The sequence below is a fragment of the Rhinopithecus roxellana genome, chromosome 6 (genome assembly GCF_007565055.1).
Source record: "Rhinopithecus roxellana isolate Shanxi Qingling chromosome 6, ASM756505v1, whole genome shotgun sequence".
Classification (NCBI taxonomy): domain Eukaryota; kingdom Metazoa; phylum Chordata; class Mammalia; order Primates; family Cercopithecidae; genus Rhinopithecus; species Rhinopithecus roxellana.
Window position 1 is genome coordinate 4,057,270 of NC_044554.1, and position 144,179 is coordinate 4,201,448.

General features: G+C 49.2%; 1 protein-coding gene and 1 long non-coding RNA gene across 7 annotated transcripts; one reads left to right on the forward strand and one right to left on the reverse strand.

Annotated features, from left to right (window-relative positions):
- Positions 1-20,862: 20,862 nt before the first annotated feature.
- On the reverse strand, positions 20,863-104,046 carry LOC104671759 (dnaJ homolog subfamily B member 6). 6 transcript variants are annotated; one of them, XM_010375373.2, is made up of 11 exons: positions 103,868-103,998; positions 103,187-103,258; positions 94,634-94,727; positions 82,458-82,548; positions 76,449-76,558; positions 73,501-73,560; positions 72,595-72,705; positions 58,396-58,527; positions 54,831-54,975; positions 54,182-54,252; positions 25,123-28,369 (listed from the first exon to the last, which is right to left on the reverse strand). In XM_010375373.2, the coding sequence occupies exons 4-11, from the start codon at positions 82,520-82,522 to the stop codon at positions 28,056-28,058; spliced, it is 1,008 nt and encodes a 335-aa protein (XP_010373675.1). In that variant the 5' UTR covers positions 82,523-82,548; positions 94,634-94,727; positions 103,187-103,258; positions 103,868-103,998; the 3' UTR covers positions 25,123-28,055. The 6 variants fall into 6 exon arrangements, with proteins under 6 accessions (XP_010373679.1, XP_010373678.1, XP_010373675.1 ...); XM_010375377.1 differs by lacking the exons at positions 94,634-94,727; positions 103,187-103,258 and adding an exon at positions 20,863-22,266 and having other exon boundaries at positions 28,163-28,369; positions 103,868-104,046; XM_010375376.1 differs by lacking the exons at positions 94,634-94,727; positions 103,187-103,258 and adding an exon at positions 20,863-22,281 and having other exon boundaries at positions 28,163-28,369; positions 103,868-104,046.
- A 17,391-nt stretch (positions 104,047-121,437) lies between these two features.
- LOC115898255 lies at positions 121,438-132,447 on the forward strand. Its single transcript, XR_004057943.1, has 3 exons — positions 121,438-121,496; positions 123,852-123,993; positions 132,358-132,447. It is a non-coding gene; the product is annotated as an uncharacterized LOC115898255 (long non-coding RNA).
- Positions 132,448-144,179: the final 11,732 nt, after the last annotated feature.

Below are 144,179 nucleotides of genomic sequence, written 5' to 3' on the forward strand. Positions count from 1 at the left end.
CTTCTGTGCAAGTGTGGCCCCTCAGGCAGAAGCCACCACCCCATTGTCGTCCAGAACATTTTTAAAACTTCATGTTTTAGGCAATGTCTTAGAAAACCCAACCTCACTGTTGATTAGATTAAAGCTTTTCTCCGGGAGGAGGCAGCAGACTTTCACTCTGTCGCCCAGACTGAAATGCAGTGGCATGATCTCAGCTCACTTCGGCCTCCACCTCTCGGGCTCAGACAATTTTTTCACCTCACCCTCCCGAGCAGCTGGGATTACAGGCATGCACCACCACCCCCAGCTAATTTGTGTATTTTTTGTAGAGAGGGTTTTGCCATGTTGCCCAAGCTGGGCTTGAACTTCTGAACTCAAGTGATCCACCCACCTCGGTCTCCCAAAGCAGTTGGAATTACAGACATGAGCCACTTCACCCAGTCAGGTTAAAGTTATTTAAATTAAATCTCTTGTGCCATCAAACGTGAGTTTTATTTGCTCGAGTCTTCAAAATTAGATCCTTTTCTGAACACACATTTCTTATGCCTTCTATAGAAATTCCTTCCATGCTGAAAAAGACGTGTTTTCAACCATAAACAACTGAAAAACAAGGAAGAATTGCAAGTGCCCCACCAGGCTCTGTCACAGCCGCTTAACATGAGCAGCATGAACTTGTGGAAAAGAAATCATTTCTGTGCCGTTAGAATCGACTGTAGGAAGGAGACAGGAATGAGTATGGGAAATTTCTGAAACTGTTGGTAACGGTTTCATCACTGGTCACCACTGATAGCCAGAGACCAAGGAAAGCGAGCTGTGGGGGGCCGCTCAATGCTAACCATCCCAGGCCACCTCATGCCAATTCTATCATGCTTTGCAAAGGTTCCTGTATTTTATAGCTTCAGTTTTCAATGTCTCTCCCATTATGTATCATACCAAAGTCTTTGTAAGGACTTTTAAAATTCAAAGAACAACTGACTTGCATTAAATACACACACACACACACACACACACACACACACAGAGGCCCTTACTTAGCAATGCTGTATTTTAATTGACTATTCAATCACCCTTTAGGAATATTTTAGGCATCAAATTCCATGCTGTATTGTGGCAGATAGAATTCATTGCCATTCATATCAAATGTAAAACTTAGATTGCTAATCTGTGTCCCTAAAAGTGGTAATAAAAGTATATATTTTAGAGTAATTACTTTTTCATCAAGGGAGCTTATTTTATGAAACACTTGCTTGCCAAAAACCACAATTTACTTTTTACCGTTTCATTTAATGATCTGACATTTGCGACATTCCCTAATTAATTCTAACTCTGTCTAAACGGCTGTGATAAATATAACCCGTGCTGAAGAGATTATAATGTCACTGGCAGATCTATAGGGCAGACAGAGGAAATGCATAGCAGGCAAGTGGCTGGCGCTGGGACAGAGCCTGCCATCTGATCCGACCATAGACGTTACATATGAAAATACATAAACTATAGAGATTGCATATAAAAACAAAATCCCAGGGATCTAAGGCAGCCGCTTAATCTGAAATGGAATTGGTTGCCTTGTTCTTTTTTTTTTTTTTTTTTTTTTGGTGTGGGTTTTTTTTTTTTTTTTTTTTTTTTTTTTTTTTTTTTTTTTTTTTTTTGAGATGGAGTCTCACTTTGTTGCCCAGGATGGAGTACAATGGTGCGATCTCAGCTTACTGCAAACTCCACCTCCCAGGTTCAAGTGATTCTCCTGCCTCAGCCTCCTGAGTAGCTGGGATTACAGGCACACGCCACCACGCCTGGCTAATTTTTGTATTTTTAGTAGAGACAGGATTTCACCATGTTGGCCAGGCTGGTCTCGAACTCCTGACCTCAGGTGATCCACCCGCCTCAGCCTCCCAAAGTGCTGGAATTATAGGCGTGAGCCACTGCGTCTGGTCTACAATCGCCTCATTCTTTATGAAATATATTTGACTGGCTGAATATTTATATTTATATTCTCCCAAGATGCTTGGTACTTTAGCTAAGACTTTGTCAAGGCAGCTAAATTTTTAATTTTTTGCTTTATTTTTAATTAAAATTAAAAGATTTTAAGACTGAGAAGCATGTGAAAGCGGGAACGATGAGTTTCTTTGTAGACTGTGCTCTTTTCTCCTTGATCTAGATGCTCCTAAATCCAACAGAATTCCTAAATCTAGATGCTCGGGCAAACTGTAACGGTCTGGCCACCTGCATGCCTCACCCTCAGACACCAAGAGGTGGGCATGGCAGGCTCGACGGGGAGTAGGATCTTCGGGAGTCCTCCCCTCCCAGATGAAGCATCATTTTTACCACACGGAATGATGCTGGAGACCCTTTACGTTGCTATAACCCCAACAATACACCCTCAGGTAAATGGCTTAAAGCTAAGAGGAGTCACATACATGAGCTCATTTGCATCCACACTGAAACCCGTCTAATACCAGCACGATCTATCTCCCTGGATTGGCTGGCGACAGTGCTGGGTGCTCTGCGGTTTTCAGCTGCTGCTGTCTGGTTTGGGAGCATGGTTGTTGGGGATGAGGTGGAGACCTGCAGCTCACAGCAGCTTCTGCTGCTGTCCTGCCCTTTAACAGGAATCGAGGGCACCACGGGAGGGGCTGAGGACTTCGCTCACAAATATTATTAGTCTTGGGACAGTTTTGGCTTTGACTTTTGTATTTTCTCTTTTTATTTTATTTCTTCTTTGCCTCGGTAAGTTTTTACCTGATTTTGGTAACAAGTGGATAGGAAGCAGAGGACCCTGGAGTCGGGACGCCACACCCGGGACGCCAGACCCTTTGGCATCACAGAGCGGTCATCCGTCTGGGTGAAAGCCACGTCTTCCAGTCTCTCCACGCCAACTTTACGTACGAGGCCATTCAACCCACCTTGGAGAAACTGCTGATCACAAAAGTCTGGATTAAGGAAACAGCTGCATGTTCTGACAAAAGCTTCAAAAAACAGCTCCAAACAGATGCCGTCAAGTGCCTCCCGTTCACTCCCCGGCCACCAGGGTGGCTGACTTCAGCGGCTGTGCATAGGTTTGGCGGTCCTGACCTTTCCTTCTACCACCACTTACTGGGGCGCTGCACGGTTCAGTGGGTTATGGGATTATTTTAGCCAGAAAGTGCTAAAAATATTAACAGTAGATTTTATTGCTGTCTCTAAGCCCAGAAGAACGCAAATTACCATTTGTCAAATGTTATTTGAGTAGAAATGTTTTTGGCATGGGAGTGTAGGGGGAAGAAAGTGACCTTGAACTTTTGGTACAACCTGATTTTATCTTTTAAAATTGTGTACTTGCGAAGTCTTTGATATGTCATTTAGAAGGCTGTGAGACTGAATGTTAACTGTTGAACAAGAAAAACTCTCCACTCTGCCTTAAAACTAATTATTTTATTCCACCGATGGGACCATGTAAGCACTCAGGCCCCTCACCCTTCAAGTCGATTTTAGCCTTGATTAACCTGAACATAATTAAAATAAGACTCACTAATTAACGCCACTAGGTGGCCATGGGGATGTGGGGATTTGGGGGTGCATGTGTGGGTGGGTGACTTCGTTTGTGTGCATGTGTGTATGCATGTGTATGTATGCATGTGTGAGTGCACATGTGAGTGGGTGACTGCATGTATGTGCATGGGTGCGTGTGCGTGTGTGCATGTGTGTGAATGTGCATGTGTGTGGGTGTGCGTGTGTGTGCATGTGTATGCGTGTGTGTGTGCAGGCATGTGAGTGTGCACATGAAGGTGGGTGACTGCATGTGTGTGTGCGTGTGCACATGCGAGTGTACATGTGTGAATGGGTTACTTCATGTCTGTGTGTGTACTTGTCTGTGTGTGCCTATGTGGGTGGATGACTGCGTGTATGTGCATGTGTGCATGTGTGTGTGCGTGTGTGAGTGTGCGTGTGTGTGCATGCGTGTGTGTGCGTGCCTCGGGTGGGAGTGGAGTGGGTCACTTGCGCACAGTCCTGTTTTCTTTTATAGACGCGCCCTCCTGTGGCCACTAAAAATATTGCACTGTAAAATGCCATTTCCGCCCTGCAATCTGTTTCTGTCGCTGTTCTTCTGCATAAAGCATTTGGAGTCTCATGTGAATAAATAAAAGTTCCCACGAAGCTACACATACATATGAAATTTTTTCATAAAATATTTGATTTGGGGTTTTAAAAGTTGGGATGCCTCGGTACTGATGAACAGGCGCACCTTCTGAACTGAATTTCTAAAGCGGGGCGCCTGCATGCCCAGGGGCTCAGGGGCTCCTTGCACCGCCAGGACAGAGCCCAAGTGGAGGAAGGTGTGGGCAGGGCTGGCTCCGTCACGAGGCTCAGGATGAACACTCCTTCCTGCCTGTCCCAGCTTCTGGCAGTTCTAGGCGTCCCTGGGCTTGTGGCCACACTCCCATCTCTGCCTCTGTCTCCACGTGTCCTCTCTATCTGGGTCTCAAGTCTCCCTCCCCCTTCTCCTCTAAGGACGGCTGTCGTTGGGTTTCGCTGGCATTCTCAGTCCAGGATGACCTCCTCTCCAGGCCTTAACTTGTTACATCTGCAAAGATGACCTCCCGGGCAGGCATGCTCACGGGTTCCAAGGGTCAGCAGGTGGATGTGTCTTCAGGGACCACCATTCTCCTGCACAGGACTTGGGGATCTCAGGGGGGCTGGAGGGTGTGGGTGTCCATGTTGCTGGAGTGTACAGTTGAATGAGGCAGGCAGGCCAGACTGGGCCATTCGCACTCTCTGTGTGGGTGATGGGCTGCGAGACGCATATGTGGCTGACTGAAAGTGAGGTCCTTGGCCCAAGGACCTGTCCCTGCAAACTCGGACAGCTATGACCGTAGAGCTTCTCTGCAGAGCAGCCCTGTCCCTCCAGCAGCCTCTTCGAGGGCTCAGGGCTGTGGGGTCCGGTTTTCTCTCCTCACCTCACACCTGCCATGGATATCTGCTGTGCCTGACAGGTAACAATGAGGTCAGCCTGCCCTGGAGAGGATGGAGCAGCCAGTAGCAGGAATCACCAAGATGCAGGGAGCGCTGGGAGCTGAGTGGGTCATGGTCTGCCCTTTGGAGATTCATGGGCTGCTCTCTCCCCACTTTGCACTGGCTCGTGGCTCTGGGGGTTCAGAGCTGTCTGCTTCCCAAGGCCTGGTTCCAGGGGGATGAGGGACAAGAAGAAATGGACACAGCTATGTCCCAACCACAACAAAACCACTCCAGGGCAGATGCACACCTGAGGTCCCACGGCCTCTTGGAGCCAAAGAGGGCCAAAAGGGAACAGGTGATCCCATCAGGTGACAGGTGACCTCAGGTGACAGGCGGCCCATCAGTGACAGGTAATCTTGTCGGGTGACAGGTGACCCATCAGGTGTAGGTGATCTTGGGTGACAGGTGACCCTCCATGTGGCAAGAAAGATAGACGTTGGCAGTCCCACAGCAGCTACCCCTTCCTTGTGGGAAGGCCTCTGTCCCGTGGTGGGCAGGTCTATGCAGACCCACCCCAAAGGCCAAGAGAGCTGAGAGGTCAAAGAGAGAGGCTGACAGACCCAGCTCCTCAGACAAACCCTTCACAGGGACTTGGGAAAGGAAGCAATGTCTCCAGTGGCCACACGACGGTGGCGCTCGCACTGGCTCCAGGAAGTGTCTTTTGTGCACACATGTTTAAGGTGGGACACATGCAGCTGGCCGCGTCTGACTCTCTTGGGAAACTTGTGACCGCTGGGGAGTATGACAGGCATCCTTCCCGGGGTGTCTGTGCTACAGGAACACCTCGGTATGTAGGCACCCGAAGTCGGTCATGGCAATGGTCTTGCTTCAAGACAGAGTCCTGTGGGCCGTGCAGCAGCCTCGCTGCCCCCAGGCTTGAGCTCTGTCACACTTAGCCGAGCTCTGGGGACCGGTTCTCTCTGTCCATTGGCTGTGTTTCCGCCACAGCAGGAGGGGGCGCTCCCGGGGCGTGGCTGCCACCATTCAGCATGGACAGTGGTCCTAGGGTGAGCCCATCACTGGCCACCGTGGCTTACTCCACAGGCAGCACAAGGGGTGAGGTGTGGGGAAGAAGCCGGCCATTCCCATCCAGGCCAGCTTCGCCTCTTCCTGATGCATGCAGAATTCTCCCTCCCACAAATTCACCTCCAACCCACAAGCCCACACCAGGCTCAGGCCACTCTCGACCAGACAGCCTGCCCACCTTGACCCGCTGACACCCACTCAGGAAGCTCCCTGATCCTTCCTTCCATCCTGGGAAGGTCCAAGCTGAACATGTTCAGCATGTGGTCCTCCCCTCCACTGGCCTGTGGGGGGCTGACAAGGGTGGGTTGGAGGTGATTGATTCTGCCTTTCCCCTCTTCAGGGCAGGATGACAATGTATAGAGCTCTCTGTCCCCAACATTCCAGCATGTACTGGACACATCAATGAATGAATGGGATAGACAGGCAGATGGGCAGACAGATGAACAGATGGATGAAGGATGGAGGAATAGATGAACAAATGGATAGACAGATGGACAGATGGATGGGTAAGTGGATGGATAGGTTGATGGGTGAGTGGGTGGATGGATGGGTGGATTGGTGGGTGGGTGGATGGATGGGTGTATAGGTGAGTGGGTGGATGGGTGGGTGGGTGGATGGATGCATGTATGGATGGACAGATGGATGAACAGACAGATGGACAGGTGGATAGATGGATGTATGAACTGATTGATGGACAGATGGACAAATGGATGGGTGGATGGGTTGAAAGGTGGACGAGTGGATGAGCGGACAGGTGGGTGGGTGGTTGGATGGACGATGAATGAACAGACAGATGGACAAGTGAATAGATGGATGGATGAACAGATGGACAAATGGATGGGAGGATTGGTGGATGGGTGGGTGGGTGAGTGGATGAATGGGTGGATGGATGGACAGATGAACAGACAGATGGACAGGTGGATAGATGGATGAACTGATGGACGAACAGAGACAAATGGATGGGTGGATGGGTGGATGGGTGGGTGGGTGAGTGGATAGACGGATGGATGGGTTGGCGGATGGATGGGTGGGTGGATGGATAGATGTGAATGGATGGATGGATGAATGGATGGATGGGTGGACGGGTGGGTGGATGAATGGGTGGATGGATGGGTGGATGGATGAACAGATGGACGAACAGACAGATGGACAGGCAGATAGATGGATGGATGAACTGATGGACAGACAGAGGGACAAATGGATGGATGGATGAATGGATGGATGGATGAATGGATGGATGGATGGATGGATGGATGGATGGATGGATGGACGGATGGATGGATAGATGGGTGGATGGGAGGATGGGTGGGTGGGTGAGTGGATGGATGGGTGAATGGGAGGATGGGTGGGTGGATAGGAGGATGGATGGGTGGGTGGGTGGGTGGGTGGACGGATGGATGGATGGGTGGGTGGGTGGGTGGATGGATGGATGGATGGATGGATGGACAGGTGAATGAACAAATGACCAAACTTATATTTACACACTGCCCTTAGGCCAGGTCTGTTTGTGTGTAACCAGGCCAAACAGGAATATGATTTTCTGGGGGAGTCCCCTGAGGGGTCATGACAACATGAGCATGTTTAGTCAGCTTCCTCTACCCGGTACAAGCTCCCCAAGCTCCACAGCAGGTCCACCGTCCATATTTGCTGTGATCACCGTGTGGGACAGGGGTTACCCCCACTCCCAAAACTTGGACCCTAAGGCTCGGTCTTCCCCGAGGAGAGGTCCTGGGAGCTGGAGAAGCCTGGTCCACTGCCCACGGTGCCTCCGCCCAGCCATGCACCCCCAGGAAGCTGGCAGCAGGCCAGCCACATCCATCCTGGGAAGGTCCAAGCTGAGCATCTTCAGCATGTGGTCCTCCCCTCGCCCTGTCTAATTCACTGTAATATCACATAAGCAGCCTGTTGAGTTGGCAGCTGCATGAAGTTTTAACTAAGCTGAGAACAGGGCTGAGTCAGCCACAATTTAAGCTCTGGCCACAGCGTGCCAAGCAGCCTGGGCTGCAGGATCCATGAGCCCAGATGCTCAGAAGCTCACCCTGCTCAGTGTCCTCAAATGAAACAGAGGCCCCTCCTTTACAGGGCCAATGGCAGTGAACTCAGAAAAAGCCCGAGGAAGGGCAGCTTCTGCTGGTCATCTGGAAACTGAGCCTGTGGTTCTGTGAGCCTGAGGAGACTCTGGGAGCTGGGAGCTCTTCCCAAAGGGTTTGGACGTCTCTGGGCCCTGACAGCAAACAGAACTCCCCGTCCCAGCACTGACAGCCACGCTTCCGCTGTTGTTATGGGGTGCGCCGTGCCCCTCGTCATGGCCCCCAGCTCTCACACAAGCTAGACCTTGATCAGCACCCCAGAATTACTCCATGAGCTTTGGAAGCCTGTGAGATACCCGCACGCCTCACAATCACCAGTATTGTCATCCCTGTGGGCAGATCTCCCAGTGAGACTCAGGGATGTCCTGGGATGTCCCTCCCAGGTGCAGAGAGCACCCAGGGAACCTGGTCCCCGCCAGCTGTGGCCACTTCAGGCCCCAGCAATCCAGGTCCCTCCAGAGGGGTCCCCGGGGGCAGAGCCTTGCCCGCAGGGTCCGAGGTGTTTCCCTCTGTGGACTGGAGGTGAGATCGCCCACAGGCTCCCTCGGTGAGACATGCACCAGGCCCACGTTGGGACTGGGGGAAGCCTGAAACACAGGCTGGGCTCCCCGGTTGGACCCCATGGGCAGAGAGGGAAGCGTCCCCACATTGCGTCCTGCCCCAAGGCCCAGTAGGAATAGTTCAGGTCTCCTCAGCAGACTCTGGCCCAAGGAACTTGGAGAAGACCTGGCCACCAGACCCCATCAAGACGTCCCAGCCTCGTCTTTGGGGGCCCAGCAGGTGCAGCCCTGCCTCACACGCCTGGTGTGAGCTGCCTTCACCAAGGAGAAGGCTACGGGCTTCAGTGGACCCGGCACCTCACAGAGACCGCAGAGGTGCAGAGAGGGAGCCCCTCCAGCCCTCACTCCCAGCCACAGCCACCGACACCGTCCTCCCAGGATAGCCCATCCCAGCACCACAGCCCCACTGGGCACCCAGTCCCCAGGGGTGCAGGAGCCTGGCCCTGACTCCGTGCAGGTCACTGCCGCCACATCCCAGCTCCCACAAGGCTCCCACAAGGCTCCCACGCGGCTCCCAGGCCATCCTGTGTCATGGAGGCTGCTGGGTGCCTGGGCCTCTCCTGCCCTGGGTGGCACAGTGCTTTGCCCCTCCTCCCTCCTCAACTGGGGGTCAGTCCCCAGCGTAGCCGCCCGCCCCTCACAGCTCCCCTCACAGGGCCCCTCCAGCCTGATGCCCCCTGTGCTGAGCCCAGGGCTCTGGGATGGCCTCTTTGTCCCTCCTCCCTCTGCTGGGGACACCCCTCCATAGCCCCTGATATGAACACCCACGCATCTGTGCCCGGGATGGACCCTGACCACTCACTCTGCCCAGCCGGGTCCTGGCCCCCCACACCTCAGCAGCCCCTGGGGGTCCCCAGGCCCCCTTCCCTGGCAGGGAGCCAGTCAGGGCACCCCGGGCCTCGGCAAAGATGCCAGGTCGTTCACGGCCAGACCCTGACAGAGATCCGGGACAGGTCCACCCAGGTGGGTCCCTACAGCAAACTGCACCACACGTGGTGGCTCCCCTAGAGGAAAAGGATGACTCGATTTTTTAAAGGTGTGTTTTCTGGCCGGGCGCGGTGGCTCACACCTGTAATCCCAGCACTTTAGGAGGAAAAGGCAGGTGGATCACTTGAGGTCAGGAGTTCAAGACCAGCCTGGCCAACATGGTGAAACCCCGTCTCTACTAAAATAAAAAATTCGTCGGGCGTGGTGATGCACGCCTGTAGTCCCAGCTACTCAGGAGGCTGAGACATAAGAATCCCCTGAACCTGGGAGGCGGAGATTGCAGTGAGCTGAGATCGCATAACTGCACTCCAGCCTGGGCAACAGAACGAGACCGTCAAAAAAAAAATTGTTTTCCACTGCAAGTTTGAATGTGGGTCAAAACACCTCTTAAAATCCTCCATTATGATCGTTATTTACTCAAATGCCACACAAGGCCAGAGGAAGTGGTGCGTTCCCCCGGAGACCCCCATCAGTAAGCTCGAGATGTGCAGTGAGGCGGCCTGGTGCCCGTGAGCCACAGGGAGCCCTGGAGCACTGCGCTGGCCAGCTCTGCACCCCCATCCTGTGTGAGTCCCCCACAAGTGCCTGCATGACTGTGTGAGCCCCAGGGAGACACGTCCCTGCTGGGCCAGGGAACGAGGGTGGCGGGGGCCCAGGGATCTCATGGCCACCCCAACCCCCCATCTGCCACTGTGCGACCTGGACGCCAGGCACCAGTCATGGAAGCCAGTGCAGACGTGAAGGCAAGAGGACCCCCAGGAGCTCGTCCAGTCACAGCCTCGGAGCCAGGCAGAGGGGGAACGAACACAGTTGCTTCCAAGACTGTGCCCCAGCTTGACTTCTGGTGGGCACTGCCCAGTTCAGTGCCAGACTCCTGGGACCTGTGCTGCTCTTACGGGGTCCAGGCCACGGCACCATCCTTCCCACCACATCCAGGAGGCTCTGCCCTTGATGGGCCCTGAGGGATGAAGACCGGTCCTCACTGCCAGCCAGTACACCCAGGACAGTACACCCAGGCAGGGCCTGAGAGCAGGGAGCCCTCTGCCCTCTGCCTCTGCTTCCTCGCTCTCCTTCCTTCCCCAGCCGCATTCTTGGGCTGTGTCCATCTGCTCCAGGTGATGGACCTGGCCTCCCTGTCCCTGCTCGCCGCCAGCTGGGAGGGGTTGCCGGGTCCCAAGGCAGCTCCTGGACCCCTTCCCTACGGAGAGGTTTGTCCCCACCACCCACCTCCTCCTCTCGGGCCAACCTTGACCGTTGCCTGTGGCCCCAACGTTCTTGGTCAGGAGAACCCGGAGGTGAAGGAACCCTGGTGTGGCAGAGGTCGTGCCCAGGGGAGCTGCATGGAGGAGCGGGCCATGGGCAGCCAGACGGGCACCGGGCTCCCACCGCGAAGAAGGCGACGGAAGCCTGTCCCTGCACTCTCGGTTCTGTCATCCATTGCTCTGTCTGGGGGCTGTTAGTTACACAACTCTCGGCTAAGCCTCATCTTTTTATTTTTTAATAATTTTGTATTGTGGTAAAATACACGTAACAGGAAATGTACCACTTTTCCCATTCCTAAGTGCACAGTTAGTTATGCGGCATGAAGAGCTGCTTGGTGTCCGTCACCATCACCCATCTCCAGAACTTCCCATTCCTTAAACTGAAACTGTCCCCAGTAAACCAACTCCCCAGCCCCTGGCACTCCCCATTCTACTTTCTGCCTCAAGGAATCTGGCGGCCGTGGGACTCCCTGTGAGTGCAAGGACAGAGCACCCATCCTTTTCTGATCGGCGGGTCCCACCTGTGTAATGCCCACAGGGCTGGTCCACAGGCAGCGAGTCAGAGCCCATCCTCTGGAGAGCTGAACGCAGCCCCACTGCGCAGGGAGCACGTCCGTCTCGCCGACTGCACATGGGATCCACTCCCTCCCCAGCTGCTGCGGCCAGTGCCGCTGTGAGCACGGGAGCGCAAACATCTGGCTGAGTTGAGCCTCACTCATCATAGCCTATATATTCCCCAAAATAAGAACGAAAAAAAGTATTACTACGAAAAAGAAAGCGGAAAGTGAGCCAGCACTCACCCAGCCCGACCTACCCTCACCCGGGCTCTGCCCATGCCCCCTACCTCTGTGCACCAGATGGGAGCAGCCCTGGGAAGCCCTGGCCCCACAGTGTCTGTGGATAGGCCCCAGGACACTGTACCCAGGTGAGCCCAACAGGGGTGAGTCCTCTGCCCCGGGACACTGCACCCAGGCAGGGCCCAGATGGGGGAGCCCTCTGCTCCGGACAGTACACCCAGGCAGGGCCTGAGAGCAGGGAGCCCTCTGCCCTCTGCCTCTGCTTCCTGCCTGATCCATGTGAGCGCAGGGAGAAGCACAGTGGCTCGGAACAGGGAGAGGGCACCTCTCAGGGAGAGGGCAGAAGCAGGAGAGTGGCAGACGCCACATGCTGCTCCCAAACAAGCAGGTGGAGGGGCCGGGGCTCTGCAGGTCTGGGTGTCCGGAAGTCACCTGCCAGCCAGGCTCTCCCCGCAGCACCCTCGAGGGAGGCCTAGAGGTGAAGCAGGCTGGACCCCACAGCAGAGATGGACACAGTACTAACTGGGCTGCCTCAGACCCACGCGCCGGTCAGCCAGGGCCCTCTGGGCTACCTCAGACCCACGCACCGGTCAGCCAGGGCCCTCTGGGCTCACAGGGGGCTCCATGCTTGAGTCTACTTCACAGGCAACAGGAGTGGCCTTCGCCCCTCTTTTCTGCAAAGCCCACTGCTCTTCACTGCCTCCCCCTGCTCAGGACCAGCAGGTGCTTGGGCCAGTCTAGGGCAGAGAGGTTCCTGGGCTGTCTGGGTGAGCGCTGCCCCTGTGTGGGTGGAGCCTGAGCTCAGGGCGCTCAGGTAAGGGTGGAACCCAGGTGCACCCTCCCCCAGCTCAGGGCAGGGTCTCAGGACAGACTGCTGACCTGGGGCCCCCCGTACACCCACTAGCCCCTCCTACCCCAGGCTCTTCCCTCCACCCTCCAGGAGGAAAGGCCCCAGGGTTGCTGACACTCTCCTCTGCCTCCAGCCTCAGGGTTTCTGGGGTGGACCCAGATACCCGCCTCATTAGGAGGCAGCATTGTGGAGAGAAGTGGAGAACAGGCATCAGTGTGGCTCTTGTTTGTTTGTTTTAAAGACAAGGCTCACGGTGTCTCCCACGCTGGAGTGCGGTGGCATGGGTGCGACTCACTGCAGCCTCGAACTCCTGGTCTCAGGGGATCCTCCCGCAGTGTTGGGATGACAAGCATGAGCCACCTCTCCCAGCCTAGGCGTGGATCTGAAGCTGCAGGTCAGGTCTCTCTTCTCCCTGAATTTGGGTTTTGTAAACCAGGCACCACCTGCCCAGCTCTGGGAGGCAGACCTGGCCCCTGCCTGCTTCCTGCCCAGCTGAACAGCAGGCTGGGCTGCACCTCCCCTGGCTGGGGGTTCTGGCCCTGGGTTTTGCACCTACACAGCACAGCAGTGACAGTGGCAGCGCCCCGAAGCAGGGCTCCTCCTGTGTCATCCAGCAGGCCACACCTTACATGCAGCACCCCGCTCTGTCCTCTCCTGAGAAGAAATGAAGTCAGCACAGGGAGAAACCCAGGACTGCCCGGGGACCGCAAGGGCCTGCTCTTGAGGAGTCCCCGGGGCGTCAGCGCCCCCTGGCCTGGGCACAGAACAGCAGCACCTCACCGGGAACACTCAAACCCCAGCGACGAGTGACCCAAGGCACCCAAACTCGGGAAGTTTATCTTTCCTGGGGTGCTCCCATCCTCTAATAACATCCCAGAATCCCACAGGTGCTCACCCACCCCAACTCTCCCCACGCCTGCGTGCCAGGACAGCGTCTAGAGCCCAGCCCCTTGGTGCCCTCGCCCTCTGAGATGCCCAAGAGCCCTGCAGCCGCGTGAGTGGCCTCGTCAGGACGCACAGGGCCCCCGCACAGTGACGCAGCACCCGCACGGCTGAGGCCTCCCGCCGGCGCCAGGCCATGTCCACGCCTCGCTTGCCAAGAGCCACGGCTGAGGCCTCCCGCCGGCGCCAGGCCACGTCCACGCCTCGCTTGCCAAGAGCCACGGCTGAGGCCTCCCGCCGGCGCCAGGCCACGTCCACGCCTCGCTTGCCAAGAGCCACGGCTGAGGCCCTTCCTTCCTCGGTGCAACCGAAGGGCTCGCCTGGGAGAGTTCCAGATGCAATAGAAAGCTGCTTTGCCAAATAAAAAAAACTGTCAGAAACCTCTAAAATATGAATCTAGGGACGCCTTCCAGGCACCCTGCTCTGTCCACAGCCAGTGTGGGCCGCAGGGAAGCTACCCCTGACCAGCCCCCTGCAGAGTGCGGAAGTCCGGGGGGTGGAGGGCAGGGCCCCTCCTAAGGACCAGGGCAGGCAGGGGGAGGAGTGTGTGGGGAGGAGCTCGCAGGGAGGAGCCCATGGGGATGAGAGCTCATGGGGAGGAAGACTGCTGGGGATGAGAGTTCGTGGGGAGGACCAGTGTGGGTGGGGAGGACCTCATGGGAAGGAGCACTGCTAGGGATGAGGGCTCGTGGAGAGGATGAGTGCGGGTGGGGAGGACCTCGTAGGGAGGAGCACTGCTGGGGATGAGAGTTTGTGGGGAGGATCAGTGTGGGTGGGGAGGACCTTGTGGGGAGGATGTGGGTGGGGAGGACCTCCTAGGGAGGATGAGTGTGGTGGGGAGGACTTCGTGGGGAGGATGAGTGTGGGTGGGGAGGACCTCGTGGGGAGGAGCACTGCTGGGGATGAGGGATCGTGGGGAGGATGAGCGTGGGGGGAGGATCTCGTGGGGAGGAGCACTGCTGGGGATGAGGGGTCATGGGGAGGATGAGTGTGGGTGGGGAGGACCTTGTGGGGAGGAGCACTGATGGGGATGAGGGATCGTGGGGAGGATGAGTGTGGGTGGGGAGGAGCTTGCAGGGATGAGCGCTCATCTGACCTTTAACATGGCCATCCCACTTCTGGGAATCCGCCCCAAAGACAACAGACAAGTCCAGGAAGGGACCCTATAGGAACGAGAATCTCCCCAGAAGCAGCAAAAAAATAAATAGGATTTCAGCCACAGGAAGTTAGCCACAGGAAGTCAGCCCACAGGAAGTCAGCCACAGGAAGTCAGCCCGCAGGAGTAAGAACGGCATTTGGCTGTGATCAATTCATCTCAATACAAAAGAATTCTGTGCCACGAAAATATTCATGGAGGTCTCTGTTTCCTTATGTGAAGTCTTTCCCAGCATCTAGTTGGGCAAAGGCACAGACTGGTGTGTGTTTACCAAGACAAGGTCTCCGGGTGGTAAGGATCATTTATGTTTCCATATCTGCATTTCTGTTTTTTCTACCAATGATCATGTGTTCCCTGTGTTTTGATTTTACTCCCAACATTTAGAAATAAAATATTTAAAGTCAATAAAGTGAGTGCCTCTTCTCCGAGCGGACGGTGACCTGCTCCTTCGACTGCTCCCTGGTGGCGTGGCTTTCTTTTGGGGCTTCGCCCTCAGTGCGCTCCAGTTAATTAATACTTTTGATATGGGGTAGAAGGTGCATTTCAGTATAACCCAATGTCCACTCAATAAGGGAATACTTTTTTTTTTTTAGATAGGATCTCACTCTGTTGCCCAGGCTGGAGCACAGTGTCGTGATCAGGCTGGGTGTACTCGATCCTCCCACCTCAGCCTCCGAGTAGCTGGGGCTACAGGCATGTGCCACCACACCCAGCTAACTTTTTTATGGTTTTTTTTTTGTAGAAACACGGTCTCACTCAGTTGCCCAGGCTGGTCTGGAACTCCTGGGCTCAAGGGATCCTCCGGCCTCAGCCAGAGGCTGGGATGACAGGCATGAGCCACCGTGCTGGACTTGGGAAGGCTTCTTTTCAGAAGACAGCAAGCTGATAAGGGCAGGATGAGTAACAGGATGAGGAGGCCGGCGTTCTGCAGCCACTCACGAATGGTACTCCAGGCCCCAGATGCCACTGGACAGCAAGGCAGTGGGAGATGAAGCTACCAGTCTCGGAGAGTGGAAGGGCCAGCACAGAGGCGAGAGACCCTCCACACCCTGGAGGAGCATGGCCCCAGCACCTCTACGGTGACTGCACTCAGCATCTCCAGCAGGACCGCCAGGTGCACACGGGGCTCCCGCCACACCGGAGGAGGGGCCCGCATCTCCTGCCCCACGCACGGGTTGTGCTGGGCCGAGATGTGTGACTGCAGGTCCTCTGGCCTCTAGGCCCGATGCGTCTCAGATCACAGGAGGTAGAAGATCCAGGTGAGCAGCTCCGGGAGGGCAGGGGCAGGTCCAGAACGCGGCAGTGAGGCGCACAGCCTTCCAGACGCCCAGGAAGGAAAAGCAAAGGCAAGAGTGAAGGATTGCTTCGTGTTTATTTAAATATTATCTAATTAAATTATAAATTAAAAGTAATTTTTGTTTATGTTTAATGTATTGAAATGGAAGCTAAAAAACAAATGGAAATGAAAGCCCGCTGGGGAGAGGGGCAGGCACGGAAGCCAGACTCCCCTGAGGGCGCCTTATTTGTGAATTTTGCTTTGGAACCATGAACACGTTTACAGCAAACATTTTTTAAATCCTAGACACTGAAAGTAAAAGGAAATAAATGAAGCTAAGGGTCTACCGAGTTGTTGACTTAGCCACACCAAGAGGGATTATCTCAAGATTTACGCATCCCAGTGTCATGGCCTAAGAAAAACGATGGGGTCGGGCGCGGAGGCTCACCCCTGTAATCCCAGCACTGGGAGGCCGAGGCGCGTGGATCACCTGAGGTCAGGAGTTCGAGACCAGCCTGGCTAACATGGCAAAATTCTGTTTCTAGTGAAAATACAAAAATTAGCTGGGCATGGTGGTGCATGCCTGTAATCCCAGCTTCTCAGGAGGCTAAGACAGGAGAATCGCTTGAACCAGGAGGCGGAGGTTGCAGTGAGCCAAGATCGCACCACTCTACTTTAGCCTGGGCGGCAGAGTGAGACTCTGTCTAAAAAAAAAAGAAACAAAGGAAGGAAGGAAGGGAGGAAGGGAGGAAGGAAGGGAGGAAGGGAGGGGATTGAAGAGCTCTGAATGTTTTTTATTTTTTTAATTTTTTAATTATATTATTATTTTCTATATATCAAATAAGTATGTTATGTATTAAGAACTAAAAATTGGCTGGGCACAGTGGCTCACGCCTGTAATCCCAACACTTTAGGATGCCAAGGCAGGTGGATCACGAGGTCAGGAGATCAAGACCATCCTGGCTAACATAGTGAAACCGGCTCTATTAAAAAATACAAAAAAATTAGCCGAGCATGGCAGCGGGCGCCTGTAGTCCCAGCTACTTGGGAGGCTGAGGCAGAAGAATGGCATGAACCCAGAAGGTGGAGCTTGCAGTGAGCTGAGATCGCGCCACTGCACTCCAGCCTGGGCAACAGAGCAAGACTCCATCTCAAAAAAAAAAAAAAAAAAAAAAAAAGAACTAAAAATCTGGCTGGATGTGGTGGGCTCACGCCTGTAATTCCAACACTGTGGGAGGCTGAGGCAGGTGGATCACCTAAGACCAGGAGTTTGAGACCAGCCTGGCCGATATGGTAAAATCCCATCTGTATTAAAAATACAAAAATGAGACGGGCGTGGTGGTAGGCACTTGTAATCCCAGTTACTCAGGAGGCTGAGGCAGGAGAATCACTAGAACCTGAGAGTTGGAGGCTGCAGTGAGCCGAGATCATGCCACTGCACTCCATCCTGGGTGACAGAGCGAGACCATTTCAAAAAAAAAAAAAAAGAATTCAAATTCTCAGAGTAAAAGAAAAAATCTGATATAAAATCCAAATAGTGAAAACCCTGTAATCCTAAATTTGAACTGGAAATATTAACACAAATCCTTTATATTATATATCCTAATATGAATTTTCTCTTTAAAAAATACTCTCTCCCTCCGTCCACAGAGGCAGCCTCGGGTGTCTCCAGGCAGGACCCAGAGCAGCCGAGGCCCTGAGGCCAGCACAAACTGCAGGCACCGAGGAGTCTGTCTATCGCCCCAAGACGCGGCCATCTGAGCTTCCAAAGGCGATGGCCCCAACCGTGGAACACCACAAGTGCAATCACCGCTTGTGGGCTCACGATGGAACTAGACAAAACCACTGGTCACCTCGGGGTCCTTGGAGGAGCCAGGGAGCCAGCCGGTCGCTCTAGACGCTGGGACTCGAGAAAAATAAGAATGTGTGGGGCCTTTTAAAGCATAAACTGTACTTCTGGGACCCAAGCAGTGGATAAGGGAAAATCCATCTTTACCGAAGAATTCCAGCCAAGAAGCTTGGAGGAAAGGCAGGTCAGATATTGACAGATGAAGTCATGCATAGCCCAGGACTGACTTCAAAACATGATGGGAGCCAGGCGCAGTGGCTCACGCCTGTAATCCCAGCACTTTGGGAGGCGAGGCAGGTGGGTCACTTGAGGTCAGGAGTCCGAGACCAGCCTGGCCAGTATGGTGAAACTCCCGTCTCTACTAAAGATACAAAAATTAGCTGGGCGTGGTGGCGGGCACCTGTAGTCCCAACTACTCCAGAGGCTGAGGCAGGAGAATGGCTTGAACCCGCGAGGCAGAGCTTGCAATGCGCCGAGATCGCGCCACTGCACTCCAGCCTGGGGGACAGAGTGAGACTCCGTCTCAAAAAAAAACAAAAACAAAAAAACATGATGGGGAGGGGGTGCAGATACACAAGAGGGGCAGGCGCTGTGCACCTCTGGGCGGGGGAGAGGGTTCATTTCTACAGTTACCTGTTCCAAACACACAATTTGGACATTAAGATTTTTCATAATAAAAGGTAAAAGCATACAAAGACCTAATACACATGACAACTAAATGCAGTGTGTTGTCTTGACTGAAGTCTAATTTTAAAAAATCACAGGCCAGGGAGACTGATTTGCATAACAATAAAACTCCAGTCTCCTGCAAAAAAACAAAAACAAAAACAAAAAAATGACCGGCCAGGCACAGTGGCTCACACCTGCAATCTCAATACTTTGGGAGGCTGAGGCAGGCAGATTGCTTGAGCTCAGGAGTTTAAGACCAGCCTGGACGATATAGTGAAATCCTGTTTCTATAGAAAACGTAAAAATTAGCCAGGCATGGTGGCACATCTGTAGCCCCAGCGACTTGGGAAGCTGAGGAGGGAGGATTGCTTGAGCCCAGGAGGTCAGGGTACTGTGTGCTATGATTGAACCACCGCACTCCAGCCTGGGTGCCAAAGCGAGACTCTGCCTCAAAAAAGAAAAGAATACAACTAAATAGTTTCTGAAAATGGAATGAGAAGTAGCCGGCATGGGGGAATTACCAGTTTTCTGAGGTGTGATAATGGTGCCACGGCTCTCCCGCCTAGGTGACAGAGGGAGACTCCATCTCAAAAAAAACAAACAAAAACAAAAGCAAATGTGTTTACCGCAGGTGTGGTTTTTCACGTCATGGTCCCCCTTTTCCAGGCCTCTGAACAAAAGAGCAGAGAGCTCTCCCTGGTGACGGCGCCATGTCCTGGTTCTGATCCTGTCTCCAGCTGTGCAACCCACATGAGGGAAGGCACACGGGACCCCACGGGACCCCCAGGTTAGGGTTAGGGTGTGAATGTTTCAGAATGTTCAAATGTATTTACTTATGGAAAGTGGGTTCTGCTGCCCTTCGTGCCCCTGACAAAGGTGAATGGTGTACAGGTTGGCCCTGGGGTTGGCAGTGGGGTGGCCAGGAGGCCACATTGTGGTCCTGACACCCCCAGGACTCCCCACCCCAGTCCCACAACTGCAGTTCCTGCCGCACCATCCACAGCCCCCTGCCTCCCACCCACCACCACCTCACTGCCTTCCCCACCCCCCGCAGGGCCCCCCAGTGCTTGGGACGTCACAAAGGTGATGATGACAGGTGCCGCACTCCCCCTTACCATCATCTCAGCAGCTGCTGAGCATACCCAGGGCCCGGCCTCCCTCCCCACCCCCTCAGCAGATGCTGGCATAAGCAGCCGCGGGCTCTGTCTACACAATGGCACTCCACTCCTGAACACGCCCTAGGGAAATGGGGCTGCTGGGCACAGGGGTCGGGTAGACCCCAGCACCCCTCCTCACCTTAGAAGCAGATACCTACCTGCTGACCAGGCACCTGCCAGGCTCCATGGACACTAGCTCCCTCCTCCTCCTGGAGCTGGGGTCTCTCCCTCTCAGTGACGGGAGGACCCGCCTGTGACACGAGTTGATCTGGCAGCCAGACCGTGTGAAGACGGGGCTCTGGCAGCTTTGCCAAGAGCCTGCCTTGTGTGTGGCCTGGCTTGTCTGGAAGGTGCTCCAGGCTCTGTTGTGTCCCTGCTGAGGAAGCCTGGCCAGCTCCCGGGATGCCCTGAGGGTCAAGCGAGCAGGGTCGAGGGCACAACCGTCACCTCTAAACCTGTCGAACCACCTGCCTCCCTCGCCACAATCTCAGCAGCAGATTCTGGGATCTGAGCAGTTGAGAAGGACTAATCTTGTTTTAAAAACACCCCCCCACCCAACCCCCCTGCAAGGCGATTTACTGCACCGCCTTCCTCAGTCACCAGGAAGGCCGGATGCCAGGCCCTCAGCACTGAGCGCATGTCTGGCCCGTCTTGGTTGCCAGCAGAGCCAGGACGAGCGGACGAGGTTTTCCTCTCGGCACCCTCACTGTTTCCTGCGAAGGCTGTAGGAGTTTCCACCTCAAGTGTGCGTTCCGCCTCATAAGAGGCCGTTTCCACCTCATCTGTGCGCTGGGGTATTAGTTTTTTTTTTTTGAGACAGAGTCTCGCTCTGTCCCCCAGGCTAGAGTGCAGTGGTGCGAACTCGGCTCACTGCAACCTCCACCTCCCGGGTTCAAGCAATTCTCCTGCCTCAGCCTCCCGAGTAGCTGGGATTACAAGCATGCGCCACCACGCCCGGCTAATTTTCTGTATTTTTAGTAGAGATGGGGTTTCACCATGTTGGCCTGGCTAGTCTTGAACTCCTGACCTCAGGTGATCTGCCCACCTCGGCCTCCCAAAGTGCTGGGATTACAGGCATGAGCCACCGCGCCCTGCCGGGGGTATTAGCTTTAAAGTCACGTTTTCACCTTACAGTGAAGAATTTCAGAAGCAACACTTCTGCCCGCAAAACACCACTTTGTCCTTCATAATTGTAATGTTGAAGAATTGCTTTCATTTTTAATCAGTCTTAACAGTGCAACTTACTGGCGCCTACAAAAGACGGTAGGCAAGCTGTATTTAATATGCTTATGTTTTATTCACGTAGGTGGCACTTAAAATACATGATGTGTTTAGGGTTGCATTGTCCACAGAAAGCATCAAATATCACTCCACTCCCCACCAAAACCAACTCCACCCCCCATCAAAACTCTTTGGCAACAGTTGTGTTAAATAACGTCAGAGATCACACTTGTTTCTGGCTCCCAAGCCTGGGTCACTGCTACATGGATTGTGTCAGAAGCTTCGCGGCTTCAACACTGCTAGATTAAAATTGCTGGCATTTTAAAATCACATCACAGCTTTTCACAATGCCCTCAAGTCCAAGAGGACAAAGGAAAAAGGAACATGAACAGCAGATCCTCATGTGAAAGGGAAGGAAAGTCACTGAGAGGGAGCGTGCAGGGAAGAAGTCAAGGCAGCCCTGGAATTCTACTCCGTGCTCAATAAAAACAAAAAGTGAAGCAGCAATACATCATGCAAATGAAATAATGACCGGAAGTGGGCGCATCTAGTTAGAAGTGACTTTCATAAGGAGTCAGTGTTTGCGAACTGAAACATTAGTTCAGCCTCCTTGTGCCGTCTCGGGGTGTTTTGCGCGTGTGTAAATACCGGCCCATTTTCCCCAGCACGGCCCTAACCCATGGACACTAGGGAGGGTGCCGCTGAGCAAAAAATTTTGCTAACAATAATTAGCAAAAATCCGAGAGAAAAAAAATATGGAATCTAGCAAAACCTACACCATATTTGAAGTTGAATTTGGACTACCTGCAGAGGATGCATATTAAAAGAGTAAACAGAAGGAATGATTTTACATCTGAGGTGGTTCACGACAGCCTTCTATTCGTGTGGCGGGATTGCTCTGAGGAGAAGGTGCAGGAGTCAATGTGTCACTTGCGATATTCTCTAAGTTACACTCCACTGAATTACTTTAATTCCAAACACTACGCCGCCACAGGAAACAGCCTCATTTCATGAATGTTACTCAGTTAGCTGTCTGCGCCCCACTGTACTTCTAAAGCTAGAAAGACTCCAGCAGCACGGAGTGGCTGAGTAGCCGAAAAGAATGAAGAGGAAGCACTAGAGGAAAACGCTAGCAGATCGAGCGCTGGAGAGAAGCAGAGAGCCGCGTCCCAAAGGTCTATCCCCGCCACCCGTGCCGTCAGCCCCGTCTCCTGACCCTGCTCTGACTGATCCGTGATCGCATAATCCTGCCGAGCGAGTGTGGCCTCGAGACAGTCCTGACCCAACGCCGCTACCTAGCGCGTGTGCACGACCGCGCGCCGAGCCCGGTGGAGCGCCAGCGTCCGGGGTGCACCGCGCGCCTCAAGTCCGGTCTAGTGATTGCCTTTGGTCGACTTCTTCTTCTTCGACTCCTCTCTCTGCTTCTGCTTCTTCCTCTTGCCACCTTCTTTGAATCCTAAGGAAACACGGCCTGTAAAACACGGTGCGGAACAGCACTGCTTCCCCAGCAAGAGCCAAACATGTTTTCTAAATATCTCCCCATGTTAAGAACAAAAAGCAACAAAATGAAGTCGTCTCTCTTGGCCACACCTGAACCTCAAAACGGGAGCTGACTTTCCAAGGCGCACGTTGAGAACCGCTCACACTACCCAGAGAGCTTCGCCACCCTGCAGAGAAGTGAGGACTCCGACCTAGCCAAGCTCCGCCCAGCAGCAGAGCTAGAAGCCCACCCTGGGCGCGGCTGCCCCTCAGTCCCGGAGCCCCGCCCCGGGCTCTCCTTCAGAACGCACACTGGGCCTGCGCAAAGCTGCGCCCCGCTGTGGGGAGGTGTCCACGGCGTCTCCTCGGCTTCCCCAGCCGGCCACAGTGCAGCCATTCTGCAGGCAAGGCCTCGGCGTGGACTGGCCTCACGTTTGCGGGCTCTGTGCCATCCGGCGTGGGAAAGTCCCATTTCTTATTTGAGGAAAGTAACCTTTCATTTTCCTTTTGCTAAAGCCAATGGCTGACACTGACTGATCCAGCTGAAGCGCAGGGAGAAAGAGGCCCACCCTCTGAACATCTGATCCAACGTGCCCGAAATAAACACCTCTGGATTCATTTCTGCAGAAATTGTCTTGGACTCAGTGTGTGCCAACATGGGTGCAGGAAACGGGCCTGATGTTGAAGTTGGCCACAATTGTCAACATGAGGGGGCACAGGGAACATGGCCGGCAGCGGGCAGGGCGGGCCTGGGTCCCACACGCACGGGCCCTCGACCTGCCAGGAGAACACTCCAGAGACCCACACAACTTCACATCGCGGCATCGTGCCTCACTGGGAGGAGCCTGCTCACAGCCCTCTCGGGGGCCTCAGGCCCTGCCCACACTCATGACTTGCCCCAGAGAATCACAATCATGGTGGGCCGAGTGCCGGGCTCCAGCCACATGCATTCCACGCCCAGCTGACGGCCGCCATGCTGACCAGCATGTCACAGGTGCAAGTCCACTGAGTGTGGCTCACGCATGTCCTGGACCACAGTGGGGCAAACACACGTGGACTTTCAAATGTGCCGTGGCTGTCACCACTGAGCACTGCCCGGACCCCGACAGCTCTCCACGGGAGGGGACAAGCCTGCAGATCCAGTCCACACCCACAGCCACACACCACGCCCGCCTGCGGCCTGTGCACAGTGGAGGCTGCCACCTTCGCAGCTTTCCACTAGAGCCGAGCGCGTCCTAACCGCCCTACGAGGGAGCAGCACAAGATGTGCATTCTGTGAACCGCCAAGCGTTCCATGCTGCGTTTTTAGGAAATGTGCCTTAAATTACGGAAAGAAGAAAGAAAGAACAGAGGGGCATGTGTGCCGCTGAGGACCTGCTTCCAAAGCAGAGGAAAGGAAAGGAAGCCGGAGGAAGCCAGGGGATCCCCGTCCCGAGGAGCACGCGGGGAGCCCCCCTGACTGGCGCGCGGCCTGGGCAGAGCCAGCTCTCGGAGGCTGTGTCCCCCAGAGGATCCTCATGCCCCAGGACCCAAGGGACCCCGTGGGATGGGGGCGGGTGGGATGGGGGCGGGGTGGGAGGGTCAGCCCAGCCTGCGGTTCCTCAGCTTCAGGAAAGCAAACTTTACCAAGACCCCAGAACAACGGGAGTAATAGGAGCTCCTTTAAAGCAACTGCTGCCACTGGTCCTTTATGAGTTAGGGACGGAGAGCCTGAGGGGACCACACTGCAGACACCCTCACCAGACCTGGGGCTGCCGGGGATGGTGGGGGAGGGGCGGGTCCGCTACAAAGAAACCACTTTCCCGTATTCTTCAAGACTCCAATATTGCTGGGCGTGGTGGCTCACGCCTGTAATCCCAACACTTTGGGAGGCTGAAGCAGGGGATCACCTGAAGTCAGGAGTTCGAGACCAGCCAGTCCAACATGGAGAAACCACATCTCTACTAAAAATACAAAAATGAGCCAGATGTGGTGGTGGGCGCCTGCAGTCCCAGCCACTTGGGAGGTGAGGCAGGAAAATCACTAGAACCCTCGAGGCAGAGGTTACAGTGAGCTGAGATCATGCCACTGCACTCCAGCCTGGGTGACAGAGCGAGACAGTCTCAAAAAAAAAAAAAAAAAGGGTCCAAAATTGAAGTGAGAAAAATAGAGCAGGCCCTCCTGTCACCTGAACCTCCTGCGAATCACAGACATGGCCTTGGGCACCGGCTCGTGGGCTCCAGACCATCGTGGGACCACCAGCCTCGGGCACAGACCACAAAGGCACACTCTCCCATCAGCAACTACTTAAAAATTCGTCCTGATAGAAAAGGACTTCTGGAAACTGTTGAAAACCCTTAAGTATAAATACACAAATTAGTTTCATTAAAAAGACAAACTTGGAGCTGTTGAAAGCTGAGGGCAGGGTTAGATTCCAATCTTTAGTTGGAGCTCCGTTCCACAGCACTCCGGGACAGGCTGCTTTCCTCAGTCAAAAAAGTAAAGGACCTGTTTTATTCTTTCTTTCATGTTCGGTCATTTTACTTTTCCTTTTCTTGTTGTTTTTTTTTTTTTTTTTTTGAGACGGAGTCTCGCTCTGTTGCCCAGGCTGGAGTGCAGTGGCCGGACCTCAGCTCACTGCAAGCTCCGCCTCCCGGATTTATGCCATTCTCCTGCCTCAGCCTCCCAAGTAGCTGGGACTACAGGCGCCGCCACCTCGCCCGGCTAGTTTTTTGTATTTTTTTAGTAGAGACGGGGTTTCACCGTGTTAGCCAGGATGGTCTCGATCTCCTGACCTCGTGATCCGCCCGTCTCGGCCTCCCAAAGTGCTGGGATTACAGGCTTGTACTTTTCCTTTTTTAACAGTTACATGTTCTTGATATTCCTACAGTATGTGTGGAATTCATAAACACAAAATCTCACTCGTCCTTTCCAAAGCCTGAGTTAGGATCGGGTGGGTTCCCAGTGGTGCCTCTGTCCTCTGAACTAAGGCAGGGCGAGTGCTGGGGTTAAGGACTCCACACAGCGGCAAATGTTAGCCAGAGAACCCCACACCACGCAGGAGGGACAGGTGCTCCCCGCCAACCCGCCGCTCTGCTGACCGGGATAGGAGCACCCCCAGTACCCTGTACTCCCCAACATTCCTGCTTCCACTGGCTGCACCCCGTTGTCAATCACACCAGACACAAGGAGGGGAAATTCTTGCAGAAGCAGTACGTTCCGTATTTTGAGGGGTGCATCTCAAGTGAGAGCTCATTTCCAGCCTAAAAAAAAATCATGCCCTAGAACCGCCCAGGCCTGGGGGCTGCACACCTGGCTGTGACTCCACGAATGGAAGCTCGCTCACTCCTGGGAGCTCCAATAAGACCTACTCGATTCAGGGACCATTCAGATAGCTGGAGGCCAAAGCAGGGGCCATCAATACTGCTGGGTGGCCGGTCTCCTCACCGTGTACTCCTTTTTCAGGAACCTTGCCCAGGAATCCCACAAAAAGATGATAGTGGGATCTTCCAGGCACCCAGAAGCCTGGCCGAGAGTCATGGGTTTTCCGTGACAAGGGGCTTCAGGGAAAGAGAGACCTTCAGTGACACAAAAATGCAGCAAACCAGTATCCTGACTCAGGAGCCTGTGTTATCGCTACAAAGTCCACTGGTCAGAACACCCAGCAGGCTGGAGCTGAGGGGTCTGCACCTGTGTGACTCTGTCATGCCCACACTGGCACATGCCCTTGTCTGCAGGCATGTACAGTTGTTCCGGTTTGGTGGTGCCGGTGCTCTGACCCCGATGCAATGAGTGAGCCTTGCTCAGCCTCTTCCTTGTCACCCACCAGCACCCTGGAGTCGGTGAGTGAGTAGCAAATGGCCTCTGCAGAGACCAAAACCACCCTGCTTTGCAATTTCACCCTAGTTCTGTCTCCAACTCTGCAGCAGCTTCCTGAATCATCCATTGAGTCAGCTCTGTCATCTCTCAATAAGAACTTAAGTAAAAGTCTCTGACATGTGTTCATTATATATTTGTATGAAAATCTCATCTTTAAATCTTTGATGGTTACTCTGGTATCTTCAAGATCTCATGAAGCGATTAAAAAAAAGGAAACAAATGAGAGGAAAAGCTCTGGGACGGAAGCTCCACAAAGAGGATCCGGGCAGAAACAAAAGCCATCACTGGCCTCTCTGCTGTAAGGATTTGTGTTGGGATTCAGCAGTCAGCCAGCTTTCCCCCTCAGAAACGGTGCATGGCAGGGAAGCTGAGGATACACACTGGCAAAGCCGTGAGGCGCAGGGAGAAGGGCGCCTGCCTGCCCACATCAGTCCCACCCACAGCCACAGTCGCTGGGAGGAGGAGACCAGCCCAGTTCTGAAATGCGGGTGTGGCCTCAGGCCTGTGCTGGGTGCTGTTCCAGGGGTCTCACCTCACTTTAAACATGGCTCCTCCAGGAGGCTCGCACCTGTGCACCACATTCTTGGGGCCTGGGAAATCACAAGGCGCCTCGCAGGCCAGGCTTCCGGTGGCCCCCTAACCCCAGTGGTTCAGGGACACTACGGCTGTGACCCTGCTCTATCCTGCACCTTGCAAAGACCCATCGACAAACAGTGCGCTCTCCCTACCGCCCTCAGACCCTTCAGTACCAGGAGTGCACAACACATCCTGGGGAGCCTCCCGCACGCCCGCTCAGTGCAGGGATCCTGGGGAGCCCTCCCCGCCTTCGCTCAGTGCAGGGATCCTGGGGAGCCTCCTCCACGCCCACTCAGTGCATGGGGAGTTCTTTCTGGGCCACGCAGCCTGCAACTGCCTCTGTTCGTCACTCAGTGACACAGCGCAGACTCGCATGGCAAAGTCGAGCACAGCAGGGTGGGCGGCCGGCCAGCTGGAGGGGCTGCTGGGCCCACCCACAGGCATCGCATCCTGAGGCTCTCATGGCTGGGGGTGCACCTTCCGTCCTCCTCAGAAGCGTAACCGGCAACTGTGCTTCATCCAAGAAGGTCTGGAAGGGGCTAATTTTTCAAAAGAAAGTTCCATGAAGGAAAAGGGAGAGACCTCCCCCCTTCTTTTCATGTCATGCTTAGACAGTGCTGTTCGGCCCAAGTCCACAGAATTAACCTCACGACACCCGCTTAGGTCCCCCAAACCCAGAGATCAGCCATCCCTATCTTCCTGCACGACAGGAGCGGCTGGGGTCCCCTCACTGCGTGCAGTGGTAAGAACCAGAAGGGGCACAAATACTTCCAACCGATGCACGATTCACACGAAACAGACCCTGGGCTTTAGGACGCAGTCAGGGCCAACTCTACACGCGCAGCACGTCCTCAGGGCGACCCAGAACTTCTCCGGGGCACTCACTTCTGAGACTCTCCGGCTCCCTAAGAGGTGGGGGGAGAGCAGGGTGGCCAAGAACCCCACAGCGGGTGGGCGGGCAGACTACGCTTCACAAGCAGGTCTGACTTGAGGGGCTCTTTTGTTCTGCACCCAGCGCAGAAGAAGGCACGAGAAGGTGAAGCTGACGGTGGGGCAGGAGCAGATGCAGAGCCCCCCAGCACAAGACCCCCTGGCCTAAGCCACAGGCCTCAAGCTCTACGCTGAAAGCTACGGAAAGGCACGTCTACGGTAAAAGCAGCACCTCGCACTGCCATGGCAGCTCTGTCATCCTTTGCGGAGCAACACACTGTGTAAAGGACACGGGGACCCCGTTTGAACGGTGGGGGGCCCGGAGCCACCGTGGCGTGGGGGCTGCAGGCAGGAGGGGAACAGAGCGAAGCCACCTCCTCCCGCCCCGCCCGCCCCGCCCGCTCAGGTCAGAACACAGCAGCACAGGCGCGGTTTGTGTCCTCGCTGTCCTCTGGCACCCAGGGCAGTCTCACTCTGCGCCTGCTCCTCGGCTGCCTCCCTTTGCACACCTGCTGCGGACGCGAGGGGGTCCCAGGGCCCGGGTGCCCGAGGTCGGTCCTGCTCGCCCTCCTCCTCACAGAGACCGTGAGGCGCATGTCTGAGCAGCGAGGCAGGCCGGGGCGGCTTCGGCGGGCGGAGGCTGGCAGGCTGGGCTGGCAGGGCGCTCTGGCCTCTCCGCACGCGTTCCTCAGCGAGGGCGTCCTCGTCGGCCACACCTGCAAGCACAGCGGGAGAGAGACAGCCGTGAGCGAGCGGCAGCCGGCCCCTCCAGAGCCAGCGATCTCCCTGACAGACGCGTCATCTCTGGGGAGGAGAAAGAGGTTATCGTCTTTCTTCAGTGGCACCACTGGGGCCAGAACTTAATGCTCCAAGAGTGGGAAAAGAGTCATCTGAAAATCACTCCTCTCTCTCTCCTGGACGAAGCGGCTCCCCGCCCCACCAGCTTTGGCACCATCAACACGCCCCTTCCAAGAGCGAGAGTGCCCCACTGAAATCACAGCCCAGGGCTGGCAAGTGCACTGTCAGAATCAGCCAGCTGGGCCACCCTGGGGAAGAAAGGCTCCAGATCCAGCTGGAGATTTCACCCTCAGGGTCCATACACAGAAGACACCCCTCTCCGCCTCGTGCTGGAACACATCTGTGGCAGCAGCAGCAGTGCCCACGGGAGCCACAGCTCCGCCCAAGGCAGGGCCACTCCAGTGCAGCTCCAGCTCTGGCCCCGCACAACACACACACACCCCCAAGACAGGCCAGCTCCTCGATGCTCTGAAAAATTGTGCTTTTATTAATCTTTTGAAATACAGAAAAAGTCATTGGAAGGCCGTGCATTAAAAAAAAAGAAATATAGGCCAGGCGCGGTGGCTCCCACCTGTAATCCCAGCACTTTGGGAGGCCGAGACGGGCGGATCACGAGGTCAGGAAATCGAGACCATCCTGGCTAACACGGTGAAACCCCGTCTCTACTAAAAATACAAAAACTTAGCCGGGTGAGGTGGCGGCGCCTGCAGTCCCAGCTACTCGGGAGGCTGAGGCGGGAGAATGGCGAGAACCTGGGAGGCGGAGCTTGCAGTGAGCCGAGATCCGGCCACTGCACTCCAGCCTGGGGGACAGAGCGAGACTCCATCTCAAAATAAAAAAAAAGAAATACAGAAAAAATGTTTTGAACACTGATGGATATGAGGAATAAAAATAAGAAAACAATATTCACAGAATGATCTCCACTGTGATTCTCTGAAGGTGTGAGTGACAGTCGCTGTGTGGATGTGAGGGAGGCAGCGGCAGCTCCAGGAGCAAAGCGTGTGAGGCCGTAGCTGGTGGGATTCCTCGTCCCTCTGCAAACTCTAAAATGTGTCTAAAACGTGTTGCACCCAGCACTTCGGGCCCCGAGCCCTGCGCAGATGTAAAGCAAGGCGGACCCCTCCCGTGGCACAGCATGGAGTTTATGCCAGAGGCGGCCTCGTCCTCCTCACTTCCCCACAAGCACTAAGGAGCACTCGGCCATTGAAATGCGCCTGAAACGCAATGGACTGAGAGATCGACGGACATTCAGGAGCTTCTCCAATTAAACACGCCACTTCCAGTGCTGAGTGCCAGGCCCAGGGCCCGCCCCAGGAGCTCAAATGTGACTCACCCACAACGGAGAGAACTGGCTCTGAGGTCAGGAAGGAACCTGCTCTCAGGCTGTCCCCTCAGGCCAGGCTCTGGTCCTTGGAGACCACGATGGTGATGCTCGCCTAAGGAAGACCCTCACACGAATGCAGAATTCATCTCCAAGGAATACCAAGACCTGGGCAACTCGTAACCTGGGGCCTGTGTGTCCCCAGAGGGGAGGGCAAGCCTCACAAAATCCTAAAGCTGCAGCACGGCGCCCACAGGGCTCAGTCGTTTCTGGAACTCAGCAAACCCAAGAGGAGGCGCAGGCCTCAGATCTCAGATGTCCTATTTCCCCACACTTTGAACACAGAAACGTGATTTTTGGGACCATTTAACCATGCACCATAAATGCAGGCTGCGAGGCTTCACCTATGACACCCATTGTCAACACCGGCCCGCACGTCCTGCCAGGGGACCCAGGGTCCCTGCTGAGATGGCTGCACCAGGAGAACACACACGTCTCAGCATCACGCCGAACTGCTGAGCTGAGAGGGGTCACCTAGCCCGGGGCCAGTTCTCCCCTTGGGAACTCCGTGTGCTCACGGGCAGAATGAACAGGTGGCAGAGCTGCTGTCTGCGATTCTATGACATGAGTGAAGGAAAACAGCACCCAGCACACAGGACGTGCCTGCGGGCGTCATGCACACACAGCACTTCCTGAGCGTGCCCGTGGCAGGAGGAAACATGCCAGGGTCCCCTGACCAGGCCCCAGTTGCAGGCTGGGAGTGAGGAGGGCTCTGGGACAGGGACACCCAGGATGCAGCTTCTGGTTTTCTGTTTTCCCAGCTGCCTGCACCCTGGCAGGAGAGCGGGACACATGGAAACAGTGCTGTGAACTTGCTGTTGTGTAGCAACATGGCTTCCAGATCTGACACTGAAACTCAAAGGGGCCACATCGCCGAGAAGCATCAGCAGGCTGCCCCGGTGACACCTGTGGACCCTGGGCCGTCCCAGCCCCTTGGACACCAAGGAGAGACTCAGCACAGGTGCTCCCAGGGTACCACGTCCCACCTTGGAGGGAGAGAGGAGAGACGAGGGGACCCACACACACAGCAGCAAAGGGCCAACCGGAAGCTGCCGGTGCCAAGCCCGTTCCTGCCTCCAGGAGGATTACACCCAATACTTTGAAGATTATACTTTGCCAACTAATGTAGAACATTTGAGAAAAAAATTTAAAGTTTCTGGTGTGTGACACACTGAACTGGACCCTAAATATCCATAGCTGTGAAGTGTTCCCCAGGCACAGTGATGCAGCATGAGTTCTGTGACTGCCACCAGAAGAGCCACCCACTGCCTGGCCCAGCCACACACCCCAATGCCCGGGAGCTTCAGAGCCAAGCGTGAGCCGCTCACCCGCCCCACTCCATGGGGAGGGAAAATGGGGGCAGGGTAACCCCACACATCCTGGCTCATCCTGGCTCTGGGAAGCCCAGTCTCGCTGCCACTTGAAATTATGCACTTCCAGCTCAGTTGCAGTTGGGAACCCCCGCCTCCCAGCTGTCCCCCGCACCTCTGGTCCGCAGGTGAAAACACACCCTGGGTGGGTGTCCAAGGACCCGTTTTCAGAGCGCTGTGGGTCACCTGGGGCTGCCATCGCATTGCCTGGGGGCCAGGCTTCGAGGCCAGCCTCAGCCAGGGCTTCCCGCCCTCAAGGTCCGGCCTCCTCCTTCGGAGCTGCTCTGGGAGAGGTTCTGCTTTTATTGTCTGTTTAGAAAAAGGCCCCACTGAGACTTAAGACTGATACTTTGAAAATGAATATTGAAGACACCTGCAGCATCCAAAGCTCCCTGCATCATCTCCTCCGAGGCTGAGGCCACTGGGAAGGCATGGATGCTGCACTCCTAACCCCGTGCTGCTGAGCTGGCCAGCTGCGGGCTCTGAGCAGCCCTGGAGTGACTGGGGGAGAAAGGTGCAGGCTCCACAGCCACAGCCACAGGGCAGCCTGGCTCCTGTGGATACGCCTGCATCCCTATCCTCTCCTGCACAGCTCAGCCGCTCCACCCCCTGCCAGGTCCCGGCAACACCCAGAAGCCTCCCTCCCCCGACTCACTTTGGAGGAGGGCTGGGGATGGCACACGTGGCAGGTAGACAACAGCTGCTCAGGTCTGGTCTCTCGGTAAACCCTTCTGGCCCCAGCGGTCGGACACAGTTCTGTGTCCCCAGGCCAATCACACAAGGGACTCCCCAAGGGTCTGTGTCCCCAGGCCAAGCACACAAAGGACTCCCCAAGGTTCCCATGAAACCTCATGGCTAGTGAGGTGCCAGGAAAAGTGACTTGAGGAAAGAAGACGAAGGTGGAGATGAGGATCTCCTTATCACCTGGGGAGTCACACAGCGCGCTGCTGCTCCAAACCCCCACCCTGAGCCTCCCGTGGACACGGTGCACTGCTGGCAGGGACAGGGAGCGGCCGCCTCCCGGTTGGGACGCAGATGTGCCAGCAGGGGTCATCAGCTCTCTGACAAAAGGGACACACAGTTGGTCTGAACAGGACTACCCAACTCGGCCTCGATGGTTCTATCTGTTCAGAGCCAAGGCTCTGGGCGTCCTCCTGCTGCAGCCGCCCCAGCTACATGCCGGCACTGCTGGAGGCTCTGTTCCCCACCTCACTGGCAGGTGAAGCCACTGCCTTCAAGGTTCTAACCTACACTGTGGATGGAGCTTTCCCACCCCACGGCCTCCTACAGCTTTCCAGCAAGAAAAAATAAAAAAGAGAAAGTGGCTGGAGGGCAGTCGCGGCAGGCAGGACGGACAGACCGGCTGCAGGAGAACCGCAACAAGCACCGCCCCATGGCCCTTGCCTTGGACTCGGCCTCCCAGTCCCTCCCAGGCCCAGCATTTTCCGATCTCCCTCCTGGCCACAATGGGATCAGCCCCGAGGTTCGGGTTTAATTGGCGCAGGATGCAGCCTGGTGCAGTCTGTCAAGGTCCCAGGAGACTGCATGGTGAGCTCCATGCCATGACAGGCTCTCCAGAAATGCCCCCAGGGCCTCACAGGCAGTGGCTCTCCGTGTTCAGGGCTGACAGGGCCGCCGCGTGAACCCTGGGACCCCTACAGAGAGTAAGGCAGGTGTTCTTAGAAACCCTGCGCCCCGGCCCATCCGCCTCCCACTCACGAGGAAGGACCACGAGGAGGAAGGAGCTGGGCTGCTGATGCTGAGAAACGGGCCTCACAAGATGTGGGAATGCACAGACCCGCACTCCTGCCAGCATCCCAGGATGGGACAAGCCAGCCTCATGCACAGCCTAGAAGCAGGCGCCACGCGGAGGGCCGAGGAACACACAACTCAGCACACTTCCCACAGCAACACCCTCTCCCACGGCAAAGAGCCCCCAGGACATTCTCTCGAACATCCTGCTAGAGCTCACGCAGCTATCGCACAACACGTCCTTGTGGGATTCAGGATGTCCCCGCCACACCACCCTCTTCTCTCTCCCATCGCCGCGTCCCACGTGCGGGAGGACCTGGAAGCCTGGCCTGTCGGTGACCCAAAGACCCTGCTTCCGGCACTTGACATGCCTGCAGCTCTGAGGATTCCACCAGTCCTCTCGTGCGGGGAAGGGCCCAGACCACATCAATGTGTTCACACAAGTATCTGTTACACCAATCCTTTTAAAAACACTGCACAGGCTGGCGCAGTGGCTCACACCTGTCATCCCAGCACTTTGGGAGGCTGAGGCAGGAGGATCACCTAAGCCCAGGAGTTTGAGACCAGCTTAGCTTCGAGATCAGCTTGGGCAACACAGAAAGACCCCATCTCGGCCCGGCGCAGTGGCTCACGCCTGTAATCCCAGCACTTTGAGAGGCCGAGGCGGGCGGATCACTTGAGGTCAGAAGTTTGAGACCAGTCTGGGCAACATGACCCTGTCTCTACTAAAAATGTAAAAATTAGCCGGGTGTGGTGGCATGTGCCTGTAGTCCCAGGTACTCAGGAGGCTGAGGCATGAGAATCACTTGAGCCTGGGAGGCAGAGGTTGCAGTGAGCCGAGATTGCACCACTGCACTCCAGGCTGGGCAACAGAGCGAGACTCCTTATCAAAAAAAGACAGACCCCATCTCTATCAAAAAAAACAAAAAATACAAAAATTAGCCCAGTGCACTGTTGCACGCCTACAGTCCCAGCCACTCTGGAGGCTGAGGTGGGAGAATTACTTGAGCCCAGGGGATTCAAGGCTGCAATGAGCTGTGATTGCACCACTGCACTCCAGCCTAAGTAACAGATTAAGACTTTGTCTCAAGAAAACAAAAAAACAAAACTGCACAGTAGGGCTGGAAGTGTCAGCTCACACCTGTCGTCCCAGCACTGTGGGAGGCTAAAGTAGGGCTGGAAGTGTCAGCTCACACCTGTCGTCCCAGCACTGTGGGAGGCTCAAGTGGAGGCTAAAGATCACTCGGGCCCAAGAGTTTGAGACCAGCCTGGGCAACATAGTGAGACCCCATCTCTACAAAAAAGAGAAAAAATTAGCCAGGTGTAGTGGTGTACTCCTGTAGACTCAGCTACTCGGGGGGCTGAGCTGCGAGGATTGCTTGAGCCTAGGAGTTCGAGGCTGCAGTGAGCTGTGATTGCACCACTGCACTCCTGCCTGGGTAACAGAAATCCTGCCTTTAAAAAAAACCCTGCACAGTAGGCTGAAAGGTGTTCCTTCCCACCCTCAAGAAACAGCCAGTGCCCCTCGCTCGACACTGAGGCTCCTGGGTCAGGGTGGACAGGAAGGCACTGCCGTCTCTGGAGCAGCCTCTGGTTCTGCTGGGAGTCCACACAGGGTGGCCCGCACTTCCCCCTAAAGCCCTGGGGCAAATATAACCGCTCTCCTTGGTTGCTGATTTGGGAAACAAGGTATTGTGAAAGGACTATGAATCTCGGGACCCCAAAATCACTCGGCTAAAGGGAGAAAGCAAGCTGGGAACTGTGTCGGGCACACCTGCCTCCCATTTCATTCCTAAAGAAGGTGGCTACAGCTGGGCCCAGGGGTGCACGCCTGCAGTCCCAGCTACTCAGGAGGCTGAGCTGGGAGGATCCCTTGACGTGAGCTCAGGAGGCGGAGGCTGCTGCGAGCTGAGACTGCACCACTGGACTCCAGCCTGGGCAACAGGAGTGAGACAATGTCTCAAAAAAAAAAAAAAAAAAAAAAAAAAAAACCCACACATCTCCCTCACAATTTGTGCACAAGGAAATTCCCTGTGGGGCTCAAGATCTTTACCCTAGAGCAGTTGTGTGGGATTTCACCCTGGCAATGTGAGTGGACAGCTTACCTTCACAGGTGCAGACAAAGGACAGATCTCAGTCATCCCTCTGCTCCCCTGAGACAAACGCGTATCTGCTGCCTCTGCCCTGTTGTTTCACGGAGCCAGACTAAGGCACACGTGGCCCTTCCCCTACCCCCTCACACACGTGGATTATGTATTCAGTGAAAGGCTGATCAGAGACTCAACAGAAAGCAACGATTTGTCTTATCCACCTATGACCCGGAAGCCCCCAACCCCACTTCCAGCTGTCCCACCTTTCTGGAACGTACGTCTTGTGTGTAGGGACGCCTCATGTCTCCCCCTGAGGTGCATAAAACCAAGCTGTGCCCCGACCACCTCGGGCACCTGTCGTCAGGGCTCCTGAGGCTGTAACACGGGCACGTCCTCAACCTCGGCAAAATAAACTTCCTGCGCTGACTGAGACCATCTCAGATATTCCTGGTTCACAGTACGAAGGCAGACCAGAAGGCTGATGGAGAAAGTGGGGGTCCGTGGAGTTGCTCTGTGACCCAAGGTGATGACTGCTCCCGATTCTAACCTGGAAAAGTGCAGGCGCCAGACAGTGGCTTCCTTTAAATAAGAAACCACAGGCTCCATATTCCTTGTTTTAAAGTGGGGCCACCCATGCACCACAGGCCCCTGGGATGGAAGAAACAGTGACCCCCCCCAAGACACACTGCCACTTCTCCTGCCACTCCCACAACCCTCCCCTGGGACCCAGCTCCCTCAGCCTACAGAGGTGGAGGCGGTGTGAGCAGTCTGGCCAGCCCGGGAGATGCCTGTCTCTGAATAGAGATGGATGCTCTGAGTAGCATGACAGTGCCAGGCTCAAAGCACACATGGCCCTGTGGCAACCACAGGTCGCCCCTTCACCCCACGCCTGCCCCGTGCTGTGGCCGGCATGCCTCCTAACTCAAAGCACACATGGCCCCGTGGCCACCATAGGCAACCCCTTCACCCCATGCCCGCCCCATGGCCAGCAGGAGAGCATGGCAGGTGGCGGGGGACTCGCAGCAGCCAAGCCACTCAGCAGTGGGACTGTGCTGCACCCACCACTGCATGGGCAGCATGTGTCCCTTGGAAGCATGGGTGCCCGTAGAAGCATGGGTGCCTGTGGAAGGGGTACAGCTCAGAGAAGAAGAGGTGCATTCCCTGTGCTTCCACTGTCCCCTCATCTTTAAAATGAGGACGAGGCCAGAGTGGACCCCACCTGGGATCCCTGCACTCTGGGAGGCCAAGCAGGGAGGATCACGTGGGCCCAGGAGTTCGAGACCAGCCTGGGCAACATAGGGAGACCCCATCTCTATGAAAAATAAGAAAATACAATGAGGATGAAACCCAGTTATCAAGGCTGAGTACGGCAGAGCCACTCTCAACACAACAGCAGCCTGAAGAACCGAAGCCACAGAGTGGACAGGCTCCCTCCATCACAGAGACCGAGGGGAAAGGAGCCCTCAAGGCTTCTGCTAAGATAAGCAGGCTGTGGGTTCTGGGCTTCCAACCATTCTGAGAGGGTCCACATCCAGAAGAGCCCGCCTCTGGAACAGAGAGAAGGCAGGTGGGGCGCCGGCCCGCTGCTGGGGAACTGAAAAGGTCTGGGAAGGGCGCGTGGAGACAGCGGCAGGAGGGCCACTGCTGCAGAGGTCAGGGCATACTCACGCTGCCTCGGTCCCGTTCCCACCTCTGTTTCTGATAGGCAGGAATTTCTTTATTGCGTGATGCTTCACGTCACAGCTCTCTCCCCTTAGTTCCACTCACCTTGACACATTTTTATATCTGATTTACTTCCCCTGTTATAGGCTGCACCGTGTCCCCAAAAACTCACACACAGACCTCGTGACCTCAAATCTACATTCACTTTTAAAAACTGCTACATCCACCATATGAACAGGTCTCTGTGCTTTCCATTCCTTAAGAAATATAAATTAGGTTGGTTGAGCGTGGTGGCTCACATCTGTAATCCCAGCACTTTGGGAGGCCGAGGCGGGCAGATCACCGGAGGTCAGGAGTTCAAGACCAGTCTGACTAACATGGAGAAACCCCGTCTCTACTAAAAATACAAAATTAGCCGGGCATGGTGGCGCATGCCTGTAATCCCAGCTACTTGGGAGGTTGAGGCAGGAGAATCGCTTGAACCCAGGAGGCGGAGGTAGCGGTGAGCCAAGATGGCACCATTGCACTCCAGGCTGGGCAACAGAATGAAACTCCTTCTCAAAAAAAGAAAGACATGTAAGTTATATAAATCATGTACGCGACTCTGAAGAGCTCTGCCTGCCAGCAATCCTTTGATACAGGAGGAGCCGCCCAGGTCACAGTAAGCCCTGCAGGAGGTGAGGGGCTCGGGGTGGGCCAGAGCAATCAGAGGCGAGGAGGCCTGTGGCTGCTGGCACCATCAAAACCTGGGGCTTCTGCACAGGGCGGGGCCACAGCGGGTAAGTCCCTCTCAGGAGTGGTTTTACCTCACCTCCCCCTTTAAGACAGAAAGAGGTCATCAAACCTTTTCGGCTTCCTAGAAATCCAGAGTCAAGGGTCACAGCCACACACAGAAACAAGCCAAGGGCTGGCCAGGGTCGGGGCTCCAGCACCACCTGCCTTCCACACCTTTGTGACCTAAAGTTGGTGCCTAGGCCCCTCTGCAGGGTTCACAGTGACTAACTCACTTCCAGAAAGATCCTTCCATGACCCACTCATGTCTCGCCCACCCCCAGTTCCCGCCCTGCCTCAGGACCTGTGTGCCTCTTCCACACCCTCGACTTCCACCCAGGCTTCATCCCAGATGCACAGCTGACATGTGCCAGGCTGACGCAGGAGCCCCGGCGGTGAGCCTGCTGAGGAGACACAGACCACCAGCGACAGAGGCCGCAAGACAAAGGTAATTCCAGCGCCAAGAACTTAAACACAGCCCACCCAAGGCTCAAGGGCCCCTTCTCAATAGAAGCTCCTGCCAAGTTTAGGATCCGCCTTTCGAATGACACCTAACGGGAGGATAACCAGGATGGAGCCAATGGTCACACCGAGGAGAAGAGCTCGGTGCCAGCAAAAGCTCTCCACCAGCAGGCCCGCTGCAGAGCATGCATCATGGCGCACTACCCATGAGCGTGTCCACAAAGGTGCGGGGACCCAGGCATCCCCGTGCTCAGACTTCCCTACACACGAGTGTGTCCATGAAGGTGCAGGAACCCAGGCATCCCGTGCTCAGACTTCCCTACACACGAGCAGGTCCACAAAGGCGCGGGGACATGGGCATCCCAGCACCTCATGCTCAGACTTCCCTAGAACTCGCCTTCCTGTTACTGCAGCTCACAAAGACACCAAAAAAAGGCAAAACCAACTGTATTAAGCCTTATTAGTGATCAATATCTACTTCATGTTTTGGCTTTACAAAGGCTTTACTGGGTGATACAAAACACTGTATTTTCCCCTACTAAACAAAAACTTTGAACACCTGCATCCTAAGCTTAACTCGTGCTGATGTTCTCCTGACAAAATACAGGCCGGGCGTGGTGGCTCACGTCTGTCATCCCACCGCTTCGGGAGGCTGAGGCGGGTGGATCACCTGAGGTCAGGAGTTCAAGACCGGCCAACATGGTGAAACCCCATCTCTACTAAAAATACAAAAATTAGCCGGGCGTGGTGGCGCACACCTGTAATCCCAGCTACTCCAGAGGCTAAGGCAGGAGAATCGCTTGAACCCAGGAGGTGGAGGTTGCAGTGAGCCACAAATGTGCCACTGCACTCCAGCCTGGGCAACAGAGTGAGACTCCATCTCCAAAAAATATAGATAGATAGATAGATAGATAGATAGATAGATAGATAGATAGATAGAGATATAGATACATAGTCACACACAGCTTAGCAAGAGGGGTATGTTACATGATGTCACCGCACTCAGGCCTAGAAGGCACGGCCCACTCCACACCCAGGCTGCAGGGCCCGGCCGACTGCTGCTAGGCCGCAAACCTGTGCCGCCATCCCAGCACTGAGCGCTGCAGGCGGCTGTAGCTCAATGGCAAGGATGCAAACCTGGATCACACGCAGTGAAAATGCCGTCCTAACCTTACAGAACCCCCGCAGTCGACGTGGACCACCACTGGCCAAAATGTCCTCACGCGGTCAGGGCTGTTCTTTAGCACCAAGCAGGGGCAGGGTCACTTTCCTGGCACCTACTCATCAGGCGGGGAAAGGCCTCCCTTCCAGGCATAAGCGTCACCAGACAGGGCAGGGGACAGTGGGGGCCACATGGACCTGCCCTGCAAAAGCTGCTCAGAACCTTCCAGTCGAGCAACCTGACTTGTGCAAGATCTCACACGAAGAACCCCCAACAAACTTGTCAGCGGAACTTCTACAAACATCCTTTAGAAAACAACTCAACTTTCTCACAAATTAACCTAAAATTCCCCAAATTAAAACCAAAAAAGGGCATTCACTGCCATTCAGTCTCACCCTCCTAGAGTCAATACCACTTTCTGAAAGCCATTTTCTAAAATCTCTATATAGCCTTTTAAAACTTTCCATGTAATACCATTAATTACTCTTCTTTGGAAATTTACCACTAATTGTTTAAACAATTTTAGTTTAGCAATTTGTTCTGAAAAGGCAATACGCATCAGTTGTAGAAAAAACAAGTCACTTCTAATTCTACAGCCCATAGATAATTTACTGTTTGGGTATAATTTCTGCTTCTTCCTGTGCGTGAATTAAATATTAAACCTTATAAATTACTAAAATATAGGCTGGTTACAACGGTTCCAGTTTCTTTTTATTGGGGGAACTAAATATACCAGAAAACATCCTGTTTTGTAACCACAGTTAAATAAAATTTAAAAACAGAAACAAGATCTGCCAGCATCCCCCCGAGCCAAAAACACACTGAAATCATCGAGAAGCTATTAGAGGAATGTTCCGCAGCTGCCGCGGGCATGGCCATCTTATCGGAGGCTCCAGTTTCTTCCCCAAATGGAGTCTGAATGGAGTACAGGAGCCTGGCTGATAACACGCAGATGAAAAGAAACTCCTGCAGATAAAAACACACTTTTCCCAAATACGTACAATCCACGAGCCTCTGGGGAGACTGCTCCTTTCTCTGACTTTTTTGAGACTGGGGGGTTAGTCCCTACTTACACAAATTAGGACTACCACTTACCCACTGCAGATTATTCAAACAACCAAAAACGCATGCCGGGCCCATGAGAAGATCGGCTCACTCAAACATTTAATGTGTGCCGGGCACTGGGGACACCCAGCAAGACCCTGCTCTCACTCCTCGGGAGCTCAGTGGTGGACAGACTTCAAACAACGCAGCAAGGCGGTGCTGTCTGCGCTCCGCAGATACAACGGCATGTGGAACAGCCCTGGAACATCAGACCTGGTCTGCTGGGGAAACACTAGGAACCTGGCTTCAACACAGGACAGAGCAGCTACGAAGGCTGAACAGGTTTCTGTTTGTTTTATTTTGAGATAGACTCTCGCTCTGCTGCCCAGACTGGAGTGCAGTGGCGTGATCTCAGCTCACTGCAAACTCTGCCTCCCAGTTCAAGTAATTCTGCCTCAGCCTTCCGAGTAGCTGGGATTACAGGCGTGGGCCACCACGCCCAGGCTCCTGAACAGTTTTAAACAGGAGAGTGACTTGCTTTTGCCAGCCACGTGATGGGCTTGTGACATGGAAGCTGAATTGAGAAGGAGGAAGGAAGGGCAGAGGTTGGGAGGAAGAACAGGTGCCACAGTTAACCCTTCATGGCTACTTATGAAGAGGTGGCCCCAGGGAACGAAGATATGAAGGTTGGTTTGGAAGTAACTACTGCAAGAGCGCACTGGCTGATGGCTCGGGGACGTGCCCAGGGTCCAGCTGGGAGAGGGATGGTGGCACGGGAGCACACAGGGGGACACAGGAGGAAATCAGAGCACGGGTGAAGGCTGAGGATAATGAGGCGGAAAGTCTCCTGTTGGATTCCCTCCAGCATAAGAGGCTCACGAAGCACTGCCAACAAAAGGCCAAAAGATTCCCAGCAGCCCTGCTGGGGTCGGCATTCCCACTAGTGTCAGAGCTTAAACCACCACCGCAGCGATACAGAGGTTCCGGCCCAGCAACTGCAGGACGCCGTTCACCCACACCACCCCCTCCTTGGCTGGACGGCCTTGACTGGGTCTGACTCTTTAGTGGCTCCTAGGGGCTGGTGCACAACACAGGCTCAAGAAGCCAGATGCTCGTGTGAAGTGGAGGCCGTGTGCTGAGTTACCACCTCAGTGCAGCTTATCAGCTTCCCAGGAGGCACGCAGCGCGGGTTACTTCTCAAGGGGTAGCTACGGACGCACGTCCACGCCGCGTGCACACGTCCACATCGGTGAGAGCGGTGTGGACAGCATCCCTCGGCTGAGTGTGAGGATAATTCCAGGAGGACCTGGAGTGAGGCACATTCACATTCAGCTACCACTGGCATCATGCCCCGTGGCAGGTTCGGGACCCTTTTCAGATGGAAACCAACTAACGCACACTGTGGCGTCGGCCTTCCCATGTAGAGGAGGTGGGCAGTGGGTGTTTATGCCTGAAAAACCCCTTAGACTTGAACTGTGTGAAGTTCCTCAGTCCCGGGGCACACGCTGTGGCCTCCCTTCCCAGAGCTGGGTCCTTTTGATTTGCGCCCATTTCCCAGGAACTCACAATAGACAACACCCTGACAAAGAGTTTCCAGGGCTGTGGGAGCTGGAAATTACAGCCTTTGGTCATGTTTTAGTAGGGACACAGCTGCGGTCCACGGAGTACCCCAGAGGGCAGCAGAGAGAGCGGACTCACACACTGAGAGCAGAGGAGGGGGCCCAGGGTGCACCGCAGCCTCACCCCACAGGGCCAGGCCTCCTGGGGCCCCTCTCCCTGCGGCCTTGGGCTGCCTGTCCCCACGGCTGACAGCATGGTGCTGGGTGGGGTGCCTGGGCTTTGTTGGAGGCAGAGAGAGGAAGTCTTTAGTTCCCTGTTTCTAGCTGCCCACTACATAAAGTCTAAGTGTGATTTTTATTCAAGGAACTCATTATAAATGGCACCCTAGGCATCTAAGCATCCTCAAGAAACACGTCACCCTGAGACTGCCCCGCTCCCTGGTTAGGCTGTGGCGCTGGAGGGATTTAACTGTTGCCCATTTTTATCAAGATGGACAAAGGGCACCATAATTAATCACTAAAATAAATCTTGAAAAGGAACATGGGGCCAGGCACAGTGGCTCACGCATGTAATCCCAGCACTTTGGGAGGCTGAAGCGGGCGGACTGCCTGAGGTCAGGATTTTGAGACCAGCCCGGGCAACATGGTGAAACTCCATCTCTACTAAAATGCAAAATATTAGCCGGGCGTGGTGGTACACACCGGTAGTCCTAGCTATTCAGGAGGCTGAGGCATGAGAATCGCTTGAACCCGGGAGACAGAGGTCGCAGTGATCAGAGTTCACAGTGATCAGAGTTCACAGTGATCAGAGTTCACTTAATTGCACTCCAGCCTGGGTGACAGAGTAAGACTATGTCTCAAAAAAAAAAAAAAAAAAAGTAGGCTGGGCACAGTGGCTCAAGCCTGTAATCCCAGCACTTTGGGAGGCCAAGGCAGGTGGATCACTTGAGGTCAGAAGTTCGAGACCAGCCTGGCCAACACAGTGAAACTCTGTCTCTACTAAAAGTACAAAAAGAATTAGCCGGGTGTGGTGGCACAGGCCTATAATCCCAGCTACTGGGGAGGCAGAGGTTGCAGTGAGCCGAGATCGCCCCACTGTACTCCAGCCTGGCTGACAGAGCACGACTCCGTCTCAAAAAAAAAAGAAAGAAAAAAGGTAGAATGAATGTTGTGACTTTTGTAGAATCACATATTCACAAAATTTTATTTTTCTAAAGACATCTAAATCTTATTCCACATAAAAATGTAATGACAAGTCATTCAGTTTCTTCTCAGAGCTCCTCAGTCTTCCCATCAGGGACTTCCATAAGGCATAGCCCACCCCAGAATTCAACCTCCAGCTGCCTCTCCTGAAGCTCATCAGAGCTGAGAAGGCCTGAGCTCAGGAGCCCAAAGCTATGTTCCTGCATCTGTAGGAAAAACAGAGAAGCTTCCCATGCACTTCTCTTTAAAAGAAAGACAAAAGCAGAACTAGATATGTTAATGTTAAAAGTCAAACAACAGAGGAAACGACGAATTCATGTTAAAGCTTTTCATTCAGTTGCTATTGCTTTAACTACATTAAGTGGCCAGATGTGCCCATCACCTACCCTCCCCAGCCCCCTCCCAAAATGCTGCCCATAAAACGTAGTGCTCTCAAGTACGCTTCCAGCCCTGGTAATACCAGGTGGGGAAGACAAACGGCTAACTCTGCTTTCTGCGGGTTTTCTTGTGCGGGCCGGGGGTATGGGGTCTTGCTCTGTTGCCCAGGCTGGGGTGCCGAGTGGTGCAATCCTGGCTCACTGCAGCCTCGATCTCCACCAGCTCAAGTGATCCTCGCACCTTAGCCTCCTGAGTAGCTGAGACTAGAGGCACGCACCCCCGCACCCGGCTAATTTTTTCTATTCTTTGTGGAGACAGACTCTCACCACGTTGCCCAGGCTGAGCTCAAGCAATCCACCCACCACGCGGCTCAGCCTCCCAAAGTGCTGGAATTACAGGCGTAGGCCGCCACGCCTGGCCCACTTTCTGTATGGTTCTAAGCTCCGCTGAGAGGTGCGGACAAAATCTGCTCTTGTGATGTGTTGCTTCTCCTTCACGAGAGGGAAATCGCACACATCCTTAAGAAACGTACTCATGATGGGTTAATACCAAGAAAGTTCCTCCCCAGAAAAGCTGCAGACAAGCAAATCATTAAAAATTAAATCACAATTCATCACGGAGGAAGGACAAACTGTCCACAGAGGAGAAGAAGTGAGGCCACCTCACACAAAAATGTTCTAGATGGATTCACATTTTCAATTTTTTTTTTTTTTTTTTTTTTTTTGAGACAGGGTCTCACTCCATCACCCAGGCTGGAGTGCAGTGGCGTCATCACGACTTACTGCAGCCTCGATCTCCAGGGCTCAAGCGATCCACCCGCGTGGCCACTCCAAGTGCTGGAATACAGGCGTGAGCCACATGCCTGGACTTAAATAGGTAGATACACAGGACCAGCATTTCTTAACCAAGCAGAAAAAAGCCCAGTAGAATACAAGTTCACAGAACTGACAGGGCAACATGTGCTGTTTCTTGACCCTTCCTTCCAAAACAGATGCCATATGGGTTATGCTCTGAATGAAAATAGAAATGTAAAAGAACAAGCGACTTAGAAATCAACAAAAATGTTTTACAAGTCAAACTTAAAAGCAATTCTTAAAATTCCTATTAATGAACAAAAATGCTGCAAATAAATATTCTGCAGAAGCACAACCAACCAGAAGAATAGGAAGAAAAACTTAGGATAACAATTAGATATTCTATTAGAAAGCTATTCTTCTGAAAGAGAAACTAAACCAAAAGGAAAACACTCAGAAGCCTTTACAGACACGGACAAACATGAAGAATGAGAAAGGCGTGTGATCACAGGCCTCAGAACAGCGTGGACCCTTCCCGTGAACACATAAATTAGCAAACTGATAGGAAAGAAAACCCCGCAACAAACCACAGCTTGGGAAATCACTCAAGTTTTCTGAGAGGTTCCGAATGTTCCCAACACAAAGCAATCAACTGTTTGAGGTGGCTCTGCCATTCACCCCAATCTGATCATCACCCACTGCACACACGCGCCCCACAAATACATACAATTACCAGCCACAATTTAAAAACATTTTTAATGATTACAAAATATCAGTAACTAGGAAATGTGCCAGAAACAAATGACTTCACGGGCAGCTGAACCTGGTGTTGGGATAGGCAGGGCACAGACGGCTCCCAACTCACCCTCAAGATCACAGGGCTGGGAGCCTCACCCTCTATCTACACAATCTAAAACCCAAAGTAAAATCAAGGTATAAGAGAACCCAACAGTGCCATGTAGAGGAATTTTTGGTCATAAACACAGTAACTAATCTTTCTCAGAAACATAATCACACAGTAAAATACTAAAATCAGCCTGCTGGAAAACAAGACAAAAATACTTATATCAATTTAAAAAATAGGCCGGGCGCGGTGGCTCACGCCTGTAATCTCAGCACTTTGGAAGGTCGAGGCAGGTGGATCACCTGAGGTCAGGAGTTCAAGACCAGCCTGACCCACATGGAGAAACTCTGTCTCTACTAAAAATACAAAATAAGCCAGGCATGGTGGTGCATGCCTGTAATCCGAGCTACTTGGGAGACTGAGGCAGGAGAATCACTTGAACCCGGGAGGTGAAGGTTGTGGTGAGTCTAGATTGCACCACTGCACTCCAGCCTGGGCAACAAGAGCGAAACTCTGTCTCAAAAAAATAAAAAAGGGAGGGGGAGTAAACATGAGAAAATTTATAGTTTTCCAACTGTAAAAAATATGATATTCCAATTCTTTTTTAAAATCAGAATAGGCGAGGCGCGGTGGCTCACACCTATAATCCCAGCACTCTGGGAGGCCAAGGAGGGCGGATCACTTGAGGTCAGGAGTTCGAGACCAGCCTGACCAAAATAGTGAAACTATCTCTACTAAAAATACAAAAAAATTAGCCAGGGGTGGTGGCAGGTGCCTGTAATCCCAGTTACTCAGGAGGCTGAAGCAGGAGAATCACTTGAACCCAGGAGGCAGAGGTTACACTGAGCTGAGATCAAACCACTGCACTCCAGCCTGGGTGACACAAGAAGACACCATCGCAAAAAAATAAAAATAATAGAATAAAATCAGAATACCAAGACTAAAGTGATGAGATAAAAAGCAACGTAAGGCGTACCGACTTCCTGGTTTTCCGTAACAAGTTAGAAAAGAAAACACACAGGGCATTCCCAGCTTCATGTCGTGATACACTGAAGAAATGTGCACACCTACGTATTAAGACAGCACTTTACAGCTGTCTGTAAAACAGGACGTTGAAAAAAAAAATTACACTGTCACATGGCTCTCGGGTGTCAAACGCTCTCCCAAATCTACATGGGGTGTTCCTCGCACTGACTGCACCTTTCATCTGAAAGCATGACAAAGACTGGCCTAGAAACGAGCTGGAAATGAGCTGCGTTTCCAGATGCACTGCCATCCATACAGGGTGCAAGAAACCAGACGGGATGAGAGTCCAGCAGAAACGTGGTGGACAATGCGGGCAAGAAGTCTGGGACAAAGCTGGCTGTCTTCCACACAACAACCTTTCCAAGTAAATAAAAGTAAACACACACACGAGTACAAAATAAAAATATGGGGCAGTTTCATAACAGGCACACACGTCTGTGTAAGTAAGACTACCACACAGTAAGTCACATGAACAAAAGGAAAACAGGTAAAAAAAAAAACCCTTTCAACACAGCAGGCCAAGGACTAATCAACTAGTACGTAAAGGGCTCCTATAAAATCAGGAGATTAAGTCCACAGAAAAAGAGGCACACGCAAGTAACACAAGATTAGGCCTAACCCTAGATAGCCAAGATGCAAATTTTAGAAATTGTTGACAGTACTAGCAAGTGTGATGACACAGACCCCAATCCATTGTTGATAGGAGAAGACTCCTTCTGAGAAATCATTTATGACTTTTTTTTTTTTTTTTTTTTTTTTTTTTTTTGAGACAGGGTCTCCTTGTTGCCCAGGCTGGACTGCAGTGGCACAATCGCGGCTCACTGCAGCCTTACATCCCCGGCACAACTGATCCTCCCACCCCAGCCTCCCGAGTAGCTGGGACTACAAGCGCATGCCACACCAAGCCCAGCTAATTTTCTATTTTTTGTAAAGACGTGGTTTGACCATGTTGCCCAGGCTGGTCTTAAACTCCTGGGCTCAAAGTAATCAGCCCACCTCAGCCTCCTAGAGCACTGGGAATACAGGCACGAGCCACACCGCCTGGTAACCTAACCAATTTTCAATGCACACGTTTCTCAAGCCAATTGCTCAACTTCTAGGTACCTAATTTAACAAACTGCTCCTACAAGTACATAAGACTCTACACAAATACTTTAAATATTACGTGGAAAAGGACCCCAATACTTTGCCAGGCTCCACAGGAGACTTGGGCTGAGACCCAGTGGCTGCTAACTGCCACCAGACATCAGCCATGGATGGGGACAACTGTGCCCAGCCACTCACTGGATAGACCACTCATGCTGGGCACAGACCCCAACTAGGGGAACTTGTCTTTCCTGCTAGTCAGGGACTGGCAGGGAAGGCTCGGGCCCCAGCAGCCACCACAGGAGACTGTGTCCAGTGCCAATTCATCTGTGCAGGGACCGCTGACCCACGGACACCGAAATATACGGCTCAAAAGACTTGTGGAAAAGTTTCTCGTTCGAGTTCTGGATTTGACTTTCTCAGAGGCCTGGTATTACGTAAAGCAGCCCTGGAAGTTTTGGGTAAGAGGTTATTTGGCCTGGAGCTGACGAGCAGCAAAGTTCTCAATTTGGCGGAAATGCATGTAAGAAACGTGTCTTGCGGGCCGGGCGTGGTGGCTCACGCCTGTAAACCCAGCACTTTGGGAGGCTGAGACAGGCGGATCACAAGGTCAGGAGATCGAGACCATCCTGGCTAACATGGTGAAACCCCGTCTCTACTAAAAACACATTTTAAGTTAGCCAGGTGTGGTGGTGGGCACCTGTGGTCCCTAGCTACTCAGGAGGCTGAGGCAGGAGAATGGCATGAACCCAGGAGGCAGAGCTTGTAGTGAGCTGAGACGGCGCCACTGCACTCCAATCTGGGCGACAGACCAAGACTCCGCCCAAAAAAAAAAGAAAGAAAGAAACGTGTCTCATGCAGGCAGCAAACTCCACAGTTCCCTGACGACCACACCACGAGCTTCTGCTCCGGCTGCTGTTCCTACCAGCAATTCCTGACATTTAGTGTAAAATGCTCTGGGCCGTGAGTGGGGGCTCATGCCTGTGATCCCAGCACTCTGGGAGGCCAAGGGGTGAAGAGTTCGAGCCCAAGAGTTCAAGACCAGCCTGGGCAACATGGCAAAACCCCGTCTCTACTAAAAATATAAAAAGTTAGCCAGGCATTACGTCACACACCTGTAGTCCCAACTGCTTAGGGGCTGAGGTGGGAGGAATGCTTGAGCCCAGGAGTTCAAGGCTACAGAGAGCTGTGACTGCACCACTGTACTCCAGCCTGTGTTACAGAGCAAGACCTGGTCCAAAAGTTAAGTAAAATGTAAAATAGGCCGGGCGCGGTGGCTCAAGCCTGTAATCCCAGCACTTTGGGAGGCCGAGACGGGCGGATCACGAGGTCAGCAGATCGAGACCATCCTGGCTAATACGGTGAAACCCCGTCTCTACTAAAAAAATACAAAAAACTAGCCGGGCGAGGTGGCGGGCGCCTGTAGTCCCAGCTACTCCGGAGGCTGAGGCAGGAGAATGGCGGGAACCCGGGAGGCGGAGCTTGCAGTGAGCTGAGATCCGGCCACTGCACTCCAGACTCCAGCCTGGGCGACACAGTGAGACTCCGTCTCAAAAAAAAAAAAAAATGTAAAATAATATAAAGGAATGAATGAACGAATGCTCCAGGCCTCAGGAGCCACGTCTCCCCCACACACCATTAGCAACGAGCCCGTCCTTGGGCACAGCACTTCTTGCCAACTCAGGGCAGCTGTGGGAAGACAGAGGAAAATGTCACCTCTCAGACCTCCCAGCACAGCGCTGACCCCTCGGGAAGCAAACCACATCCCCTGGGTAAGACCAGCAGGAAAGAGGCTCCACACCACATTTCTGCAACAATGTTTCAGCACCAAAGCCTCCTTCAGAACACCTCCAGTCTCTATGGTTCCGGAAGTTCTGCGAGTGATTTCCCACCAGTGCCTGAACCGGTAGTCAGTTCAGTAACTGGCCAGGGGGAAGGGGAAGGACAAGGTGGGGGAATGGGATGACAGTGCTGCCCTGTTTAAGAAACCAACCAACCTAACAGGGCAGAAAAGGACACTATGCTAGCAACGGCAGTGTGCACCAACGAGACTGTGGCATCAACACCACACAGGCATTTGCTAGTCAGGGCTCCCCGGAGTGGAGAATCTTTGTAAGCCAAGACGCAGGTCCTTCTGATCCACATGGCAAGCTTCCAACAGCAGGCTGGGCCGCAGGTCACACAGCAGGGGGGGTGCGGGGAGTGAGCCCCTGCTCTACTCTCCAGGCAGCCACGGTCCAGGCCATCTCTGAATCAAGGGCTGTGGGACGGCAACCACCATCGGGGTTTCCGCAGCAAGATGCTTCCAGGGCACACCTGCCAGGACACAGCAGTAGCCAGACAGACAAGAATTACTGCCTTCACAGGACCTGCATTCCTGTGGGAGTTGCGCTCCAGGGCAGGAATCTTCTCCCTATCAGGGTACAGGGAAAAGGGCAAAGCGCATTCAGGGGTCTCAACCCCTGAGTCTGCAACTTACCCAGGCCACAAAGCTCAGAGTCGAGTCCTTAGTGAATAGTTAGGTAACACTGACTGATACCCTGCACAAAAGTCAGCAAATACTGACCAAAGCACAGAGAAGCCAAGACAGGCTTTCTGATGCCCAATCATAAACTCTGCCATCTCTGGAAATCAGTGACGTCTAGATTTCTAACACAGGAATGAATAGCTGCTGTGACACTCCGTCTTTTCACCTTTTTAAACAGGAAGACGAAATAACGTAGCCAAATGACATACTTCGGTCTACCCCATTTCAACCACTGGTCACACTTTAGTACCAAGGCCTACATCTAGTTCCCCCCACGTCCCTAGAACAGTTAGGAATACCATATCCAAAGGCTTTGAAACCAAGACCCCAAAGGGTAAGATCTCATACCTTCATCTTTAAAAATACAAACAGCAGTGGGTTATGTAATTCAGCCCCCTCTAGACCACACTAAATCAAGTATTCAAATCAACTAATTTTGTGCTTGAAAACCTCCAGAAATAATAACATCTGACTCCATTCTGTTACTGAACATGCTAATGGCTAAATTTCAACACCGCTGCCCATCAATAACAGAGATAATATGCCAATTATTTATTACTGTTGAATCCTCTGCAAATAAAAATGTTTCTAATTCATTCCGTAGTGGTTAAAACAAGATCAGTATTCCCTGAAGAGAAATAATAGCTAGAAGGTAATCAAGACAGGATAAGCAGGCATTTTTAAAGCTTTAATTAATAAACAGAAATTAAAATGGATTGGAAAGACAATCATCCCACAATGTTCCTCAAGCGTTACCACACTGTAAGGAACATTTACTTCAGCACACCAGGTGCACAGGTAAGTTTAGCAAATGGTGACACTAACTCCACCCACTTCTAAAAGCTATTCACTGGAGGACGTCCAAGAGGAAGAGCGAGTCACCCGTGATGCCAAGATTGACTGACATCTTTCAGATGATTTAAAACCCTGAGTTTCCAAAATCAAGCCTGGAATCTTTGGAGTCTAAAAAGCTTAAATTTTATAAAGGATAGAGATATAAGGAATAATCCATCACTGAATTAAATCAAACCAACGGGGGCTGGGGAACTACAAGGAATAGGAAAATAGGAGATGACAAAAACACAGATTATTGAGCCTTCCAGACAAAAGGATGCCAAACAGCGATTAAAAAACTACAGTTTGGGTACAACATACACTGCTTAGGCGACAGCAGCACTGACATCTCAGAATTCAACACTTTAATATAATGCATTCACATCACTAAAAACCACCTACCTCCCCAAAAGCTATTGAAGTATTTTTAAAAATTAAAGACTTTAAAAATAAAACTTAAGAATCTCAAACAGGGACATTGAGCACAAACCAAAGACAGTAGACGCATATCCCAGAATGGCTGGGACCATGTGGGGCCGTGCACAACCAGATATGTGCCGTTAAGGAGCGTTCAAGCTTCCTATTTTCAAAGGCGCTCAACACTACAGAAAATAAAGAAACGGTTGACTTTACCAGAAACTGTAATTTAAATCAAATGCTATTCTTCTTCCAAGTCATCATTTACTTGAGTGATGCTGTCAATGCTCAAAGCCATTTCCTAACTTTTCAAAGCTGCTCTCATGCACTTAGACTGAAGTCTCTAGAATAATCTTAACAGGGTTTAAAAATCAAAGGTGTAAGATTTGACAGCAAATAGAAAACAAATAGGTTTTTTATTCTATTAGTAACTTAATAAAATTAAATGGAAGAACGGAATAAAAGTAATTTTCTCAGCCAGGCGCAGTGGCTCACGCCTGTAATCCCAGCACTTTGGGAGGACAAGGTGGATAGATCACTTGAGGTCAAAAGTTCCTGACCAGCCCTGACAACATGGTGAAATCCCACCTCTACTAAAAATACAAAAATTAGCTGAGTGTGGTGGCAGGCACCTATAATGCCAGCTACTCAGGAGGCTGACGCAGGAGAACCACTTGAACCCAGGAGGCAGAGGTTACAGTGAGCCAAGATCACGCCACTGCACTCCAGTCTGGATGACACAGCAAGACTCCGTCTCAAAACTTTAAAAAAACAGTAATTGGCCGGGTGCGGTGGCTCAAGCCTGTAATCCCAGCACTTTGGGAGCCCAAGACGGGTAGATCACGAGGTCAGGAGATCGAGACCATCCTGGCTAACATGGTGAAACCCCGTCTCTACTAAAAAAAATACAAAAAGAAAAACTAGCCGGGCGAGGTGGCAGGCACCTGTAGTCCCAGCTACTCGGGGAGGCTGAAGCAGGAGAATGGCGTGAACCTGGGAGGTGGAGCTTGCAGTGAGCTGAGATCCGGCCACTGCACTCCAGCCTGGGCGACAAAGCAAAACTCCGTCTCAAAAAAATAAAAAAAAAAACAGTAATCTTCCCAAGTACAAATGAATGCTCCCTCCCCCTCAAAAAAAGTTTTCACCAGAAAGATTCCTTAGGAGTCAAACATTATTTTACCTGTAACACCATGCTGAGTAGACTGTTTACAGCCAGAGTTGCATGAAACACTCCACAAACTCTAGAACAACCAAATGTGTTCTAAACTTTTGCAGTACCAAAGCTATAGCAAACTGCTTCCTAGTTTAACAATTACAGGTCAAGACTTGTCTTTATTTTCCTGGTCTTTCTAGACATCCCTGGATGTCTCAAGGCTGCTGCACTGACTCATCCCACCCACTCATGAAAATTATAAAACCCTGAAGTCCAAAGTATCTACCTGAATTTCTCATTTAGTAACAAAGAAGCCACCCGTCCTGATAGCATAAACAAAAGCGCGCTCTATGATCCCACAATGCTAGTTGTGAGGTGGGATTTCCAACACTACAGGGCGCTGTCCCGCTTTCCCACACGTGCCATGGCTGCATACCTACCTTATCCAGAGACACAAAGTGCCGTGTGCTGGGTTATTTCTGACACAACAGACAAGCACATCACTCGTTCTTCTTCTTGTAGTTCAACTGTCCCCAAATACTTAACTGTTACTATGCTCTTTTGAGCTCCTATGAAATTCCTTAAAATATTTTTTATTTTCAGTAACAGCACATCAGGTTCCTTAAGCGCTCTGGCATATCCTGAGCAATCTCTGTGCCCTCCTGCAAAGCCAGCACGGATGGAAAGCGCTGCTTGTCAGGGACCCGCCCGTCCTTCCAGCAGTTTTCACACTGTTTAGTTCCAAAACAAAACAGTTTTAAATCCAGTCTAAATCTAGTTCAATATTCACTACAGCTAGGATTCTAGTTACCAATGGCAATCATGAAAGGTATTACAAACTGAGAAACAGAAAACCTTTATTTTTGCTCACTCCTAAATCATTCCATGACTGTCCCATGCATACTGTCCAGAAGGTTTTTTTTTTTTTTTTTTTTTTTTTGAGATGAAGTCTCGCTCTGCCTCCCAGACTGGAGTGCAATAGCATGATCTTGGCTCACTGCAACCTCCACCTCCCGGGTTCAAGCAATTCTCCTGCCTCAGCCTCCCAAGTAGCTGGGATTACAGGCGCCTGCCACCACGCCCAGCTAATTTTTCAGTAGAGACAGGGGTTTCACCATCCTGGTCAGGCTAGTCTCGAACTCCTGACCTCAGGTGATCCAACCCGCCTAGGCCTCCCAAAGTGCTGGGATTACAGGAGTGAGCTACTGTGCCCAGCTCCATAAGTAACCTTACATCAAATCCTAAAAACTAGAACATACTTTAAGAATGAAAAATTATACAATGGTTTCTTCCCTCTCCTGTAGAAATGTTACCATAATTAAATGTTTGATCAATTGCTAAATCGCAACTTACAATATGAAAATCTTCATATACTGCAAATATACTGAAGAAAATGTCTACATGTAACCGAGGTGCGGCATCCACCTGAACGAATAGCACGAAACGCTATTAAATTGACACTAGAAGCCCAGGCACAAATCATACACAGACACAAAAAAGCTCCAGATCCCACTCAGGAAGAATGCACCAACACATTCGCATTTATTTTCTTTTTTTTTTTTTTTTTTAAAGCAAATGACAAAGACCCAGTTTACCAGCTTTACTTTTTTAAACCTAAGCTTAACATTACATATTTAAACAATTGTCAAAACTTACTAAGTTGCCAGCATTCATGCACAACTAGAAAACATCCTTAATTTATATTAAACCAGAAATGTATTACCATTAATGCATTAATATCTTTCACTACTAAATACTGAAAAAAATTGAAATTATTTCTGTAGAATAATCGTCCTGGCAATGTTAACTTCACAGCAGGCCGACACTACGTGGCTCACATTTCAGACACAATGAAAAGCAGGTCCATGCTGGTGTTAGTGTACAATCTTGTCCTACACTAAAGAGTCAAGACTCACCTTGGAGTACGTTTAATAAAAAAGCAAAGTGCATACAGAGATTTACAACAATTTTAAAGACAAAAAAAATGGTCCTATTATGTGGTCCCAACAATAAACTCAAAAGTCTATGACAAATAGAGGCTCCGATGAGCTGTTTATAAATACTTTAGGTACAATTATACTGAAAGTCGAGTTCGTTTGAAATCTTCAAAAAAATGTTCCTGTTAATCCTCAAATGGTGCTCGTTATAGTTTAACATTTCTGTTAAGCGCGTGCGTTGAATTACTTGTTATCCAAGCGCAGCAGCTGCTCCTTACCATTTATTGTTAAGGACTTTAACTGGCCGTCTTCTTCAACTTCTACTCTTTCTTGACCGTTCTCGACAATTCTGTAGGAAAAAAAATCATTTAAAAACCTTTCTGGTAAAGTAAATACATGTATGAGGGTAACACACGTTTTTTAAGTTTTTTAACGACATTGCTGAAATACACCATGAATATGAGTAATTTTCAGGCTGTAAAAACACGGCTGAAGCCAACCTGTGAACAATCCATCTTCCTTTCCTAAAACAGAATTAACCTGACAAAATAAATGGTCTCAAATACTGTACAGGTGGATGCTAAATACAAGCAGAGGCTATAAAACAGTAAAGGCTTTACTATTAAAGATTTTCCATTTAGTCATCTTAACAATGCTGCAGAATCTTGTTACACTTAAGTTATTATCTTTTATTTACATTACAACTTATCTTTTATTTACATTAAAGATCTCCTCTAATAAATCCACAGTTAAGTAAAATTTAAGAGGAAAAGCTTTAATTAATGAATTTGGAGAGAAGAAGATTTTCATGGTGCCAGATCTAGCATACAACAAGCTCTGCTTCACACTCTGGGAGACGTGCAGCATGGCACCAGTGAAACATCATGCCTGCTTACTAAAAATATGAAATGCAGATTACCACAGTACCTCTTTGTAGTGATTTTTCTGCCATTAACTATTTTAGTTGAAGTTGATATCGATTTGAAGTTGCCCATGCCGCCACCACCACCAAATGACGTGGAAGAGAATGAAGTGAGGCCCCCATGACCTAGTGACCCAAATGAAGTAAATCCTACAGGAAAACAGAAAAGAAAAATGCTTAGAGAACTATGTCAACTACTAATGCAAAGACAGGAGTTTGAAAATTCAGTAGCAGACTGTTTAATGTTAAGACGCAGAACCGATGAGTAATAAACCATGCAACTAGCAAGGCCTCAGCCGGAGTGCTGGGGTGCCCAGGGGAAAAGACTCTCTCTCAAATCCCTCAATGGGGACTCTAGGGGAACAAAGACCCAGTTTACCAGCTTTACTTTTTTTTTTTTTTTTTTTTTTTTTTTTGAGAAGGAGTCTCACTCTGTCACCCAGGCTGGAGTGCAGTGGCCAGATCTCAGCTCACTGCAAACTCCGCCTCCCGGGTTTACGCCATTCTCCTGCCTCAGCCTCCCAAGTAGCTGGGACTACAGGCGCCCGCCACCTCGCCCGGCTAGTTTTTTGTATTTTTTTAGTAGAGACGGGGTTTCACCGTGTTAGCCAGGATGGTCTCGATCTCCTGACCTCGTGATCCGCCCGCCTCGGCCTCCCAAAGTGCTGGGATTACAGGCTTGAGCCACCGCGCCCGGCCACCAGCTTTACTTTTTTAAACCTAAGCTTAACATTACATATTTAAACAATTGTCAAAACTTACTAAGTTGCCAGCATTCATGCACAACTAGAAAACATCCTTAATTTATATTAAACCAGAAATGTATTACCATTAATGCATTAATATCTTTCACTACTAAATACTGAAAAAAATTGAAATTATTTCTGTAGAAGAATCGTCCTGGCAATGTTAACTTCACGGCAGGCCGACACTACGTGGCTCACATTTCAGACACAATGAAAAGCAGGTCCATGCTGGTGTTAGTGTACAATCTTGTCCTACACTAAAGAGTCGTGTGCAGCCTCTCACCCTCTCCTCACGCAGAGCTTCGGTGGACATGAGCAGCCTTTCTGACATGGCAAAGACCACCCCGGCGTGTGGGTGGTGTGCCTGGCACCATGCAGCACATGCGTTGTGTTAATGTGAACATTCTGGAACCGGGACCAGTATTAAGCTCCAACCAGCAGAGCAGCCTCAGGATCAAAGCTCTGTTTGATATGGCATGGCTTGTAAACTCCACGGACTGTGATGGACACCCTTACCCCACAAGAACAGAATGTCCTCACCACCACAGAACAGCAAACCACAGGGTATAAGAATCTAAATTATTAAAAAACTAAAATATGGCCGGGAGCAGTGGCTCAAGCCTGTAATCCCAGCACTTTGGGAGGCCAAGACGGGCGGATCACGAGGTCAGGAGATCGAGACCATCCTGGCTAACATGGTGAAACCCCGTCTCTACTAAAAATACAAAAAACTAGCCGGGCGAGGTGGCGGGCGCCTGTAGTCCCAGCTACTCGGGAGGCTGAGGCAGGAGAATGGCATGAACCCGGGAGGCGGAGCTTGCAGTGAGCTGAGATCCGGCCACTGCACTCCAGCCTGGGCGGCAGAGAGAGACTCCGTCTCAAAAAAAAAAAAAAAAAAAAAAAAAAAAAAAAAAAAAAAAAACTAAAATAACTGTAGAAAGAATACTACAAGTATCCATCTGAAAAACCTATGTTTCTACGGTTCATGGACACCATTCTCAATTATACATTATGGACACTGTGTATCAGTGTGGACATTGAAAAATTTCACAAGTCATACTAAAGCAAACTTATTTTTTGATATTAAAGCTGGTCTACTGGTTAGAGCTTAATACTTGTCCTGCTTCCAAAACGCTCACATTAACACAAATGACGCACACCTCCGAACATGATTCAATCACCTAAGGCCAGATACTGTCTAATGCTAGTGGTGTCCTGAAGAAATATGTGAACCAGGTATGTTAAGTTTACCTTTTCTAACGACTTCACTAAAAAGCAGAAACTAGTGAAATTAATTGTAGTATTTTATTTAATACAGTATATCCAAAATATTTCAATTGGAAATACAAAAAATCAAAATCATTTGTGATATTTTATACTGTTTTCCATGTTCCATCTTTGAAACCCAATGACTATTTCACACTCCCGCTGATCTCCATTTGGAGCAGCTAGACCTCCAGGGATCAGGACCTACACGTGGCTGGTGACTACTACAACGGTCTAGATCAAGCCTCGCTAAGTATTTATTCTTGTGATACTTTGTAAACAGGCACCTCAGAAGTGGAGAAGGCTTACACCCCCACCACATACACACATACAGGAGCCACTGATTACTTTTAAAAAGGACTATTTACGCAGTATTTTTAACTAGTTTTCTTAACCTGTGGTCAGTATATTCCATAGTATCAAATGAGAGGATCTGCTGAGGGAAAGCACATCAAAACTGAGGTCCAATCAGGCAGAATTCACTACTTACCTAGATGGCATGAGCACAATGTTAAAAGGAAATAAAATTCTGACCATCATGAAGGAACCCTATGTAACAAGCTCTCCCAATTCTTACCATGGAGGCTTAAAAATGAAAATGAGAGAATCAAAACAGCAGCTCCAGGCCAGGAGTGGTGGCTCATGCCTGTAATCCCAGCACTCTGGGACGCCAGGGCAGGTGGATCCACCTGAGGTCAGTTCAAGATCAGCCTGGCCAACATGGCAAAGCCCTGTCTCCATTAAAAATACAAAAATTAGCTGAGCCTGCTGGTGCACACCTGTAATCCCAGCTACTCAGGAGGCTGACGCACAAGAATCACTTGAACCCAGGAGGCAGGAGGCTGCAGTGAGCCGAGACCATGCCACTACACTAAGAGTGGCACTTATTAAAAGTGAGACTCTGTCATTCTAAATTTAAAAAAAAAAAAAAAAGCGCTCCTCTGTGAAGAGAAACTGGATAAGCTTCAGAGAAAAATGGGATTCTAATTCTTCAGGCTAAACTCACAGGCATATAATGTGTGTTTATATACATATTCTTGTTACTCCAGTCTATAAGCTGTGTTTCCACTTATGAAGAGCTACGTGCGTGAGGCTGATACTTCACTAGTGAGTGAGCCTGGCCTGGGCTGGTGTTAAGGCCCAGCCTTCGATTCCATCCAGTGGGACACTCCTGGGATGCTACCTATTTGTGCACTTTTGTTTTAACTGCAAAGGAGGTTAGACAGCATGAAGGTTAGTGAGATTTCCCAAGTGCGTTACTTTCCATCTACTGACACAGAACATACTTTGCCCCTTTTTAATTAAGAATTTCATTACATTCTGGCCTTGATTATTATATTAAGAGGAGAAGATTTCCAAGTACAGCATTCTTAGGAAGATTAGGAGAAAATGTAGGTTATTAAGCGTAGAGCTGTATAGCAAAAAAAGCTGGCAAATCTACAATGCTATTCTACGAAAGCAATGCACATATTTTAAATTACTCTAACTAAAAGAGTATTATGCTTATAAGTACTAACCACTGTTAAGATAACAGAAATTAAACCTAGGAATTTAATACCTGTATCAAAAGAAGAAAATCCACTTCCAAAAGACGGGAATCCACTGAACGCAGAGAAAAACGACCCCGTCCCTCGGCTTCTGCTTCCTCGGGGACCCCTTCGATTCCCAAAGAAGTCCTCAAAAGGGTCTTCTAAAATCAAACATAAACACACACTATGAAATCTTTTTTTCAAGTTTTTTTCCTCATGTGACAGCTACAGTAAGAGAAAACAGATATTTGTAACATATTCAGGAACAAAAAACTTAGACAAGGTTGTAACAAAAGACCTTATCTACAGAGTAACTGAAAGACTACCTCACCAACAGTTTCACCAACTGTTTAATTCAACTAAAACTACAATACCTTATATCAAATAAATTACCAGACTTAATTTAAAAATAGCACATATACACATTCTTTAGGGAGCACCAATATGCACTTCAAACTCAGCTCTTTTCACATCACTGATGTGAGGTCCTGTTAGATGCTGTTCCTGCTATGGCCACTGGAAGAGTGAGAAAAGCTTTACACTGAGGCTGTTGTATTCCTTGGAGTTGCCTTCTCCAAAGCAATTCAGAAACAAACAGAAAAATGGATTACCCTAACATGCGCGCGCGCACACACACACACTCACACACAAAGAAGGAACCGTGTGGCCACGTAAACTAAGTGTAAATCCCTGATAAACCTCGGCAACAGAAATTCCTTTTATTCTAAGTGTGATGTCTCAAAAAACTTTTAAGGATTAGCTGAAATCAATTCTGAACAAATGTTAACCAGCAGACATAAGATGAAGCCTGAAGGTGTCTCAACAGAAAATCACCAACATGAGGAAGCATCACGCTGCCAAGTGGAAACACAAAATGCTCCTGAAAATCAAGATCAGAACTGACTGCTTTGTTTTCCTCTGTTGGTGTTATCAATCAATGAGTACTTACTAAACATTCATCAAGTATACAAAGCTTTTTAATTTACCTGGGTTCTGCATTAATTACTGTATTTTTTTCAGAAAAAATGGGAAACGTGTGATAAAAGCAAGGAATCCTAATAGATGCATTAAGACATAAACACATGCAAGGTATAAAGACAAAGGCAAGCCACAACCAACTACAGAATTAGTATGGCCTATTTGCAGGCCAGAGTGACCAAAGGAGGGAGTGGATACATTCGAGTCACAAAGGTTAACAATAAATACCACAGCACACAAGGATACAACAAGCACTGAAATTAAGCAGAAATCGAGATTCATGAAGCAACTGAGGTTATGAACAAGAAGGAGTGACTTGATCCAGCTACTCTGGAGGCTGAGTGGGAGGATTCCTTGAGCTCAGGAGTTTGAATCCAGGCTGGGCAACATAGCAGGACTTTGTCCCTACTAAAAAAAATTCAGTGACTAGAGAAAAGGAGCACCTGAGGCTGACTCTGACCAGTCTGAAAGGATCGACGTACAGGTGGGCAGTCAAAACCCTGAGATGCTGGGTACCCCCAGGACCAGCAAATAGTACATAGTGAGGAGCAAAGGCTGAGGAAGCTTCCGCAGAGCAGAGAGGGCAGAGGTCCACACCGGACTACCACAGAGCTCGCTGGAATGAAACTGGCCAGTCGGCTTTACCCAATGCCAAGCCCAAGACATTGAGTCCCAAAGAAAGAAACACTGGGAGAATTGGTCACTGGTTACTTTTTGGAAGAGGTGGCCAAGAGACAGAAGAGGAAGAAGGTAAGCACGACCAGTGCCCGGACACCCCATGCGCCAATCTGCCCCTCCGCCCATAAGCCAGCGTGAGGTGGAGACCTAGAAAAGGAATGCCACAACAGGGATGCCAACAAGAAGTTACTCAAACGGTTACTGACTGTGCAAGTTACTGCCCACATTCCACAGTCAATGCCCCCCAGGCATAAAAATAATAAGACGGTCATAGGTACTTTGCAAACAGACCTTACTGTCCCCCACTATTCTACTCAAAGACAAGAAAGAACAAAAGCAAAGATGTTAAATCATAACCTTGTTATCTAAAACTAGGAACATTTTGTGAATTTCTCTAGGACACAAAAACTGCATCCAATTCAAATAAAATCCAAGCATTCTATTTAGTAACTTTCTACTTTATAGCCATAGACTGTACACCACTGGGTCACATGTTATCTGACATATCTACAATATATCCTCCCAGGTAAAGAAACAAACATTACAAATACAGTTAAACTGATTATGCTACGGTAACTCTCTTCATCTCCCCTAGGAGGTGATCCTTAAAAAGTATTTCCAGGAGGCCGCAGTGGCTCACGCCTATAAACCCCGCACTTTGGGAGGCCGAGGCGGGCAGATCACTTGAGGTCAGGAGTTTGAGACCAGCCTGGCCAACATTTTGTACTAAAAATACCAAAAAAGTTAGCCAGGAGTGGTGATGGGCACCTGCAGTCTCAGCTACCCAGAAGGCTGAGGCACGAAAACTGCCTCATAAAACTGTATCCCAGAGGTGGAGGATACAGTGAGCTGAGATCGTGCCACTGCACTGCAGCCTGGGCAAGAGAACATGAGTCCATCTCAAAAACAAAAGGCATTTCTGCATTTCCATAAACTGAGGACATTAGCAAATATCTGTAGTTTCAGCTCCTAAGGAGGCCAAGACAGGAGACATCACTGGAGGTCAGGAGTTCAAGACCAACCTAGGCAACATAGCAAGACCCCTTCTCTACAATAAATTTAAAAATTAGCCAGGTGTGGTGGTACATGTCTTTAGTCCCAGCTCCTTGGGAGGTTGAGGCAGAACTGCTTGAGCCCAGGAATCCAAGGTTGCAGGGAGCTATGATCACACCTGCCAACAGCCACTGCACTCCAACCTGGGTAACAGTGTGATAGTGAGATCAAAGAAAGGCACCTGTGTGGCCAGTCTCACTGTCCATACCTGAGTCCCTAAACCAAGTTACTTTTACACACTCTACAACGTCTATATCCTTCCGCAATTTCCCATTTATCAATGCTAACAGCTTGGTTTAGTCACAATTTCTTTAAATCCATGGTAACCAAACTCTTAAAAGTTGTCCACAAGGCACTGAGCTTTTGGATGCATCTTGAACCAGTGTCTGAGTGACACCAGTACTAGCCAAGTTATTTTAACTGGTTTCAATTCTAGGCTAAATTAAGACGAGGACATTCATAATTATAAAATCATCATCTACAGAAGCTACCTCAAAAGCTGGTTTAGTAGTATGTTACGAGAAGGCCAATGCTTTTCAGTTCCATTTTCTTGTATGAAAAAAATCTTTATCTTGTTTATTTCTCTACTGACATTTTATAGCTTAAATATAGTTTTTTTATAATTCAGGTATTCACTGAATTTTAACTCCTATAATTTCAGATATTAAAATCACAAGTTACCCTAAAAATGAAGTCTCGTTTATAATACAGTGTTAAGACACATTAAAATAATTTCAATACTTATAACTATATACAGTTAAAAGTTGCCACTTGGGATCAGACAAGTCCTTATTTCAAGGAAGAACTACTTATCACGTGCTGGTTTCTGTCGTTTTGAAAAGCAATCCAGAAGTATGTATTAAGCTTTTAAAACCTTCAGCCCCCAAAATAAGACCAATATTTTTATTATAAAAACCTTCAACCCCGCAATTCTACGTCAGGGAACTCAACTCATCCCAAAAGCAGAACGAAGCTGCAGAGTGTGTAACTGGTATGGGTGTGAGAACAACCATGCAGAGGCACGCAAGCCTGTGAAATGCGGACTCGGAAGTGTTCCTGGCTAGCAGAGCCGGATAGAGAGGCAGGGAGGCCTGTGGGCATCATAACTACACAGAACGTGCCACAACGCTCCCATGGGGCTCCAGCTGGGGGCGGAGGGGCAAGACCTCCTCCTCCTCACACCTCACTCCCATTTTCAAATTCTTAAACCCAGCATGTGTTATTACTTTTGGATTATACTGATCATACTTTTATACTTTAGAAATAAATCTTAAGACACTTGTTAATCAAATGTGCTACAAACTTGTTTTTTACTTTACCTCACCAGAAAGAACCACAACCAGTGAGGTGCCTGCTGAAGGCCACAGGACCACAGAATGGGCAGTGGAAGAAAGTGGCTGTGTCCACAGGATCAGTTACAGGAAAGAGGACCATCAATGCTTGGAGTATTTCCTGCTTATTTTGTGACCAGTATTTGTCATATATAATCTATGCATGTTATAGTTAAGCACGTATCAGTTTTCTTCCCTCTCTTATCCTCTTATGTAACATACACATACTGCCTATTAAGTTACCCCGTATCACGCAGAACCGTAAGGATCACAGGGGAACGTGACCTCCACTAGGCAAGCGGCTAGTGCACTTTTGGTTGTCTGTAGGAGAGTGGTATCATGTTAGGTGGCTATGACCTTGCTCTTGTCTTCACTTGAAGATTAAGCCTGAGTTAAGGAAATGCATATGGGTGCCAAGTTGACAAGAGATGGACACGTGGTTGATTGCATGTTCAGGTTGACTGGGCCATCCATGCGCAGAGTTCCCAAATATTGAGCCGAACATCCTTCTGGGTGATTCTGGATGAGATTAGCATTTGGATCGGGAGACTGGTAAAGCAGGTTGCCTCCCTAAGGTGGATGGGCCTCATCCAATCAGCTGGGGGCCAGGGATCCCCACCCCACACCACCCCACCCCACCCCAGGGGAGGAGACTGCTCCAGCTCTGACGGGTTTTACTGGCTAGCCTCCACAGTGGTGAGGGTTAGAGTCTTGAGCACCTTCCTTGTAATACACGTTTCTCCCTCACTGGCAGTTTCTCTAGACTCACGCAGATTCTGCAAAGCAAAACATGTATGCTCATCTCTTTAGAAGCATCTCTTAACATGGGTCTTCAAACCTTAACTTTGTATCCTGAGGTACAAACATTACTTGAAACAGACTGCATTAGGATTTAACTCTGGAGGACTAAGTTCTGATTTTTTATCTTGCCCAAATTCCTACCTAAGGGGCCTGGGAGTCGTGTCCTACAAACCATTTGAAATTGTCCTTGCAAAGTCATCCTTTGCGGGGGAAAATGTGCATCTGTCAAGAGTCTATTCACATAGCTAGATCGTTTTCTTCCAGGTCCTCCCAATCCTGAAGAGATTAACTGAAAGTCTAGAACATGTTAAAGGTCTGAAAAGGAAACATCTGTCATCTATTGTCTCTAAGGGCAGTCACTATGATACTTCAAAGGAACCTTCATCTCCACAATCTTATATCTTAACCTGAACATTTTTTTTCTATAACCCAGGTCTTTAGACAAACTCAACCAATTGTCAACCAGAAAAGGTTTTCATTCACCAACAGTCTGGAAGCCCCCTGCTTTGAGCTGTCCTGCCTTTCTGAGCCAAAAAATGTCTTCTCCGCCCCCAAGACGGAGTCTTGCTCTGTCGCCCAGACTGGGCGATCTCAGGTTGCGATCTCAGCTCACTGCAACCTCCACCTCCCGGGTCAAGCAGTTCTCCTGCCTCAGCCTCCCAAGCAGCTGGGATTACAGGCGCCTGGCACCCTACCTGGCTAGTTTTTATATTTTTAGTAGAGGCAGGGTTTCACCATGTTGGCCAGGCTGGTCTCAAACTCCTGACCTCAACATGCACCTCGGCCTCCCAAAGTGCTGGGATTACAGGTGTGATGTGATTGATGTCTCATGCCTCCCTACAATGTATAAACCCAGCTGCACCCTGACCACTTGGACACATGTTCTCCAGACTCCTGAGGCTGCATCACCAGCATGGTCACTTACATTTGGCTCAGAACACACCTCTTCAAATATCTTACACAGTTTGATTCTCTTCAGTGACACTCTTTTCATGTCCATGTTCTGGGCGTCGTATGCCAAGAGCGTCTTTAAAACTTTGCAATACCATGCTATTCCCTGAGGAACACTAAGACCAGTTCACGAAGGGGCCCATAACATTAACGAGATACTAAACCAACAATCTATAAAGAACAGTCACAAATGTATGAACAAAACATATATATACAATGAATTGAACAGCGTGAGAAAACTGACCACAAAACACATGTAACAAACATTTACACACACACAAACTTAAAGAAGAACACTGAGGCAGTGGAGAACATGTTTTAAACCCACACACTTTCTCTGAGCTTTACCAAGCACGAGAACGTGACGGAACAGGAACAGCTTCACAACAAAGCGAAGGGGATTCCCACCAACCGCTTTCATCTCACAGCAACACAGTGCAGGGCAGAACTAAGCTCGCCCTTCCTCAGCACACTCCCACCCCACGGCCCAGGAGAGGCCTGCTGTCATGATTTCACTGTCAACTCCCCAAGTGCACAGAAAAGCTGGAACAAAAAGATGACAGCAACACAAAATCGAAAAAGCATCATGGCTATTTCAAACAAAGGAAAATATGTCAGTCTCTCCTGAAGTTCCAAAGCTGAAACCTAAACAGCCACCCTCAAAAGTGAGAAACGCTTGAGATTCAAAAGCCAAGCATGAAAGACACAGACTTCCTCTGCTCTCCCAACTCCTCTCAAAACCAGGCGCTCACTTACTGCAACTTGCATGTTGTGAGTGGTGTCACTCACACTTTCTGAAGTAGCAAATAACGTAACTCTTAGGGATCTGGAATACAATACACAATGGCAGTAAATGAAGACCACGACCAGAGCTCTGCCCTGAACTGCACACCCTGAGAACAGGGCTTCACTGTTCCTCTCCACTGCCGAACCAGCACCTAGAACAGTGCCTGGCACTAAACGGCAGGCACACCATATTTGTTAAATGAACACCACTAGTTTCAGCTTCCCATACAATTGTTTTGTATTACAAGTATAATTTCTAGTTAGATCCTAGGTCTGGTTAGAGCGATCTGTTTCCCAGAAGTTACAAAAATCTATCTAAATCAAAGAATCCACAATACACTGCAATCAAATTATTCTATTTCAAATACAAGAAGGCCAACATGAGATGAGGATCCCTGGCGTCGGGAGGAATGGGCCTCTTCCCAACCACAGCCCTCATTCCTCAGGGAAGAAAGCACCAGAACAGCAGCAGGCTCCGGGCTCTTTTCTGAGCCCTACTCGCAGATGGCCGATTCATCTTTCCTCCACCGTCACACATTCCACCTCACTGTCCCTACACCATCATACCTCCTATCAATGCTGGTATTCCCCAAACCTGTCAAAGCCCAGCATAGCATCAGCTCTGCTGCAGCCTCAAGTTTAAACCACTCTTCCTACCTCTTGCACCTGCAGTCCCAGAACATCTCCTCCTGGGAGCACTACAGACACGGCAACTATCTCAATCTCTGGAGTTGTCCACAAGTTCACCAGGGACTAAAATCCCACTGGAAACAGATGATGCGAAAACCCACAAACCAACAAAGGACTCATGCGACATCTTGCTCAGCTGACTGTCATGCCAACAATGTGAACCAAACACTATACAAAGACCTGCGAGGGGGACCAACACCACAAAATACAGGGGAGGAACCACCAAAGAAACACTGCACAAACTCCTATGGCATGGCTCAAGCCTTCTAGGAGGGTAGCCAGAGCCTCAGTTCTCACAGCAGAGAAAATTCTCAAAATGACCGTTTCAAGGAACCATTTCCTCTCCCTATTTAAGGAAGGAGATCAGAGGAAACAAAGGTCCTAAAATTACCAAGTATGTACTGAAAAACGGCACAAAAGAAGCTGCAGATCACTAACATGGCACCATCCTCACTAGCCAGAATAATTTTAAGTAGAAGTGAAGGGCCTGGCACGGTGGCTCACGCCTGTAATCCCAGCACTTTGGGTGGCTGAGGTGGGTGGATCACCTGAGGTCAGGAGTTCAAGACCAGACTGATCAACATGGAGAAACCCTGTCTCTACTAAAAATATAAAAGTAGCCAGGTGTGGTGGCGCATGTCTGTAATTCCAGCTACCTGGGAGGCTGAGGCAGGAGAATCACTTGAACCCAAGAGGTGGAGCTTGCAGTGAGCCAAGATCGCACCACTGCACTGCAGCCTGGCAACAGAGTGAGACTCCATCTCAAAAACAAACAAACAAACAAAAAAGATACTTCCAAAAAACAGCTCTGTCTCAACATGAGGAGTTCGCAAATACGCACACAACCATATGAGTTCGGCATCGTCTCCAAGAAACTCTCACCAGATAGGGGAAGAGCGTGTGGGGACACCGGGTGGGACTGCCTGCTGCTTCATGGCCATGTGAAATTACACACAAGGATAGTTCCAACAACTTTAGCCAGAAACCAATCTCGTACATCACGATTTCGTTTTTTAATCTTTTTTTCTTATGTTTTTAGAGACGGCATCTCATTAATTTTTTCCCAGGTTGGACTCGAACACCTGGGCTCAAGGAATCTGCTACCTCAGCCTCCCCAGCTGCTGGCATTACAGGGGTGCACCACCACGCCCAGCTTAATATGTGATTTTTTATGTGTATTTTAAAAGACTCCTTAACGTCTTCTAAGTGACCTGTGTGTAGGTGTGCATGTGTATGAACTCTGTCCTTAAGTAATCAAAGAACACTCATTACAAACTGCTGTAGCGCCGTGCAATGACAGTGGGTCCAGGTCACCAGCACACACTGATCCAATCTGCTGTGCCACTCCCATGCCTGTACTTGACCCCTAACTTCTAGCTCTCATTAACATGTCTAACTCTGGCCAGGCATGGTGGCTCACACCTGTAATCCCAGCACTTTGGGAGACCGAGGTGGGCAGATCACCTGAGGTCAGAAGTTCGAGACCAGCCTGGCCAATGTGGTGAAACTTCGTCTCTACTAAAAATACAAAAATTAGCCAGGTGTGGTGGTGCGCACCTGTAATCCCAGTTACTTGGGAGGCTGAGGCAAGAGAATTGCTTGAACCTGGGAGGCAGAGGCTGCAGTGAGCTGAGACCGTGCCACTGCACTCCAGCCTCGGTGACAGAGCAAAACTCCGTCTCGGAGCTGGGGGTGGGGGCACATGTCTAACTTTAAAGGTTCCTCCTCCTTTCACCTTTCAAAATTTGCTGCTTGGCTGTGAATTTCAAAGACTAGCACAAAAATCTACCCGCTAGAAATACGATGTTAAAGGTTGAATCATGCCCCCCAAAAAAGGTATCCTAATCCCCAGTACCTGTGAATGTGACCTTACTTAGAATAGGCTCTTTGTAGATTATCAAGTTAAGATGAAATCGTTACAGTGGGCACTCATCCAACATAAATGATGTTCTTATAAAAAGGGGGAACTTGTGGCTGGGCACAATGGCTGATGCCTATAGTCACTTGGGAGACTGAGGAAGGAACACTGCTTGAGCCTAGCAGTTCGAGGCCAGCCTAGGCAACACAATGAGACCCCTGTCTCTAAAACATTAAATCCAATGGACACAGAGACAGACTCAGGGAAGATGATGTGAAGATCGGACGGGCCATCCATCTGCAAACGCAGAGAGAAGAACAGCTGGGAAGGGGCCTGAAGCGGGACGGGACACACCTCAACCTCAGAGGCAACCAGCCCTGCCACACCTGGGTCTCACACCGCCAGCCTCCAGGACTAGAAGATGATACATTTGGTTGTGTGAGTCCCCGGTCTGTGGTCCAGATCAAACTCAGAGACCCGAGGCTGCCTCCAGGGTCTGTGCTCTGGCTTCTGGTGATGCTGGCCAGTGCTTCAGGACCGCCACCTCCCTCTTTTGCTTCTTCAGTTCTATCTCTGAGGCAGCTGAGGCCATCCGACCAAGGACAGTATCAAGGCACTAGAGGAAACTAGTTTATTCTAGACACCTTGTCAGTCAGTCCAGCCCAGGCAGCTCCTTGACACTTTATGGTGGTGCCCGCAGCGCCCCAGCTCTGGCCCACTGTGCTCCTCCTCACTCAGCAGCTCCTCACACTCCTCACTGAGCTCCTCTGTGCCCCCAGGGCTGGCCCCGTCCTCGCTGGATATGAGCTCCAGCTCCTCGCTGAGGGACTCACCCAGGCCCCAGCTATATCCTACGCAGGCCTCATCCTCACTAGAGAGTGCCAGGTCCTCACTAGTTATCATCACATCCAAGGCCTCACTGTTCTCTTCACTGGGGCTGTCCTCTGTGGCCTCCTCCATCCCGGGCAGCTCCACTAACTCCTCACTAGGCTCCAGGGTCCTCACTGGCCACTTCCTCACACCCTGGGAGAGTAAAATGACGGACTCACCACCATCATTTAATCACACGTCAGAGAGTCAGGTTACTATCCTCAATGCACTCATTTTTCCTCCAAAAAGTCTGCTTCCCTTGGTGCTACATACCACAGGACTCCCCCTCTATTGATACGGAGCATCATTCGTACCAGAGTGATGCTTCACAAAGGAAAAACTTGCTGCACTGCTAAAATAAAAGGCCTCTCTAGAAACCTTAAAGGTTAGCTTTGGCTTTCCAAGAATATAAATAAACCTGTGAAGTTAAACCCACAGGCTTTTCCCAGATGGTAATGCCTGCTATGACTAACGGGATCAAAAGGCACTATTATCCGGTACCCTTTCTTTCCTAACTTAGAGCATCCCTTCACTGAGCAACAGGGTCCTCTAAGAATAACATAAAAGATATCATCCTAATTCAAACAGGTCCACTGCCTATTAATTAACTTTCCTGATTAACATTTTGACAAGAGCTCATTTTCATGTGCTCCATGTTCTGGAAATTTCAACAGTCACCTAGCCTCAGCAGTTTTGATTGGACCCTCCGATTCAGAGGCAGCATTCCTTTCCAGGCTGGTGTCTGAATCCGCTTCCACGGCCTCTCCTGGAGGGCTTCTGCTGTGAAGGACGGGTTCCACACCCACAGGCCCCAGGCCCAAGTCTCCTTGGCCACAGCGTGACAATGAGCAACTGCCTGGTGCTCAGGCACAGACCTGCATACCGTGTGTCCAACACCCGGCACCCGCTTCACCCTTCCCCACCTATCATGAGGGAGGTCTGAAGTACTGCAGGGGTTCTACATTCTGATAAATGTAAAGTGCAGCTCAGAAATATCTTACAGCAGATTTTAAACTACTTTTTTGTCCCATGAAAAATACACCAGGTCTAGTAAATATGATTTATCAACAGCAGTCCCCAACCTTTTCGGCACCAAGGACTGGTTTCATGGAAGACAATTCTTCCACAGAGCAGAAGGTGGGGATGGTTTCAGATACTGGATTCTGGTAAGGAACGCGCAACCTACGTCCCTCGCATGTGCAGTTCACAATAGGGTTCGTGCCCTCATGAGACTCCAATGCTACTGATCTGATCTGACAGGAGGTGGGGCTCAGGCAGTAATGCTTGCCCGCCTGCCCGCCGCTCACCTCCTGTTCCTAACAGGCCAGTTCGTAACAGACCATGGTGTTGATCCCTGAACGACATCATTAATAGGCAGAAATCCCTCTCGCTCTGCATTCACGCCCATCTACACTAAACACGCCGCCAGCAGGTTGCACAGTGACTACATACATACAGTAGCCACGGAGTAGCAGCTTCTCCTGTGTGTAAATCCTGAGAGCCTGAAAATGGAAGTCATCTAGAACACCTGCAAGAACAGAATGAACGAGTACCACTGCCACACTCATCATGGGAAACACAGGGTACCTAGTCTTAAAGCAGGTCTGTATGTAAAATGGAGCATTTAACAGTACAGTGTTTCAGTAAGACTAGCACCTCTCTCCTTGACTAGAGGTAAAAACTCCCATATTCACTCATATCTAATTAAATCTCTATACCTGGCCAGGCACGGTGGCTCAAACCTGTAATCCCAGCACTTTCGGAGACCAAGATGGGCGGATCACGAGGTCAGGAGATCGAGACCATCCTGGCTAACATGGTGAAACCCCGTCTCTACTAAAATACAAAAAACTAGCCGGGCGAGGTGGCAGGCGCCTGTAGTCCCAGCTACTCCAGGAGGCTGAGGCAGGAGAATGGCGTAAACCCGGGAGGCGGAGCTTGCAGTGAGCTGAGATCCGGCCACTGCACTCCAGCCGGGGCAACAGAGCGAGACTCCGTCTCAAAAAAAAAAAAAAAAAATCCCTATACTTTTACGAGTAATTGCTCTATGGCTTGGTGTATCAGATTATTTTCCCCAAGGAAAACAAAAATTGGCTACAATTCAGTCACTAAGGGCCCTTTCCCCTTTGAATTAAAAATAATAAAATGTTAAGAAAGGGCCTGTTGAATGATCATGTTAAGAAAGGGCCTGTTTAAGACGCCCGATCTCAGACACTGAGAGGACAGCCTTTTTCGCCCTAGAACAGAAGCCACGGTGTTGGAAGAGTGGGACTTCTTCCTCGCTTGGTCACCATGAGAATCAAGGATCAGAACACAGGACTTCAACCCCAACACTGCCCTGTCCTGCAAAGCAACAAATGCAGTTTGCTGAAGGCTATAGCAAGATGCAAAGGTCATTTTTAAGACAGAGATGATCTCTTAGAGAAAGATTTCTTGCCTGTGAGGGTCGGTGAGGGAAGGACGTAAACATGGTTCTTTCTTGAGCTCTGCTTCTGCTGATGGCAGCAGTGATTACAGCAAATGCACCTCAAAAATAAGCAGACCAGTCTCCTGGTCCCCTAATCTGAAATCCCCTGCTTAGCTTCCGTTTCCCTGAAAATGCTTGAGGCCACTGACTGTCCTTCCTCCCTCAGAAAGGGGCTCTCTTCAAGCCAGCCAGCCCATAAGGTGTAAGGACAACCTCTTTGAATCCCCATTTGAGATACACTGAAGAACTGCACCATGCAAAAGGCCCAAGACCTACCAGATATGAGTGACTGTGCTTCTACAAAGAAGCATAATCTTCACAGTCTGCGGCAGGCAGGGGCTCCACGTGTCTCCCCTGTATTATCTGCAGACACAACTGCTCTTCTCTTTCCCTCCTGGGCATTGCAGGTGGTGGTCAGTTTCTTCACCCATGCTCCCGGCAATGAAGGAGGTAAACACACAATGTGTTTCCCTCTCAGTAAGTCAAAAGACAAAAACAGCTACAGGAGTACACGTTTAATCCTGACCTCTCAGGTCACCCACCGCATCACACAGGAAGTCCCAGTGGTTGGTGGGTGAGAAGACTCTAACAGGAGACAACTAACAGAGGTGCCTGACCCAAACTGTGCCCAAGACACACACCAAAGCCTAGGACCAGGCATCAGGACTGAAATGCCGTCGATGAGAAATCCATTTTCCTACAATCAAACAGCAGCTATCACAGCACTATCTCCCTTAACAAAACTATTCTCTCCTCAGCAAAGGCCTCCGCAGTCTTGCTCCAGAGGTGCCTTTCAGCAAACTCTCAACAACGGTCCTCATACACAATGTTCACGGATGAAAGGTCTTGCAAACAGTACTATGATGCTTAATGATTTTAACAGGAATATGATGTGGCAAATTCACACACAAATTGGTTGTTCAATGGGAAATAACATTTCCAAGACACCAGCACCCATGTCCTTACCACTGTCTCATCTGAGGGCAAAAGCAAGTTAACTAGGGCCATACACAACAAAGAAAAAAACACATTAAACCCTTCATTATTTTAATTTTTCAAATTGTAACTTCAAAACAAATTTTCAAAGACGAAGAAGAGAAAAGATTTTACAGCTCCTGTGCTGCTTTTTTTTCCAGACAGGGTCTTGCTCTGTCACCCAGACTGGAGTGCAGTGGCCCAGTCTCGACCTTGCAGGTTCAAACAATCCTCCCACCTCAGTCTCCCAAGTTGCTGGGACCACAGGCACACATCACCACACTGAGCTAATTTTTTGTGGGTTTTTTTTGTTGTTGTTGAGACAGGGTTTCACCATGTTGCCCAGGCTAGTCCAATGCTGCCTTAAACACAAAGTTTCACGACAAAATACAATGTTTTGTTTTGTTTTGTTTTTTGAGAGGGGAGTTTCATTCTTGTTGCCCAGGCGACAATGTAATGGCGTGACCTCAGTTCACCGCAACCTCTGCTTCCCAGGTTCAAGTGTTTCTCCTGTCTCAGCTTCCCAAGTAGCTGGGATTACAGGCATGAGCCACCATGCCCGGCTACTTTTATATTTTTAGTAGAGACACAGTTTCTCCAAGTTGGTCAGGCTGGTCTTGAACTCCTGACCTCAGGTGATGTGCCCGCCTCAGCCTCCCAAAGTGCTGGGATTACAAGCACGAGCCACCGCGCCCAGCCTAAAACACAATGTTAATTCAACAGAAAGGTCATACTAAGCCCTCACTTGGGTCATGGACACACACCAAGTCAACCCACATGATTAACTTACCAAACAAGTCAAATGAAAATGGGTCCCTTCCACCAAAAAATTCCCTGAAGACATCATCTGGGTTGCGGAATGTGAAGCCAAATTCAAATGGACTGTCAAAATGACTTCCACCTGCACAAATACAGCACAGCTTTTAGTTTATGAATTTTGGTGTTTTGTAGGCAAAGAATTCTTTGTTGACAGAACATTATACAAATCATGATCTAATAAAAACAAAAATATTTCATAAACCTGAAGTTCTCTGTAATTCAAAACATGAGCCCTGTACTGACTGAAAGTGAGTGTGCCCAGCGGTGATGACACATGAGTGCAGATGCTGAGATTACTTTTTGACATCTCTAAACCCGTGATCGGCATGTAACATTACACACCATTTTTATGATTTGTTATGAAGGTTTACCAACCAAGAGTATTTGCATCCACTTCAACGACTGGCCTCCTGGAGCCACAGAAGCTGCCATGTGGCCCCAGTGGGTCTGGAGCAATAATTTCCCAACATTCCAAGGGAGGCTGGTCACACCCCAGTGACCATGGGAACTTTTGGAGACAACGTACAGGCCCTACAAGGTCATTATTTTAGCTTTTCAGGAAAATCTGCTCTTCAAACCCTTAAGATATTTTGACATAACATCAAGTGCTGATCTAAGGGTGTATGTTCACAATATACTGCAGTATGGTTACAAATTGTATTCTACCTATAAGAAGTACATCAACATATACTTCCAGTCTCACAAAAGATTTTTAAATGCTATCAATTTCTCTGTCCTCTCCCCAATTTAGTTCGCTTTCTAGGTTGCATCTCTATTTACTGATACAAAATAGACTCTGACCAAGAGACTCGTGATTTACAAACTCAACTTACTTGCCAAGACCATGTGTCTTCAAAGAAAAAACTCATGTACTTACCTCCTCCTCCACCATTTAATCCTTCTTTGCCATATTTGTCATAGATGTCCCGTTTCTTAGCTAAAAATTTAAAGAAAAGTCAGTAAGGCCAAGTTCCTTTCAAACCCTTAATTCAATAGAAAAGGTATTTCCCAAGTTGTAAATCAGTTTTCAATGTATTACAATTAAATTTCAAAGAGTATGGCCATCTTTTCTTTAAAACAAAAGGAAGTAAGAGGGAAAACTTTCTGTACCTCTCTCCTGAAAAACAATTCAAAAAAGAAATTAAGTATGTAAGTATTTACGGCTGGGCACGGTGGCTCACACCTGTAATCCCAGCACTTTGGGAGGCCAAGGTGGGCAGATCACCTGAGGTCAGGAGTTCAAGACCAGCCTGGTCAACGTGGAGAAACCCCATCTCTACTAAAAATACAAAATTAGCCAGGCATGGTGGCGCATGCCTGTAATCCCAGCTACTCAGGGGGCTGAGGCAGAAGAATCGCTTGAACCCAGGAGTCAGAGGTTGCAGTGAGACCAGATTGCACCACTGCACTCAAGCCTGGGCAACAAGAGCGAAGCTCCATCTCAAAAAAAAAAAATTTTTTTTTATTCCATTAGATCATTTCTTTCACTCTACTGCCCACAGAGCCCAGACACGCTACATTAAAATCACATGACCAAGTACAAAATTATTCCAACCACAGAAGTGCACCGTCTTACTACAAAAATCTGCAGCACAAAAACAAACATGCCAGGGCCTAGGCAAGTGGTAGAAAGCAGATGTGCCAGAAAGGCGCCAACCTAACACCCTACAGGCTCCTTTACCCTGAAAAGGGACCACCTGGATGCCAGGCCTGGGGCTAGCATGCTGCTCTCACACTTATATTCCAAGCGCTACTTATATCCCAGAACAAAAAGAATGATACTAGAAGCATTGGTACTTCTGACATGATACCATCGGTGTTCCTCAAAAAAATCTCATAGGCTGGACGCAGTGGCTAACGCCTGTAATCCCAACACTTTGCGCAGGCAAGGCTGGTGGATTACTTAAACCCAGGAGTTCAAGACCAGTCTGGGCAACACGGCAAAATTCCACCTTTAAACACAATATAAAAAAGTTAGCTGGGCACAGGGGCACCCACCCGTGGTCCCAGCTACTCGGGAAACCGAGATGGAAGAATCGCTTGAGCCTGGGAGGTCAAGACTGCAGCAAGCTGTGATCATACCACTACATTCCAGCCTGGGCAACAGAGTGAGACCCCTTCTCAATCTGTAAAAAGTAAAAGAAAATCTCACATTCCACAAAATGGGAAAACAGGCTTCGAAGCAAACCACTTACAAGCAAGTTCAGGTAGCCGGTGCCATGGCAAGAACAATGACCATGTTTTGAAGATAACTCCAGCTCGCACTTAAGACTGCCTAAAAGGATATGAAGAGCACATCCCGCACCTCCCGAAGGAACCAAGCGACTCTTCAGTGTGAGAGTTGAAAGCTGCTCTATCAAGTATGACGCTTCATTTTGGTCCTCACTTTTCCTAATGCCACTAGTCCCTAAAATCCTGAATCTGGCAATACTGAATTAGCACACAAACAACAACCACCGAAGAACAAGATGGGAACACTGAGGCCTGTGCCCTCCTGTCACTCCAGCACACAAATCCAAGGGAACAAGCATCGCGCAGTGGCGCTTGGAGCTTGAGAGGATGATCACCTCAACCCAGGAGTTCAAGGCCTCCCTGGGAAACCTAACAAGACCCTCTCTCTTTAAAAAAAAAAAAAAAAAAAAAACTTTCCAATGAATAAGCTCAACAGTTCAAGACCTTAAATGCCACATTTCAAGATGATTTCAAGTATCAGTGTTTTATGTCTTTTCCTATTTTTGAAGTAAAATGTCTGGGATTTCCTCTAAAACAAAGGAGGTGGGCCACAGTGTCACCAGAGAAAGCAAGGCTGGTGGTGTGCTGGTAGCTGTTGAAGGTGGCAAGCTTACACTGGGTTCCTTCTGTTTTGTTTGTTTTTTGTTTTGTTTTGTTTTTGGAGACAGGTCTCGCACTGTCACCCAGGCTGGAGTGCAGTGGTGCAATCTCAGCTCACTGCAACCTCCGCCTCAAACTGGGTTCCTTCTTTTAAAAAAAAAAAAAAAACCCCACATTTGTTGTAAATATGGGCCAATTACCTGAACATATGCAGATACACTTAACTTAACCAAATGCCCACTTCCAGGGTTCTGGTAGTCCATCCCTAACTTTGTAAATGCCTCGGCCTTTGCTTGCAACAGGTCACCCAGCACTGCAGCAGACAGGGGCATTGTGTGGCTTTCCAGTTCTGTCACTGTTCCCCCACCCCAGGCCCCATGCACAGCCTTTTACTTCCCCACGGAACCCCAACTGCATCTAGGCAACAGCTGACCTCTGACCCCTCACCCATTTGTGAACTAGGCCAATGGATCTGACTTCCAGTAACATACAACACCTCTGCTCCAGACCCAGGAGGGGAAGACAGGCCTGAAATTTGCAAACTAAATTTTAGCTGTACGTTCCATCCCCTCTTCTTGGGAACTAATCACGTCCTCTCGAGTAGTAAAGCTGACTCCACTGGCATGGTATTGTTTAAGCCAGTGGGGGTGAGCGAGGTCAGAATGATCACACACAACAACGGGGGCAGGCAGCGCCACATGCACAGTGACCTGAGTCCTGCAACCTCCTCTGCCCAGGGTTCCTAGTCCTGTTTTAAAACAGCCATCCTAAGAGAAACTGCCAGAAGCCCTGGTACTCCGCAGTTCTCGCGGTTACCTCAATCAATTCACATCTTCACGAGAAAAGTAAAAACCTCTCGGGGACCCAAAATCCAGTTGGCATCAAAAACAAGTCACTTGAGTCCATACTGTGCTACCCTCAGGAGGATCCCAACACCCACTCCGCATTCCGGCATGCCCGCTCAGGGTCCTTCAGCAGCTCCGGGGCACTCACCATCCGACAGCACTTCATATGCCTCCGCTACTTGTTTGAATTTTCTCTCTGCTTCTTCTTTATTCTCGGGATTTTTATCTGGATGCCACTTCAGTGCCAGTTTCCGATATCTTGAAAAGAATAAAGGATACTGATCACGTTCTAAACCCAGAAATCAACTATGCTTTTGAAACTAACATCGTTAACCACGAGAATGACTTCAGAGCTGCAAACTGGTGAGATGAATACCGGTTTTAATTGTAAAACCTCCCTTTCCTCTACAATGAAATACACAAAGTTCTAAAATCCAGATAGCCAGGTGAGGTGGCGTGTAGCCAGACAGACCCAGCTCCTCCAGAGGCTAAGGGGAGGCAACGGCTTGAGGCCAGGAGTTCAAGGCTACAGTGAGCTATGATCACACCACTGCAGTCCAGCTGGGGCGACAGAACAAGACCGTCTCAAAATTAAAAGTGTAAAAATACTCATTAAAGTGAGCTTTAAAAACAAAATCCTGATAGCATAATACAAACCAACCTCTGGAGAGAGAAAAATGAAGATCACAGTGTCCACAACATGGACTGACAGTGACAGGAAGTAAAGGGGAAAAGGGCAGATGTGGTGGCTCACGCCTGTAATCCCAACACTTTGGGAGGCTGAGGTGGGAGCATCACCTGAGGTCAAGAGTTCAAGACCAGCCTGGCCAACATGGAGAAACCCCGACTCCACTTAAAATACAAAATTAGCCGGGCATGGGGGTGCATGCCTGTAATCGCAGCTACTCAGGAGGCCGCGACAGGAGAATCACTGGCAGAGGTTGTGGTGAGCCAAGATCACCCCACTGCACTCCAGCCTGGGCAACAAGAGCGAAACTCCGTCTCAAAAAAATTTTTAAAAGGGAGAAAAAGGCCTGGGTCACTGAGCAGTAAGATCGAACATCACCATCCATATCCTTCCATGTTCTGATTGCCAGGACCCTACTTTCTCAGCCAGTCCACTACTTAGCTCATCTGTGTGCCAAAGGTGAGCCACCTGCCACCAAACAGGCCAGGATCTCGGGATCTTTCAAACACCCTCTGTGCTATATTCAAGATCTAAACAGAGTTAGAACACTGACTTCCTTCCCATCCCTGATGATAAAGATCTTGCCTTACAGACTTTACAGGCTTGGCTTTTAGATTCTGTAACTTCAGACTTCATTAGCACACAGATTCACTTTAATTTCCTAATTTTTTTTTTAAGTACAAAGAGGGGCTATTAACACCCAGTACATACATATCCATGAGGTCATAAATGCATGCTAGAAAACTTGGGCTGGATTTTATCACTGCCCTGTCTGCCCTTGTTTCTCTATGCCAGATCCTCAGTGCCCCTTTCCATACAGGGATGTTTTTTTCGTAGAGTAATTATATGAACAGTTTTTATGACCTCCTTTTGGTCTGAAATACTTTTGAACAGAATTTCTTTCTTTAAAAAAAAAAAAAACAGAGACGGGGTCTTACTGTGTTGCCCAGGCTGGTCTCGAACTCCTGGGCTCAAGTGATCCTTCTGCCTTGGCCTCCCGAAGTGCTGGGATTGCAGGCATGAGCTACCGTGTGGGGCCTGAACATAATTTCAAGAGGAGGATTTATAAAACCATTTAATCATATGATTGGTGTCATTTTCCCATTTGCCAAGGTAGTCTCACTTATAAAAAAAAAAAAAGGGAAAAGAAATGGCTAATTTCATCCGCTGCCTTTACTTGGGGTTAACGTGGTTCTTAAACACCTTCATCATGGAACTCTCAAAGTGGGTTCCCTTTCGGGTTCCTGGTGGTGGGTTTTGAAAGATAAGGGAAAGCACATTTTGAGCATATCTGGGTACCATGGTGCGGAACACTTGGGAACCAGAGCTGTTTCAGAGGAATCTCAAGTCTGCTTTTAGTTTTCAGAGACACGGCTTGTAACACATCAGAAGACACAATTTCCAGGACTCAAGCAGCAAGCCAGGATTCTAGGTTGGCTGCTGTGTCATCTTTGAAGTCAAGACCCTCCAAGAGTCCTCGTTTTGACGGTAATTCAGCCTAGGGAACTCATGTGAATACTACTATGTAGAAATAAAGCCTAGACCTTGAGTGAACATCTGTATATTGGTTGAAAATGATAGTGGTAACCATTGATCCCCCTTACTTCATTTGACATTTGGAAAATTCCAGGAATTTACCATTTTTGCAATGAATATGGATACCACGTAGTACTTTGGTGTTATCTGCTTTTGAAAAATAAAGTCTTCGGTTCACCCGGTGGAAAAAAAAAACAACACTGACTTCCACAAAGATTCTAGGACCAAGGTCACATTCTGTTGCAGAGTTTCAACTGACCAAATAATTGCATGCTATTTAAATACGAAAAAAAAAGCCGGGGTGCAGTGGCTCACACCTGTAATCCCAGCACTCTGGCAGGCCGAGGCGGGTGGATCACCTGGTCAGGAGTTCGAGACCAACCTGGCCAACATGGCAAAACCCCATCTCTACTAAAAATACAAAAAAGTCGGGCATGAAGGCATGCGCCTGTAATCCCAGCTACTCAGGAGGCTGATGCAGAAGAATTGCTTGAACCCAGGAGGCAGAGGTTGCAGTGAGCCAACATCATGCCACTGAACTCCAGGCTGGGTGACACAGCGAGCCTGGGGCTCAACATGAATACATGAATGAATGAATGAATGAATGAATGAATGAACACACTAATGAATACAAAAAAATTCTCTAGTCTAATTAGCAAAACCTAAGCAGCATATATTCAAAAGGAGGATAATGTTAAAAAAGAGAAGCAGTATACCCCTCAAAATCTCAGACTAGTATACAAATCTGACAGTGCTTTTAATACTTGGCAAGTTATTACTGTAAAGCTGTCGTGGCTCAATTTAACTTCCAACATGTTCAACAAAACCTTGGCTTAACCATACTAAAATCTGATTAAAGCTGGAGTCCAGAATACTTAACAGTAATTTACGTCACTGTGGACCTAAATAAACATGTAGCAGTGGATCAAATAACCCTAAATGTGCCAGAAATCCTCAAAAATAACAGACCATACAAAAGACAAAAGAGAAAAAATGATTAGTGTGCAGTACTACCTACTATCTAGTGTTCATATGAAAACTTGGTAACAGATAAGAATGCAGGACGCCGGGCGCGGTGGCTCAAGCCTGTAATCCCAGCACTTTGGGAGGCCGAGGCGGGCGGATCACGAGGTCAGGAGATCGAGACCATCCTGGCTAACACGGTGAAACCCTGTCTCTACTAAAAAATACAAAAAACTAGCCGGGCGAGGTGGCGGCGCCTGTAGTCCCAGCTATTCGGGAGGCTGAGGCAGGAGAATGGCGTGAACCCGGGAGGCGGAGCTTGCAGTGAGCTGAGATCCGGCCACTGCACTCCAGCCTGGGCGGCAGAGCGAGACTCCGTCTCAAAAAAAAAAAAAAAAAAAAAAAAAAAAAAAAAAAAAAAAAAAAAAGAATGCAGGACAAGATTCAACGGTGTATGCCCCAGTCATACACCTACTAAAATATTTAAAAATCAAGGTGTAATACAACATATGACATGCAAGTGTAAACAGTGCCTTCAGATCTGTTGGACCTGCACACCAGTACTTCAGCACCAAGGAAGGAAGGCCCATGGTGTGTGATTCAAACACAGGAAGAGTCTGGTATCTCAGGAGAGATGCAGAATAGCTGGCAGCCACAGACCTTTTAAGTCCTCAAACAAAAACTATCAACACACACAAAGCCAAGGATACACAAGGTAGACTGTTCTAACAGCATGCACCCCATAGCTATCATTCTGCTAATTTTTAAAAGTCAGCATTTATAAAACTGTACCCTCAGGAGTGCAGGAAATCTCACTGCTTTTAAAGGTTAACAGCCTGTTCTAAATTCCTACTTCAACATCATGCAAGAGACACTCAGCAACTTGTATGTTCTCACAAATAACTATAACGAATCTACTCTCTAATGACCTCTATCATAAAGGTATGTAAGTTTCATCATTACTGAAAGTACTGTACACATATTACATGCTTATCCACTGATAAGGTTTGGCTGTATCCCCACCCAAATCTCAACTCGAGTTTTATCTCCCAGAACTCCCAGGTGTTGTGGGAGGGACCCAGGGGAGGTAACTGAATCAGGGGGACTGGTCTTTCCCGTACTATTCTCATGACAGTGAATAAGCCTCACAAGACCTGATGAGTTTACAAGGGGTTTCCACTTTTGCTTCTTCCGCGTTCTCCTGCTGCCACCATGTAAGAAGTGCCTTTCGCCCTCCGCCATGTTTATAAGACCTCCCCAGCCATGTGGAACTATTAAGTCAAATTAAACCTCCTTTTCTTCCCAGTCTTGGGTATGTCTTTATCAGTAGCATACACACAGACTAATACATCCATTAACTTATTCAAGAAGAGCAAAGTATTTCTGTCTTCGTTCTATAATCTGTCAAGCTGTTAACACTATTGATAAGAACAGTGTGGGCCTCAAGTGTTCAGCATAGGATTCCTCAGTGTGGGAAACCTCACTCCATCGGTGACAACGTCAGGGCCTGCCTGACCTCTCCTCCGTGGGCTGCTTCTACTAGGTTCCTTGGCAGAGGTTTCAAATCACCTGAAGGCAACGTTAGCTCTGCCCAACAGTAGTCATCTTGACTTGGCTTTTTTTTTTTTTTTTTTTTTTTGAGAGACAGGGTCTCGGCTCGGTTGCCCAAGCTGGAGTGCAGTGGCACGAACATGGCTCATTGCAGCCTCAACCTCCTAGGTTCAAGCAACTGTCCTGCCTCAGCCTCTGGAGCAGCTGGGACTACAGGCATATGCCACCACACCTTTTTTTTTTTTTTTTGGTCAAGACAGTATCTCATTTTGTTGCCCAGGCTGGTCTCAAACCCCTGAGCTTGAGACTGACCCTCCCACCTAGACCTCTCGAAGTACTGGGATTAGAGGTGTAAGCCACTTGCCTGGCCGTAATTTAGCATTTTAAAATGAACTATCTCAGCCACGCACAGTGGCTCACATCTATAATTGCAGCAATCTGGGAGGCCAAGGCGAGAGGATCACTTGAGCCCAGGAGTTTGAGACCAGCCTAAGCAACATAGTGAGACTCTCTTTATTTTTCCATTAAAATTTAAAAATTAATCAAAATGAACTATTTGGCCCAAAAACAAAGTTAATTTTATCTTCAGGCCCACTAAGTCTAGCAGTATAAACTTCATTATTTTTTTTTTTTTAAGCTAACAGAGCAGAGAGTTTATTCAGAGTACACACCAAGAGAGATGTGGGTTGTCCTGACTGGACAACAGCCCATAGAGTCCTGTGTTGTGGTTTTTATTAGATCAGACTTTCTCTTTTTTTTTTTTGCATTGTTATTTTTTTTTTTATTATACTAACTATTCCAGGCTAACTGCTCTCTAGCTATGTTAAAATCTAACAATCTGTCTCATGATGTCTCTGCTGTACACTCTACATTCACAGTTAGCACTTCATTAATTAAACAGACTGAGGTTACTGTGAGAGCCTTCTATGGCTGGAACTGCCCTCCTCACATTGGCCAGGCCCTGGTCACACAGATGGAGGTGCAACAGGCAGTGGTGCAGTTCTCAAACTTTCATATGAATCAGAAGGGACTCCAATGGCAGAGGCTGGAGCCCAACAATCACACCAGGAAAATCCGAGTGCTACCTACTCTGGGCCCCTGCCTTGCAAAAGGGCACTCAAGAGTGCCAAGTCAGCTCCATTTTCAAAGTCCAAAGTAAAAGATGTTTGGGATTATTTCACATCCTTGGTAACTTTGTCATCGACTTCAGATATAAACCAAGTGACTAACGAAGAGCAAAGCCCAGACCTAGACTGCAAATGCTCCTTGTTAACTGCTCTGTCAAATTAAACTACATGGCATTCAAAGACTGGTATACTACACTAAAAGTCGTTTTCATAGGCAACAGAAAAAGTTACACTACTCAATTACCAATGTACCACTGTGCAGATGCATTATCTCAGAAATAAAATTACTTACGCTTTCTTAATATCCTCGGGTGAGGCATGTCTCTGCACGCCTAGAACTTCATAGTAATCCACCATGTTTTAAGAGATTGTTGGAATGGGTCCTGCAAGTAAAAACAGGTGGTCAGTGATGAGGATGCTGGGGATAGGCAAGTCACGGTGGTGGGATGGGTCTGGAGAGGGAGGAAGAGATGGTGTCACCTTAGCACCTACCGGCCTACAGAGGGAACTTCCACTAGAGCTAACCACTAGCCTGGCTGGGCCAAGACCTTGTCTGGGAACTGGTTCCCAGATTCATGCCCGAAGACCCTTCTAGAGATGGGGAAAAAAGCTCTGAAATAGCCTAATTAAAGCCTAAACTAAATAAAAACAACAGGTGAGTCTGAGGCAGAGACTCCATGCCACTTGACCACTAGCTGACAGGGTCTGTCGTGTGTTCCTAGACACAGTCTGTGCTCAGGGAACGTCAGTTACCTCTTTCATTCAAAGCATTCCTATGCCAGGCGTTGGGGAAGACCGTGGGGCTCCAAGGACAAACATGTTGTCCCTGCCCCGAACCAACTTCACATGGGAACAACAGAAAGCCATCCTTCCACCATTCTGTCACCCACACAAGGGAACAATAAAAGCCCTCCCACATATCTCCCAAAAGAGAAAGACCTTTGAGTACACACTGGTTAGTGTAACTTTACCCTCTGGTTCCAAGCTCCCATCCATTCCTCTACCAAACAAAGACAATACTGCCCTGCTGACCACACGAATTAGATGGTATCACTACCGATTAGAAGGTGGAAAGAAAACCAGCAGCAGAGATTCGCTCCCTACGTTCCCCTATGGTTTACGTGGTTCAACCTTATTACTTCTCCGGGCAGTAAAATGCTCCACGAAACCCATTCTGCTCCTGCCAGCTCTAAAGGAGGATGCAGCCTCTGGTCCCACAGGGAGGAACTGCATACATACTACATACATACTGCATACATACTGCATACATACTGCATACATGCTGCTGCTTTAAGACATGATGTTTCTTAACCAATTTACCTCTTTATATTTCACTGGCTAACCTACTCTATTAAATCAACAATCAAGAATCTGCACAGCCTGGCGCGGCAATTCGCATCCCTAATCCCAGCACTTTGAGAGGCCAAGGCGGGTGGATCACAGGGTCAGGAGATCGAGACCATCTAGGCCAACCAACATGGTGAAACTCCGTCTCTACTAAAAACACAAAAATTAGCCGGGTGTGGTGGCACACGCCTGTAGTCCCAGCTATTTGGGAGGCTGAGGCAGGACAATCTCTTGAACCTGGGAAGTGGAGGTTGCAGTGAGCCAAAATCGCACCACTGCACTCCAGCCCGGGCAACACAGGGAGACTCCGTCTCAAAAAACAAAACAAAACCAAAAAAAGGCCGGGTGCAATGGCTCACACCTGTAACCCCAGCATTTTGGGAGGTTGAGGTGGGTGGATCACTTGAGGTCAGGAGTTCGAGATCAGCCTGGCCAACATGGTGAAACCCCATCTCTACTAAAAATACAAAAATCAGTCGGCGTCACGGTGCACATCTGTAGTCCCAGCTATTCAGGAGGCTGAGGCAGGAGAATCACTTGAACCCAGGAGGCGGAGGCTGCAGTGAGCTGAGATCGTGCCACCACACTCCAGCCTGGACAACAGAGCAAGACTGTCTCAAAAAAAAAAAAAAAAAAAGGCAAGAAGGAAAAAGAAAAAGAAAAAAACATTATCACGAAACCACAAAGAAATATCTGTGGACACTTAAACTCCTGGTTTTTTTGTTTTTGTTTTTTAACTGAGACAGAGTCTCGCTTTGTTGCTGGTCTTGGTCTCAAACTCCTGGGCTCAAGGATTCCTCCCACCTCAGCCTCCCCAAGTGCTGGGACTGCAGGCACGAGCCACCACACCTGTACGTAACACTCTTGTTTTTATGGAAGTCCTTTAATCAAAAAACAAAAAACTATCATGGAAATCAGGATCTATCTAGATGTATATAAACTGCATTATCAATTCAATGGAATGACTAACATCAAACTTAGAAAGGAATGTACATCTTCAAATACATGAGAGCAAAGATTCTAGGTGTTAAGTTTAAAATGTCAACTACAAATACAGAATTTAGAGTATCAAAATGTTCTTTTTAAGTACATTTGTTCCCGGTATTTTTTTTTTTTTTTTTTGAGACGGAGTCTCGCTCTGTCACCCAGGCTCGAGTGCTGTGGCCGGATCTCAGCTCACTGCAAGCTCCGCCTCCCGGGTTCACGCCATTCTCCTGTCTCAGCCTCCCGAGTAGCTGGGACTACAGGCGCCGCCACCTCGCCCGGCTAGTTTTTTGTAGTTTTTAGTAGAGACGGGGTTTCACCGTGTTAGCCAGGATGGTCTCGATCTCCTGACCTCGTGATCCGCCCATCTCGGCCTCCCAAAGTGCTGGGATTACAGGCTTGAGCCACCGCGCCCGGCTGTTCCCAGTATTTTTAAAATTACAACTTAGAAAAAAACTTGTATGGTTCCTATTTTCTTGTAATTATTCCAACTTAGCATTATCAGCTTTGTTGGACACATAATAAAACAAAGATAAAATATTAATTGGAGAAGGTGCCTAAGGGTATACCACCATACAGTTCTTTCCACTCCATTTGGAAATATTCAATATAACATTTTAGGGACTTTTTTATGTAATAAGTTACAAGGTAAGGAACACCCAATTATGAAAGATTTCCTCCCTGGTAGTTAGAATGACATGGCAACATACAGGATTCAAACCACACCAGTCCGACCAGTCTCTAGAGAAAAGAAAGGAGTCGATTCCCGTAAGCAAGAACACCGCAATCTTCTTTTAGTAACTAAAAACCTGCCCATCAGTCACAGCACACAAAGCAGAGCAGCCAACAAGCAGCAGGAAAGACAGCATTTCTCCACGTCTCTCTCACTCCCTTGGCTGAGTGACTACGTGAGGTTATTTTCACTCGAGCTTCAGTTTGCTGCCAAGGATCTGAGGTGGCGTTTTGGCAGTGATGCCAGCAGCAGTACCTAGCAGAAACGGGGAAGCTGCTAATCCACTCTCACTAACAGAACAGGAGCAGAAATCTTAGTACCAATCTTCCCATGCCAGACATCTGGATCCTCCCGAGCACTATATATAGCAAGAGGCCATTCAATGTGTCACACACCAAGCACACGTGCTCTCGCAAGTCCAAACAGCTCATCCTCTATCTACACTTGTGTGCCTGTGTTTGTGCATGTGGTGGTGGGAATGGGAGGAAGACACCCTCCAAGGCAGCGAGCATAGAGGTGAGAACGTGGGTGTGGGCGAGGGCCGCAGGGCCAGCTGGGGAATGCCGTGATTTACTTCATCACCAAAAGCACTCACTGAAAGCCTGCTCTGACATGTACGTGCAGCATCCACTAACGGCACCCAGTATTCCCAGCACTCCATCAAATGGCTAGTGTCCTTACTAAATGAAGGCTACCCTACAAGGAAAGCGTCAAGGCAGTAATGAATGACAGCCACCCCCAGGAGTGGATGCCCTCACCTCTGCCACCGTCCTGCACTGCTTACCTGTAGCCTCTGCACTCCCTTGCATGGACTCATCCTCCAGTTCTGCTGCAGCTCCCCACTGCCTGCCACTGGAGGCTCTTATTTAAGGTCAGTAAAAAACCCACAGCACCACCCACAGACTTTACTTGTCCGACTTCTCTCTCCATCTGCCTTCCATCACCAGCTTTCACCCCTCCACTGGCCCGCTGAAGAAACTACAGGAACTCTAAAGGCTCAAGGCCAACTCTCATCCGACATGTGGGTTTTCATCCTTTCCCATTACGTAAATATCATTTACTCAGCAATGAGTCCCAAATGTAAGTTCCAAGCTCAGGGCTCTCCTGGGCAGTTCAGACACAAATAGACAGATGACTACTTGACACAGCCACTTGGATGTCCAGCAGATATCCCAAATAGAACATGACCAAAATTTAACTCTTAATCCTCCTCACCCACTACACACCTGGTCTTTTTCTAGTAAATTCTACTTTAAGCTCTGAGGTACCTGCGAAATGTTCACCTTCACGAACATCACAACTCAGCACACAGACACAAATGAATCATAAAATTCTGCCAAGTCTACCTCTGAAATATCTTAAGTTCATTCACTGTTCTTTATCTTCACCAGCATCATTATCTCTTACCCTGACCTACAGCAGCCTCTAATTTCATCCTGCCCTCTGCTCTCACAGATGTCAGCTTATAAATGTGCAGATATTGGCTGGGCACGACGGCACACACCTGTCATCCTGGCACTTTGTGAGACCAAAGTGAGAGGGCTGCTTGAGCCCAGGAGTTGGGAGACCAGTTCGAGATCGTGCCGCAGCACTCCAGTTTGGGTTAGAGTAAGACCCTGTCTCCAAAAAAATGAAAATAAATTTTTTTAAAAAATTAAAATTAAAAATGAATAGCTGGATGAGGTGGCTCGCACCTGTAATCCCAGCACTTTGGGAGGCAAAGGTGGGTGGATCACCTGAGGTCGGGAGTTCAAGACCAGCCTGATCAACATGAAGAAACCCTGTCTCTACTAAAAATACAAAATTAGTTGGGCGTGGTGGCACATGCCTGTAATCCCAGCTACTCAGGAGGCAGAGGCAGGAGAATCGCTTGAACCCAGGAGGCGGAGGCTGCGGTGGAGCCAAGATCGCGCCATTGCACTCCAGCCTGGGCAACAAGAACAAAACTCCATCTCAAAAAAAAAAAGAATAAATGTGTAGATTATTCTCACAACAGATACAATCTGTGGTCCTGCCCCAGACAAAACCAGCTATAAAGAATAGGTCAATTCAGAATTAGATGAAATAAAAATTTACTATACTGGCTAATGCTAGATCAATCAAGAAAATTTAAAAAGCTATCCAAAATCAGACTCAGGCCAGGCGAAGTGGCTCACTTCTGTAATTCCAGCACTTCGGGAGGCCAAGGCAGGACTGCTTTAGCCCAGGAGTTCAAGATCAGCCTGGGAAACACAGTGAGACTCTGCGCAACAAAAGACATTTTTAAGTAGCTGTGCATGGTGGCATGTGTTTGTCATCCCAGCTACTACTCATGAGGTTGAGGTGGGAGAGCACTTGAGCCAGGAAGGTCATCAAGGCTGCAGTGAGTCATGACTGCACCACGGCATTCCAGCATAGGCAACAGAAAGACACCCTATCTCCCATCAAAGCACTAACCAGGCCCAACTTATCTCACACACTCACTCACACACACACACACACACACACACACACACACACACCTGGTCAAGAAAAACAAGGGGACAACCTATAACTAAGAATAAATGACAACTAAATACAATCTGGGTTCCTCAGATGGTTTCTAGAACACGAAAAGGACATTAGCAGAAAAACAGGTGGAATGTGAATAAAGTTCACATTTAACAGTACTGTAGTGGTGTCAACTGCTTACTTCTGAGAAATTCACCAGCTACCAGTTACAGAAGGATTAAGGAAAGCTGGGTGAAGGGTATACAGGAAAATCCCTGTACTATCTTTACAACTTCTCTGTAAATCTAAAACTATTTCAAAATAAAGTTTAAAAAGTTCAAAAAGACGAAATGTATGTCAAAAGGACACAGAAACCAAACTGGACCGGGCATGGTAGCTCACACCTGTAATCCCAACACTTTGGGAGCCCAAGGCAGACAAATTGTGTGAACCCAGCAGTTCGAGACCAGCCTCGGCAACAAGGTGAAAGAGTCTCTACAAAACATTTTAAAAATTAAAAAGAAGCCGGGCGCAGGTGGCTCAAGCCTGTCATCCCAGCACTTTGGGAGGCCGAGACGGGCGGATCACGAGGTCAGGAGATCGAGTCCATCCTGGCTAACACGGTGAAACCCCGTCTCTACTAAAAAATACAAAAAAAAAAACTAGCCGGGCGAGGTGGCGGGCGCCTGTAGTCCCAGCTACTCTGGAGGCTGAGGCAGGAGAATGGCGTGAACCCGGGAGGCGGAGCTTGCAGTGAGCTGAGATCCGGCCACTGCACTCCAGCCTGGGCGACAGAGCGAGACTCCATCTCATAAAAAAAAAAAAAAAATTGAAAAGAAAAAAAACTGATAGGGCAAGTCCATGACCTAAACGAGAATGTGGGCTTCAAAATGAATTGACTGAACTGCATTTAAAACTTACATTTAAAATTCTTGAGTTCATGTCACTCTAAAAAGCCAGCAAGCGGACGGGCGCGGTGGCTCATGCCTGTAATCCCAGCACTTTGGGAGGCCGAGGCGGGCGGATCACAAGGTCAGGAGATCGAGACCACGGTGAAACCCCATCTCTACTAAAAATACAAAAAATTAGCCGGGCGCGGTGGCGGGCGCCTGTAGTCCCAGCTACTAGGGAGGCTGAGGCAGGAGAATGGCGTGAACCCAGGAGGCGGAGCTTGCAGTGAGCCGAGATCGCGCCACTGCACTCCAGCCTGATGGACAGAGTGAGACTCCGTCTCAAAAAAAAAAAAAAAAAAGCCAGCCAAGCACTAAGAATCAAGCATTTACCACCCTGCCTTCCCTGTACAGGGAAGCAGTAATGTTCACAGCAAAGGAACTTGGAAGTGGAACTGGGTGTTCATCGTAAATAAGCCGTGGTTCCTTGGATAACTACCTACCTTCATTGTGGTTCCTTCCCCACCCTGTGAAGTGGGTGACAACCACTTCCTATGGTTATTTACAGATGATGCTCTCCAAGGGAAGCAAGCCCTGGGCTCCATCGAGAACATCCTCAGTGCTACTTGCTTATGATGAAGCAGAAAGGAACCAGTAATACACGGAGTGGATGGTCTCACACAATGAGGAAGTGGGGAGGAAAGAGAAAAGCAGGCAGGAGAGATGACCACACAGAGAGCTGCCTGAGCACAGTTCTGAGAACTCATCTGCAGAGATGCCACACCCTCACTAGGGAGCCAGCAAGAACAGTCAAAGGACTTTGGCTCCAAATCACCCCCACCCCCATCATCATACCACCTCATTCCACATACCATCTCATTCCACATTCAGCTGAATAAATACTGAGAGTAATTCATGATCAAATACACTGCATGATTAAGTAAAGCCTTCAGCAATACTGAAAATACTCCTGGCTTACGTGGAGTAGAAAAAAATATATATATATATTTTTTGAGACAGAGTCTTACTCTGTTGCCAGGCTATAGTAGTGTGGTGCGATTGAGGCTCACTGCAACCTCCAACTCCCTGGTTCAAGCGATTTTCCTGTCTCAGCCTCCGGAGTAGCTGGGATTACAGGCGCCTGCCACCACGCCTAGCTAATTTCTGTATTTTTAGTAGAGACGGGGTTTCACCATGTTGGCCAGGATGGTCTCAATCTGTTGACCTCGTGATCCGCCCTCCTTGGCCTCCCAAAGTGCTGGGATTACAGGAATGAGCCACAATTTGGAGTACAGGGAAGCAGTAATGTTCACAGCAAAGGAACTTGGAAGTGGAACTGGGTGTTTATCGTAAATAAGCCGTGGTTCCTTGGAAAACTACCTACCTTCATTGTGGTTCCTTCCCCACCCTGTGAAGTGGGTGACAACCACTTCCTATGGTTATTTACAGATGATGCTCTCCAAGGGAAGCAGTAAATATTTTAAATTGACAACCGTTATGTTTGTTTGTTTGTTTTTGAGATGGTGCCTCGCTCTCCGATGCCCAGGCTAGAGCGCAGTGGCACAATCTCGACTCACTGAAACCTCCACCTCCTGGGTTCAAGCAATTCTCCGGCCTCAGCCTCCCAAGTAGCTGGAACTACAAGCATGTGCCACCACATGCTGACTTTTTTTTTTTTTTAAGTAGACACAGGGTTTCACCATGTTGGCCAGGCTGGTTTCAAACTCCTGACCTCAGGTGATCTGTCCACTTCGGCCGGCTGGTTTCAAACTCCTGACCTCAGGTGATCTGTCCACTTCGGCCTCCCAAAGTGCTGGGATTACAGGGATACCCCATACCCAGCCAAACAATTTTTTTTTTGTTTTTGAGACGGAGTCTTGCTCTGTGGCCCAGGCTGGAGTGCTCACTGCAAGCTCCGCCTCCCGGGTTCACACCATTCTCCTGCCTCAGCCTCCTGAGTAGCTGGGACTACAGGTGCCCACCACCACACCTGGCTAATTTTTTTTTGTATTTTTAGTAGAGACAGGGTTTCACCATGCTAGCCAGGATGGTCTCGATATCCTGACCTTGTGATCTGCCTGCCTCAGCCTCCCAAAGTGCTCGGATTACAGGCGTGAGCCGCCGTGCCAGGCCCACCACAGTTTTTTAATAAAGGTAAAAGCATGAGTTGCGAGAATGTCAGGCTTAATTCTTCCAACTACTATTGACCTTTAACATTCTTTTCAAAGACTCAGAAAAAAACAGTGAGACAGTATTAAAAGACAGCACAGGTATGGCGGCTCAGGCTGAGGCGGACGGATCACCCGAGGTAGAGAGTTCGAGACCAGCCTGATCAATATGGCAAAACTGTCTCTACTAAAAATGCAAAATTAACTAGGCATAGTGGCGCATTCCTATAATCCCAGCTACTCAGGAGACTGAAGCAGGAGAATCACTTGAACCCAGGAGGCGGAGGCTGTGGTGAGCCGAGATTGCACCATCGCACTCCAGCCTGGGAAACAAGAGCAAAACTCTGTCTCAAAAAAAAAAAAAAAAGACGCTGGACACAGTGGCTCAAGCCTGTAATCCCAGCACTTTGAGACGGGCGGATCACTAGGTCAGGACATCCTGGCTAACACAGTGAAATCCCATCTCTACTAAAAATACAAAAAATTAACCAGGCGAGGTGGCAGGCGCCTGTAGTCCCAGCTACTCGGGAGGCTGAGGCAGGAGAATGGTGTAAACCCGGGAGGCAGAGCTTGCAGTGAGCTGAGATCTGGCCACTGCACTCCAGCCTGGGCGACAGAGCGAGACTCCTTCTCAAAAAAAAAAAAAAAGGTTGTTGTCTCCAAGTACTTCGAGAAAAGTGCCATATTGGGCGTCTTCCTCAAATTCCTATTAAATAAAAGGACCAAGTTCAAGCTCTGACTCATAAGGCATCCGCACTTCAACAACCACTAATTAGTGCGATCTTTCTCTGTCAGAACAAACGCCAGTGACTGGAACCCATTATCTTCAAAGTCAACCCCTGAATTTTAGTGTTTACTACAGGAATTCTTCCTTATGATGGGTAGTGGGGGTCTCCGAGGAATTTTCACCCTTTGGTCTTTGTTCAAATTATGCTATGCAGGTTCAATTTTTCTTCCAGATAGTTGCCTTTGGATATTTGGGTGCTTTATCCTGGCAAGTTTTTCTGTCTCTAGGCAAATATACCCTTGGCTTACGTGGAGGTATATTCTTTACAGCTCCTCCTGAGAAACCCTGACCTATCTGGTCCCTCCCCTCAGAGCAAGCTCCAATGTTGTAATGTCTTAGTGCCCCCAATACAACACAGATACTCCAGGGACAGTCCAACTGTCACCAACAAAAGACACCAAGACCCACAGCCCTCTTTCTAATCAGGACGGGAATATGGACCAGGATGCTACAATTAACAGTAAAATTCGGGCAGGGTGCAATGGTTCATGCCTGTGTTCTGGGGACAGAGGAAGGGGGAACGCTGGAGCTAAGGAGCTCAAGACCAGCCTGGACAACAAAGGGAGATTCTGGCTCTACTAAAAATAAAATAATTAGCCGGGCGTTGCCCAGGCGTGGTGGCTCATGACTGAAATCCCGGCACTTTGGGAGGCCGAGGCAGACAGATCACCTGAGGCCAGGAGTTCGAAACCAGCCTGGCCAACATGGTGAAACGCTCCCTACTAAAAACACAAAAATTAGCTAGGTATGGTGGCGCGCGCCTGTAATCCCAGCTACTCAGGAGGCTGAGGCACGAGAATTGCTTGAACCCGGGAGGCAGAGGATGCGGTAAGCTGAGATCACACCATTGCACTCCAACCTGGGTGACAGAGAGACTCCGTCTCAAAAAATCAAATAATTAGCCAGGCATGATGGCACATGCGTATGGTCCCAGCTACTCTGGAGGCTGAGGTGGGAGGACGGCTTGAGCCCGGGAAGTCTAGGCTGCAGTGAGCCGTGATTTTACCACTGCACTCCAACCTGGGTGACAGAGCAAGACTCTGACTCAAAAAAAAAAAAAAAAAAAAAAGCAATAAAAAAAACTCTGCTAAGTCCCCTAGTCTTTTTTAACCTGGGGTCACTGTCCTGCCTTCCCATTACCTTTGGGCAGGTGACACTCTCAAGGGAAGGGAGGGTCACAGCTTGCCCAACTGCTTCATTTTAGTGAGACTGGCCCCATTAGTCAACCAATCAAAGCCTTCCTAATATTAAAAAGAATACTGTCATTCTGACTGAATTTAATCACACAAACTTACTATTTACAACACACACTACACTAGCTTTGGAAATAATAAAAGTCACCAAGTTTAGTGGAAGACAGACAGGTAAACAAACCAGTCATTTACAATTAAGACAAATATGCACGCGGCCGTTGCAGGGGTTCACACCTGTAATCCCACCACTATTGAGAGGCCAAGGCTGGAAGATTGCTTCAGTCCAGGAATTCCAGGTAAGCAAGGCCTCATCTACACAAAAAATAAAAAAAGTTTGAAAAGACAAAGATGTACAGAGTGCTGGGGAGATGGTATGGAGACCATGAGGAAAGGAAAAATTAACACTGACGTTTTACTGATGAAATGAAAAACAAGAGTAAGCTCCCCAGGCAGAGAACAGAGGCAGCAGTATTCCACACACAAGTAACAGCGTATGCTCAGGCAAAATAACGACAGCACACAGCCCATATGTGATGCAGCAAGTTAGTAGGGTGGAACGTCAGTGTGAGAGTGCCGGGACTGGGACTAAGAGGGAGGGGGAAGGAGAGGGAGTCAGGACAAGACAGAACAAGGCGCAACTGAAGAATTTTAGAACTAAGGAATTAGGACTTTTCCATTGTAAGTAGAAGTATTAAGCAGTGGTGTGAAGTCAACAAGAGTATTTGGAAAGATAATTTCTAACTACAAGGGAGATGGACTTAAGAGAGTGATGACGGGACGGCAGGGTTACTAAGATGCTCCAAATGAGATGTGCTGGAATCAGAAATGACAGCAGGAATGAAACCGAGCAGCAGACAGGAGAGCTATTTAGGAAACTGTTTAGGGTCCTTCTCCACGGCAAGAAAACTTCACCAACAGCGTTCCACGCACATCCACAAACGCTACAACTGGTGCCAGAAATCTTCCATTCCTATTTAAAATATAGCGATATTAAAAAATAAGCCTAGGCGCGGTGGCTCACGCCTGTAATCCCAGCACTTTGGGAGGCCAAGACGGGCGGATCACTTGAGGTCAGGAGTTGGAGACCAGCCTGGCCAACATGGCAAAACCCCGTCTCTACTAAAAATACAAAAAATTAGACAGGCGAGGTGGTGGGCACCTGTAATCCCAGATACTCAGGAGGCTGAGGCAGGGGAATCGCTTGAATCCAGGAGGCAGAGGTCGCAGTGAGCCAAGATCGTGCCACTGCACTCCAACCTGAGCCACCGAGCGAGACTCCATCTCAAAAAAATAAAATGAAGCTGGGCACGGTGGCTCATGCCTGTAATCCCAACACTTTGGGAGGCTGAGGTAGGTGGATCACCTGAGGTCAAGAGTTCAAGACCAGCCTGAACAACATGACATAACACCATCTCTACTAAAAATACAAAAATCAGCTGGGCATGGTGGTGTGCGCCTATAATCCCAGCTACTCAGGAGGCTGAGGCAAAAGAATCACTTGAGCCCAGGAGGCGGAGGTTGCAGTAAGGCAAGGTCATGCCACTGCACTCCAGCCAGGGTGACAGAGCGAGACTCCATCTCAAAAAAACAAACTTCTTATAATCCAAACGACAACAGGTAATTTTAAACATGACATGCTAATCAAGTCACATGATGCTCAAATTAGTTTACTAAATCACTGAGGCATAGTTATTAGCCGATTAAGGGGGAAAGGAGCTGGGACAACAATGTGTTACTGACTCATGTGTCATGCATTGTGACAGGTACGTATTCTATCACAGCCATTTTGTGAGTTACTGTTTGTAGGTAAGGAAACTGGGGCTCAAAGGAATTAAGTAAATGTCAATGTTCCAGCAAGTTCAAAATCCAAGTCTGACCCCAGCACAGTCATGCGCACCTGAAGTCCCAGCGACTCAGAAGGCTGAGGCAGGAGGATGGCTTCAGCCCAGGAGTCTGAGCTCGACCTGGGCAACACACGGAAGACACCGCACCTTTAAAAACAGTAAGAATCCAAGTTTGGCTCCAGAACTCATGCTAGCCTCTATCATGACACTATGCTGTCAATGTACACAATCTCAATGCTCAAGGCTTTGGGACATTCTCCCACCAGTACTTGAATCTCAAAATTACCTTTTTATTTTTCATCAAATGCCAGTAAGACTAACAAATTTGGAATATAAAGACAAACACGCATTACAGAAACAACAAAATGAAAAGAGCTGAAGGTCTAGAAAGAAAGCTCCATGTGTATCTCCAAGGAAACCTGCAGAGCTGGCTGAAGTGCTGATGCTGCAACAATCACCAGTGTTCGCTGCAAGCTAATTCACTCCTTACTGCTTCAGAGTAATCACTGATGTAAGACAATTTAAAATTGGACAAACTCCATGCAAGGTTACCTGCATTCACATTTTTTAATTAACCTTACAGCTTCAAGACTACCTATACATTTCTATCAGTATTTCCCTATAGAAGTCAGTATTTCTGGTAACACTTTTTTTTCCTCAGACCTCTCAAAAACACTGTTTAAATAAAAAACTGATAAAACTATATATTAAAACATCCAACTGTGTATTAGATGATAAAGCAGGCTGAAGTTGTAGAAATACTACTGCATTCTGAAACAATTTTAAGCAAAAAGTTGCCTAATCAAGATACACAACTAGGTACCAATTAGTATTATTTGATACATACTTGGACTATTTCCCTAGTCACAGAGAAACTACAAGTTGAATCTTTAACATGACTTTTCTTTTCTTTTTTTTTTTTTTACTGCTCCTTGCAAAGCAGGGCTACCCCATAGGCAGTGTGCCCGAAGTAGCCTAATACCATTTAAGTGTTAAAACACGTGGATTTATTTCCTAAAAGACACCATTTGTGGCAATAAAACATTTTAAGTGGCCTTCATCTCCCTCCTAAGGTTGGCCCAGCATCCTTGTGGCCTGCCCAGCACTGCAGGTATCTCCTCTACTTCCCTCTTCTCCTGGCCCATATGTTCAATGCACATTACAGAAAACAGGTGATACCAGAAATACATGGGCCCTCAGGAGGCCTGGAAGACACACTCAAGCCGCCTTCCCTGCCCAGCAAGAGCCTGCACTCCAGCCCTCCACCCTACCGCAGCTCAGCCAGTAAAAACCAGCTTCCCTCACTGAGAAACCAGTGCATCACCTGCATTTTAAAATAATACACTACATCAAAGGAAGTCATCTCTACAGCAGATCACTCACATCAGAGCCCTACAAGCACGTGTCCACTAGAACCCCACTTGGCAAAAACCTTTTTAAAATGGTGCTGCTCAAAAGACTCCAAATGCAGCTATTTAAATCTGAAGTCATTAAAATTAAACACAATGTAAAATTTGGCCCCTCAGCAGTCTTTTTCTGGATATGACCCCCTAAAAGCAGAGGAAACAAAAGCCAAAACAGACAAGTGCGAGTACATCACACTAAAAAGCTTCTAGACCGCAATGACACAAGTTAGACAACCCTAGAAATGTGCAGAGGATCACCTGAGCCCAAGAGCTCGAGACCAGCCTGGGCAACACAGTAAGACACCATCTCTACAAAAAGATTTAAAAAATTAGCTGAGTGGGGTGGCACACACCTGTACTCCCAGCTACGCAGGAGGCTGAAGAGGGAGTATCACTTGAGTGCAAGAGACCGAGGATGCCGTGAGCCATGTCCTGTCACTGCACTCTAACTTGGACAAGAGAGAGAGCAAGGCCCTGTCTCGGAAAAAAACAAAATATACAAAAAGTAAAATAAAAATTTTTAAGCCGGGCACAGCGGCTCACGCCTGTAATCTCAGCACTTTGGAAGGCTGAGGCGGGTGGATCACTTGAGGTCAGGAGTTCAAGACCAGTCTGGACAACATGGGGAAACCCTATCTCTACAAAAAATACAAAAATTAGCCGGGTGTGGTGGCGGGTGCCTGTAATCCCAGTTACTTGGGAGGCTGACCAGGAGAATCTCTTGAACCTGGAAGGCAGAGGTTGCAGTGAGCCGAGATCACTCCATTGCACTCTAGCCTGGGCAACAAGGGTGAAACGTCATCTAAAAAAATAAAATAAATAAATAAAAATAAAATAAAAACTTTAAAGTTAAAAATGATAAAACAAAAATGACAGTGCTGTGAAGTAGCATTTTAAAAGAAATCACAGCTGGGTACAGTAGCTCATGCCTGTAAGCATACCACTTTAGGAGGCTGAAGCAGGAGGAGGATCATTTGAGCTCAGGAGTTCAAGACCAGGCTGAGTAACACAGCAAGACCTTGTCTCTATAAAACATAAAAACTCAGTAGGTTGTGGTAGTGTGCACCTGTAGTCCCAACTACTGGGGGCAGCTGAGGCAGGAAAATCACTTGAGCACAGGCGATCGATGCTAGTGAGACGTGAACGCACCAATGCCCACCAGCCTACATAACACAGCAAGACCCTGTCACAAAAAGAACAAAAATTTTTTAAATAAAAGATAAAAAACAAAACACTTCAGGCTGGAAAAGAATTTGGGTAGAGTAGGAACACATTCTTTAACTACAAAATTAACATTTCTTTTTTTTTTTTTGAGATGGAGTCTCGCTCTGTCGCAGTACAGCAGCGCAATCTCAGCTCACTGCAACCTCCACTTCCCAGGTTCAAGCGATTCTCCTGCCTCAGCCTCCCAAATAGCTGGGACTATAGGTGTGTGCCACAATACCCGGCCAATTTTTGTATTGTTTTAGGACAGATGGGGTTTCACCATGCTAGCCAGGCTGGTCTCAAACTCCTGACCTTGTGATCCGACCACCTTGGCCTCCCAAAGTACTGGGATTACAGGCGTGAGCCACTGTGCCCAGCCCATAATTAACATTTCTAATAGCAATTATGAAACTTCTTTAATATTCTAGTAACTAGATCCTACTGTCTATTAAGGAAGCTATAGAAAACTTTTCAATTAAGAAATTAAGAAAAAATATTTCTTAGGAAAACTAGCTTTGTTAATTTCTGCAATTTCCAAAAGTAATACACCTAAATCAAGTTCAAAAAAAACGAAAAATCTCTTTATTAGAACCACAAAAATAATTAGCCTAATCACCATTAATCAAAAATAACCTTCTCAAATAAATTTAATGACCTCTAAGTTTAGGACTTTTAAAAAACATGTCACATAAAGATTAGGTGTGCGTAGCTCATGCATATAATCCCAGCACTTTTGGAAGCCAAGGCAGGTGGATCACCTGAGGTCAGGAGTTGGAGAACAGCATGGCCAACATGGTGAAACCCCGACTCTACTAAAAATACAAAATCCAGTCGGGCGTGGTGCCGCCTGTAGTTCCAGGTGAGGCAGGAGAACTGCCTGAACCCAGGAAAGTTTGCAGTGAGCCAAGATCGCACCACTGCACTCCAGCCTGGGCAACAAAGCAAGACTCCATCTCAAAAAAAAAAAAAAAAAAAAAAAATTAGTGGTTTCTAAATTCATCTGAGGCCAGGTGAGGCGGCTCACGCCTGTAATCCCAGCACTTTGGGGGACCGAGGTGCACAGATCATCTGAGGTCAGGAGTTCAAGACCAGCCTGGCCAACATGGCAAACCCACTTCTCTACTAAAAATACAAAAATTAGCAGGCATGGTAGCAAACGCCTGTAGTCCCAGCTACTCAGCAGGCTGAGGCAGGCGAATTGCTTGAACCTGAGGGGCAGAGGTTGCAGCGAGCCAAGACAGTGCCACTGCACTCCTGCCTGAGCAACAGAGCAAGACTCTGTCAAAAAAAAAAAAAAAAAACAACAACTACCTGGGTGTGGTGGTGCACATCTGTAATCCTAGCTACTCAGAAAGAAGGCTGAGGCACAAGAATTGCTTGAGCCTGGGAGGCAGAGGTTGCACTGAGCCAAGATCCTGCTGCACTCCAGCCTAGACTGGGTCTCAAACAACAGAAAAAAGCAAAAATAAAAACAGTACAGACAGGGGAAAAAAAAAACCCACAGGAGTGAATTCTCATTCCTTATCACACACATCACCTTCTTATTCCATTCTTAACCAGTATATCCTAAAATATTTCTGAAACGAACACAGAAAGTTATTTCCCCACTACTCAAGATCAGAGACCATTCCTTCAACTGGCACTCATCACCCATTAGATACTTCCAAGCTTAACTAAATTCCCTTTCATTAAAAAAATCAAAATAGGCCTGGCGCGGTGGCTCACACCTGTAATCCCAGCACTTTGGGAGGCTGAGACGGGCAGATCACGAGGTCAAGAGATCGAGACCATCCTGGCTAACATGGTGAAACCCCATCTCTACTAAAAATACAAAAAATTAGCCGGGCGTGGTGGCAGGCACCTGTAGTACCAGCTACTCGGGAGGCTGAGGTACCCAGGAGGCGGAGGTTGCAGTGAGCCAAGATCGCACCACTGCACTCCAGTCTGGGTGACAGAGCAAGGCTCTGTCTCAAAAAAAAAAAAAAAAAAAAAAAAAAAAAAGCAACACTGGGTTAAGTACTCAGTCTCTTAAATGCTGCTGAAACTTACTTTTTCCAACTTTCTTGAATTCTGGATTCCATTATTAATCACAGGAAGGTCATCAGGACACAGACAAACCAGAAAGAATCTAATTCAATCAATATTTTCTGAGCACTGTGTCCTGGACATTCCTGTAAGCACAAATAACTTCAGATTCAAAGCCCACCCAAGTGGTATATGCCATCTCAAGGTGGCAGAGAGGGATAAGTATTGGTACACAGTTCATAAGCATACCAACTAGAGCACGCACATATGTATACGCACAACACAAATATAAAACACACTTAGCCTTTGGTGGCAAAAGGTAGAAAAATATCAGAGAGGGCAAAATCATATGTAGTGTAACTAAATCACCCTTCCAAAGACACGTTATTTTGCAACAGAGCTTAAGAATTCTAAAATCTGGCCTGGTGCAGGTGGCTCACGCCTGTAATCCCAGCACTTTGGGAGACCGAGGCGGGTGGATCACGAGGTCAAGAGTTCAAGACCGGCCTGGCCAAGATGGTGAAACTCCGTCTCTACTAAAAATACAAAAATCAGCCAGGCACGGTGGCAGGTGCCTGTAATCCCTGCTACTCAGGAGGCTGAGGCAGAAGAATTGCTTGAACCCGTGCAGCAGAGGTTGCAGTGAGCCGAGATGGCGCCACTGCATCCAGCCTGGGCAACAGAGTGAGATTCCATCTCAAAAAAAAAAAAAAAAAAAAAATTCTAAAATCTGGCCAGTCACCTGGCTCACACTTGTAATTCTAGCACTTTGGCAGGCCAGGGTGGAAGAATCACTTGAGGCCAGGAGTTCGATACCAGCGTGAGCACACAGGGCAATTCCAGCTGCACTAAAAAAAAAAAAAAAAGCCAGGTGCGGTGGGTCACACCTGTAATCCCAGCACTTTAGGAGGCCGAGGCGGGGGGATCACCTGAGGTCAGGAGTTTGAGACCAGCCTGGCCAACATGGTAAAACCATCTCTACTAAAAATACAAAAAGTAGCCAGGCATGGTGACGCGCGCCAGTAATCCCAGCTACTTGAGGCTGAGGCAGGAGAATGGCTTGAACCTGGGAGTGCAGTGAGCCAAGCCCATGCCACTGCACTCCAGCCTGGGCAACAGAGCAAGGATTCCATCTCAAGTAAATCAATCTTCCTTCTCAAGTAGGATGTCTCCAGGAACATGAAACAAGTCAACAGTGATTTGCGTCCATACAAAAACATAAACGATTTTGTTTGACAAAACACCTCATTAATATCAATACAAAACACATCACATTTTTACTAGTTGCCTTATCCAGGAAGTCATTTTCTCCAGGTAGGCGTTGTCATTTTTCCATTCCTACATCATCATTTCTAACATATTCTTGTTTTCATCAACTTTGCTTTTCTTCTCATTAACCTCATTTTTTTGAATTTCATATTTTCAAATTCTATGCTGGAACTACACCATTTGCTAAATCCTGCCACTGATCCTATTCTTACTTGCTAATGAGCCTGCAGTTACCCGCCTCTCACCACCAGGTGGGGTCCTGGACAAATTTAACCAAACCAGATTTTGAACAGAATCATTACCTAGAAAAAGTTTTAAAAACGTTTCTCAAAAACCCTGTTAATCCACTGTGTAACCTCGATGCAAGTAAAAATTAAGTAAAAATCCTGTCAAATCATCAACTCACAAACACAAAGGCTGATTACCTTATTCCTCAACACATATCCGTAAGCATTAATATAGAAGCTGACCTTTACGGCAGACGACAGACAATAAGGTGTCTGTTTGGTCCCGCGGTGACACTCAGTACACAGCGACATGTTCAGGATGACTAAAAATACCTGCCCAAGTTTTGAAGTGCCCTCTTGTCAAATACTCTTAACAGTGACGGCCGGACGAGGGGGCTCATGCCTGTAATCCAGCGCTTTGGGAGGCCAGGGCAGGTGGATCATCTGAGGTCAGGAGTTCGAGACCAGGCTAACAACATGGTGAAACCCCCATCTCTAATAAAAATACAAAAAATTAGCTGGGCGTGGTGGCGCATGCCTGTAATCCCAGCTACTCCGGAGGCTGAGGCAGGAGAATCGCTTGAACCTGGGAGGCGAAATTGCAGTGAGCCAAGATGGCGCCATTGTACTCCATCACGGCAACAGTTAAACTCCATCTCAAAAAAAAATAAAAAATAAAAAATAAAAAAAAGGGCCAGCCGCGGTGGCTCACGCCTGTAATCCCAGCACTTTGGGAGGCCGAGGCGGGCGGATCACGAGGTCAGGAGATCAACACCATCCCGGCTAACATGGTGAAACCCCGTCTCTACTAAAAACTACAAAAAAATCAGCCGGGTATGGTGGCGGGCGCCTGTAATCCCATCTACTCGGAAGGCTGGGGCATGAGAATGGCGTGAACTTGCAGAGATCGCGCCACTGCATTAGAGCCTGGGCAACAGAGCAACACTCCGTCTCAAAAAAAAAAAAAAAAAAAAAGTTCAAACAGACCATCCCACCCCCACCTCAGACGTGGATTTGGGTTATCTAGGTGGAAAACTGATGAAGGTGATGGGTACCACTGTTCGTTTGAAACTGTCCAAATCAGTTAATAGAAGGGAATTACGGACTCGCTTAAAACTGAAAGCTAATGTATGCCACTCAGTTACAGGTATCACACTGTAATACCATATCCTTATTTCAGTCTTCACAATATTCAACAATACTCACCACCTAGTGTTTCGGAAAACCTGTCCTACGAATTACTTCCCAAACCTAACACTTTCATATCCAGAAAAAAATAAATTTTAAAACACTGATGCTTTGAAGAGAGTGTTGAACTCATTTCAAATTCTTTAAGAGCTTTGCCCTCTGAAATTCCCAACTTTCTCATGTTCCACAGTACAGACTAAGCCTAGTTAGGCATTTTTCAAAGGTTCTCAACCCTTTTGTTCTCCCATTTCCTGTCAAGTCTCCAAATCTACCAATTTAAGGCAACTTACTTCCCAAATTTCACATTCAGAATAATCCATAAACACCCACAGCTCATTAAAGTGTGCATAAAAAATATTCATCCCTTTATCACAGAAGGCAGAAAGAAATGTGAAAGAACCAAATTCAAAGGAGCTTAAGGCTCTCAGAAGTGGAAACAAGTCTGTAGTCGGCCGGGCGCGGTAGCTCACGCCTGTAATCCCAGCACTTTGGGAGGCCGAGGCAGGCGGATCACTTTAGGTCAGAAGTTCGAGACCAGCCTGGCCAACACGGTGAAACCCCATCTCTACCAAAAATACAAAAATTAGTCGGGCGTGGTGGCGGGCAGCCATAATCCCAGCTACTCAGGAGGCTGAAGCAGGAGAATCGCTTAAACCTGGGAGCTGGAGGTTGCACTGAGTGGAGATCGCGCCACTGCACCCTGGCCTGGGCAACAGAACAGACTTCGTCTCAAAAAAAAAAAAAAATGTTTGGAGTAAACCCAAAAAGAAAACGGGATGGGTGGACAGACGGAGGAGTAAGGTGGATGCATATAATTCCTTTCAGAAACCATGAATCGTTCTGATATGCAACATTATTTGGAAAAGTGTGGTTAAACACGAAGCAGCAGCAACCAAGCTTTAATAGTTAAAGTCTGTTTACTTTCCTTTCTTCGGTCTTTAGTCTTTAACTTTTCTACTAAATCAGTAATTTGGCTTAACTTGTAGCCACAAATCCTTACTAAATTCGCAATTCATATTAATAAAACCTTAAAAATTACAAAGAGCTCCGCTCAGCCTACTCTTCCCAAACAGGCTGAAGCGTCTGGGCTCGCAGGCGGCAGGCATCCCTTCGGTGGTGGCACGATCGTTCTACTCGGGCTACTTCCTGCCTCGTTTACGTGAGAAAACTAGTACAGAAGTTTACGTTTGACTAGGAAACCCATCCTTTTTAAAAAATGCGCTAGCGCCAAAACCTTTCTGGAGCCAATATACGGTTTGCAGTTTACACTTCGTGTGTCACTGACCTTCCTCAGCCGGGTAGGAGTTCATATAAACTTGTTACATAAACTTCAGTTGCATCAACTACGGTGCAGATTCTTTAACGCAAAGCAAAGCAGACAGACGTTCTGAATAAGAAACGCGGCCTTCTCTTCCACAAACTTCTCAACAATCCGTCCGGAGTTCTAGAAACAGGGCTCTGCCGTCCACCACCTGCTTCTTCTCCCTCCGAACTTGGCGGCACGGCCGCGGCATTCCTGCTCCGCAAGCCACTCGCGTTTCTGGTTTCAGACTCGAATGCAGGAGCCTTAGAAAAAGAAGGCGCTCCACGCCTCCCACGCTGCCGGCCCGCCGAGCCCCAGCCGAGCCCCAGCCGAGCCCCAGCCGGCCGCTCCCAGGCCGGGCCCCACCCCCAACCGCCGCCGCGGAGGCCGGGCCGCGTTCCGGCAAGGACGCCGGGCGGGGAGGACGCGGCCGGGAGGCCCCAGCCCCCAGCCCGTGCCCCGGCCTCGGCCCCAGACCCAGAGGACGCCGCCCACCCTTCGCCCCGCAAACCCGGCCACGGCCCCCGCCCCTTCCAGTACTGCCCCGACCGGCGACCCCGATCACCCCTCACGCTGTTGCCAGGAGCCGGGTTAGGTCCGCCGTCTGCCCGGTGCGCGCAGGGCCCTAGGCGACCTCCCCCGGCCCTCGAAATAGACCCTCACCGAGGACGGGGACGGCAGGTGTCGGGACGCAGGAGAGGCGGGGTGACTGCCCGAATCTCCTCACAGCTCCTGCACTGCTGCGCTGGTGGTGGCGGCGTCTCCTCGCGCTTTCCTTTCTCTCCTTTCTCCCACAACAAACAGGAAATGCGTCACGCGGTGGCGGCACAGCGACGTTAACTTCCGCCCGGCCCTGACGCCGCGCATGTGCAGTTTCCACTGCCCATAACGCGGGCCTAGCCTCGGAGGCGCCCGCCCCGCCTTCGCGAAGGTTCTCGGCTCTTCCGCCGCCCCGAAGAGGCCGGGAGACTGTGGGCGAAGGGGAGGGGAAGCCAAGGGCGAGGGGGCGGAGCTCGGGGCCGTGTCCACGGTACCGGGGAGCCCAGACTAGCGGACTGCGCAGAGAAGGCCGAGAAGATTCCAAATGGCACTGATTGTTCTGGGCGAGAAGGAGCCCATTCTGGAAACCGCGATGTCGTCGCGCCCTTCATCTTCTTCCGCCGGCGGCCTCCGGAGCGCGTCCGCCGCCTCTCGCCCCGCGGTCCTCTCGTGGAGCTGGGTGGCATCTCCCCACAGCGGGACGAAAGTTGGGGCGCGGGCGAAGTCCTCGAAGGGGAGGAAAAAGAAATCAAGCGGCGGCCAGGGAAGGCAAGCGAAGGCACCGGCCCCCGCTCGTCAATTTAGGGGAAGGCCAAATACCCTAAGTTGCCTGGCGAACGGGAGTGCGTGGAGACTTCGCCAGGGAATAATGATGGAAGGAAACGGAAGCAAACTCTGGCCGAAAATACCGATGAAGCTTTTTCGATTAAATCGTGGCAGTATCCTGAAAACGGGGCGCATTTTGATCGCTGGACCTGAGACTCGCGAGCCTTTCCCGCGTCCTCAGGGGTTCTGGTTCTAACCCTGGAGATTAATACCACACGCGTGCAGATGGTGACCAGCGGGAGCGGGGAACCTCAGACCCTGCGCAGTCAGATAGACTTTCATTCCCAGTAACGAAAGGCCCCGCAGATCCAAAGCCTAAAGAGGCCAACAAGCAGTTCCGTGCATGGAGCCTGGCCTGGATCTCCCACTGTCTTCCTCTCCAGCACTCAGCCAGATGTTTGCTACTGTGTTATCTTAGTCCTGGCCCACCTTATCCTTTCCTTTAAGAAATAAAAATGCCAAGGTGGCTCACGCCTGTAATCCCAACACTTTGGGAGGCCAAGGCAGGTGGGTCACCTGAGGTTGGGAGTTCAAGACCAGCCTGACACAAGGAGAAACCTCGTCTCCACTAAAAATGAAAAAAAAAAAAAAAAAAAAGTAGCCAGTTGTGGTGGCGCATACCTGTAATCCCGTCTACTCCGGAGGCTGAGGCAGAAGAATGGCTTGAACCCAGGAGGAGGCGGTTGCAGTGAGCCGAGATCATGCCATTGCACTCCAGCCTGGGCAACAAGAGCGAAACTCTCTCAAAAAAAAAAAAAAAAAACAGAAAAATTCCTTTTTGTCACACCTTTCCTGAACTTCAGATCCTGAATTCAGTTGCTGAATTCCAGTGGCCTGCTCAGCCACCTTCTGAACTAACAATGCTGATGAATTCGTGATCGTTTAAGCCTGGGAGATATTCAAAAGACACTTTCAACACTTGAATCACTTTTGGTTTATAAAAGCTGGTTAGTAATGAAAGAGTTGCAGAAATGCCACCCCGAATTATGCTGTGTTGAGATACCAATTACTAACTAGTTCACTAATTACCACATTAGTATGCCCTCAAACTGAGGGCACATGGGGACCTGCCAATGCAGGGAGGGGCATTCTCTGAATCCTCCGTTATGTATGTAAAGACAGATCATCCCAAAGGAACTCAATTGTCTTGACCCCCCTTCCTGGAAGTCTCATCAACAGGGAAGAATGAGCCAGTATCACCAGAGAAGAGCGCCAAGGGAAGTCAGCTCCACACCCAGACAGATTTTGCCACAGGCCACCACCTATTCTTCTGAAAGCAAAAATCATTTTCTTTCCCCTGAGCTGCCTGCATCTGCCTCCCCTCTCTTCTATGAAGGGGCTATATAAGCTTCCAGATATCACTGGATTCTGGGATGCCCTAGTACATGTTATAAATTTGTATACTTTTTCTTTTACGATTCTGTCTACTGTCAGCTTAGTTCATAGACTCAGTTATGAAACCTTCAGAGAGTACAGGGAAAAATTTCCCTCCACACCTGCCTCATTTTAGACAACTGGAACACTTGGTTAATGGCTCTAATTGTTATACTTCAAAATGAAATACTGCTTTTTTTTTTTTGCGACAGGGTCTCGCTCTGTCACCCAGGCTGGAGTGCAGTGGCCGGATCTCAGCTCACTGCAAGCTCCGCCTCCCGGGTTCACACCATTCTCCTGCCTCAGCCTCCCTAGTAGCTGGGATTACAGGCGCCCGCCAGGTCGCCCGGCTAGTTTTTTGTATTTTTAGTAGAGACGGGGTTTCACCATGTTAGCCAGGATGGTCTTGATTTCCTGACCTCGTGATCCGCCCGTCTCGGCCTCCCATAGTGCTGGGATTACAGGCTTGAGCCACCGCGCCCGGCCATGTTTCTTAAATTTTAATTGTATTACTGCATGTCATTTCTAGCAGATGATCAGTTAGCAAAGGAAAATCTGACTCGATTCTCTATTCTTTTTTGAGACTGAGTTTTGCTCTGTCATCCAGGCTGGAGTGCAGTGGCACAATCTCGGATCACTACAACTTCCATCTCCCAGGTTTAAGTGATTCTCTTGTCTCAGCCTCTTGAGTAGCTGGGATTAGAGGCATGAGCAACCATGCTTGACTAATTTTTTGTATTTTTAGTAGAGATGGGTTTTCGCAATGTTGGCCAGGCTGGTCTCAAACTCATGACCTTAGGTGATTGACCCACCTCAGCCTCCCAAAGTGCTGGGATTACAGGCATGAGCCACCAAGCCCAGCCTCTGTTCTCTTTTTTTTACTGGCTATATAAATGACTGTTCAAAAGGAAGAAGTAATATTTTGTGTTAGTATGGGCATCTCATAATAAAACCTAAAATAATCTCAGCGAAGACTGGAATTTCAGATATGTGCACAGTTTGGCACTGTCACTTGTAACCTATCTGCTTGCAGGTTAATGGAGGTTTATTTCCATCTCAGTGTGGACAGACAGTACTATTATGGGACGTTTTACATTTCAGTAAGTCCCTATGGTGATTGTGAGCTAATCTTGAAATGTAGACAGCACAGACATGAATTTTACATTGTAAGTGGCAGGCTCACCACAAATAGCTTTTATTTCCCCCTTTGAAAAAGAAATATGTGTGTGTATATATATACACACATATATATATGCTTATTAAAACGTGTGTCAGGCTGGTCACAGTGGTGCACACCTGTAATCCCAGCACTTTAGGAGGCTGAGGCAGGAGGATTGCTTGAACTAGGAATTTCAGACCAGCCTAGGTAACACCACAAGACCCCATTTCTACAAAAAAAAAAAAAAAATTCTTTTTTTCTGGCACTTTGGGAGGCCGAGGCAAGAAGATTGCTTGAGCTCAAGAGTTCGAGAGCAGCCTGGGCAACTGGGTGAAACCCCGTCTGTACAAAACATAGCAAGATTAGCCAAGTGTGGTAGCACATGCCTATAGTCTCAGCTACTCAGGAGGCTGAGTAAGAGGATCACCTCAGCTCAGGGAGGTCCAGGCTTCAGTAGAGCACCACTGTTCTCCAATTTAGGCAATACAGTGAGACCCTGTCTCAAAAATAAATACATAGAAAATTATGACCAGGTACAGTGGCTCACGCCTATAACCCAGCTCTTTGGGAGGCTGAGGCAGGCAGATTACAAGGTCAGGAGTTTGAGACCACCCTGGCCAACATAGTGAAACCCCATCTCTACTAAAAATACAAAAAATTAGCCCAGCATGTTGGCACATGCCTATAGTCCCAGCTACACAGGAGGCTGAGTGAGGCAGGAGAATCACTTGAACCTGGGAGGCAGAGGTTGCAGTGAGCGGAGATCGTGCCTCTGCACTCTAGCCTGGGTGACAGAGCAAGACTCTGTCTCAGGAAAAAAAAATTTTTCTGTGCATGGTGGCACACACCTATAGTCCCAGCTACTCAAGAGGCTGAGGTGGGAAGATCACTTGAGCACTTGAGACCAGGAGGTCGAGGCTGCAATGAACAGTGATCATGTCATGGCACTGCAGCCTGGATGCCAGAGGAAGACTCTGTTTGTAAACAAATACATACATAATTTTTAAGAAGCATGTCAATGCAATAAATTTTATCATGAAAAAAAGGAACCAGTACAAAACAAGGTCCCCATCCTGATGGACGTCACATAGCAGTTAGGGAGGACAGGCATAAACACCTTGGAGATTAAATGGTAATATTTAGTTAACTCTTTTGAAACGAGATCTTTCAATGACAAGGATTTATCCCAGGAAAGATTTAAATAGGATTGAAAAGTCTTTGGAGACTGAGCGCGGCAGGCTCACACCTGTAATCCCAGCACTTTGGGAGGCCGAGGTGGGCGGATCGCCTGAGGTCAGGAGTTCAAGACCAGCCTGGTCAACATGGTAAAACCTGGTCTCTACTAAAAATATAAAAAGTAGCTGGGTGTGGTGGCGCATACCTGTAATCCCAGCTATTTGGGAGGCCAAGGCAGGAGGATCACTTGAACCTAGGAGGCAGAGGTCGTGGTGAGATGAGATTGCGCCATTGCACTCCAGCCTGGGCAACAATTGTGAAACTCCGTCTCAAAAAATAAAGAAAGGAGGAGCATGGAGAATGTGGATGGATTAGGGGTAATGGCTTTCAGGGAGCCCCGGGGGTTGAGGGCAGCTGAAATGTTCAAGACCAAAAGTGGACTGAGAAGCTTCATGGGCCAGCAAGCGCGGAGGCTGCAGAGGCTGCAGGGCATCTGTGCTCCTGGGCGGAGGGAAGAGGGCCCAGTGCTGACTGGGGCCAGACTGGAGGCTGAGGAGTGACCACAGGGACCTGAGGCATGGTTTCCTGTGGTGCCCGCATCCCCTGATGCCCAATAAAACTTTAGGGCTGATGACATGCTGACTTTACCCACATCAACAAGCCTTGGTTTCCCTCTCTGTAAAATAGGAAGAAGGATAGCTATGGATAGCTGCTGTACTGGTATCAGAAATAAACAGGGCAGTGTATGAGAACTGTGGTATTTCACACACATATTTATTTAATGTTTCTCTTAATGAAATCCTTGTGCTCAAACCCTCAGAGGAAAGTGTGTAAATCAAAACTGTCGGCCGGGCGCGGTGGCTCACGCCTGTAATCCCAGCACTTTGGGAGGCCGAGATGGGCGGATCACAAGGTCAGGAGATCGAGACCATCCTGGCTAACATGGTGAAACCCCATCAAAAATACAAAAAATTAGCCGGGCGTGGTGGCAGGTGCTTGTAGTCCCAGCTACTCAGGAGGCTGAGGCTAGAGAATGGCGTGAACCCAGAAGGCAGAGCTTGCAGTGAGCCAAGATGGTGCCACTGCACTCCAGCCTGGGCGACAGAGCGAGACTCCATCTCAAAAAAAAAAAAAAACTGTCAAAGAATATCTAAGATGTGATTACCTTTGAAGAATCCTATATTAAGTGCTTTTACTTGTTACATTTCCTGCCATCAACATAAATTACCCACTGCTCATTTTAGAAATGTTAGCTTCAAAAAGAGAAATATTAGCTTAATTCCTGATGATTCAAACACACTAAACAGGAACTTTCTCATGCCTATAATCCCAGCACTTTGGAAAACTGAGATGGGAGGATGACTTGAGGCCAGCAGTAAGGAACTTTCACTGTATTACAGAATTATTCACATGTATTCTTAGAAATCACTTTATGTTATCATCATCAAGATATATTGCTAAGTAAGAAAAAAAGGCAAGGTTTAAAACATTAGAACAGTGTGTGTAGTAAAGAGAAAGAAAAAGAACATGCATTTGTATAAGAAACTCTGCAATTACACTTAAGACATTGGGGAGTGGAGCAGAAAATACAGAGAAGAGGGGGCCGAGGGTAAAATGATATTCACTGAATATGTTTTAAACTATATGAATATATTGCCTGTTAAACATATATATGCTTAATAAAAAATATCAAAATGAATATGTTTAATATGTTTTTAAAATATATGTTTAATAAAAATATCAAAATATATATATGTTTAACAGACATAAACATACATATATATATATTTTTTTTAGAGATGAAGTCTTGCTCTATCGTCCAGGCTGGAGGGAAGTGGCATAATCTTAGCTCACTGTTACCTCTGCATCTGGGGTTCAAGCGAGTATAAGCAATACCGCCACCTCAGCCTCCCAAATAGCTGGGATTACAAGCATGCACCACCACACCTGGCTAATGTTTGTATTTTCAGTAGAGGTAGGGTTTAACCATGTTGGTCAGGCTGTTCTCAAACTCCTGACCTCAAGTGATCCACCTGCCTCAGCCTCCCAAAGTGCTGGGATTATAGGCATGAGCTACCACACTTGGCCTGTTCTATTCTTTTAACTTTTCTTTGGCTTTAAAATTGTTTTGGCAGGTTCCGTGGCTCACACCAGCACTTTGGGAGGCCTAAGCGGGCAGATCACAAGGTCAGGAGTTTGAGCCCAGTCTGGGCAACATAGTGAAACCTCATCTCTACTAAAAATACAAAAAATTAGCCGGGTGTGGTGGTGTGCACCTGTAATCCCAGCTACTCGGGAGGCTGAAGCAGGAGAATCTTGTGAACCCAGGAGGCAGAGGTTGCAGAGAGCCGAGATTGTGCCATTGCACTCCACTCCAGCCCGGGCGACAGTGTGAGACTCTGTCTCAAAAAAAAAAAAAATTGTTTTTAGGCAGGGTGCGGTGGCTCACGCCTGTAATCCCAGCACTTTGGGAGGCTGAGGTGGGTGGATCAATTGAGGTCAGGAGTTCGAGACCAGCCTGGTCAATGTGGCAAAACCCTGTCTCTACTAAAAATACAAAAATTAGCCAGGCGTGGTAGTGCACGCCTGTAATCCCAGCTACTCGGGAGGCTGAGGCAGGAGAATTGCTTGAACCTGGCGGGTGGAAGTTGCAGTGAACAGAGATGACGCCACTGCACTCCAGCCTGGGCGATGGAGCGAGACTCTGTCTCAAAAAAAAAAAACAAACAATAAGAAACAAACAAAACTTTTTTTTAAGTTGCAGAGGTGGGGGATGGGCGTAAGAGCAGAAAACTGTTAGGGGTTAGTCCTGAGAAGCAGAGAAGGAAAGAGGAATTTTCTTTTTTTTTTTTTTTTCTGAGATAGTCTCACCCTGTCACGCAGGCTGGAGTGCAGTGGCGCAATCTCGGCTCACAGCATCCTCTGCCTCCTGGGTTCAAGTGATTCTGATTCTCCTTCCTCAGCCTCTTGAGTAGCTGGGACTACAGGCACGTGCGCTACCACGCCCGGCTAATTTTTTTGTATCTCTAGTATCTTTAGTTTCACCATGTTGGTCAGGCTGGTCTCGAACTCCTGACCTCGTGATCCGCCGACCTCGGCTTCCCAAAGTGCTGGGATTACAGGTATGAGCCACCACACCTGGCTGGGAACAGGAATTTGCACACACTGTCCTTTATACTTCTTGTTTGAACCTCATGCCGTGGGAATGTATTCACATACAGAATAAACAGACCAAGAGGAAACGTGGAGTAGAAAGGGTGAAACAGAAGCACTTGGCGCTGCGTCTCCACCTCCGGGGTTGAAGCGGGTATACGCAATACCGCCACCTCAGCCTCCCAAATAGCTGGGATTACAAGCATGCACCACCACGCCTGGCTGATTTTTGTATTTTCAATAGAGACAGGGTTTAACCATGTTGGTCAGGCTGGTCAGCACTGCTCAGCACTACCCGAAGTTTGGCCACTGGTGGTGACAGGTCCCGACTGTGGCAGGAAGGACAGTTGTGTCTGCATGGCCTTGAAAGTGGGTCAGGCAGGCTCTCATTGGCAGCCGATGAGCAGCCTCACACTGCCTCAGGATACTGGATCAAGGATAAGTCAGGCTTCTGTAGAGAAGCCAGCTTCTCAGCCTTGCATCCTCGGATTTCTTCACAGATGGGCATGTCTCACTTGAGTAGGGGAATTAGATACAAAACACCACTTCAACAAATTCAGCTAATGCGAGCAAGTCCAGCTCCCACATATCCACGACACCACTTCCATGTAAACTCTCTGTGGCAATAAGCTCCCCATTCCACCTTCCAGGAAACGTGTGAGCTCCTGACAATAAGTAAGCACAGGGTCTGGGTCCCAGAGGAATCCACAGGAGACTCTGTGTGCTCAGCAGACTTGCACACCATTAGAGAGAAAAATAATACTGATGATGGGTGACATTCACAGATCAAGTCACAATTTAATGTCGAGCTAGTTCTATGAAGTCTTCTATATTCTCCACATGTCATTCAGCATTACTTTAGAATAGCTGTGAAAAGAAACTACATACCGAGATCTAGAAACAAAAGAACGAGTTTGACGCCAAAAATTATTTGTAGGTTCTTATTAATCCCAATTGCTTTTTTATTTTATTTTATTTTTGAGACAGAGTCTCACTCTATCGTCCAGACTAGAGTGCAGTGGCATGATCTCACCTCAATGCAACCTCTGACTCCCAGGTTAAAGCGACTCCTCTGCCTCAGCCTCCAGAGCCACTGCACCCAGCCAATAAATAAGCTTTAAATAATGAATCCCATGGTTCTAGCGGGTGCCTTACAGAGCCTCTGAAGCAATGAGTGACCCCAGGCGTGGCAAGGCTTGTCACCATCGTCACTGTGCTCGCTTCAGAACAGGCATCACTCCTTTAGCCTGGCCAACGTGGTGAAACCTTCTATTAAAAATACAGAAATTAGCTGGGCATAGTGGCACACACCTGTAAACCCAGCACTTTGGGAGGCTGAGGCAGGTGGATCACCTGGGGTTGGGATTTCGAGACCAGCCCGGCTAACACAGCAAAATCTCATCTTTACTCAAAATACAAAACTTAGCTGGGGCCGGGCACAGTGGCTCATACCTGTAATCCCAGCACTTTGGGAGGCTGAGGCGGGCTGATCACGAGGTCAGTAGATCAAGACCATCCTGGCTAATATGGTAAAACCCCATTTCTACTAAAAATACAAAAGTGGCAGGCGCCTGTAATCCCAGCTACTCAGGAGGCTGAGGCAGGGGAATTGCTTGAACCCGGGAGGCAGAGGTTGCAATGAGCCGAGATCGCGCCCCTGTGCCACTGTACTCCAGCCTGGGTGACAGAGCGAGACTCCATCTCAAAAAAATCAAACAAACAAAACTTACCTGGGTGTGGTGGCAATCCCAACTACTTGGGAGGCTGAGGCAGGAGAATCACTTGAATCCGAGAGGCGGAGGTTGCAATGAGCTGAGATCGCAACACTGTCCTCCAGCCTGGGCAACAGAGCAAGACTCTGTCTCAAAAGAAAAGCATCATCTGGTTCCCCAACCCCGAAGGAAGAAGACAGAAGAAAATCTTTTTGCCTAGCACAGTGACTCATGCCTGTAATCCCAGCACTTTGGGAGGCCGAGGTGGGCGGATCACAAGGTCAGGAGATTGAGACCGTCCTGGCTAACACGGTGAAACCTCAGTCTCTACTAAAAATACAAAAAATTAGCCGGGCGTGGTGGCGGGCACCTGTAGTCCCACCTCCTCGGGCGGCTGAGGCAGGAGAATGGCATGAACCCGGAAGGTGGAACTTGTAGTGAGCCGAGATCGCGCCACTGCACTCCAGCCTGGACGACAGAGCGAGACTCCGTCTCAAAAAAAAAAAGAAAATCTTTCCTTTTTTTTGAGACAAGGTCTCACTCTGCCCAGGCTGGGATGCAGTTGCAGGACCACAGCTCACTGTAGCCTTGACCTCCCAGGCTCAAGCAATCCTCCCACCTCAGCCTCCCTAGTAGCTGGATAAGCCTGGCTAAATTTTTTATGTTTTTTTAGAGACATGGTCTCACTTTGTTGCCTAAACTGGTGTTGAACTCCTGGGCTCAATCAATCCACCCACCTCAGCCTCCCAAAATGTTGGGATCACAGGTGAGAGCCACTGTACCCAGCAAGAAAATCTTAAAATCAAACTGAAAGGCTGTCTCTCCCCAAGCCAACCGCACCCCGCCCCATGTGACAATCAGCTGAACATTGAATAGCTGAAGTTCCAGATTGCGGGTAGGGGATCTGCAGTGTACGCCACGGGACAAACTGACTTCGTTTTGTTTTGTTTGTATGTTTTTCTCCTGCCTCAGCCTCCCTAGTAGCTGGGACTACAGGTGACCGCCACCATGCCCGGCTAATTTTTTTGAATTTTTTTTTTTTTTTTTTTTTGAGACGGAGTCTCGCTCCGTCGCCCAGGCTGGAGTGCAGTGGCCGGATCTCAGCTCACTGCAAGCTCCGCCTCCCAGGTTCACGCCATTCTCCTGCCTCAGCCTCCCGAGTGGCTGGGACTACAGGCGCCCGCCACCTCACCCGGCTAGTTTTTTGTATTTTTTAGTAGAGACGGGGTTTCACCGTGTTAACCAGGATGGTCTCGATCTCCTGACCTCGTGATCCGCCCGTCTCGGCTTCCCAAAGTGCTGGGATTACAGGCTTGAGCCACCGCGCCCGGCCTGAATTTTTTTTAGTAGAGACGGGGTTTCACCGTGTTAGCCAGGATGGTCTCGATCTCCTGACCTCGTGATCGGCCCGTCTTGGCCTCCCAAAGTGTTGGGATTACAGGCATGAGCCACCGCACCTGGCCTTGACCTCGTTTTCTTTGAATGAATGTTAACAAACAGGTTAAGAGAAATTCAATGACCAGTAAAAACATTCATTGGCATCTCTGCTTCCATTGACCCACCATTGCCATTGCCACACAGGACCCTGTATGGGTTTCTTCCTAGAGAAAGGCGCTCCAGGAACTTCCATTTGGTAACCCTTCATTGGGGACATACATAATGGTTTCTGATGTTCACAGCGATTGCTTCATTTGTTTTCCGTTTGCTTCTGCTGGCTGGGCACTTCTCTAATGAGTGCTTGTTCACTTCACGTCATTACGGTTTGTCCACTCTCCTGCAGCCGCGAGACTCCTCCAAATCACCATGCTTCATGTGTTTCTGTTACTATATGTTGTTCTCATGTTTTCATAATGCAAGGACATCAAATCTAGACATCTATACAAAACGATGGACACATTACAACGAAACTCAGGGTTAAGCCCTGCCTGGTACTTGAGAGAACCTAGTTAGAATCATATGTGGTTGTGCTTGAGACCTCAACTGTAGGAAATTAGTTCACTGAGGATAGCAGTGGTTGCTGCCTCTTTAAAATTTTAAGCATGGCTACTCTGGGTGTGCTGCCTATGGGTTAGCCCTGCTTTATAAGGAGCAGTCAAAAAAAAATTTTAAAACAAAAAAAGAAATTAAAAAGAAAACTTAGCTGGGCACAGTGGCTCACACCTGTAATCCCAGCACTTTGGGAGCCTGAGGTGTTTGGATCACCTGAGGTCAGGAGTTCGAGACTAGCCTGGGCAACATGGCGAAACCCCATCTCTACTAAAATTACAAAAATTAGCTGAGCTTGGTGGCAGGTGCCTGTAATCCGAGTGACTGGGGAGGCTGAAGCAGGAGAATCATTTGAACCCGGAAGGTGGAGATTGCAGTGAGCCGAGATCGCGCCATTGCACTCCAGCCTAGGCAACAAGAGTGAGACTCCATCTCAAAAAAAAAAAAAATTTAGGCATAATTTTCTTATCTCCAGCTTGAAGACGTTTACAAAAATTCCCTAATCTCTCCAAGCCTCATTTGTCCCGTATGTCAAATTGGAATATTAAGAGTATCTCGGCCAGGCGCAGTGGCTCACGCCTGTAATCCCAGCACTTTGGGAGGGTGAGGCGGGTGGATCACCTGAGGTCAGGAGTTTGAAACCAGCCAGACCAACATGGTAAAACCCCGTCTCTACTAAAAATAAAAAAATTAGCTGGGCACAGTGGTGCACACCTGTAATCCCAGCTGCTCAGGAGGCTGAGGCAGGAGAATTGCTTGAACCTGGGAGGCAGAGGGTGCAGTGAGCCGAGATTGCACCACTGCACTCCAGCTGAGTGACAAAGCAAGACTCCATCTCAAAAAAAAAAAAAAAAAAAAAAAAAAAAAAAGAGTATCTCTAGGCCAGGCACGGTGGCTCACCCCTGTAATCCCAGCACTTTGGGAGGCCAAGGAGGGTGGATCACTTGAGGTCAGGAGTTCAAGACCAGCCTGCCAATATAGTGAAACCCCGTCTCCACTAAAACTACAAAAATTAGCTGGGTGTGGTGGTAGGCACCTGTAATCCCATCCATTCAGGAGGCCGAAGCAGGAGAACTGCATGAACCTGGGAGGTAGAGGTTGCAGTGAGACAAGATCACACCATTGCACTCCAGCCTGGGCAACAAGAGCAAAACTCCATCTCAAAACAAAAGGAGTATCTCTATAGATTTCTAATAGAGAAGCCAGGTGCGGTGGCTCATGCCTGTAACCCTTGTACTTTGGGAGGCCAAGGCAGGCGGGTTGCCTGAGCTCAAGAGTTCAAGATCATCCTGGGCAACGTGGTGAAACCCCATCTCTACTAAAATATATATATATAAAAAAAAATTCCAGTAGAGAAAGCAATACAAACACTATGACTAAGTGGGTTCCCTCTAATAATAAACTAATAGTACTCTCTAGTAGTCATCCATTTTAAAGAATAAATAAGTTTTAAAAGGAAGAAAAAGTGTGTCTTGGGGAACAACAGCATGGGGCTTACGTGAGAGAGAAGAATGAGAGGAGGGATAGCTTCAGGAAAAAAACAAATGCTGGAGGCCGGCGTGGCGGCTCACACCTGTAATCCCAGCACTTTGGGAGGCCGAGGCGGGTGGATCACATGAAGTGAGACTAGCCTGGCCAACATGGTGAAACCTGTGTCTACTAAAAATACAAACATTAGCCAGGCATGGTGGCGGGTGCCTGTATCTCAGCTACTTGGGAGGCTGAGGTAGGAAAATTGCTTGAACCCAGGAGGCAAGATTGCACTACTGTACTCCAGTCTGGGCAACAGAGTGAGACTCTGTCTCAGAATAAAAAGAAAAGAAAAGAAAAATTGGTTGGGCATGATGGCACGTGACTGTGGTCTCAGCAACTAGGGAGGTTGAAGTGGGAGGACAGCTTGAGTCTGGAAGGTCAAGGCTGCAGTGAACTGAGATCACACCACTCTACTCCATCCTGGGTGACAGAGTGAGACCCTGTCTCAAAAACAAAACAAACAAAAAAGTTCAGCTGGGACCAACACTGAAGCCCCAGGAGGCTTCCAGTTAGTTTCACAGACACTGTCCCTTTCAACAGAGCTGAGCCTTAAGACCTGTCATCTGCCCTAGAAACATGTTGAATCTGTGTTACTGCTTCAAATTCAGGTTTAATAAAATATTTACTGTTTTCAAATTATAATTTTCCATTATAATCAATTTGATTGAAATAATATTTTCATTTGTATTTATTTTTAAATAATATATTTTTTACACTCAGTCTATGTTGCCCAAGCTAGAATGAAGTGCGTGATCACTGCTCTCTGCAGCCTTGATCTCCCCAGCTCAGGTGATCCTCCCACCTCAGCTTCCTGAGGAGCTAGGACAACAGTCATGTGCCTGTTTTTGGTTTATTTGTTTATTGTGACAGAATCTTGCTCTGTCGCCCAGGCTGGAGTACAGTGGCATGATCTCAGCCCCCTATAACCTCCACGTCCTGGGTTCAAGTGATTCTCCTGCCTCAGCCTCTGAAGTAGCTAGGATTATAGGCACATGCCACTATGCCCAGCTAATTTTTATATTTTTAGTAGAGATGGGGTTTCTCCATGTTGGCCAGGGTGGTCTCGAACTCCTGACTTCAGGTGATCCACGAGCCTTGGCCTCCCAAAGTGCTGGGATTACAGACATGAGCCACCGCACCCGGCCAAATTTCTATTGAAGCGATATTCCCTACCCTTCCCAGAACAAAGCATGTGACCAAATCAAATCATGATTTTGATATAAAGTAATAAATGTTTGAACTCTTTTTTTATTTTTTGAGATGGAGTCTAGCTCTGTTGCCCAGGCTGGAATGCAGTGGCGTGATCTCAGCTCACTGCAAGCTCCGCCTCCTGTGTTCACACCATTCTCCTGCCTCAGTCTCCCAAGTAGCTGGGACTACAGGCGCCAGCCACCACACCCGGCTAATTTTTTTTTGTATTTTTAGTAGAGACTGGGTTTCACTGTAGCCAGGATGGTCTCGATCTCCTGACCTCATGATTCGCCCGCCTTGGCCTACCAAAGTGCTGGTATTACAGGCGTGAACCACTGCGCCCGGCCATGTTTGAGCTCCTAACCTTGCTAATGGCTTTCTATTTTATCAGTTAAAACTTAGTTGCTCATAACTGAAATTAATTCTGTATTTATTTTATTTTATTTTTTTGAGATGGAGTCTCGCTTTGTCACCAGACTGGAGTGCAGTGGCTCCATCTCAGCTCACTGCAACCTCCTCCCAAATTCAAACAATTCTCCTGCCTCAGCCTCCTGAGTAGCTGGGACTACAGGCATGCATCACCACGCCCAGCTAAGTTTTGTATTTTTAGTAGAGACAGGATTTCACCATGTTGTCCAGATGGTCTCGATCTCTTGACCTCATGATCTGCCCGCCTCGGCTTCCCAAAGTGCTGGGATTACAGGCATGAGTCACCGCGCCCGGCCTAATTCTGTATTTTGTATGTTTTACAAGTTGGCATTCACTGTGATTTCAATATCATTCACAGTAGTAATAAGAATAACAAGTATATAAGGGTTGCCATCAAAAATGCAAGAGTTTGTTTTAAAAACTGTATTTCTGCTGGATGCAGGGACTCATCCCTATAATCCCAGCACTGTGGAAAACCAAGACGGGAGGATAGCTTAAGCTCAGGAGTTCAAGACCAGGCTGAGTAACATAGTGAGACCCCTTTTCTACCAAACTTTTGAAAATTAGTCAGGTGGCCCAGCACAGTGGCTCATGCCTGTAATCCCAGCACTTTGGGAGGCCGAGGCGGGTGGACCACAAGGTCAAAAGTTCAAGACCAGCTTGGCCAAGATGGTGAAACACCGCCTACACTAAAAATACAAAAATTAGCCGGGCACGGTTACAGGTACCTGTAATCCCAGCTACTAGGGAGGCTGAGGTAGGAGAACCGCTTGAACCCGGGGGTCAGAGGTTGCAGTGAGCCAAGATCACAACACTGCCCTCCAGCCTGGGCGACGGAGTGAGACTCCGTCTCAAAAAAAAAGAAAAAACAAAAGAAAATTCATAAATTAGATCTCTTCAAAAATAAACACTTTTGCTTTTCAAAAACCAGTTATAAAAATGAAAAAGTCAGGCTCTGAGTCCCATGTTCTGGGCTCAGAACACTGCAGTGGCTTACACCTGTAGTTCCAGCTACTTGAGGGGCTGAGGCAATAGGATTACTCAGCATAGGAGTTTGAGACCAGCCTTGGCAACAACAACAACAAAGAAGACAAGCCCAGGCTGGGCGCAGTGGTTCAAACCTGTAATCCCAACACTTTGGGAGGCCAAGGCGGGCAGATCGAGGTCAGGAGTTTGACACCAGCCTGATCAACATGTTGAAACCCCGTCTCTACTAAAAATACAAAAACAATTAGCCAGGTGTGGTGGCATGCGCTTATAATCCCAGCTACTCCGGAGGTTGAGGCAGGAGAATCGCTTGAACCCAGGAAACGGAAGTTGCAGTGAGCTGAAATGGCGCCACTGTACTCCAGCCTGGGCGAAAGAGCAAGACTCCGTCTCGAAGACAAGCCCAAGGCCAGGCAGGGTGGCTTACGCCTGTCATCCCAGCACTTTGGGAAGCCAAGGCAGGAGGATCAGGACTTGAGGTCAGGAGTTCACGACCAGCCTCGCCAACATGGTGAAACCCTGTCTCTACTGAAAATACAAGCATTAACCAGGTGTTGTGGTGCTTGCCTTTAATCCCAGCTACTTGGGAGGCTGAGGTATGAGAATCACTTGAATCCTAGGGTGGAGGTTGCAGTGAGCTGGGATCGAGCCACTGCACTCCAGCCCGGGCTACAGAGCAAGTCTCTGTCTCAAAAAATACAAAACAAAACAAAGACAAGCCCTAGACTGAGATGGAGCCAGGATGAAATCCTAGGGGTGACCTTCCAGGCCCAATCATAGCTCAGGATGAGATCCTGGGGTGACCTTCCAGGCCCAATCATAGCTCAGGATGAGATCCTAGGGGTGACCTTCCAGGCCAATCATAGCTCAGGATGAGGTCCTAGGGGTGACCTTCCAGGCCAACCATAGCTCCGTGCATAACCTATGCCACTCATGGCCTCTCTCCGGGGACATGTAGTCCCCACTTATAAACTGCCCCTACCAGTAGCCTTCAGGTCCCTGCCCGGGTTCTAAAAGGTCATCAGGGTGAGCAGACACGGGGGAGGTTTACAGAGGAAGTGGGTGTTTGCAATAATTTTCATCAAGGCTTCTCCAAATGGAAGGGCTGCCTCAAAGAGTAATTACAACCCCATTGCTAGAGGCACCACACCCAGAGCAGGCTAATCTCTGTTATGCTATTTGAGAGGAAATTCAAACCATGAGGGCTAAACCAGTAGTACTAGACGTCCTGCCAATTCAAAACTCTGGTGCCCGTGACAATGCTGTGCTCAAAGAGGTCAGGGTGCAGAGGACCTGGCTCCCTTTCCTTCCAGTCATCTCTGCATCTCTTTGTTTTTGTTTTTGTTTTTTTATTTATTATTGTTTTGAGACAGAGGTTCCCTCTTGTTGCCCAGGCTGCAGTGCAATGACGCAATCTTGGCTCACTGCAAACTCCATCTCCCAGGTTCAAGCAATTCTCCTGCCTCAGCCTCCAGAGTAGCTGGGATTACAGGCATGCACCACCATGCCTGGGTGATTTTGTATTTTTAGTAGAGACAGGGTTTCTCCATGTTGGTCAGGCTGGTCTCAAACTCCCAACCTCAGGTGATGCGCCCACCTCAGCCTCAGAAAGTGCTAAAACTACAGGTGTGAGCCCCCACGCCCAGCCATCTCTCTCTTTTTATAATTTAATAAAGATTTTTTTTGCTGGGCACAGTGGCTCACAGCTATAATCCCAGAACTGTTGCCTGTCACCCAGGCTGGAGTGCAGTGGCAGGATCTCGGCTCACTGCAACCTCCACCCCCTGGGTTCAAAGTGATTCTTCTGCCTCAGCCTCCTGAGTAACTGGGATTAAAGGCACCTGCCACCACACCTGGCTAATTTTTGTATTTTTATTAGAGACAGCGTTTCACCATGATGGCCTGGCTGGTCTCCAACTCCTGACTTCAGGTGATTCACCTGCCTCAGCCTCCCAAAGTACTGGGATTACCGCTGTGCCCAGGCGGGACATGGGATTTTAATAAAAGTCCTAAGAGTATGTAAAGTCCCTAAACAGTCCCTTTCATTTTCTTCCATGGGCCATAAATTGAGTCAGTTCTGTAATGAGGCTGGACTGGCAAAGAATCAGATTTCCAGCAGGAAGGGGTCTCAGACGGTACCAGATCCAGAGGCCTCATCTGCCAAAGAGGAAACAGGTTGAGACATCCACAAAGGGATTCATGGGCAGTTCTGGATCCGGAGAGGCAGGTAAGTGAGGTCACTAGGCCCAGAGCTTCCTCACCTCAGAGCTCAGACAGCACGCAAACGACTCCAGGAACCCTCAGCTGAGCCAGAAGGAAGTGACTGTCCTGGGCTCAGAACGCTGGGGTCTCCTCTTCATGCCTGAGCCCTGAGAGTGCTCAGCAGAGTGAAAGAGCAGGCAGATTCTGTTGAGGAAACTAAAGCCGGCCTTTTGTTGCTTTTGCAAGCTTCTCTAGCACTCAGCCTGTCAAGCAGCATCCCCTCCAGAGGGAATGTTTCCTCGTTTTCAGTCAACCAGTAGATTTCCCCCCACACTTCCCCCACTTTTTTGAAGAAGTTTGAAATCTGGGAATTTTCCTTTTTTTTTTTTTAGGAGACAGAGTCTTGCTCTGTCGCCCACCCTGGAGTGCAGTGGCGTGATCTCAGGTCACTGCAAGCTCCACCTCCCGGGTTCACATCATTCTCCCACCTCAGCCTCCCCAGTAGCTGGGACTACAGGCGCCTGCCACCTCGCCCAGCTAAGTTTTTCTATGTTTTAGTAGAGAAGGGTTTTCACCATGTTAGCCAGGATGGTCTTGATCTCCTGACCTCATGATCTGCCCGTCTCGGCCTCCCAAAGTGCTGGGATTACAGACATGAGCCACCGCGCCCGGCTGGAAATTTTCTTTTCCAGTTGATGCTCAGCCCTGCGAAATGACAGGGCAGGGTTTTCCCTGTCCCCACCCAGCAGCCACTGGGCAGGCCCTGACAAGCTCAACTGCAGCCCAAGGGAGCCACCCAGGGCTCCTGGGCACAGCAGGGTCATCAGCGTCCAAGGGCCCAAAGCCAGGCTGCAGAGGCCCCATGTGCCAGCTGACCGTCCCTTTAACACAAAACTCCACACTTTCCCAGTTTCTGATTTCATTTTTCAAACCCACAGAAAATTTGCAAAAATAATCAAGTGAACACCTGCAAACCCTTCAAAAGGTATTCACCAGGTGGTACCTTTTCTCCATAGCTTTCCTTATTTTTACTCATTTATTATTTTTTTTGAGACAAGCTATTGCTCTTTCGCTGCCCAGGCTGGAGTGCAGTGGCCTGATCTCGGCTCACTGCAGCCTCAACCTCCCCAGCTTAAGCGATCCTCCCACCTCAGTCTCCCACGTAGCTGGAACCACAGGTATTCACGACGATGCCCAGCTCATTTTTGTTTTTTCGGTAGAGATGAGGTATCACTATGCTGCCCAGGCAGGCCTTGAACTCCTGCCCAGGAGGGTTCAAGTGATCCGCCCACCTCAGCCTCTCAAAGTGCTGGGATTACAGGTGTGAGCCACCACACCTAGCCTAATTTTGTCTTTTGACACTCCTAAGAAAACATTTATTCAATAATATGGGCTGGTATGTAACCCACAGGTAAGTGTCCCCAGCTGTTTAAAAATTGTCTCGGCGGGGCGCGGTGGCTCAAGCCTGTAATCCCAGCACTTTGGGAGGCCGAGACGGGCGGATCACGAGGTCAGGAGATCGAGACCAACCTGGCTAACATGGTGAAACCCCGTCTCTACTAAAAATACAAAAAAAAAAATAAATAAATAAATAAATAAATAAATAAATAAATAAATAAATAAATAAAAATAAAAAATAAATAAAAATTGTCTCCTGCCGGGCGCGGTGGCTCAAGCCTGTAATCCCAGCACTTTGGGAGGCCGAGACGGGCGGATCACGAGGTCAGGAGATCGAGACCATCCTGGCTAACATGGTGAAACCCCGTCTCTACTAAAAATACAAAAAACTAGCCGGGCGAGGTGGTGGGCGCCTGTAGTCCCAGCTACTGGGGAGGCTGAGGCAGGAGAATGGCGTGAACCCGGGAGGCGAAGCTTGCAGTGAGCTGAGAACCGGCCACTGCACTCCAGCCTGGGCGACAGAGCGAGACTCCGTCTCAAAAAAAAATAAAAATAAAAATAAAAATAAAAATACAAAAAACTAGCCGGGCGAGGTGGCGGGCGCCTGTAGTCCCAGCTACTCTGGAGGCTGAGGCAGGAGAATGGCGTGAACCCGGGAGGCAGAGCTTGCAGTGAGCTGAGATCTGGCCACTGCACTCCAGCCTGGGCGACAGAGCAAGACTCCGTCTCAAAAAAAAAAAAAATTGTCTCCTGTTTTGTTTTTGAGAGGGAGTTTCACTCTTTTCTCCCAGGCTGGAGTACAGTGGCACAATCTCGGCTCACTGCAACCTCTGCCTCGCGGGTTCAAGCAATTCTCCTGCCTCAGTCTCCCAAGTAGCTGGGACTACAGGCACCCGCCACCACGCCTGGCTAATTTTTGTATTTTTAGTAGAGACAGGGTTTTGCCATGTTGGCCAGGCTGGTCTCAAACTCCTGACCTTAGGTGATCCACCCGCCTCAGCCTCCCAAAGTGCCGGCATTACAAGCATGAGCCACCGCACCTCCCAGTGTCCATCAAATGTTTATGGAATGGGTGAATGAACGAACGTCTTCTTGGCTTAATTGGACATGGACTCACTAGAGAGGTGAGTGACTTTTTTAGAAGATCAAAGTCTCTGGGCACTCATTGTGTTACCGCCCAATGGGCTCACCTTGCCTGCTGCCCAGAGCTGATTCATCAAGATAGGGGAATTGCAATGGAGAAAGAGTGACTCACACAGAGCAGACTGGGAGGGAGACAGGAGTTTTATTATTATTCAAATCAGTCTCCCGGAGCATTCAGGGATCAGAGTTTTTAAAGATAATTTTGTGGATAAGGGCTTGGGAAGTGGGGAATGTTGATTGGTCGGGTTGGAGATGGAATCATAGGGGGTTGAAGTGAGGTTTTCTTGCTGTCTTCTGTTCCTGGGTGTGAGGGCTGAACTGGTTGAGTCAGATTAGCTGTCTGGGTGATATCAGCTGATGCAGGGTCTGCAAAACATCTCAAGCACCGATCTTAAGTTTTACAATAGTGATGTTGTCCCCAGGAGCAATTTGGGGAGGTTCCGACTCTCGGAGCCAGAGGCTGCATGACCCCCTAAACTGTAATTTCTAATCTTGTAGTGAATTTGTTAGTCGTGCAAAGGCTGACTGGTCTCCAGGCAAGAAGGGGGTCTTTGGGGGAAAGGGCCATTATCAATTTTGTTTCAGATTCAAACCACGAACTTGTCTACAAAAAAAGTCAAACTCTGTAAAATATTTGAAGGGATTTATTCTGAGCCAAATATGAGTGGCCATGGCCTGTGACACAGCCCCCAGGAGGTCCTAAGAACATGTGCCCGAGGTGGTTGGGGTACAGCTTGGTTTTATAGGTGTTAGGGAGGCATGAAACATCAATCAAATACATTTAAGAAACACATTGGTTTGGTCCAGGAAGGTGGGACAACTCAAAGCAAGTTGTGGGGGCGGGGTGGGCAGTAAGAAGCTATAGGTAAATTTTTTTTTTTTTTTTTTTTTTTTTTGGAGACAGAGTCTCACTCTGTCGCCCAGGTTGGAATGCAGTGTGCAATCTTGGCTCACTGCAACCTCCACCTCCTGGATTCAAGCGATTCTCCTGCCTCAGCCTCCCTAGTAGCTGGGATTATAGCTACTACTGTGTTGCTGTAATATTGCAACCAAATGGAGAAGTCGAACTCCTGACTTCAAGGGATCCGCCCACCTCAGCCGTGGCCTTCCAGCTGATATATTTAAACATTTTCTTGTGGACAATTAGTTGAGTTTGTCTAAAGACCTGGGATCATAGAAAAAAAAATTTCAGGTTAAAAGATTGTGGAGACCAAAGTTACTTTGAAGTCTTATAGTGGCTGCCCTTAGAGACAATAGATGACAAATGTTTCCTTTTCAGACCTCTAAAAGGTGCTAGACTCGCTGGGCATAGTGGCTCATGCCTGTAATCCCAGCACTTTGGGAGGCTGAGGCGGGCAGATCACCTGAGGTCGGGAGTTCAAGACCAGACTGACCAACATGGTGAAACCCTGTCTCTACTAAAAACACAATATTAGTTGGGCAGGGTGGTACATGCCTGTAATCCCAGCTACCTGGGAGGCTGAGACAGGAGAATCGCTTGAATCTGGGAGGTAGAGGTTGCGGTCAGCCGAGATCGCACCATTGCACTCTCCAGCCTGGGCAACAAGGGTGAAACTCCATCTCAAAAAAAAAAACCCAGACTCTCCAGACTGACCATGGTGGCTCAAGCCTATAATCCCAGCACTTTGGCAGGTTGAGGCAGGCAGATCACCTGAGGTCTGGAGTTTGAGACCAGCCTGGCTAACATGGCAAAACCCTGTCTATTAAAAATTTGCTAACATGGCAAAACCCTGTCTATTAAAAATTCCAAAATTGGCCGGGCACAGTGGCTCACGCCTGTAATCCCAGCACTTGAGAGGCTGAGGCAGGCAGATCACAAGGTCAAGAGTTCAAGACCAGCCTGGCCAACATGGTGAAAACCCATCTCTACTAAGAATACAAAAATTAGTGGGCATGGTGGTGCGTGCCTGTAATCCCAGCTACTCAGGAGGCTGAGACAGGAGAATTGCTTGAACCCGGGAGGCAGCGGTTGCAGTGAGCTGAGATTTTGCCACTGCACTCCAGCCTGGGTGACACAGCAAGACTCCATGTCGGGAGGGGGGAAAAAATTAGCCGGGTGTAGGGGTGTGAGCCTGTAATCCAAGCTACTCAGGAGGCTGAGGTAGGACAATCGCTTGAACCTGGGAGGCGGAGGTTGCAGTGAGTGGAGATCATACCATTGCTCTCCAGCCTGGGTGACAAGAGCAAAACTGTCTCAATTTAAAAAACAAACAAACAACCAAAAGGTGCCAGACTCTCCAGGCCAGGCGCAGTGGCTCACACCCATAATCCCTGCACTTTGGGAGGCTGAGGCAGGCAGAACACCTGAGGTCGGGAGTTTGAGACCAGCCTGGCCAACATGATGAAACCTCATGTCTACCAAAAATACAAAAATTAGCTAGGCATGGTCATGGGCACCTGTAACCCCAGCTACTCCATAGGCTGAGGCAGAAGAACTGCTTGAACCTGGGAGGTGGAGGTTGCAGTGAGCCAAGATCCAGCCATTGTCCAGCCTGGGTGACAGAGCAAGACTCCGTCTTAAAATAAATACAATAAAATGTGCTAGACTCTCAGTTAATCTCTTCAGGATTGGGAGGGCCTGGAAGGAAAAGATCTAGCTATGTTAATAGACTCTTCACAGATGCATATTTTCCCCCACAAATGACGCTTTGCAGGGCCATTTCAAAATATGGCAAAGAAACATGTTTTGGGGTAAAATATTTTGATTTTCTTCTTTGTCTCGTAATGTTATGCCAGAGTCAGATTAAAAAGTAAGTCATGATGAAGCCGGGCGTGGTGGCTCAAGCCTGTAATCCCAGCACTTTGGGAGGCCGAGACGGGCGGATCACGAAGTCAGGAGATCAAGACCATCCTGGCTAACACGGTGAAACCCCGTCTCTACTAAAAAAAAAAAAAATACAAAAATCTAGCCGGGCGAGGTGGCGGGCGCCTGTAGTCCCAGCTACTCAGGAGGCTGAGGCAGGAGAATGGCGTAAACCCGGGAGGGGGAGCTTGCAGTGAGCTGAGATCCGGCCACTGCACTCCAGCCTGGGCGACAGAGTGAGACTCCGTCTCAAAAAAAAAAAAAAAAAAAAAAAAAGAAAGTAAGTCATGATGTATAGGGTTAAATAAAACCCATTGGATGAGAATTTATGGTTTGTATGGCATGACTCCCCAGGCCCCTTAGATAGGAATGGGCAAGATTTAAAAAAAAATCAGGCCTGGCATGGTGGCTCATGCCTGTAATCCCAGCACTTTGGGAGGCCGAGGCGAGTGGATAACCTGAGGTCAGGAGTTCCAAACCAGCCTGGCCAAAATGGTGAAACCCCGTCTCTACTAAAAATACAAAAAATTAGCTGGGCGTGGTGGCACGTGCCTGTAATCCCAGCTACTTGAGAGGCTGAGGCAGGAGAATCGCTTGAACCCGGTAGGTGGAGGTTGCAGTGAGCCGAGATCGCACCATTGCACTGCAGTCTGGGCAACAGAGCCAGAGTCCGTCTCAAAAAAAAAAAAAAAAAAAAAAAAAAAAAAAAAAAAGAAAGAAAGAAAAAAGAAAGAAAGAAAAGAAAAGAAAAAAAATCAGAGTTTAGTTCTCAAACTGAATTGCTTCCCAAAGTTAGTTCGGCCTCCACCCAGGAACGAACAAGGACAGCTTAAAGGTTAGAAGCTAGATGGAGTCGGTTAGGTCTGATCTCTTTCACTGTCTTAATTTCCTCTGGTATAGTTTTTGCAAAAGCGGTTTCAATTCAGTCCTGAGAAAGCGACCAGTACGGGTCCCATGAAAGCAGCAGGAGGATGTGGGTCCCCGATGGAGTGGAGGCCTGGAAAGAGGGGACATAGGTGACAAGTCTTCGATACTGGAAGGGCGGCCTACCTGAGAGGAGCTGTTGAGGTCCCAGTCATGCTGCCCACCGTGGAGGGTGCCCTGCAGGCCTCTGGCCCCCAGGAAGGCACGGCAGGAGTCCTGCATCCTTGCCCAGCACAGCAGCCAGAAAAGCAAGAGCCAGCAGCCGCAGGCAGAACCACAGACGCCCTGCAGAGCCTGCTCCCAGGGCTGGGTCAGGTTTTTATTCTCTTGCCTCACACTCACCTCCAGTTCACTTTCTGATTCAGAGAATTGACGACGTGCACCTGCGCCGCTCCACGCAGCTCTGCTGCCTCAACTCTCCACCCCCAGAGATGCTCAGGCTGCAGCGTGTTGGCACACAATGGGCTTCCCATTATTAAAAGAGGTTAAAGGTCACGGCAGTGACGCCCAAGCCAGGGATACACGTGCAGCGGGGGGTTGCTTGTCTGGCCATTAGCTGGATGGACACACTGTGTGTGCTTGCTGGAGGCAGGAGGCAGTGGACGCAGGCACATAGCCTGCCCCTCCAGACCGGCTGGGTGAGATGCCTTCCTCACTTTAGAGCACGTACGACTCAGGGGGCAGTTCACGAGAGTGAGGCTTTTTTAAGTAAATCCAGGCGTAATAGATACATTTTACTGATGACTTAACAGAAATTATATCAGAAAAAAATGGACATTGTTGAAAGAATTCCAATTTAGGAAGCCCATACTTTATTTTTTTGGAGACAGGGCCTGACTCTCACCCAGGCTAGAGTGCAATGGTGCGATCACGGCTCAGCCTCAACCTCCCAGGCTCAGGTGATTCTCCCACCTCAGCTTCCTGAGTAGCTGGGACTACAGGTGTGCGCCACCACACCTGGCTAATTTTCTGTATTTTTTGGTAGCTAGGTTGCCCAGACTGGTCTCAAACTCCTCAAGCAGTCCTCCCACCTCAGCTTCCCAAAGTGCTGGGATGACAGGCATGAGCCACCGTGCCCAGCCAGGCCATACTTTAAATAAGATTTGTTAAATAGGCTGGGCGCAGTGGCTCAAGCCTGTCATCCCAGCACTTTGGGAGGCCAAGACAGGCAGATCACGAGGTCAGGAGATCGAGACCATCCTGGCTAACACGGTGAAACCCCGTCTCTACTAAAAAATACAAAAAACCAGCCAGGCGAGGTGGCAGGCGCCTGTAGTCCCAGCTACTCGGGAGGCTGAGGCAGGAGAATGGCATAAACCCGGGAGGCAGAGCTTGCAGTGAGCTGAGATCCGGCCACTGCACTCCAGCCTGGGCAACAGAGCGAGACTCCGTCTCAAAAAAAAAAAAAAAAAAAAAAAAAAAAAAGATTTGTTAAATAAAGTTTACAGGAGGTGTCATGAACCGTGTAAGGTCCGAGATAACCAGGTCCATGCACATTTTCGTCTTTCCACAGTGTCGGGCCTTTACTGATGCTGTCTCAAACACAAAAACCATGAGCTCCATGGAGTTCCTGAGGAGACAGTTCTCCTTACCACTTCCTGGTCAGTCTGTGGTTAGAGACATGGGCACACAGGCTCAAGCCTCTCCACAGATCAGTCAGTGTTGCAAACCGAACACGATAGTATACTTTTTTCTTTTTTTTTTCCTATTTTATTACTGTTATTTACAAAATAGAGACAGGGTCTCACTGCATTGCCCAGGCTTGTCTCAAACTCCTGGAATCAAGCAATCCTCCTGCCTCAACCTCCCAAAGTGCTGGGATTACAGATGTGATCCACCACACCTGGCCTCTCAGCTTCTTAAAGTGCTGGGATTACAGGTGTGAGCCACCGTGCCCAGCCTCCACATTTAAGTAACATTTAAAATCAAGAGGAAACAGAGGACCAGGCATGGTGGCTCACGCTTGTAATCCCAGCACTTTAAGAAGCTGAGGCAGGTGGACCACTTGAGGTCAGGAGTTCGAGACCAGCCTGGCCAACACTATGACACCCCATCTCTACTAAAAGTACAAAAATTAGCCAGACATGGTAACATGTGCCTGTAATGCCAGCTACTCGGGAGGCTGAGGCAGGAGAATCACTTAAACCTGGGAGGTAGAAGTTGCAGTGAGCTGAGATCGCACCACTGCACTCTAGCCTGGGCCATGAGTGAAAAAAAAACAAAAAACAAAAAAAAACAAAAGGCCGGGCGCGGTGGCTCAAGCCTGTAATCCCAGCACTTTGGGAGGCCGAGACGGGTGGATCACGAGGTCAGGAGATCGAGACCATCCTGGCAAACATGGTGAAACCCCATCTCTACTAAAAATACAAAAACTAGCCGGGCGAGGTGGCGGGCGCCTGTAGTCCCAGCTACTCGGGAGGCTGAGGCAGGAGAATGGCGTGAACCCGGGAGGCGGAGCTTGCAGTGAGCTGAGATCCGGCCACTGCACTCCAGCCTGGGCGGCAGAGCGAGACTCCGTCTCAAAAAAAAAAAAAAAAGAAAAAGTGGCAGCTGGGCAGGGTGGCTCACACCTGTAATCCCAGCACTTTGGGAGGCTGAGGCAGGATATTCACTTGTGCCCAGGGGTTCAAGACCAGCCTGGACAACATAGCAAGACCCTGTCTCTTTTTAATTTTTATTTTAAAAATAAAAACAATAAAGAGGAGCAGGGCACTGTGGCTCACGTCTGTAATCCCAGCACTTTGGGAGGCCAAGGTGGGTGAATCACCTGAGGTCAGGAATTGGAGACCAGACTGGCCAACATGGTGAAACCCCATCTCTACTGAAAATACAAAAATTATCTGGGCGTGGTGGTGAGCACTTATAATCCCAGCTACTTAGAAAACTGAGGTAGGAGAAGGGCCAGGGCGCGGTGGAGGGCCGGGCGCGGTGGCTCAAGCCTGTAATCCCAGCACTTTGGGAGGCCGAGACAGGTGGATCACGAGGCCAGGAGATCGAGACCATCCTGGCTAACACGGTGAAACCCCGTCTCTACTAAAAAATTCAAAAAACTAGCCGGGCGAGGTGGCGGGCGCCTGCAGTCCCAGCTACTCGGGAGGCTGAGGCAGGAGAATGGCGTGAACCCGGGAGGCAGAGCTTACAGTGAGCTGAGATCTGGCCACTGCAGTCCAGCCTGGGCGACAGAGCGAGACTCCGTCTCAAAAAAAAAAAAAAAAAAAGGAAAAAAAAAGGAAAACTGAGGTAGGAGAATTGCTTGAACCTGGGAGACAGAGATTGCACCACTGCACTCCAGCTGGGTGACAGAGCAAGACTCCGTCAGAAAGGAAGGACAGAAGGAAAGAAGGAAGGAAGGAAGGAAGGAAAGAAGGAAGGAAGGAAGGGAGGGAGGGAGGGTGGGTGTTAATGAACCAGTCCACAGGGCGAGAGGACAAAAGGAGTCCTGGTCTCTGCTGGGAAGTGCAGTGGCAGGATCCCAAGTAGCTGGGATTACAGGCTGGAGTGCAGTGGCACAATCTTGGCTCATCACAACCTCTGCCTCCTGGGTTCAAGTGATTCTCAGGAGATTACAGGCATGTGTCACCACCCCCAGCTAATTTTTGTATTTTTAGTAGAGATGGGGTTTCTCCATGTTGGTCAGGCTGGTCTTGAACTCCTGACCTCAGGTGATCCACCCGCCTCAGCCTCCCAAAGTTCTGGGATTACAGGCGTGAGCCACCGTGACCGGCCTTATTTGTTTTTTGTTTTTTTTTTTTTTTTTTTTTTTGAGACGGAGTCTTGCTCTGTCACCCAGGCTGGAGTGCAGTGGCCGGATCTCAGCTCACTGCAAGCTCCACCTCCCGGGTTCACGCCATTCTCCTGCCTCAGCCTCCCAAGTAGGTGGGACTACAGGCGCCCACCATCACGCCTGGCTAATTTTTTGTATTTTTTAAGTAGAGATGGGGTTTCACCGTGTTAGCCAGGATGGTCTCGATCTCCTGACCTCATGATCCGCCCGTCTTGGCCTCCCAAAGTGCTGGGATTACAGGCGTGAGCCCCGCGCCCTGCCCAGCCTTATTTGTTTATTAAGCAAAATGCCCCATCCTTGTTGGCAGAGTTCCCCATGAAATAGCAAGCAGAGTCTTTTTCCAAGATGGAGTTAGTTGTTTTTGTTTTTGTTTTTTGAGACAGGGTCTCGCTCTGTCGCCCAGGCTGGAGTGCAGTGGCACGATCTCGGCTCACTGCAGCCTCCGCCTCCCGGATTCAAGCAATCCTCTCACCTCAGCCTCCCGAGTAGCTGGGATTACAGGTGTGAGCCACCATGCCGGGCTAAGTTTGGTATTTTTAGTAGAGACAAGGTTTCACCATGTTGCCCAGGCTAGTCTCAAACTCCTCAAGTGATCCGCCTGTCTCGGCCTCCTACAGTGCTGGGATTACAGGTGTGAACCACCCCGTCTGCCTTCAAGATGGAGTTAGTTATGTCAAGGCTGCACTATACAGGAGGCCACTGGTTTGGCCTGAGCTCCTGCACTAGTCCTGGCAGACCAGCCCAAAACGCAGTCACTCGTGCTAGAGTTCCATGTCACCAAGCCAAAACTAACTTGTTCATCTCACCTTCCAGGAAACCAGGAGACAGAGAATAGCCCCAAGCAAGCCAGGTCTTGCCAGCATGATGAGGAAGGCCCCTCTGCTGGAACCTTCCAAGGAAAACCTCTTGGAAACAACCAATATGCTTTTTGTTCCGTGTCTGGCTTCCTCAGCCCCTTTCTGTCTACAAAACCCACTTCCTCTGCCCAGCAGGCAGCAGCCCTCATTCTGTTTTACAGAACGGGGTGTTTCCCAGTTCTAGAATTGCAAATAAAGCCAATTAAGACCTTTAAACCAAGTTTGTGGTAATTTTGTCGCTGTCAAATTGAAAACAAGGAAACTTTCATTCTTTTTAATCTGGTACTTTTCCTCACTTCAGAATGAAAATAGTTACAAGTGGAAAAATCATGGCAGTGATGCCGTCCATTCACAGGAAATGCAATCATAATGTTCTCGTTGTTATTCTGCCAGTGGGGACAATTGTCCCTTGTGTGCTGTTAATGGAATGGAACAATGGCTCCCATTCTGCGGGGCCTCAGGTGATCCAGGTAAGATAAACTAACCTGACAGGCAAGAAAACCCAGTGTCCTTGTGTGGCTCTTATTCCAGCAAGATACCAGACTGTGGCTGTGGGACTGACTCAGCACTTCTTTCCCTTTAGATTTATAATTTCAGCTTGGGTCTGAGCCTTCTCCTCCACCAGCTGTAACAGCCTCACTTCCTAGGCTCCCAGGCTCATTCATTCCCAAATATTTATGTTATTACCACGATGTATGAGTCATGACTGTGGAGTCAGATAGAGCCCTGAACCCAACCGGAGAATCTTTAAATACCTGAAGTTCCAAAGAACTGCAAATGCATCTGAAGCTGCGGAGGAATTTAACTGCAATCTTTGGGGGATGGCGGCGCTGGCCTCCCCAGAATGGCTGGACGATCTGAGAGCCATCTCCGTGTCCCTGATCAGGTGGTGGGTGCTCCCTGGTCACGACCAGCGGTCTTTCTGGTCACTAGAGAACCCAGGGTACTGGGACGGAAGCCTCAATCCTTTCGAGTTGGAAAGCATAACTTTTCCAAGTGGAAACTGCCAGTGTCCTCCAGGGAGCATCTTCCCTTTGTTCTTCAGAACTAAGCCCTGGGTTCTAGGTTCTTGGCCGGCATTGCTTGTGACTGGGTGTGGCCACAGAACGAGGTCAGGCCCAGGGTTGAGCGTGATGCACAGAGGCCCATGTTTCCCTGACTCTTCCCCTCCTACAGCCTGAAATTTACAGGTGGGTCCTGAAGCCCCGGCCCTGTGGGAGCAGAGCTGCTGCCCGAGCCTCGACCACCTGCCTGCAGCCATCTGGGTGAGAAAGGCAGGAACTGCAGTGTTAGGTGGGTTTCTGGTGCCGCGGGTCTCTGCTACTCACAGGTGGCCCCGTGTGTCCTACAGTGGGAAGGACCTCTTGATGAAGGAAAGTTAGGATCGAGTGTGGAAATGACAAGATGACCCGAGCTCGGAAAGGGCCTGTGCCCATGATGAGGGCTGGGCAAAGAGAATTTACAAGCTCTCCAGCCGAGGGAGGAAAAGCCTGCACTTCCTTCTACCCTCGCTGGTTCTTTGGCTGGTCTAGGAATTAAACTGGCATAGAATGGATTTAACAGGTGAAAATCACTCTAATTCCACGCACACGCCTGGGAGTACTGCCAGAGGCATTTCACCCAGAGCGACTCCATCTTGAACAGGGGCTGGTAAAATGAGGCTGACACCTACTGGGCTGCATTCCCAGGAAGTTCAGCATTCCAAGTCACCAGATGAGATAGGAAGTGGCACAAGACACAGATCACAAAGGCCTTGCTGATAAAATGGGATGCCATAAAGAAGCCATCTAAGGCCAGGTGCTGTGGCTCACACCTGTCATCCCAGCACTTTAGGAGGCTGAGGCAAGCGGATCACCTGAGGTCGAGAGTTCGAGACCAGCCTGACCAACATGGAGAAACCCTGTCTCTACTAAAAATACAAAATTAGCCAGGTGTGGTGGCGCATGCCTGTAATCCCAGCTACTCAGGAGGCTAAGGCAGGAGAATCGCTTGAACCCGGGAGGCAGAGGTTGCAGTGAGCCAAGATGGCACCACTACACTCCAGCCTGGGCAAAAGAGAGAAACTCCATATTAAAAAAAAGCCATCTAAAACCCACAAATACCAAGATGAAAGTGATTTCTGGTTGTCCTCACTGCTTATTATATGCCTTTTTTTTTTTTTCTTTTTTTTGAGACAGAGTCTCACTGTGTCACCAGGCTGGAGTGCAGTGGCATGGTCTTGGCTCACTGCAACCTCCGTCTCCTGGGTTCAAGTGATGCTGCTGCCTCAGCCTCCCAAGTAGCTGGGATTATAGGCACCTGCCACCACGCCCAGCTAATTTTTGGATTTTTAGTAGAGATGGGGTTTCACTGTGTTGTCCAGGCTGGCCTTGAACTCCTGACCTTGTGATCCGCCCGCCTCAGCCTCCCAAAGTGCTGGGATTACAGGTGAGAGCCACCATGCCCAGCCCATTATACGCTAATTATAACACATTAGCTGCTAAAAACCACCCCCACCAGTGCCTTGAAAGTTTACAAATGCCATGGCAATGTCAGGAAGTTACCACATATGGTCTGAAAAGGGGGAGGAACCCTCAGTTCCAGGAATTGCCCACCTCTTTTGAAGAAAACTCATGAATAATGCACCCCTTTGTTTAGCACATAATCAATAAATAACTGTGAGTATCCTTAGTCCCGCAGCCTAAGCTGCTGCTCTGCTGTGGAGCAGCCATTCCTTTGTTTTCCTACTAAACTTGCTTTCACTTTACTCTATGGATTCACCTCAAATTCTTTCTTGCGTGAGAGCCGGGAACCCTCTCTTGGGGTCTGGATCAGGACTCCTTCCTGGTAACAGTACCACAGAGCTATAAGACACAAAGAAGGCCTGGACGACATTCTGAGCCACAGAAAGGAAGAGGGACTTGGGGTTTCTGGGGGTGATGGAGACAAGTTTTGGGGTGGTCCGGGAAGAATGGGTCTGGTGAACAAATGTTGCCTTATTATGTGGACAAAAGCCCGCAGGCGATGGGAGCAGAGAATTCAGAAGCATGGGACTGAGAAACCCAGGTCTGTCCGACGAGCACGTGAGATGCTCACACAGCTGGTGCAGCCCTCAAAGCACAGTCAGAGGTGTGGCCATGAAGCAGAATGGACAAACCGGGAATGGCCCAGAGGTGGAAGCTGGTTGGAGCCTCGGGCTAGGGAGAGTTCACCTAGTTAGAGTGGCGGGGCCTCCCAAAGTGCTGGGAGTACAGGTGTGAGCCACCGTGCCTGGTCCAAAAGCATATTTTTAAGTAACTCCTTGGTTGTAAAATATGACTCAATTGGCCTGAGGCTACTGAGGGCCAGTGTGGACCTGCACACACTTTGCTGCCTACCCTCCAGAGATGGGATGGGACCATAGCGTATGTACAGAATTGGCTTTGCAAAGTTTGGGAAAATTCCAAGTTCCAAGTGCATTGGGTCCCAGGAGTCTCACGAAGGGGCCGCGGCTGCACAGCTGGTGTCTTGTTTGGCAGATGTCGGACCTGAGGCTCTGTGTGGCCCTGGCCCAAGCCCCTCTCCACGTGCATTTACTGAGATGCTGACTCAGAGAGCTGTGCTGGGGTGAGCTTTCCTTGTGGATTCACGTCCACCAGGGCTCAGCGGGACCGTCTTCAGAGACAGATGGGTTTTCTTTTTCTTTCTTTCTGGTTTTTTTTTTTTTTTTGAGACAGAGTCTCGCTCTGTCACCCAGGCTGGAGTGCAGTGGCCGGATCTCAGCTCACTGCAAGCTCCGCCTCCTGGGTTCACGCCATTGTCCTGCCTCAGCCTCCTGAGGAGCTGGGACTACAGGTGCCGCCACCACACCCGGCTAATTTTTTTGTATTTTTAGTAGAGATGGGGTTTCACCGTGTTAGCCAGGATGGTCTCAATCTCCTGACCTTGTGATCCACCCACCTCGGCCTCCCAAAGTGCTGGGACTACAGGCATGAGCCACCACGCCAGGCCAGATGGGTTTTCTTTAACCCTATATATCATGACTTACTTTGGCAAAATATGACATGACAAAGAAGAAAATCAAGATATTTTACCCCAAAACATGTTTCTTTGCCATATTTTGAAATGGCCCTGCAAAGCGTCCTTTTGTGGGAAAATGTGCATCTGTGAAGAGTCTCTTCACATAGCTAGATCTTTTTCTTCCAGGCCCTCCCAGTCCTGAAGAGATTAACTGAAAGTCTAGCACATGTTAAAGATCTCAATAGGAAACATTTGTCATCTCTCATCTCTAAGGGCAGCCAAGATAAGATTCAAAAGAACCTTGGTCTCCACAGTTTTTTTTTTTTTTTTTTTTTGAGACAGTGTCTCGCTCTGTCGCTCGGGCTGGAGTGCAGTGGCGCAATCTTGGCTTACCGCAACCTCTGTCTCCCAGGTTCAAGCCATTCTCCTGCCTCAGCCCCTCCCTAGTAGTTGGAATTACAGGCACGTGCCTCCATACCCGGCTAATTATTGTATTTTTAGTAGAGACAGGGTTTCACCATGTTGGCCAGGCAGGTATTGAACTCCTGACCTCAGGTGATCCTCGTGCCTCGGCCTCCCAAAGTGCTGGGATTACGGACGTGAGCCCCTGCACCCAGCCAACAATTTTTTATCTTTTTTTTTTTTTTTTGAGACAGAGTTTTGTTCTTGTTGCCCAGACTGGAGTGCAGTGGCATGATCTTGGTTCACTGCAACCTCCGCCTCCTGGGTTCAAGCAATTCTCCTGCCTCAGCCTCCGGAGTAGATGGGATTACAGGCATATGCCACCACATCCAGCTAATTTTATTTATTTATTTATTTATTTATTTTTTTTGAGACGGAGTCTCACTCTGTCACCCAGGCTGGAGTGCAGTGGCCAGATCTCAGCTCACTGCAAGCTCCGCCTCCCGGGTTCACGCCATTCTCCTGCCTCAGCCTCCCGAGTAGCTGGGACTACAGGCGCCGCCACCTCGCCCGGCTAGTTTTTTTGTATTTTTAGTAGAGACGGGGTTTCACCGTGTTAGCCAGGATGGTCTCGATCTCCTGACCTCGTGATCCGCCCATCTCGGCCTCCCAAAGTGCTGGGATTACAGGCTTGAGCCACCGCACCCGGCCAATTTTATTTATTTTTATTTATGTATTTATCTTTTTTGTTTTTTGTTTTTTTGTCTTTTTTCTTTTTTTCCTTTTTGTGGAGAACGGGGTCTCGCTCTATTACCCAGGCAGGTCTCGAACTCCTGGGCTCAAGCTATCCTCCCGCCTCTGCCTCCCTGAGAGCTGGGATTACAGGCGTGAGCCACCGCACCCGGCTATGTATTTATCTTTTGAGACGGAGTCTCACTCTGTGGCCCAGTCTGGAGTGCAGTGGCGTGATCTCAGCTCACTACAATCTCCACCACCCGGGTTCTGGTGATTCTCCTGCCTCAGCCTCCCTAGTAGCTGTGACTACAGGAATGCACCACCACACCTGGCTAATTTTATATTTTTAGTAGAGATGGGGTTTCACCATGTTGGTCAGGCTGGTCTCGAACTCTCGACCTCAGGTGATCCACCCGCCTCAGCCTCCCAAAGTGCTGGGACTACAGGCGTGAGCCCCCGCACCAGGCCAATAATCTTTTATCTTAACCTGAACATTTCCTTTCTATCGATCCCAGGTCTTTAGAGAAACTCAACCAATTGTCAACCAGAAAATGTTTAAACTTACCTATAGCCTGGAAGCTCCTGCTTTGAGTTGTCCCTCCTTTCTGGACCAAACCCAGGTCTGTTTCTCTCTCTCTCTCTCTCTCTCTCTCTCTCTTTAGACAGAGGTTCGCTCTTGTTGTCTAGGCTGGAGTGCAGTGGCACAATCTCGGCTTGCTGCTACCTCTGCCTCCTGGGTTCAAGCGATTCTCTTGCCTTAGCCTGCTGAGTAGCTAGGATTACAGGCCCCTGCCACCAAGCCCAGCTAATTTTTTTGCATTTTTAGTAGAGATGGGGTTTCACCATGTTGGCCAGGCTGGTGTCTAACTCCTTACCTCAGGTGATCCACCCGCCTCGGCCTCCCACAGTGCTGGGATTACAGGCATGAGCCACCACCGTGCCCGGCCAAAGTATTTCTTTTTTTCTTTTTTTTTTTTGAGACGGAGTCTCGCTCTGTCGCCCAGGCTGGAGTGCAGTGGCCGGATCTCAGCTCACTGCAAGCTCCGCCTCCCGGGTTTACACCATTCTCCTGCCTCAGCCTCCCGAGTAGCTGGCACTACAGGCACCCGCCACCTCGCCCGGCTAGTTTTTTTTTTTTGTATTTTTTAGTAGAGACGGGGTTTCACCGTGTTAGCCAGGATGGTCTTGATCTCCTGACCTTGTGATCCGCCCGTCTCGGCCTCCCAAAGTGCTGGGATTACAGGCTTGAGCCACCGCACCCGGCCCTAAAGTATTTCTTAAATGTATTTGATTGATGTCTCATGCCTCCCTAAAATGTATAAAACTGTGCCCCAACCACCTTGGGCCCATGTTCTCAGGATCTCCTGAGGCTGTGTCATGGGCCATGGTCACTCATATTTGGCTCAGAATAAATTTCTTCAAATGTTTTGTGCAGTTTGACTCTTTTTTTGACATTTCCTATATGTGTGTGGTTCTTGGAATTCTTCTTAAACCAGTTGTAACATCTTTACGAGTTACATTAAATCTTTTAACACGTGCTCATTTTATATCTGTATGAATCATGACTATATTCTTTTTAAAAGTTATCTTTTACTAGGGTCGAGTGTGGTGGCTCCTGCCTGTAATCCCAGCACTTTTGGAGGCTGACACAGGGGGATTACTTGAGGCCAGGATTTCCAGACCAGCCTGGGCAATATAGTGAGACCTCATCTCTACAAAAAAATAAATTTAAAAATTAGCTGAGTATGGTGACGCGTGCCTGTAGTCCCAGCTACTCAGGAGGCTGAGCTGGGAGAATCACCTGAGCCCGGGAGGCTGAGGTTGCAGTGGGCCGTGATTGCACTACTGTGCTCCAGCCTGGGGACAAGGCGAGACCCTGTCTCAACTTAAAAAAAAAAAAAAAAGAAGTTATCTTTTACTATCTCCTAAAGATAAATTCCTAAAACAGAATTGCCAGGAATGTGGGACGACTGTGTGATCCCAGGAACTTCAGGCTATAGTATGCTAAATTGATTGAGTGTCCATGCTAAATTCAGCATGAATATGGTGACCTCCGGAAGCTGGGGCCACCAGGTTGCCCAAGGTGGGGTGAACCAGCCCAGGTCAGCAGGGAACAGGAGCAGGTAAGAGCCTCTGTACTAACTATGGCCAGTGCCCTCCAGCCTGGGCAATGTCACCAGACCCATCTCTAAAACATGAAAAGAAGGCCGGGTGCGGTGACTCACACCTGTAATCCCAGCACTTTGGGAGGCCAAGGTGGGCGGATTACAAGGTCAGGAGTTCAAGACCAACCTGGCCAAGATGGTGAAACACCGTCTACTAAAAATACAAAAATTAGCCAGGTGCAGTGGCACATGCCTGTAGTCCCAGCTACTCAGGAGGCAGAAGAATCGCTTGAACCTGGGAGGCAGAGGCTGCAGTGAGCCGAGATCCCGCTGTTGCACTCCAGCCTGGGTGACAGAGCAAGACTCCGTCTCAAAAAACAGGGAAGAAACCTTGGGCTATTCTGGGCTCGCTGTCTATGAGAGGACCTACTCCACAAGGAGCAGTAAAACAAAACCAAACCACAACCACCTCAGATCCATCACGGGCTCTCCCCTTCCTCCACTTTGTCCCTGTGCACCTGCCTATGTTGGACAATTCATACGAAAGGAATCCGTCTTTCTTTTCCTTTGCGACTAATTTGAATGTTATTAGATACAGTGGCATCCACATAGATTTGCAATCAGTAGCATATGTCTGTGTGAGACTCATGACAATCAATGCTCAAAGGAAGACATGCATCGTCTTTGACCTATCAATTCCACTGACAGGAACGTCTGCAGATCCATTTGCAGGAGTAGACAAAGTGAAACACATTAAATATATGCCAGGACACGCTCTGCAACCATCGTGGGAGTGGCAGGGACTGCAGCTATGCTAAGCACTAATTGCTAAGGAATTGGTGAGATGAACACAGTAGGACCGTGCAATGGAGACTATGCAGTGACTGAAAAGAAGGGCAGGTTGGCCGGGCGCAGTGGCTCATGCCTATAATCCTGGCACTTAGGGAGGCCAAGGTGGGTGGATTGCCTGAGCTCAGGAGTTCGACATTAGCCTGGGCAACATGGCAAAACCCCATCTCTACTGAAAAAAAAAAAAAAAACAGGGCCGGGCATGGTGGCTCATGACTGTAATCCCAGCACTTTGGGAGAACAAGGCAGGCAGATCATGAGGTCAAGAGATCAAGACCATCCTGGCCAACATGGTGAAACCCCATCTCTGCCAAAATACAAAAATTAGCTGGATGTGGTGGCACGTGCCTGTAGTCCCAGCTACTTGAGAGGCTGAGACAGGAGAATTACTTGAACCCAGAAGGCAGAGGTTACAGTGAGCTGAGATTGCACCACTGCACTCCAGCCTGGACGACACAGCGACACTCCATCTCAAAAAAAACAAAAAGAAAGAAAGAAAAAAGAAGAAGAAGACAGAGAGAGTGGCTGGGTCAGGGTTGGTGTGGCCTCCTCCGAGGAAGACATACTGAATGTTCCCATCAGGCAGGAGCTGGGCTCGGAAAGACAGTCGAGAAAAGCATGCACTGTTTGCCTGGAGCTGTGCTCACCAAGCAATGCTGATGACAAGGCGGTTTCTGGGCTGCCCGACACCAGGAAGTGGGCGCCTGTGACGGGCAGGTCTGTGTTCTGGCTGCTCCGAACTAGAACATTGGTGGCATGGTTTGCACATCCTGAGTGGTTTCCCTTACTCATCTGTTTGGGGGTTTTTGTTTGCTTGCGTTTGCTTTGATTTTTATTTCCAGTTTTAAAAATGTGTGCCTATAATAGATAAAACGCACGTTGTCAGGAAAGTTCAAAGCGTGCCCTGTCTGTAACATAGGCCCCTGCCATTCCACTCGAGCTACAGGTCGACAGGTCGGTAGCCTGAACGTACACATGGGAACACAGTTTAGACTCCCCCAGAATGTCTCTTTCACTCACTAAGGCCTCATGGACAACCTTCCAGGCAGAACAGAAGGCTCTGCCGTTCTCTCTTTTCTTTTTTCTTTTCTTTTTTTTTTTGAGACAGAGTCTTGCTCTGTCGCCCAAGCTGGAGTGAAGGGGTGCAATCTTGGCTCATTGCAACTTCCGCCTCCCAGGTTCAAGCGATGCGATTCTCCTGTCTTCTCCTTCTTTTAACAGATTTTTGAACTTTTCCCCAGAGGCCTTGTTATGGGGGAACAGTGCTCCCCAAGCCCTACATTCAAATCCAACTCCCAGTACCCAGAATGTGACTGTACCTGGAGACAGGGTCTGCCAAGAGATAATTAAGCCAAAAGGAGGTCATTAGGGCGGCCCCTCTTCCAATCTGATTGGAGTCCTTACCAGAAGAGATCAAGACCCAGACACACACAGAAGGACCACTTTTGAGGACACTGAGGGCCAAGGACCACTGATCAGCCAAGGGAAGTGGCCTGGGACAGAATCATCCTGCAGAGCCACTGAGGAACCAGCCCTGCCTACACCTTGACCTTGGCCTTCCAGCCTGCAGAATGCGAGACGATCAATCTCTTATTTAAGCTGCCCAGTCTGTGGGATGCTGTTCTGGCAGCCCTGCAAAATGAATTCAGACCCTCTTAGCAAAGGGGAATAAATGCTCTAAGGTTTCATAGTATATATTGGAGTCATACATTTTGTATTTGCCATCATATATTCAGTTGTGTTGTCTTTAAATTAACGTGATCTGAATTACTTGCTGGATATATTTATGTATTTTGAGACAGGATCACTGTTACCCAGGCTGGAATGCAGTGGTGTAATAATTGCTCACTGCACACTGCAGCCTCGAATTCGGGCTCCCGTGATCTTCCTGCCCCAAGTAGCTGGGGATACTGGCATGCACCACAATGCCAGGCTAGTTTTGTTTTGTTTTGTTTTTTGACAATTTCACTCCTGTCACCCAGGCTGGAGCGCAGTGGCACAAACACGGCTCACTGCAGCCTTGACTTCCAGGGCTCAGGTGATCCTCCCACAATAGCCTTCTGAGCAGCTACTTTTTTGTATTTTTTAGTAGAGATGAGTTTCACCATGTTGCCCAGGCTGGTCCCAAACTCCTAGGTTCAAGCAATTTGCCAGCCCCAAAGTGCTGGGATTACACGGGTGAGCCACCATTCCCGGCCTTTGTTTTTTTTTGTAGAGATGAGACCTTGCTTTGTTGCCTGGGCTGATCTCAAACTTGTGGCCTCAAGCGATACTCCTTCCCTTGTTTGTCTTTTACAACCCTCCATAAATGTACAAGCCATTCTTGGCTCCAGGGCGGTGACTGCCTTCAGCCTGACAGAGGCAGGACTAACGGCGTTTTTATTTCCGAACAATGGAGTGGCATGTCTAAGGCCATCTCCTTAGACCACCAGGGAAAGTGACACAGGGCGTCTGCAACACCTGTGTGGGCTCTCCTCCCACTGTGGGAGTTTCTCACCCCGGTTCCAGTGCAGGAGACTCCTCGCAGGTGGACGGAGAGAAGCTGTGTGGGGTACCCCGGCCTCCAGCTCCCCTGCAGAGCTGACCACCTGCCGGACGCTGGGGAGGCAGCCTTCCTGGGAGGTGGACCTGGGCTCCCTGGCACACATGGGAGAATTCTGCATGGGTGTGAGGAGTTCGCATCGCTGGGCTGAGGCCTCTGCCAGAGAGCTGCTCTTTTCCTCTCCACACAGGCTGTGGTGCAGCTCGGGAGGGCAGGCTGGACGCGTGGTGGGCGGGCTGGACGAGTCCTCTCCTTGGGACAGGAGTCCTACTCACTTTGTCCTCCAACCAAACCGCAAACAAAGCAAAATAAAAAACAGCCGGAAGTTTAGGGGGCCCCTAAAATGGCAGCAGAGACATGTAGAAGCCGATCATCTGAGTCATTCCTCATTTCTCTAAGGGGTGCGTGCCCATGGAACAATGCCACCTGGAGTGAGTTGCTACATCAGCGCATCCTGGCAGGTTCCAGAGCCGTGCACACCTCGCCCCTGCAGAGCCCTTCTCAGGAATGTGCCTGGCAGCTGGTTCGCGGCGGCTGCAGACTGGAGGGCGCTGAGCCTCCATCCCGAGGAGCAAACCCCAGGCTCCTCCACCCCGGGCTCCTCCACCCCGGGCTCCTGGCGCCCGCCACGCTCAGAGCGGCCTCTGGGGCCTCCGCTGTGTGGGAAGCCACCCCTCAAGGTGACTTGCGGCCTGATGCCCCTCACAGAGCACAGCGGAAATGACAGAAGCTCAGACACGGAGGACGGCGCCGCTGGCAGGGTTAGAGCAGGGCGGGGGGTCCCGGGGCGGGAGGGGGGCTGGTGCATCGCGGGGCCGAGCTGCTCCTGTAGCGGGTGCCCGTGAGCACCCATGGGTGGTGGAATTGTAGAGAACTAGAAGCCTCTGCACACACCACACACAACACACACATACCACACACACCACACACCACATAACACACACCGCACACTACACACCACACCAGACACACCACACACCACACCACACACCACACTACACACACCACACACACCACACACCACACCACACACACCACACACCACACTACACACACCACACACCACACACACCACACACACCACACACCACACACACACCACACACACTACACATCACACCACACACACCGCACACCACACACACCACACCACACACCATACCACAC

Coding starts and splice junctions, on each gene's coding strand:
- LOC104671759 (XM_010375369.2), bottom strand. CDS start 82,522: ATGGTGGATTACTATGAAGTTCTAGGCGTGCAGAGACATGCCTCACCC. Junction 76,559..82,457: donor CCCGAGGATATTAAGAAAGC/GTAAGTAATTTT, acceptor ATTCTTTTCAAG/ATATCGGAAACTGGCACTGA. Junction 58,528..72,594: donor ATTTTCATTTGACTTGTTTG/GTAAGTTAATCA, acceptor GTTTGATTTTAG/AAGACCCTTTTGAGGACTTC.